Consider the following 143609-nt stretch of genomic DNA (forward strand, 5'->3'; position numbering starts at 1 on the left):
TTCCGGAGGTCCGTTCTTAACCTGAAACTGTTCTTAACCTGAAGCACCACTTTAGCTAATGGTGCCTCCCGCTGCTATCGCGCTACCACTGCGTGATTTCTGTTCTCATCCTGAAGCAAAGTTCTTAACCCGAGGTACTATTTCTGGGTTAGCGGAGTCTGTAACCTGAAGCGTATGTAACCTGAAGCGCATGTAACCCAAGGTGAGGGTTCAGAACTTAACTGGTTAAGTGTTCTGAGCTGTGCGTCACTTTCCGATGTCAGCTATAGAAGCTGGGAGGAGTCTGTACTGTTGTTGTTCTCTCTGTGTCTTGAGAGAGACGGACATGGCTGCAAGCAGTGATGGACAAATGTTTGAATAAAAGCTGTAAATAGACGAATCTGTCTGTGTATGCTTGCATGGAGCAAGGGAGAAAAAGACTGTTTTACACCGCTGTATGCTACTCTGCTAAGCCGTGGCCAAAGAGACAGCAGACTTACTTGCGCAGCTGAGAAAGAAGCGTGCCGGACGCTGCGAATGACTGATTGGGATCGTAAAGCTGTCTGAGTACACGGCTCAACGGTCAAGCTATCAAGATCGTTATCTCGCACAGGTTATGGAAGGTCAGTAAACGCTCGTAAAACAGTCGGTGTGAGCTCCAGGAATGCTTTGAAGTCGGCACGGAAGCTAGCCGGAGGTTGGAAGCTGCATTCCATGAGTCTAGCCTGGTGCCGGGAAGCAGAGGAAGTGTTTGCCTGCTTCTGAGAGGCAAAAGCTTCTGATACAGAAAGCTGGCTGGAGCTGGAAGCTGAGACGCAGCTGCTGTCGTTTCTCCACGGAAGGGTGAGGCAGAGAAGCTGTACCTGATCGTAAGTACGCTTGGGCCCCCTTTAGGAGAACGGGAAGACATGGCAGACAGCCATGAATCGTGGTCCGTCCCATTCGAAAAATTGAACGGCCAGAACTGGGAAGAATGGTCCAGGAGGCTTAAGGCATGGCTGGTGGCGAGGGGGCTGTGGGAGGCTGTGCAGGCACCCCCTTTACCCACACCGGGGCCTCAAGCCACAGCGGCTGATATCCAGAATGCCCACGCCTCACAGAGACGCAATCACAAAGCTCTAGGAGCTATTGTGTTGAGCTTGGATGGCTCACAGCTGCCTTTAGTAGAGGGGCTGGAAAATGCTTGTGACGCCTATCAAGCGTTGGAAAGGGTGCACCACAGAACCACTGCTGGGGCAAAGATACACACCACCAGACGCTTGTTTGAGATGAAGTTACGTCCTGGGGATAGTATCAGAAAGCACGTAACTGATATGATAGCTGTTTTTAATAAGCTGAGACTGTTACAAGTCAACTTTTCAGAGGAGCTGAAGGTGTACATTCTGCTCAGCTCTCTGGACAAGAGTTATGACAATCTGTGTCTAACTCTGGAGTCAATGGATCCCCAGAATTTGACTCTGAATTACGTGGCAGGACGTTTGCAGGATGAAGAATTACGACGCCAGAAGGAGGGCAAAGCTGGCACCGGGAGCTCTGGGAGTAAGGGCGGAGCCAGGCCAGCGGAATGCACGGTCCAGGCCTTGTTTGTTCGTCGTTGCTACATCTGTAATTCACCAGACCATTTGCGTCGCAGTTGCCCCCACCGGAGCACAGAGCCAAGACAGGATGTTTTCAAGGACACTTCTCATGGGAACCAGGCGAGTTTCCATGGCAACAAGACTGGCCAGGCAGGAAGACGTGCAGGCGGCCGTCGTGGTAAACAACAGGAAGAGTCTTTTCAAACAACTGCCTGCATGGCCTTGTTTGAGAACAGCTGTGTGGAAAATTCCAAGCTTAGCTTTGTCATTGACTCTACAGCTAACCGCAACATGGTTCCAGAGACCCCTGCAGTCGAGATGTGGAATTGCACGGCAGTTCCAAAAGGACAAAGGACTGATAAGTTTGCTAATGCCTATTTTTCTGTTTTGCAGGAACAGATGGGTTTTTGTATCGTCCCAGAGGCGGATCATTGTGTGTTATCTGTGCCTTATTTGTTGAAAAAAGGGTTTCAGGTTTGTTTTCAGGATGATGTCTGCACAATCTCCAAAGGGGAGAGGGTACTTGCCAAGGTTAAGAAGGGGCAGAATGATCTTTTCATTCTTAAAACGTCTCTTGGGGGTGAGGGGAAGGTTGAGAGAGCACAGGCGCAGCGTGCTACAGTTCCCACTCATGTTCAATGTGCTTGTGCATGGCATCAGAGGACCAATCATAGTTCTCTAGAAGAACTGCAAGTGCTTCCTGAGGTTACCAGAGGGTGTAAAATTAGGGATTGTGGACGTGCCATTAGTTGCACCACATGCAAGCAAGCAAAGGTGAGGGGGTGCAGTTACCCAAAGGTGGAACGGGTAACCACTAAACCTTTTGAGCTGGTTCACATAGATTTGGCCGGTCCTGTCAAGGAACCAAGTCTGGGAGGGGCCAGGTTTCTGCTAACTTTTTTGGATGATTTTTCGCAGAGCACCTGGACCCACGGCCTCAAATCCAGGGAGGATGCAGCACAGCTGATCAAGAGCTGGGTTGAGGGGGTGGAACAGAGATTCTCCACCAGGGTTCAAGCGATCGTCAGTGACAGAAATGCTAGGTACACTGGTTCTGCTTTGCAGCAGTTCTTTTACAGAAGAGGGATACGTCACACAGTTACTTCACCCAGTAAGAGGGGGGTGGCAGAGCTGAGAAGTGAAGCTCTGGTTAAGGCTGGACAGGTGATGCTGAAAGAAGCCAGGTTACCTCCAAAGTTTTGGCTGGAGGGAATCCGATGTGTGTCGTTCACCTGGAATCGTGTCTACAACTCACTGTTAGGTGACACACCGTACTCGTTGTTGAATGGCAGGAAACCCCAGGTTCACTTTCTGCGCAAGTTTGGATCTCCTGCGGTTGTCCCTGTGCCTAAGGCTTTGCAAGGGCCAGATGGAGCCAAAGTCCAGAAAATGATCTTCTGTGGGTATGAGCCAGACGCTCGTGCATGGAGATTTGCTTACCCGTCAGGTGATCAGAGTAAGGTGCTGATCAGTAAACACGCTGATTTCTTTGAGCAGGATGAAAGGCCAAAGATTTCTGCACAGCGTGATGTTCTTTCAGAATGTCTCTCTGATCCAGAGGACAGTTCTGTTGAGGAGGAAGAAGAGGCTGAGTCTGCTGATGACGACCAGGTCACTGACCAGGGTCAGGAGCAGGGTGGGGCGTCTCCACAAGTTGTTAGGAAAGGACAGCCCAAGAGTGAGCCTAGTTCTCCTGTAAGTGTAATGGAGAGGATTCGAAGACGCTTTAAGTCAGAGGGGGAATCCTGTGATGCAGAGGACACACCTGCTGGTGACAGTGAGCCAGAGGAAACACCAGAGTTTGTGCCTAGGCGATCCAGTCGCACAACCAAGGGTATTCCACCTGAGAGGTACCAGGCCACAGGTACGTGGGTAAGTTTCGCACAGTGCGATTCTGAGAGTTGTGAGGTGATTCCACAGATGCCCAACAGGTACGCCAAGGTAGGGCGCAAGGCATTGGGGAAGGGATTGATCTCACAGGGTGTTGCTGAAGATGTTACACAGGTCTTGTCAGAAAGCAACGCAAGGGGGTGTGTGAGGGTTCAGAACTTAACTGGTTAAGTGTTCTGAGCTGTGCGTCACTTTCCGATGTCAGCTATAGAAGCTGGGAGGAGTCTGTACTGTTGTTGTTCTCTCTGTGTCTTGAGAGAGACGGACATGGCTGCAAGCAGTGATGGACAAATGTTTGAATAAAAGCTGTAAATAGACGAATCTGTCTGTGTATGCTTGCATGGAGCAAGGGAGAAAAAGACTGTTTTACACCGCTGTATGCTACTCTGCTAAGCCGTGGCCAAAGAGACAGCAGACTTACTTGCGCAGCTGAGAAAGAAGCGTGCCGGACGCTGCGAATGACTGATTGGGATCGTAAAGCTGTCTGAGTACACGGCTCAACGGTCAAGCTATCAAGATCGTTATCTCGCACAACCCAAGGTACCACTGTACAATGTGAATAGGGCCTTATTAATAGTTTCTTACTGCTCATGAGAATATGTACTTGCGGGCACACAGGTGAGGTTGTCAAATGGAAAACCCAGTTTTCCCTTCTGAATTTATTCCAGAAAAGTACAAGGTGTCTGACAGATTGCTAAACTGCCTTTGTTGTAAATATACCTAGGGAGGAGGCCGGGAAAAGAGGAAATACATCTTTGGCAGTTCTATTGGTTTTAACTTGAATGGGAGAGGAAATTATTCTGATGCAAGGCTTTTATTTTATTTTTTAGTTTCCTGTTTTACCTGGGGCCTTGCTGAGAACTTGGATCTTGTCGGAAGGCAATACCATGACAGAAATATTCTTAATTGAAATGTATCGCAGCATCAGCTGTGACTGTGTGAGATGTGGCTGGCTTCTCAGACTCCAAATAAGAAGCACTATCTTTTGAAACTCTTGTTTCTCCTTTAGATTTGTTATCTGAGTTTGAATTAGCTGTGTAAACACTATACATTTAAAGCACAATTGAAGCACATCCCCCCCCCCAAATTTTTTTGCTAAGAGTTGCTGAGGACGGTAACTCTGTGAAGGGTGAAGTACAGGGCCCAGAATTCCTTGAGGGAAAGAATGTGCTTCAAATGTACCTTAAAGGTACACAGCCTCAGAGGTGCAGACTCCTCCTCGAGGTCATCTGCCAATCTAAAAATTGCAGGGCAGGCTTTGCCATGAAACAAGTTGAAGGAGTTGCTTCAGGCAGGAGATTCCAAAGAGGGGTGTGATTTTTTTCCTGTCTCTAATCTCAAAATCTGCGTATGCCAGTCAAAGGAGCAGGGGAGGTTTGCCACCAGACACTTTCCTTCAGATATGGAAATGCTGAAGACAGCCTTGCTGAGGAGAAGTGGTGTGAAAGAGCTACGTGACAGTTGACTGCTATCATCATCACCATATTTATTTAGAGACAATACAGATGTGACACGGGTCCCTGCCCAGGAGGATTTTGTCCCTTGCTAGATGGAAAAGTGCACAGGAGCATTTCGGGGTGATAAGGCTTCCTCTTATCTTGGGTCACAAGCCACACGGGTTGTTTGCTCATGGCAGCAATCCCTTTGCAATGTTGTTGACGTTTGAAATTTGTTTGGCAGATGACCCTCTTGTTTCCAGTTTTGGAGACCTGGAGGAATTGTACTTATTGTTTCAACTCAAGGTGGTCTGCAAACCACCAACTTTGCCCTGTCAAGATTCAGTTGTAAAAGTAGTAGTGGGTGCACAACACAAACTGTCCTTTTCATCTTGCTTCCAGAATACCTGTTCAGGGTGAGAGGCTGGGAGGAGAAAGCAAAGATCCCAGGTGAGAAATGAGAGGGATTACTACCTTCTGTGGGTGGTAAGGGCTAAGAACTACCTTTAAGAGAGGACTCTGTATTCTAGTTGAACTTTCTGAAGCTTAAAAAAAAATTATTTACATCAGTTTTATATACAGTGGTACCTCGGGTTACATACGCTTCAGGTTACAGACTCCGCTAACCCAGAAATAATATCTTGGGTTAAGAATTTTGCTTCAGGATGAGAACAGAAATCGTGTGGCGATGGCACTGCGGCAGTGGGAGGCCCCATTAGCTAAAGTGGTGCTTCAGGTTAAGAACAGTTTCAGGTTAAGAACGGACCTCCGGAACGAATTAAGTACGTAACCAGAGGTACCACTGTATCTTATTGTATCAAGAAAAGCTTTAATAAAAATCTTAACCTGGAATACAAGTTCTCTTTCAGGATCTAATCCAATCTTCTCTCTGCTGAGATTACAGGATTGGCTCAAAACTGGAATTGGGGGCGTGGACTTGCCTTCATTGGAGGTTTTTAAACAGAGGTTGGGTAGCAAGCTGCCAGGGATTCTTCAGTTGTGATCCTGCACAGCGGAGACTCGGACTAGATGACCCTTTGAGTCCCTTCCAACTCTTCAGTTCTCTGATTTGCCGCAATATCATGCCTAAGTAAGATTTTTAAAAATTGCTTGTGAGGTGTGTCAGGTATGAGCCGCTCATCGCAGCAAACTCTGGCCTGATTCTTTCCAAAAGCGTATAAGGAAGAGGCTTCCTTGTGAGTCCCGCTTTTTCAACACCTGCCTGGGCAAAGGGGGGCGTTTGGCATTTTCATATCTGCTCCTTCACAGCAGCTGGCAAGCTGGCACGCTGGCACAAGGAGAGTGTCGGTGAGGAAGCAGCTGCGAGGAGGATGTATTTCTGTGCATGTGTAATGCTGAACCAGAATCTTTCTGAAGCTCAAGAGATGGAATTGTGGGGAATTTTTGCCTGAAGCGAGGGATGTTTCCCTCCTCCTGAGACAAGCAGCAGCCTGCAGTCAGAGATGGGCAGGGACTAAGCTGAATCTTCTGAAGAGCAGAAGCACACAGGGCAGGAGCCGATCTTCAAGGTAAGACCCCGGTTCTACTTCTAGTAAAGGACCAGGGTCCGGGTGAACTTCCCCTTCATGTAACAAGAGTATTTATGTAGAAGTGTGGGGGGGTTTTTTGGTGGTGGTGGGGTGTGCCTGGGAAAAGTGGAAGCTGTCATGTTCCAGACCTGTCTGCGCTATTAGCTGCCGCTCCCTTCTCAGACTTAACAATTTAAATCAGCCAATGGGAGCCATCTTTTCAAACCTAAAACCACCAACAAGTGGAGGGAAGACTTTTAACCCTAGAAAGGCAGCCTTTAGCTATAGCCAAACCACAGCAGACAGGATCTGGTTGGCTTACATCCCTTATCCAAAGGGTCAGGGACTTTATTGAAGAATACTAAAAGCAGATAAGAATGGTTGAGCCTGAAATTCTGTAAGCTGAACACACCACCATAGGAGATCGAAGTGTTTGTGTGTGTTGGGGGAGGGAGCGGGGCTCTGCTTTTATTTATTTCTTTTTTTAAAAAGCTAATAATTTTAAGCTGCTAATGGGTCCCTTTTATGTACTTAAGATGTGGGCTTAAGATGGTCATCCTTGAGAACTGGATAGCTCCTGTTCTTTTGCAGTTTGATCCCATATAATAGGAACAAGAGATTAGGAACCTCCAACAGAGCCAAACCAGTAGCCTAAATAAGCAGCTCTCTCTAGATTATTCAAGGTTACTGACAGCCATTATTTTGAGTTCAAGGGGTATAAACAATGTTGGTTTTTAATAATGGATTTTTTGAATGCTCTGCATATACTTGTCTGAGCAGAGGGGAGGGGAGGTGTTTTTTCTTTCTAAAAAGAAATTAATCAGAACATTTTCAATTGATTTTTTTAAAAGAGTAAAATACTGGGAATGGTTTCCAGAGCAATAGCCATGGTAGATTGTTGCAGCGAAGATAACAACGAACCCTATGGCACCTTAAAGGCTAACAAACGTTATTATAGTGTAAGCTTTTGTGGACAAACTCTAGTCCATGAACGCTTTTGCTGTAATAACATTTGTTAATCTTTGAGATGCCACAAGACTCTTGCTGATTTTTAAAAAATAACTGGGAATATGTTCCAGATTAATTCTTATTTCTGTATCGTTCTTCCATTAAACTTCTGTTTCTGCTAATAGAGTATATTCACTGGCTGTTAGAACAGACATGCTCACTGGTCTGGGCAGAACAGATTATAGATATGTTTCATGCTGCTCCCCTCCCTCACTTTCATTTTCTTGATCCCTGCACATACTTTTGAGATGCTGGTGCTTAGAAATGTTTTCCATTTCTCTCTCTGACTAGTCTGTAAACTGTGTGTGCTCTCGTAAGCGAAATCTACTTAGATGTAGGGAAACTGGTCTGCTCAGTGCAGGTGCAGAGACACACAGTGGAAGTGTCCAGAATAATTTATATCCTGCCAGCGAGAGATCCTTCACCCATCAATTTAGGTTCTGTTCTCTGTGAATCTTTGGCTATGGTGACCGGCCACAGTACGTACTTGGTGGGCACAATACTTACCTCTCTGTTTTGGGATTGCCCTGCTTTGTAGGTTCATATGCAATATCTGAAAAGTCTGACAGTTTTAGTAGTGAGAAGCCTTCCTCAACCTGGGGCCTTTTTATTGTGCATTCATGATGATGTAGGGTCAGGTAATGCACCTTTTTCCCTGCAAAGGTTTCAGGACGGACTGTGTGGTGTAGTGGTTAAGAGCGGTGGACTCGTAATCTGGGGAACTGGGTTCGCTTCCCCGCTCCTCCACATGCAGCTGCTGGGTGACCTTGGGCCAGTCACACTTCTCTGAAGTCTCTCAGCCCCACTTACCTCACAGAGTGTTTGTTGTGGGGGAGGAAGGGAAAGGAGAATGTTAGCTGCTTTGAGACTCCTTCGGGTTGTGATAAAGCAGGATATCAAATCCACTGAACCTTCCCACTGAAAGCCTGTAACTTTTTATATTGCAATGTTCCAGGTTTCTTCTGTTTTGCTTTATAGCTCAAGAGTGCTGCTTCAGATGGCAATAATGCAGTCACATTGGCAGAGACTGACTTAGGGGAATGAGACCAGTTTGGGCGCACTGGGTGCAGAGCCTAAGGGGTGCTGGAGGGGGCGCCACAACTATGATGTGGAATGGAAGGCAAGAGGCGGAGAGGGGGGCACTGAATTTCAGCGTTGCACAGGGCACCACTGAAATTTGAGACCCCAGGGTCCTCCACTGGGGAAGCATCTGTTGACATCCCTCTGTCCTGGGAGACAATGGGGAGATTATTGGGTTGTCTTTGTTTTTATTTTATTTTATTTTATTGATTGAATTTATATACCGCCCAGTGCTGGATTTATGTATAAGCTAAAAAATTTAAAGGAAGAAAACAACCCTGGATGTACATTTTCAAACTATAAGATAAAAAAACAAATAAAATAAAACCTACATACAGCAACAGTGGCAAATGGCTTTAGATACCTATAAGGTCCTTACGTTACCATATATTCAACATAAAAAACAGCGACAATTTGTTGTTGACAAAGGACAGCTGAATATATAAAGGGCCCCATTTCCTTCAGTAGCTTACGGCCTCATCAAACCTAAATATGCCCCTGATCCGCCCTGTACCTGCAGGTCTCAGGGCAGTTCACAGAAAAGATCATAATATATAATATCAAAATAAGAACAATAACATCCCCTCCCCCAAAAGCCACATTTTAAAAAGGCATAGGATGTCAATCAGATCAACCAAAGGCCTGGTTAAAAAGAAGAGCATTCCACAGACGGGGAGCCACTGCAGAGAAGGCCAGTTCTCATGTTTCCACCCTCTGGACCTCTTGAGGAGGGGGCACACGAAGGAGGGCTTCAGAAGATGATCTCAGGGTCCGGGTAGGTTCATATGGAAAGAGGCGGTCCTTGAGGTATTGTGGTCCTGATCCATATGTATTTAGTATTGTGATTTTATGTTGTGAACTGCCCTGTGATCTATGGGTATAGGGCAGTATCCAAATTGGGGAAGGGGAAGGGGAAGGGGAGGGGGAAGGGAAAGGGAAAGGGAAAGGGAAAGGGAAAGAAGATGTGGAGCACCTCTGGGCCTTCAGATGCTGTTGGACTCAGTAACACCTGGAGTGTGAACAGCGCAAAGGAGAACAGGGCTGTGTAGAAGAGGGGATGTTGAAAGCTGGAGCTTTTCATGCATGGAAGAAAAATTAGCATCTGTTGAAATTTCTATTTTGGTTATAAACATTTGAGGTAGAGCAGCCCTCTGCGTCCTTCTCTGCAACTTGGCTGCCTCACTACAAAGGTCACAATTCTTTATTCTAGCCATTTCCATGCTTTCTCCTTTGGTTCACTTTGTGGACCTAGATTTTTGCTATCTAGGGAGAGAGGGATAATTAAGAGGAACAGTGTTAATGTTCCTTTGGGATGCAACAGCTTGACAGGCCAGGACCACGTGCTCTTAATTAATATTGATTGCTGCTCTCTGCTAAAGATACTGGTGAAATCCAGGGAATTCGAGTGCAGGTTATTAAAGGCCATTTGTATCTGTGAGTAATTGTTAGCAACACCTCTTGAACCAGCCACGAATAAGACCTCTCAAGGGGATGTGTGAGAGACGGTTGCATAGATGTCACAAACATCATGAGAGGTGGATAGGGTGTGTGTGTGGATTACGTGGTGGAAAAATCAGAGAGTGAACTCTCATGGCGCAAAGTTCAAATACAGTTCAAAGTGGAAGTGGCTGAATTTTGCGAAGACAATGGTCTCCTTTGCTGGTCTCCTTTCATTTCCTACTGGGGCTGTTACTGATGCTGCAGTGCTGTCATTATCAAACTGAAGAATCAGGATAATAACCGGGTGTCCAGGTAGATATTAAAGTAATTCCAAAGGTCTTTCTAGGACAATCTGCTGATTCCCAGTGTTGTGTTCTATCTCGGTTGGATTGGAAAGTCTGAGAATGGAGATGGGTTTATGGCATGCTCCCTAACTCTGACTCTCTTGCTAAAGTAAAGGGACCCCTGACCATTAGGTCCAGTCATGACCGACTCTGGGGTTGCGGCGCTCATCTTGCTTTATTGGCTGAGGGAGCCGGCGTACAGCTTCCGGGTCATGTGCCCAGAATGACTAAGCCACTTCTGGCAAACCAGAGCAGTGCATGGAAACGCCGTTTACCTTCCCGCCGGAGCAGTACCTATTTATCTACTTGTACTTTGACCTGCTTTCGAACTGCTAGGTTGGCAGGAGCAGGGACCGAGCAACGGGAGCTCACCCCGTCGCGGGGATTCGAACCGCCGAGCTTCTGATTGGCAAGTCCTAGGCTCTGTGGTTTAACCCACAGCGCCACCCGCGTCTTACTCTCTTGCTAGGATAGAACTAATTTTAATGCAGCAACAAAGAAATGGTGGTCCTTCTGATGTTGCTGAGCTACATCCTGCAACGTTCCTCCTGGCTCTTGGCTGTGCTGGCTGGGGCTGATGTGAATTGGAGAGGTCCAACAACATTTGGATGGTTCCCTGTCTCTATTTTAAACAATATTCAGTCATGCAGTAAGACCAAGTAGGATTTCCTGTTGAAGTTGCTCCCTGAGAATAGTGCCAATCTCCTCCCTCTGCCACTGTCATTTAAATGTAGCAGTCTTGATTTTGAAATTATTATTATTATTATTATTATTATTATTATTATTATTATTATTATTTTCATCCTCATCATCAATATACTGCCCTTCATCTGAAGACCACAGGGCAGTTTACAACATAAAAATACAAAATGAAAACACAAAATACATAACATAATTTTAAAAACCACCAATAAAACCCCACAATTATATGTTTGGTTCATTTTATAGCTTTTTATCCCTTGGTCTATTTCAGTAAAATCAAAAGCACCAAGAGAGGATGTTAATACTGTACTCCCTCCCCTGTTCCTCTGCCAGCCTCTTTGCTTACATTCCCCTTGTAGTAACGAGCAGGATTCTAGGCTGCTGTTGTTGTTTACACATGGCAGATGTGAGAGGAAAGTAGGTGGGGCAGAATAATCTCCGTAGTCTATCTGGAGGACATGCTCTGGGTTGTCTCACCTGTAGCCTTCCAGATGTCGTTGGACTCTTAACTTCCATCATTCCTCACTACTGGCTATGTTGGCTGGAGCTGATGGGCACTGGAGTCCAGAGTATTTAGAGATTCACAGGTCCGCCACCCCTGGTTTAAAATGCCAGGGATAAACTCTGTGGATGAAGATTTGGCAACCTTAAATCAAAGCAGGCATCTTCTAAGGATGTAGATCTAGAACAAAGCATCCTAAAAGAAAGTCTTGTTTTGCTGAGAACCAGTTCAGACATTAGGTAAATTAGGTAAAGTGGGTGTCTTGTAGTTCTGCGGCAATTTGTGGAGAGATCAGGATCTCTCCCTTGGTGAGATCTGTGAGCTCTGGAGCTCTGCTTTGTTGCTTTTCTTATATCTAAACTGGCTATTAAGAAGGTGGTTGTTTTTCAGCACAGAATGCCAATAGCATGGCACAACTGATGGCAGCAGGCTTGGTTTAGCTGCCTGCTTCCTTCCTTGTGCCACCCAAGTGCCCACCGACTGTTACTAAACTTGATGGCGTTTGCTAAGAGGCAGCCAACAACCGAGGATTCCATTGATTTCATGGGACTAAGAAGGTACAGAGCTTGAAACTGTCCCTTTAGCATAGTTTCGAAGATTACTTGCAGATTCCCAGTTCCACTTCTTATATCTGCTAGAAGCTAGTAGTTGTACCACCTGCCCACTCTCTGCACATCTCACATTTACATACCCTCCAACATTTCTCTGATGAAAATAGGGACATTAATAATAATAATAATAATAATAATAATAATAATAATAATAATAATTTTACTATTTATACCCTGCCCATCTGACTAGTTTGCCCCAGCCACCTTGATCAACATTTGATGAGCGCCGCAACCCCAGAGTCAGTCACAACTGGACCTAATGGTCAGGGGTCCCTTCACCTTTACCTTTTTATCTCCATTTAAGTATCAGTTTTTGAATTGACATGAAGGGATGATAAAATTGTCCGTAGTGAATTGTTCTTACAGATGTCAACCAGTGTTGGAAATGCATGTCCCAAGTCTTAAACTTTGTTCAGAACCCTGGGAGACTCTGTTCATTAAGACTGGCTTTTGAAGCCAGAGAGTCTGAACCAACATGTTGGGGAGAGAAGAGCTCACATTTTCTGAGATTTTAAATTTGCGGCTTAATTGCAATTTTAATGGGATAGTTTTATGTTTGTTTTTTAATTTCATTTTATTTTTACTCACCCCGAGCCTTTGGGAATTAGTGATCTATATTATCAACTAAATATTTTGAGCAATTTTATTCCTCGAGGCTGCTATGGTGATTTTATTAAGGTTGAATTAGAGGCAGAGGCCTCTGTGTTTTTATAAGTTAATAATGGCAGCTTGATTACTGTAGGCTCAGTAAGATTCCCCCAGAGATTCTGCCTCATTAAGTAGCATCTGTGTTGTCTTATTGACAGTCTTCTAGTATTCATTATGTCCCATGAATGCTTTAAAAGAGACAGGTTCTTGCTTTGATTGCTCTCTTTTCAATTCAGAAAGTACAAATTCCATGTAATTTAATCTGTGCCCCACACTATATTACAGCGTATAGTGTTATGAATTAAGGTTGCTGTTCAGTGATAGTCATACTTAGGGCAGGCTTAAGTGCATTGATTTCAGTAGGTCTACTCTAAATATGGCTTAGGTACATCGTACCTTAACAGATTCAATATTACTACAATCTCTGTTCACAGGCTTCCTTAACAATTCTAGATACATAGGGGGGAAAGCTCAAATGGGGAAATATGCCCCTTTGTAGCAGATGTAATATTCTAAGGCAAAACGAAGTAAGTTCTTCACCCATGATGCGAACACATTCTAAGTTTTCATTCCCAGAGAGTGGTAGGGGACGTTTTATCCCATGCTGATGGCCTTTCAGCTGATTCCCTGGTGGCCCGCTGGAATGTGGAGTTAACCAGGGCTATCGACTGTCTGGCTCCGAAGCGCCCTCTCCGATTGCATGGAGCCTGGACAGCCCCGTGGTTTTCCCCAGAGCTGAGGGCGATGAAACAATTGCTGAGACGGCTAGAGCGCCGGTGGAGGAAAACTCATTCTAAATCGAACCGGACACAGGTTAGAGCTCAGCGTCGAGCCTACCAAGTGGTGATAGCGATGGTGAAGAGGACCTTCTTCACCGCCTCTATTGCATCTGCAGAAAACAGCAGCAGGAGACTCTTTCAGACTGTTCGCAATTTAACGGAACCACCTACACCACTGGGGCCTGGTAAGGACCCCAAAATCTCCTGCACTGATTTTGCAAGATGGGCAGGGTATAAATAATAAATTATTGTTACTATATTATTATTATTATTATTATTATTATTATTATTATTATTAGCATTTTTGGTCCTATTTTCATTAAAATAAATCTTAGACAGGGGAACAACACCAAAGCGCAAATACATCATAATCATCATCCAGTCTTAAAACAAACAAAAACAATAAATATAAATCAAGTCACAATCCAGTTCAACGAAGGTGAAATCGCTTCCCAATAAATCATCCAAATGCCTGAGTAAATAGAAATGTCTTCAAAAGAAGCATAAAACCTATTACGGTCAGCAGTGGCTGCACCTGTTGAGGGTTGGCACTGCGTAACTGGGATACCCTATGGAGAATGTCCTCACACAAATAGCACACTCAGTAAACGTGGTGCAGTTAAAAGGGTGTTGCCACCTGATCTTAATGTATATAGGCTGCTATATCTGGAGCAGGCAAGCTAGTAAGTATCAAGGTATTAAGCTGTGTAGGACTTTATATGTCAATACAAGCACTTTGAACTTTATAACTTGTAATGAGACATCACCATGTGAAATACTAGATCAGGGAGCTGTTTTCCATGCCAAGGATGCATGTTTGCTCTCAAACCTGCTTCACCTGCCTGCATTTTAAAGTTCAACACACATCCGAATTCATGGGATTTTGTATGAAATTAAATGCTGAAACCCACTCCTAAACATGTTGCTCGGAAATTTAGAGCACTGAGATCAATAGGACTTGCTTCCACATCATGTGTTGTGAAGATTAGGGTAGTCTAAAATGCAATGGTAATAAAGATAACTCATTCCTGACAACTAACGTGTCATCCAAAAATGATCTGCTATGCTAAGTTGGCAACTACTGGCGTCTGGAAACACTTCCTTTATTTTTTAAATTTTTCTCCTTTTGGGACACCACAGAGCCCCACGTCATCATGGCTTCTTGGGGTGGGGGCTCAGTGAGCATCTCAATGCTACGATTGTCTAATGGTCAGCTTGACTGGCAACTTAGGGTACCAATATGGACTTGGGTATATGAGCCACCCGGACATAGGTACCAACTCCCTGGGGCCCTGGGTGCCCAAGCACCCACAAAGCTCCCCATGAAGGGGCCAGGGCCATGCACGCCGCATGGCACCCACGGTACCGGGCACCCGCAGTAGCAGGGCCAACCTGGCACTCCTGCACCCAGATATGTTCTTCAGGCACTCCTGACATTGTTGACTTTCACAGTGAAATCTCAAGCCAATAATAACTGGAAGGAAATTGTTGATACCGGATTCAGTGGGAAATGGGATTACACAAATTGGAATGCTTCTGTGATGGGAGTTGCTCTCTGCTTATTCAACAACCTGCATGGCTTATTTATTTTAGCAACATGTTGAAAGAGAGTATAGAATTGGCCTTTGACCAAACTTGGACAATATTATCTACAGAAAACATTGCTCAAATGTTTGGATAGTTACTACTGTAATAGCTTCTGTCTCAACGCCTTGCCAAGAACAGGACACTAAATGCTTTATGTGCAGTCATTTTCTTGCAAGGTTTTCTAGTGTGGTTGGGTCCTTAAGCAATTTTGTCTTAAGTATTTTGCTCTTCTGTTTATTGTCACATTCCTTCAGTGACAATCCTGAACGCTAACATCTCTCACTGGCACCCACGTAAATGAAAGTCAGGTTTCCCCATGTCAAAGAAGTGGAATGAGGATGCCTTTTGTTACCCCCCCAACCCCCCCCCCACAGTCAAGCTTTTAGAGTGATGACAGAACATGTAGCCATTATTTTGATAGTGATCTCTGTGACTATTGCAGTACAGACAATAGATAATAATATGGAAGGCTGCTCTGTAAAGACAATAATACCAAAGATGGCACAGCCATTCTCTCTACTGTAAATTGACTTCTTGCAGCAATTTTGTGCTTACGTGTGCTCCTGGAAGCCTAATTTTTGAGGGTTACTTTAACTTACAGTGGACTAACAAATCCAGGCCAGCTTGTTGAGTCCTTTCCATGGCCCAGTTTTATGTGCATAACTACTACAAAGCACCAATTAAAAATTATACTTAGAATCATAGAATCATAGAGTTGGAAGAGAACACAAGGGCCATGGAGTCTAACCCCCTGCCAAGCAGGAAACACCATCAGAGCACTCATGACATATGGTTGTCAAGCCTCTGCTTAAAGACCTCCAAAGAAGGAGACTCCACCACACTCCTTGGCAGCAAATTCCACTGTCGAACAGCTCTTACTGTCAGGAAGTTCTTCCTAATGTTTAGGTGGAATCTTTTTTCTTGTAGTTTGGAACCATTGCTCCGTGTCCGCTTCTCTGGAGCAGCAGAAAACAACCTTTCTCCCTCCTCTATGTGACATCCTTTTATATATTTGAACATGGCTATCATATCACCCCTTAACCTCCTCTTCTCCAGGCTAAACATGCCCAGCTCCCTTAGCCATTCCTCATAAGGCATTGTTTCCAGGCCTTTGACCATTTTGGTTGCCCTCCTCTGGACACGTTCCAGTTTGTCCGTGTCCCTCTTGAACTGTGGTGCCCAGAACTGGACACAGTACTCCAGGTGGGGTCTGACCAGAGCAGAATACAGCGGCACTATTACTTCCCTTGATCTAGATGCAATACTCCTATTGATGCAGCCCAGAATTGCATTGGCTTTTTTAGCTGCCGCGTCACACTGTTGGCTCATGTCAAGTTTGTGGTCAACCAAGACTCCTAGATCCTTTTCACATGTACTGCTCTCAAGCCAGGTGTCACCCATCTTGTATTTGTGCCTCTCATTTTTTTTGCCCAAGTGCAATACTTTACATTTCTCCCTATTAAAATTCATCTTGTTTGTTTTGGCCCAGTTCTCTAATCTGTCAAGGTCATTTTGAAGTGTGATCCTGTCCTCTGGGGTGTTAGCCACCCCTCCCAGTTTGGTGTCATCTGCAAATTTGATCAGGATGCCCTTGAGTCCATCATCCAAGTCGTTGATAAAGATGTTGAATAAGACCGGGCCCAAGACAGAACCCTGTGGCACCCCACTAGTCACTCTTCTCCAGGATGAAGAGGAACCATTGATGAGCACCCTTTGGGTTCGGTCAGTCAGCCAGTTACAAATCCACTAAGTGGTAGCATAGTTAAGTCCGCATTTTACCAGCTTCTTTACAAGAATATCATGGGGCACCTTGTCAAATGCCTTGCTGAAATCAAGGTAGGCTACATCCACTGCGTTCCCTTCATCTACCAGGCTTGTAGATACTTGCAGAACTGAATTAGTATTGGAAATCAGTATTTTTAATAAATGCATAAATAAAATGCAGTGTAACTTGAGCCTCATCCCTGGGTGCCTCTAGATAACCTGTTTATTTAAGCATTCATCCTGATTGGCTTGCAGAAAGCTTACATGGAGGTTAGATTAACACTGGTCTTTTTAAAGCATCAATATCACCAGTATCATCAGCATCTTCCCAGCTCCATATGGCTCATGCTTCATGTTAGTGTACTAAGAGCCTGAATATTTGTGCACTGAATAGTTTGTACAGAGGCAGATGGGCTCAAGTGACTTTCCCAAGGACACTTGGTAAAGAGCAGTGTCTGGAAAGAAGCCAAGCCCTGTACTTTCCTAAAAACAAGGCCGAAAAGCATGACTCTCTGTTTTCTTAAAAAGCTGGATAGAGTTAACTGAGCAGAGTGAATGTGCTGTTCTTGTGAGACCTTAGATCAATAGACAAGATACTATGTGTACCTTGAGGCGTTCTATCTGAGGTCTTTGGACCTAAGTGCTTTTGTGTGCAGTGTCCATTGTTTGCATTAGATCCTTGCAAATAAACCAAGCCTCTCTTATTTGCCGATGGCTTTGGATGACGTGAACTCTGAACTTTTATCTACTTCAGGCGCATTTCCAGTATCTTCCGTGTACTTGGTTTGCTGGGGCTGGGGGGCTGGGTGCATTTCTAGGAGCCTACACAGACTCTCAAGAGACTCTCAGAGCATTTAAACCAGATCGTGTGTTGTGTGGATTTGCAATGCATTAATTATTATTCCTCCTCCTAATATATATTTATATCAACAAGCAAGACTGCTTCTGCTTGGCAATAGCTAGGAAATTCAGGGCTGGTCTTGAAATTTGCAAGCCGGGTGACATGGTGAAGAAATGTCAAGATTCATTAGGGATAGCGAAGGCTCGAAGGCCCTGAGGCTCTGGGGATTGGGAGAGAGAAGAGCTAATGATCTCAGCAAAGTTTTAGTAGGTCAGTCAGCTAAGAAGGTCTGTGCACAGCAGTGCAGGGATTTTGGATCCTGAACTTACCTGCCATGCAGCAGGTGATGGGTGGGGAAAGAGTCTCTCTTTAGACGGCAATGTGAATGGCTTCAAAGTACAATAAGCCAGCCCTGTTGCCCTAGGGAGCCCTCCTGCTTATTCTGCTGTGTAGCGGGTTCCCAGACATCTGCCCCCCAGCTCTCCCCAATGGCACCACTGGGTGTGCAACCACATCAGAGTACCCACTCACAAATCTCAGACACTCCAAGTCTCCCTTTTTTCCAGGGACAGTCCTGGATTTACAGAAACCTTCCTGGTTTCTGATTTGATCCCGGAATGCCCTGCTTTTCTTTAGGACATCCCTATTTTCGTCGGAGAAATGTTGGAGGCGTTATCCAACCCCCGAGCCATCTGAAGACAGTCCTGTATAGGAAAGGTGTGGTTTTTTTATTATAAAATGCTTAATGTTTTATTATGTTTTTATATATGTTGGAAGCCGCCCAGGGTGGATGGGGCAACCTAGTCAGATGGGCAGGGTATAAATAGTAATTATTATTACAGTGGTAACTCAGGTTACAGACGCTTCAGGTTACAGACTCCGCTCACCCAGAAATAGTACCTCGGGTTAAGAACTTTGCTTCAGGATGAGAGCAGAAATCGCGCGGCGGCTGCAGGAAGCCCCATTAGCTAAAGTGGTGCTTCAGGTTAAGAACAGTTTCAGGTTAAGAACAGACCTCCAGAACGAATTAAGTTCTTAATCAGAGGTACCACTGTATTAGTATTATTATTATTATTATTATTATTATTATTATTATTATTATTATTATTATTGAATAGGCTGTCCCTATTTTCATCAGAGTAATGTTGGAGGGTATGAAATCTCAGCACCTTAGCCAGGGATTCTCAACCTGTCACTTTGGCTGTAAACCCTGATGTGGACACTGGAATGGAAAACTCAGGCCCTGCAAACCCCAATGTCAGCATTATCCGGTTCGTTAAAATTCAAATCCGTGCCTTTGCAACGCGCTCCTGTGTGCTTGCAGGGCCACGCCCCGAAGTCAAACTCCTTGCTAGGTGAACGGGAACCCTGCACAAACATGCCAGGCAGGCCTCCGCCCCCTTCTCCTCCACTCTTCTGCTCCCCTTCTGTCATTCTCTCCTAAGTTTTCTTTTGGAGCGTCAGCAAGGAACTCTGCGTGAACTTGAGTTCCTACTTTGCTCTCAGGTGGCAGTGGCAGCCCTGGAGTAAAGGAGCCTTCCTCCTGCTGGGGAGCAGCACGACCAGGTTTGCTTATTTATGAGACTGACTTCTGATTGCTGCTCTCACATCCTATTTGCTGGCTGCTTACGGAGGACTGGATTTGTCAGTTTCAACTAACATCTTCGCTTTCCAGTTGCTTTGCTGCTGAGGATTAACTCTTCGTACGCAGAGCTGCATTAAAAAGAAGAGAGATAAAAGAAAAAAACAACAGAGTGCCAAGGAGGAATATGCTGAGCATTGATGTGCTTGTACGGTGAGGGCGGGGAGCAGTTTGCAAGGCTTCTGCAGCTTCTCCCCCTTCAGGGATTATTCTTGGGTGGGTGGGGGGAAGAAAACTGAAAGCTGAACTCCTTTGGGAAGGCCTTTACTCCATCTTCACTCCTGTAACCCGGCAACAACCATCCACCAATCAGCTTTGCTCAATGGCAGAAGTAGAGTTTGCTAGCAGTCTTTTATTCCTTCTCCCTTGGAACAGTCCTCACCAGCATCATTCCTGATGCACCCTGATCTCCTTTCGCACCCTGTCATTTCCAGGACCTGTGGGAGGTGGACCTGCAAGTATATATGTTAACGCCGTTTACGGGGGTGGGGTGGGGATGTGGTGTCCGTCTGGTGGGTGGGGTAGGATTGGGGGTGGGGGCCGACTCTGTAAACTGTCAGAATACGTGGAAGGAAAATTGCATGGATGAAACTGACAAGGAGAGGGGAAGGGGTTAAAAGATGCCCCAACTGATGCTTCTGAAATCAGTCAGCATGCAAGAAACGTGTCTGCCTGCTGCCTCTATGTATGCAAGACATAATCATCTGTCTTCCGAGGACCTTCTGCCTGGGGGGGGGGGGAACCCAAACCCACCTATTTCAAATTTACTAAGAAAGCCCCTGCCTATATGCCTGGCATACACTTGTCGTATCTCCTGGAATCGTGCACAATCCAGATTTAATTTTAAACTATCAAGGAAAATTGACAAAACGTGGTTGAAACTCTTTTGTATGATTTTAGAGGAGATGCCAACACACATCTCCCGTGATCCAAAGGTAATTGCCACATGTTGTGGTGTCTGTGTGTATATAATTACTTGTCCCACATGAGAATTGTTTGGTAACATTTGCTGACTGCTGCGTATTCTTCTTTGCCAGGGTATTAAGGATTTAGTCTGATCTGAGGCCGAACAGGGAAGAGACAGCGGACTGTTCACCTGGTGAGTGAAAACTTCTAAGTGTCATGGAGCTGGGAAAGTTGAGCAGGATAAGGAGACAGGCGTTTAAAACGTAGGACCTATTTTGTGTGTGCTGTGTACCTCTCGCTGCCATACACATAAGAATAGGTCTGATGCAAAGGATCAGAGAGGTGTGTGTGTGTTTGGGAGGGAAAGGTTGTCCATAGGAGTTGGCCCAAGACATTTTGCTGAATACCAATTGCTGGAAATCGCATGTAGGCAGAGCACTGTTATGCTCATGCCCGGTTTGCAGGTCTCACACAGGCATCTGGTTGGCCACTGTGAGAACAGGATGCTGGCCTAGATGGGCCATTGGCCTGATCCAGCAGCTTCTCCTTATGTTCTTATGATAGCATCCTCCACTGTACATTGCAGGCTAGCATGAGTGGTGAGATCTTTCCTTCAGCACCTTGCTGCCGCTCTCCACCTCCTAATGGAAAGGCCAGCGCTGTGTAAAGCTAGCAAAACAAAAGCTCCACTGTTCTGCAAACACATCAATGGACCTCAGAGGGCAGTTGAACTACCAAGAGGGCTGATCTTAACACCTAAGAGGGTCTGTTGGGAAGGAAGCGGTCTTTCAGATATTTGGGGCCTAGGTCATTTAGGGCTTCATAAATCTATGTGAACACTTTGAATTGGGCCTGGAAATGAAGTGCTGACCAGCGCAGGTGTGTTAACACAGGGGTTATACACGTTCAAAATGGAACCCCCAACCAGTAATCTGGCTGCTGCATTTTGGAACAGCTGAAGCTGTCTTCCAGGGCAGCCCCATGTATAGCACATTGCAATAATCCAGTCTGGAAGCTATCCAAGCATGGAGTACAGTGGCCAAGTCATCTCTATTCAAAAAGGAGGCCATAGTTGGCAAACCAGGTATAGCTGGAGATAGGCACTCCAAGCCCACCAGAGTCTCCTGTGACAATGTTGGACCCAGGGGTAACCCCCCCCCCCAAGCATTTAGTGAGAGGCATGTACATAATGGCCTCTGTCAAAAGATATTGTGTTCAGGTGATTTGCAATGACATGAAAGCTCGCTCTGTGTGTACTATTTCATTGATGATAGCTGTTTCACCCATGGAAATTATCACTTGTAGTCATTAAGTGATGAAATTTTATGTGCAAATGCTGAATTGGTACATTGTATGTGTAGGAGATTGGCAATCATTAGCAATGGTTGGTTGTAAAATATAGTGTAAGACATATTGGCAAACAGTTTGCTGGGTCTGCACCAGTTCAAGGCTTCTCTGCATTCTGCTTCTGTGTGTTGCCCATTCTAACTACATGCAACATGTGAGATCTGTAATTTGTTCTGCCCATATTTAAGAGCATCCATGGGACTCTCCAAAACTGATCGGAGCAGTTATACTTGCCATCAGCCCTGTGGAATTGAGGGAAACTGTGGGGCTAAAGCTTTGGGGGAAAGAGCCACGGCTCAGGGGTACAGCACATGGTGTTGTATGCAAAAAGTCGCAGGCTCAAACCCAGGAACGTCCCCTGCTTAGGGGTCTTAGTTGACCATAGGCTTAGCATGATTAACAGTGTGATGCAGCAGAAAGAAAGCTAATGCTATTTTAGGCAGCGTAAACGTAAGTATTGTGTCCAGATCAATGGAAGTAGTAGTACCACTCTATTCTGCCTTGGTCAGACCACACCTGGAGTACCGAGTCCAGTTCTGGGCATCACAATTTAAGAAGGATGTTACAAAAGGGAGTTAGGGATGTCTAGCCTGGAGAACAGGAGACTGAGAGGTGATATGGTAGCCATCTTCAAAATCTGAAGGGCTGTCACATGGAAGATGGAGCAAGCTTGCTTTCTACTGTTCTAGAGGGTAGGACCTGAACCAATGGATTCAAAGAAAGCAGATTCTGACTGAACTTTAGCAAGAACTTTCTGATGGTAAAAGCTGCTGGACAGTTGGACTGCTAGACTCCTTCACTGGAAGATTTAGCAGTGATTTCTGCATTTCAAGGAGCAGAACTGGATGAACCATGGGTTCCATTCCAACTCTGCAATTCTATGGTTCTTCTACCACCACCTTTCCAAAGCAAACAGTTATTCCTTGAAGTTCCAACTCGGCTCTATTCCAAGGCAAACTGAGGTGAGCTTGGGAGAGGTTGCCCATCCCTAGATCACAGCAAGGCCACATTCAAAAAGGTCACTTTCAGAATATTCCAATCATTTCATTTGTCCACACCCTAAGATTTTATCTACAGAAACGCACAGGCTCACTAAATGGAATTTGCCATTCATATTATTAAGAGCCAATATACCCCCTAGCCATTCATTTAAAAATGAGAAAAGAACAAAACAACAACAATGCAGTTTAGGCTTTCATTTATATATTATTTTTTTACCCTTTCAGCCCTCTTGGTATAATTTTTCACAAGACACTGCACTCTTGCAGTTTCTTTCTCATCTGTCCCCAAATACACCCAGCAATATAGCAAATAGTTTTTCTTTCTCACTCACTCTCTGTCTCCCTCTTAAGCTTGTTTCTAATGGAATGGTAATCTGTGTCCACAAAAGGATTTAGAGCATTCCACCATCAGTTTGCAGTGCCATTGGCATCTTTAAAATGCCAGGAGCAGAGCGTCGTTATTGGGGAGAAAGCAATAAAATGCAACATACTAACAAAAAGTGACTGTACATTGTGACGGAGGTGGGTGAAGGATTTTTCCCCCAGTAAGGAGGCAAACAAAATGTACAACATCCTGGCTCTTCAATGGAGTAAGGCAGAGATGGAGTACCTGCAGTCCTGCGGATCATAATATCCAGCCATTGGTCGGGGCGATAGGAACTGTAGTTCAGGAACATCTCTGGAGGGCTACAAGGTCCCCCAGCTCTGGACTAAGGAATTCAGTCATCTGAGCTGCCTCCACATGTACTGTAGGAACCTCCCTTCGAATGCCAAACCATGGCTTCCATCTTCCCTGCCTCCCCACCTCCCAATCTTAGATTGCAAGGTAAAATCTGATTTACATTATTACACCCCTTTGGGAAAGGGCCCATCATTTTTGCTTGTCTGCCAGGTGCTACAAATATCTGTGTTTAGGTATAAATAATGATAATACCGAATGGTTTCTGTGAGTCTGCAAGGCTGTGTATAGTGTAATATACAGTGGTACCTCGGGTTAAGAACTTAATTCGTTCTGGAGGTCTGTTCTTAACCTGAAACTGTTCTTAACCTGAGGTACCACTTTAGCTAATGGGACCTCCTGTTGCTGCTGCCGCACGATTTCTGTTCTCATCCTGAAGCAAAGTTCTTAACCCAAGGTACTATTTCTGGGTTAGCGGAGTCTGTAACCTGAAGCATCTGTAACCCAAGGTACCAATGTATTGGGTATACAAATACAGCTGTACAGGAGAATTTCCTGCTTTCTGTTTAGCAGCTCTGGCCTGCATAGTAATACAATAACATTCATCAGCCTTCTAATGAGATGTTGGTCTTAATAGCTGGAAATCTGTAGCATCTCTATAGCTATGAGGATCAAGGGAAATATCTGAAATCATTTCTGCTGAATAATTAGCAACCAGAGGAAAGTAATCTCTCCAGTAATGAGTAGAAGGCTCCTTTTTTCATTTGGCACAAGTCTTAAGTTTTCTTCTGTTCCCCCTCAATATATACCCCACTAAGGAACAAAAGTACACAAGACTTAAATTTGACTTTGCATCTAACATGTGAGGTTCTGTTGTTGTTTTTTTTAAAAAGCAAACTGTATTCATTGGGGAGAGCTGGAAATTAATGAGATCAAGGCTGGCACGGAGAGGAAATGTAACCCTTTCTTCCTCTGCAGCAGTTGAGGAAAATCCCACTTATGATGCTTGTATTTGCTTTGAGGACAAACACTCCATTGGTGGCAGTGTGGGATTTCCTCCCAACACAAATACTAGTTTGAGATGATAGTTCATCCTCCAGGAATACAATAGGGGAAGAAGGGTTAAATTCCCTCTCCACAGCTGCTAGGATCTTATTAGTTATCAGCTCCCCTCTCTCAGCTGATGCAATTTGGATGCTGACCTGCCCCACCCCACACTGGCGGGGTGGGAGATGCATTTAACCTCACCTCATATCTAGCTTGTTCCTAATACTTCACACCTGCTGCCTTCAGATTGGTGATATTGCTATGCTTGTTCTTCGGCCTGTAACAAAGAAATTAGAACAAATAATTAAAAGTATTGTCAAAAGAAGAAATGATAAACAACAACAACAACAACAACAACAACAACAACAGTTACCTCCAGTTCCTTTTTGTTATAGTAGTAAAAAAAAGGAAGAAATGCCAGTACTCATATCTTGATCAAAAAATCTGACGAAATGGCTGCCATGGGCAGTTGTAGGGCAGGAGGTGAAAGCAGAGAGATCACAAAAAAGCCACTGGTTACTGCACCTATGGCTTTAGAGATCAACATAGGCAAAGAAAGGGGGAGATCCCACAAACAAAATTTCAGTAGCAGGAAAGACAGCAGAAGGAGGGAAGGAAGAAAAAGAGAGAGAGGAAAAGTTAATAAGCCTGGGGAGGGGAGAAACTAGGACTCTGATGCAAACTAGGAGTCTGTGCAAGCATTTCAGTTTGCCAGATGGAACAATCCGCCCCTCTCTTCTGGCATCCAGCTCTGGGGTTTTCCTGACACCCCGCCCCCCCAGCCAATTTTTTTGGGGGGGTGCGGCGGCGGGGGAGGCAGAGAAAGACCCCTTACGCAAGCAGAATCCCTAATGAAGCTGATGGGCTCCATTAGGTGAACCCCACTCAGGGGCATTTTCCGATGATCGCCCTGCTCAGAGTAGACCTATTGAAATGAACGAAGCTGTTAGTCACGCCCATTCTTTTCCACGGGTCTGCTTTCACACAGCTCACAAATGCACCATGCGGCCAGGGGGCTATCGCAAACGTGACGCTAGATCCCCGCTGTTAACATGCACAGCGAGCCCGTGCCAAGAGCGAATATTTGGGCATATTTTCTGGCAAGCTGGCCATTTCCCGGGCCACACACTCCCAGCCCCCGACCCTTTCCTTCTCCCTCTCCCCACTCCCCTCTCCCTGACGGTTCCTGACCCCCTTTTTTCCTCCCCTCTTGCCTCGCCCCTCCTTCCCAGCTGGTCCCTCCTCCCTCTTGCTCTGAATCTGCCGGCTGTGCTTTTCCTCGCAGTCACTGGGAGATGTGACAGCCTTTGGGATTGTATTATCTATGAAAAAGCTATATCCGGAGTTGAAAAAATCTTGACGTGGCTCCCGGGCAGCAGGGATGGATCGTGGAGAGAATCTCAGTCTCGGGCGCCTTTTCCTTTATGGCAGGGACTGATTATTTCCGCTGGTGGCTGTTCTCTCAGTACAGATGTGAGCACTAAACGGGGGGGGGGGATAGGTCGGGTGGGGGGCAGCAGAGACTAAAGACTAGCATGTTACTGAAATGTCAGTGTCTTGGAGGTACAGACTGTATGTCAAAAAGGGACCTTCTCTAATTGCTTAAGCCTCAGGTATGCATTTTACATTTACTTACCAGGTCCAAATCCAGTTGTGAATTAAAATTGCTCTTGTGTGTTCTTTCTCTACCAGCTCAAAAAGTGTTTGATTTAGGCTTTTTGTATATATATATATTATATTAAATGAGTGGGGGTGGGGGTGAGAAATGCAAATACGCTCCATTAGTGCTGGAAGCAGAACTGTAATGCACGAGAACAGTGTGGCTTCAGCAAAATGCAAAATGTAAGCAGGTTATTAAAACTGAAACAGGAGGATTTCTCTCTCTCTTTAAAATCAGTTTTTGTGCATGGTGGGTCTCTCCCCCTCCCAGCAATCTTGCTAGTCTGACCTTTTAAACCATGTCCACCTGTCTGGTATGAGGCTGTGGTCTAAGATAGCTGAGATAGCTGGTGGAAATAAAACACAAATGCTGCTAGGAAACCCGAGGTGTTATGAATGCAAAATTGGGTGCAGTTTTCAACATCCTCACTACTTGTGAGCAAATATGTGTCTGCTATTGAAGGTGCCCATGTGTCTCTCTGAGCCAGGTAACTGTTGCATCTGCAGGTGTAACTGCCTTCCTTGAGTGTTTTTTTGGGGGGAATTGTGGTTGGATTCTGGCAGTCTTTGTGGGTGTGGGCTTGAGAGCTGGCCAAGAGTTCCAGACCACAACTGCAGTGTAAAAGTGTTTAGTCCATAACTCAAGAAGACTTTGAGTCATAGAAGAACACAGTTGTTAATAGCTGCTCACCACAGCCATGGTTCCTTCGTTCTTTTCTTTTCAAGGCATCTGAAATTACTGAAGCATTGTTTTGGGGGTGTTGGGAAGGAAGGAAGAAATGGTCCGGGGTCCAAATAACCTTAAAATTAGTTGGAGCTGAAGGGAACCTGGAGGAATATTAGCATGTTGGTCACTGGTTGATCTTTTGTCTTGAGAATGAAGGAAGTTTCAAATGCATATTTTGAATGAGGCATGGCAGCAAGTTGGAGGAAAAGTTATTGAAATTCACTAGGTTGGTGCAGGTGGATGAGCCAAATGTAAGATAAGAACATCAGAATAGTCTTGCTGGATCAGACCAGTGGCCCATCTGGGCCAGCATTCTGCTCTCACAGTGGCCAAGCAGATGCCTATGGAGAGCTGCTGCCAACCCGTGTTGAAAATACTGAGCTAAATGGGTCAGTGGTCTAGGCTCAGTATAAGGCAACTTCCTGTGTTCTGGACATAGTGACCATTAGATTCTAGCAATGGTCGCTATTGCTGGAATCCAGAGCCATTGAGAATGCAATGTTATACCCACTTACCAGGGAGTAAGGCTCTTTTGACTCATTGGACTTCTGAGTAAATATGCATGGGGTAGTACTGTTAGTCTCATGTCTGTGGGCTGCCTTGAATGTGTCACGCAAGAGACATTTGCAAGCTGTTGGGAAATCATAATGTGGCAAAAAGGCTGACTGTGACTTGACTACATGTCACACAATTTCCCACGCTAAGGTGGCATTAGTGTGGCTCATTTCACCTTCTGTGCACAGGCCCTTGGTATGGGAGTGGCTCCATGGGAATAGCCAGTGAGGAGAAAAAGGAAGAGCAAAGTTTAAAGTAGCAAGATCACAAAATTACTGAGTCTGTTAATGATGTTGTTTGTTGTTCTTCTTTTGTGCTGAAGTGGGGCTTTCTGTTGGATGTTGAAGGGCACATTTGGTTGGCTTGCCACTCTGCTTTCAATGCCCAAGGTAATAGGAGGTGGTGGTTTTGTGTGTGTGTGGTTTTTACAATTATGGCTATATTGAAAATAGCTTGGGGGACCACAGCTGACTGGACTTTGGGGACAATGGTGTAGATGACAATGTTTTAGATGACATTACTTCCTACATCAGACTATTTATCAAGATAATGATAGGTATTACTCATACTCTCTTGACAGCTGAGACACTTGTTTAATATCAAGGGCACAACTTCCTGAACTCTTCTTATGACTCCTGGCTAACTCACTTTCATTTAGTAGCTCATTTATATTGATGGAAGCTTCATGATGCCTTGGCATCTTTCTGTTGCTACCAGCAACATTGCTAGGCATATATCATTCTTAGACATAGGAGTGGGCACTCATTTTTTTGTTTAAAGGGTTGACACTATAAGCTTAGCCTTCAATCTTTCCCGCCCACAATGAACCAATTGCCAGCTTTAGTCCAGTAGAAGCTGTTGACAGTAGTCAAAAGTAATCTTTTGGAACAATCTCTACCTCATGGATTGCCTCACTAACTGGGAGTATATCTGAGGGAACTACAGTGACACCCCTGCTGATGGGAGTAATAAGTAAGCAGTGAGCATATGCAAAATGCATATTGCTATTTATACCAAAATCGTCCTCTGTTTGTTGTCATGAAGCACCAAATTCAGGCAGTTATTTGAAAGGAGAAGTGTTAACAGAAGAATGAGTGACAGCAGGTGTGTTTGTGTGTGATGGAATGGCGAGTGGAGTCAGAGTGAGTGACAGATACTCTCCATCTCTCGAGAAGGGCAGTTAGGAGACAGTTGGGCAGAGAGAGAGAGAGAGAGAGAGGAGCTGTTGAGTGGGAACAGAAAAAGAGAGAGAGGACTGCTTCAAAGGCTGGTAGTCAGAATAGTTTTTCCAGGGGGGAGTCAGCGTTTTAGGCTAAACAGAACCATTGTTCCTTGTTTTGTACTTGTTCTTCTGGGTGTTGTTTTCTATAAATAAATATGTTTAATCGCTTTACATTTCTGAATGTCTTTTGGTTTGGGGGAATATAGGGTAGCATATCTCACCCCATGCAATGGCTTTGGCTTATATAGTGAATTGTATAAAAGAATAATCTCCCTGCGGTGTATCTGAAGAAGTGTGCATCCACACAAAAGCTCATACCAACTTAGTTGGTCTCTAAGGTGCTACTGGAAGGATTTGTTTTATTTTGTTGCGGTGTAACAGTTAGAGTACTGGACCCAGGAGGCCAGAGTTAAAATCCTGTCTCATGCATGAAGCCCATAGGATAACTTTGGGTCTGTCACTATCTCTCGGCCTAACCTGCCTCAGAGGGTGATTGTGCAGATAAAATAAAGAGAAAGAGAAGTATTTATGTCACTTTAAGTCACTTTCCTGGGAGAAAAAGTGAGGTATGAATGTAATCCTGAATAAAAGTAGAGCTTAACTCAATAGGTGGAGGCCGCTGTGTATTTGTGGGGGGCAGGACTTAAGGGGAAGTCTAGACTTGGTGGACAGGTAGGAGCCAGGGCCTTTTAGGGAACCCCTGGGACATCACACCATTTTTGTTTGTATTTTGCAGAGAGCTAAAGAATAGACAGGAATCTCTGGGGAACTTTGGAGAAGTGGAAGCATGAGTGACCAAAAGCATGAGTGACCAAAAAGGAAGAAGCCAAAAGTGTTATGAACTGCCCTCTGCTTGACCATCCCAACTGGTCATTAGAAGAATTAATAACTAAGAATTGGTACCTACCTTTTCTTATATCCTCCTCCCTCCATCTTCCTTTTATGTTGTATCTTTTAGATTGCAAACCTGAGGACAGGGACTGTCTTATTACTGATCTTTGTAAATTGCTGTTGTTGTTATTTTATTTTATTGACTTATATACCACCTTATACCCGGAGGTCTCAGGGCAGTTAACTACTCTGGGAGCCGTTTTTCAACAGAAGAACAGGGCATATGTTCTTGTGTGTATATCTATGTGTACAGTATGTGTGCAGTATGGTACCACAATGTACTGCTTTACAGGGGGACAGTGTAAAGTAGGATAACCCAGTAGTGCCAGCACTGTGTCTGGACACTCTGAAATCTAGATGAATGCAAACCTGTGCAGGTGTGTGTCATTGTGTAAGTTTGATATACATTGGAGAGCTAGAATTTATCAACCAGTTTGCTGATCAGAGTGGCCAGCTCATCTCACACACTGTTTGCTAGTTCAGCAGTTTTCCTTTTAAGGTAATCTGGGAAAGGCTCGGTTTGCATGTGACTGAGTGGTTATATGGTTTGGCTAAGTGTAAATGTGTGGATTTCTAGAGAGATTGTGGCTCCTGTGCTTCTCCCCCTGTAAAGCACCGTGGTACAGCTTGTGGACTACCTTGGTTACAGCTAGCAGAAGCAGATTTAGGGTAGCGTGGTTGGTTCGGTCGCACTGGGAGAATGGAGCACGGAAGGCAGGTGTGTGTATCTGAATGTTGGTGTCACACAGGGGGCTGCTGAAATTTTAGACCCCACGGTCTGCCACTGCAGCTGGAGCAAGAGAAAGCCAGAAACCCAGGTTTGGATGTCACACTAAGCCAAACCATGGATTACCTTGGGCAGCATGGCAGCTGCAGATCTGGGGGAGGAACTCAGCTGCTGAGATCTCCTCTGCAGGAACCTGTGTGTTCACACTAAACCATGGTTTAGTGCAAGATGGAGCTGTTCCGCCAGGTCTTTGGCCAGGGTTCAGTCTGACTCCCTCTCCCCTTTCATAAGAACTTGAATGAAAGTGGCCTCCCAGTTTTTCTCACAGGTGCATATAAGTTCAGCACAAACAGTTGGGCCTGGTGAGCATTTAAGGTTCCCAGCCCTAATCTGCAGGTTGCCATCTGATTGGGTTTTATTCTGATCCTGATCTGATTATAGGATGTATTTTAATTGATTGCCTGATTTTATGTTAATGTGTTATACATTTCATGTTAGCCGCTCTGAGCCTGGTTTTGGCCAGGGAGGGCGGGGTATAAATAATAATAAGAAGAAAAAGACGAAGAAGAAGAAGAAGAAGAAGTGTTATGTGAAAATCAGGTTACCTTTAATCATCAACCCCTTTGTCTTTACCATTTAGATGCTCGTGTTTTGGGTTCCCAACTGTCTTCAGAGAAGGAATGGCTGCTCTACATATTTCATGAGCAACATTTGAATCTTGTCCATTTTAAAACCTGTTCATTAATTAAATCTAGGCTCTTTTGTGGGCACCGTGATGTAGTTTGCAGACAAAATGAACTTCCCTCTGAAGTCAGCATTGTCACAGTAGTGCAGTATTATAATCATCCAGCTATTACGGACTGCGCTGACCCCAGAAAATAGGGCAGGATGGCAAAGAATACATTCAGAATATGTGGTACATATTTTTGCTTGGAGCTATGGTATTAGCTGTGACGACTGCGATGAACAATATGGAATGCGATCACGTTAGTAAGCGTGACACTGAAGTGTGATGCATAATGCAAATATTGCCAGAAAAGTCTGTGGCTGCTACAGTAGACATTATTCCTACTGAATTCATGCTCTGCCTCTGACCCAAATTCAGAGCAAAAATATCCCAACTGTGGTAGTGAGCAGGCTCAGGAGAGCTCCTTGTGAAGTTGAAGAGCTGTGCAGGCAACTGCAATCTGAAAAGAGAGAAAGCTCTGCATGGGGAATGTGGATCTCCAGCTGAGCCTTACAGTTGGAACGTGCAACCAGCTTCTTGTATTGTGGTCCAAAAATAAATAAATCAGCTTATTTTATCTTTCTCATCCAGGCACGATGTTCCGCAAGAAAAAGAAGAAACGCCCCGAGATCTCTGCTCCACAGAACTTTGAGCACCGTGTGCACACCTCGTTTGATCCAAAGGAGGGGAAATTTATTGGCCTGCCTCTGCAATGGCAGAATATCTTGGACACTCTGAGGCGGCCCAAACCCGTCGTAGACCCTTCAAGGATCACCCGGGTGCAGCTTCAGCCTATGAAGGTGAGGATGAAATATCTGAACTCTCCCCAATCATCTGGAATCTGAATTAAATAGTCCCTCCTTAACATTTCAGCTTGTCAGATATGGAGGGGTTGTAGCAACTCCCTTATAAAGAATGGTTGCAAGGTGTTGGGATTTTGTAGTTCAGAGACAAGGCAAATAAGAGGTGACATGATAGAAGTTTATAAAATTATGCATGGCATGGAGTAAGTGACTAGAAAAGTCCTTCCTTTTTCTCTTATACGAAACTTGTAGACCCCCAATGAAGCTGAGTGTTAGAAGATTCAGGACAAATTCTTTTATTTTTCATGCAATGCATAGTTGAACTATGGAACCGGCTCCCACAAGAGGAGGTGATGGCCACCAACTTGGATGGCTTTTTAAAAGAATGAGACAAATTCATGGAGGAGAGGGCTACCAGTGACTCCCACCCATGATGGCTTTGCTCTGCCTTCACAGTTGGAGGCAGCAGTGCTTCTGAATGCCAGTTGCTGGACACTACAGTAGTGGAGAGGGCTCTTGCTGGTAAGATCCTGCTTGCTGGTTTCCCACAGGCAACTGTTCAGCTACTGTGAGAACGGGAAGCTGGACTCAATGGCCTATTTAGCGACTGTCCCTTGTCTGTGGAACACGCTTCCTGTTGAGATAGAACAGGCACCCACTATCCACACTTTCCGGAAACAATTGAAGACGTCTTTGCTCCAACAGGCTTTCCCAGCTGGATGTTTGCCATGGGTGTCTATTTTATATGGTTTTAGATGTTGGCTTTTTAAAACAGGTTTTTTGTGATTAATACATTAGCAACAACTTTCAATGGTATAGGAGTTCTTTTCTCTTTCCCATCTGGGCACTCTTCATCTCACTTTGGAATTGATGTTGTCCTTTATTTTTCTTTAACTGCCTAGATATAATCTCATTCCATCTTGGGAAAGCTGTGTGAAGCAAACTGTCTCGAAGCCCGTTCTGTTGCCGTAACCCAGAAATTATGAATATGGGAGATTATTGTTTGAGAGAGACTGAAGAGGCCAAGCAATCCCTGTTAAGTGGGCTCCTTGACCTGAGCGTTTGTTTCAGCCATTTCCTTCCCACCCACCCCCGCAACTCTTTTTTTATTAAATTATCACCACATACAGAGCAAAAAGCCCAACCCATCTGCCAGGGCCCGTCTCCTGAGCCAGCTGGGTGGCTGACAGAGCAAGTCAGACTGTTGACAAAAAGCAAAAGAGCACATATGCGTGTCTGCACAAGTAGATGGATGCATTTCCATGGCAGAAGTGGAGAGAAGGAACATCCCAGTCCTAGTGCAGATCCCCATGTTCCTGATAGGGCAGCATATTTGTTCGAGCTTTTCTCTGCCTATTTTAGAATTGCTACCACCGGCCAGAATAGGTAGAGAGAGAGGAAAGAGGTAGTTATGGTTGGGTCATAGGATTGGCTTAAATCTGGGTGGATGGATCAGGCCTTCCTGACTGATTACGGAGTAGCACATACGCTTATGTGAATGCTCTCTAGTAGTCCTCTACCATATTTATATCTATTACAGTGAACTGCATCCTTGCATGAGTAAGGGAGTCAGTAGTGAGAAGAAGCTACTGTTTTGACTGCTGCAGTTAATTCAGCCTGTGTTTTATGAAGGCACTGCAGAGATGTTAGCAAAGGGAAGAAATTCTCTTCTCACTCCAGGGGAAGTTTCCCCCCCATACGGATTGGGAATGGTGCCTGGAGAAGGCATGGGTATTGTATCGGGCCTCCCTGTGGTGAAATAGATGGTGTTAGTTAATAGATTCTTAAGCTTCTTACTTCCTAAGTAAATGAGTTGGCTAAGCTGCAAGGTAGATAAGGTGTGGGAGGGGCAGGCGTCTGGGATGGAGAGACGTGTGTGCTATACAGTGGTACCTCAGGTTACATATGCTTCAGGTTACATACGCTTCAGGTTACAGATTCCGCTAACCCAGAAATATTACCTCGGGTTAAGAACTTTGCTTCAGGATAAGAACAGAAATCATGCTCCGGCGGCGTGGCAGCAGCAGGAGGCCCCATTAGCTAAAGTGGTGCTTCAAGTTAAGAACAGTTTCAGGTTAAGAATGGACTTCCGGAACGAATTAAGTACTTAAGCCGAGGTACCACTGTATTATGTTCCAGAATCAACATTATTTGCACATGGTCACAATATGATTTGTCTCAGAATGGAGCCAGTTTCTTACTGTGGGCGAGTTGGTCGGTGAGAACATAAAGCTATCATTATTATAGATTTAGTATTGCAGATGATTTTCCCCACAGCATTTTGATACATCACTCAGTAAGGGGTAGCAGGCAGTTAGAACAAGACTGTGGATTGTATCCAAATAGCTGGTTCATCATGTGTGCATTTACCGTGGCTTAACTCCAAACTCTTCCCTTCTCATATTGTCTGCACAGATTGAAACAAGCCCCGCTCCCTCAGCCCTATGAATCCTTGAACTGAGCCTCAGATATTACCCCTATTCCATTGTTGTTAAAAATGTGAGTTAGTGGCCAGAGTGGGGAAGGCTGCATTCACCTTGCGCCTATTCCAAAATCTCCTAAAGGCTCTCCATGGCTCAAAGGAGACCTGCAGGATGCACTGCTGGAGATATGTCTTTAATGCATGAGCAAGACTTTGGCTGGAGCTGCTGCAGGGTGGAATGGTAGGAGCATCTCCTCCCCCCTTCCATTAATGCAACTATTGTTGTGTGTTTGTCAATGACTGAACATGGCTCCAGTTTTTAAAACAACTAGCAATTGGTAAAAACAAGTAGCAGGAGGCACAAATGTACTGTCTTTCTGAGGCGGGGGGCGGGGGGGGCGGTGGCTTTGCATGAGGTATATTTCTCAGCACCTTGCCATGTTAAGTATTTTTATGGGTAGCGCTAAGCCTTTTTCCAATTCAAGTTCAGCATCACACAGTAGATGACCATCTCGGCTGTGAGTCCTGGAAGACCTGCTCCCAGTCTTGCAGGCGCTTTCTACCTACCTGGGAGGGCAGGGCCCTGATGGACTCCAGCTACAAAAACTAGGGTGCTGAACAGAGACTTGGGCTGGGGTGTTGTTTGGGTTTTTTGTTGTTGGGGGGGTTGTTGCTCTCGAATTTTTATATCTTTATTTTAGATCTTGTGATTTATGTGGCAGTTGTTCAGTTTGCTTGTGTATTTTAAATGTTTTATTTATTGTTTATGACTACGTTTGTCATGTTGTAGTTATGTATATTTCTATGTTGTAAGCTGCCTTGAGCATGGTTTGAAATGTGGAAAAGTGGCATGCAAATAAAATTTTGTATGTAATCTTTATTAAACTTGTATACCACCCTTCATCTGTAGATCTCAAGGCGCTTCACAGCATATGTACCATATGTATGCATGTAAAGCAGAATGTGCTTCACCCCATAAATCTCTAATTCCAGTGAGAGGTAGGTTCAAGTTACACACTCAAAATGCTTGAGAATCTTCTGAATGAATCTTCTGAGAATGCCTGAACAGGTGACCACAGAACGTTAACATAGCTTTTGTTTGTTTTGTGGTAGACGGTTGTGAGAGCCAGTACATTTGAAGTGGAAGGATATATCTCTGGGATACTCAATGACATCCAGAAGCTTTCCCTCATCAGTTCAAATACCCTGAGGGGGAAAAGTCCCACGAGCAGGAGAAGAGCGCAGTCGCTGGGGCTTCTGGGAGAAGATGGACCCACTGACATGTACCTACAGTGTGCGGAACCAGACTGGGCAGACAAATATGGAAACTACCTCAACTGCAATGGTGGGAGCAAGTCCTCGAGACGGCAGACTTTATGGCCAGATTATAAACCTGCATTGGACGGACAGGCTCACTCCAATGGCCTCGTGATGAAAGCGCAGTCTCTTGGCCCTTCAGAATTCCAGGGCGCAAACAGCCGCTTTATCCCACTCTCCTCAGGTTTTCAGTGCCAGCAATACATCCCGGTTCCTGAGGCAAACAGTGAAGATGCTGGAAGGGGATGGAGCTCCGAAGAGCACTACGCTCAGCCTAGCCAGGGGAGCCAAGCTAATTCGAGGCCGCCCGGGGAAGGCAGTCCTGGCTCCAAATCGAGAGACAACAGCTTGAAGAGGAGGCTCTTGAGAAGCGTGTTCCCCTCGTCCAGCGCCTCAAACAAGATCGGAAACAGCCAAACACAGATAAAGGTATGTTTATTTTGTGCCTGAGAGGTTGGTGCCTTTCAAGTACAGTTCTGAAGGTCAATATGGCTTCTAATAGTTTAAAGTTAATGTCAGGCCAGGGCTTATGCTTGCATTATGGAGCAGCTATTGGCCTAAATTTGCACTGATGTTACACCATCGACACAATCCACAGAGCATGCTGGTATATTCTTTGGCAAACTGTATTTCCCCTTGTTGCCCACAGTACAGCTGTCAAGGGAGCCAAGACAAACAAGCAAATCTATGTCTGCAATCATCATAATCTGCTTGTCAATGTCATTGTCCTTGGCAGTAGTGTAGTGGCGAATTCATGGTGGTCACACCCATTCGCCGTTCTAAGATCATACAGCTTTCTTGGATTATACAATAATCTTATAATTATATCATAGCTATAATTAGGGATGCATTGCCCCAATCAGTGTAGATCTCCATGTGTTGCCTTTTAGCCAGATCTACTATTTTCTGTGCACATACGTGGGCAAATGACTTGGAGCTCCAACATCCTCTTTGAGAGGGACTTAAGTTGTGTTTTCTGTGAAGTTCTATTGTATGGAGCAGAACTTGCACACCATTGTTTTGAAACTGGAGCACTGTATGTTTCCAGTGTTCCTAGATGCTTAGCTTTGGAGCATGAAGTGACTAAAAAGCTCCCCTTTCATGCTCATTGGGTGGCTGTAGGACTCTGGAGACCGGGACCCTGCTGCAGAATAGTATCAGGTCTTGGACTCTCCATTACTCTGGATCACTACGCAACTAGTCCTTGGACCCTCTACTTTTCTTCAAAACATATGTTTCTAGGCCTCATGACGATACGGAAATCCAATGCAATTTGATCTTTGTGTACTAAAGACCCAGATGTTCCTGAATCTGTGACTACCTATTATTCTTCTTATGGGGAGAAAATCATAACGGGGGCTGAATTTTGAGTGAGAAAATACCCACTGGAAATATGGTGAATGCAGCTGCTTTATCCCACCCCTGCCCTCAAATGGCCATTCATTCCCGTAAGCTCTCAAGGTTGCATTTGTTTAAGAAAATAAAATGGTAGATCAGTGGTTCTTAAGCAGTGGGCTGGGACCTACCAGCGGGTTTCAGTGTCCTTGTCTGCCTCCTTCCTGGCCTGCTCTGCCCCAAGCAACCCAGTCATATATTTTGTTATTATATTTATTTATTTATATAGCAACAAAGCTGGGAATACAAAGGAAGGGAACAAGAGAGGAAAGTTGTTACAGGAGGAAGAAATGAATGTAGAAGGACTGGAGGGAGGGATGAAAAAAACTGGCTGGCTGGGGTGCATGTGCTGAAAGTAAGGCACAAGTTGAGTGTGAAAGGAGAATGAGATAAGAAACTACAAGAGATGGGTAAAAATACTTAGAGAGGCAAGTAGGAGTGGGAAGGGGAAAATATAAAAGAAAACGCCTTCTCCATGTAGAGACACTGGATCAGCAAATTCTGTCTAAATTGAAGAGACTGAGTCACAATACCTCCAGAGCCAACATCTGTAGTAGCTTGAGGAAAGTTGAGCTATGGAACTCCTCGCAGCAAGGAAAATGCTGTGGTAAAGAATTTATCAAAGATTGATTTGATATTCATGGAAAATTATGCTAGTCATTGATAGGTGGATATGCCAAATGCTGTCTCCATCTGCCACGTTCTGATGGGCTTTGCTCCTGTGGCTGGTGGGCCTCAGTCATTTTCCACGGTCTCACCTGAAGGTAGAAAGCTTGAGAACCCCTGTGCTGGAGGCAGGATTCCTGTGACTGCATGAACATCTCCTTTGGCCCCACACAGATCCTTGGCCTTCCTGATGTCTCCCACCTCACACAAACACTGTGCCAATGCCTTTTTTTTACTTTTACCAAAACGGCTTTTATGAAATTAAATGCCTTAGTTACAATTCTAGTTCCATCTCTTCTCCGTATTAAATCAACCTGAGTATAGCTCATGATTTACAGGATTTCTTCAGTAATCACTTTCAGTTTACGCCAGATGCCAGAACAAAATCCAGAACAGAGTTCCCTGTGTTATTGCACATCAGCTGTTAGTCGGGGAGGCTGAGCAGCCTAAACAAAGCCCCTTCACCTCTAGCCTCTTTGGGGCTTCCTCTGCCCTCACTAATGTCTTTTTCGAACTCCATGAGGGTCTCCTCACTAGCCACAAGGACTCTTCAGTCTCGCATCACTTCCTGATCTGATTCTATTTATTTCATTATTTTCCGGCACTTCACATATACACAGTTGTGCGTGAATAGAACTTGTGTATATGGGGTGTGTGTGAAATGTCTGTAATTTTAAAAATGGCCCTCCTGGCTTTCCCTTCCTCAATCTGATTCTGAATGGTGCTTTCAGACATCCAGGATTAAAAACCAATTCAGCCTTTAATGCTGTGAGTTCTTTGGAAGCTGGTTGTGCACGACTCCTGGTTGCTGCTATTGACTAATCACGTTTGTTCTGGGCCAGCCAAGAGGAGGAAGCTCAGCTGAAAGTGTGTTGAGTTCTGGCTGACTCAGAACATCTTCATAAATGCAAGAGGATGACACACACTGTGGTTGCTCAGCGAGAGCAGATTGCAAGTAGTGAGCGAGTCAGGCTGCGGCCCATGTTAACTTGATGTAGATTGCAGCATCACCACTCTTTCCCCTAAAGGGTATTTGCAGAGCACCTTGAGGCCTCTGCTGGTTTCTCATTCTGTGTCTTTCCTTTTAGTAAAAGGGGAAAAAGCAAAACGGTATGGATCACACAAGTAGGAATTGGTGACTCTGTCAGTTTCAGTTTCTCTCAGTTTCTCATTTTTGCACTTTCAGCTTTCCAAAGCAGTTTGTGTGTTACATTAAAGTCCTTATGAAAATTAATCAGTTAATTTTTGCTGATAGTCAAACCTCGGCTGTTGAATGTAATCCATTCCAGAAGACCGTTCGACTTCCAAAACGTTCAACAGTCGAGGCGCGGCTTCCGATTGGTTGCAAGAGCTTCTTGCATTCAAGCGGAAGCTGTGTTGGACATTCAGATTCCGAAAAATGTTTTAAAAACTGGAGTGTTTACTTCCGGGTTTTCAGCGTTCAGGAGCTGAAACTTTAGAAAATGGAGCCGTTCGAGAACTGAGGTTTGACTGTACAGTGGTACCTCGGGTTACATACGCTTCAGGTTACAGACTCTGCTAACCCAGAAATAGTGCTTCAGGTTAAGAACTTTGCTTCAGGATAAGAACAGAAACTGTGCTCCAGTGGTGTGGTGGCAGCAGGAGGCCCCATTAGCTAAAGTGGTGCTTCAGGTTAAGAACAGTTTCAGGATAAGTACGGACCTCCGGAACGAATTAAGTACTTAACCTGAGGTACCACTGTATAGACATATTTGTATGTAATTTTGCCTGATATGCATGTTTCTGCAAAGCAGTTTTACCTAATATAACTCATTTTTATATAGGATTATATTATTTTCACTAATATGTAGATTTATATGCCCCCTGGTATGTATATTTTTGTTCACATGACATACCTGGCATTGCAAAATTTGGAGAAGCATAGATTTTGAAAGGTATTTCAGTTCGCATATTGTTTCAGAAAGTAAGAATTAGGTGGATTCATCTTTCAGTGTGAACTGAATCTATTTTCTCCTCCATCCCTAGACAGTAAGGACGTCAACTCACTGAGGGAGGGGGAACCACAGAGGTGTCTTGCCTGAGGACCCTCCAGATTGTGGAACCAACACTTGTTTGATAGCAGAAGGGACAGGTCATTTCAGTGGTGGGCTGTATTCTGTGGAACTCCCTTCCAAGCAATGCATGGTTGGCCCCTTCAAATGTGGCATTCAGAAATGCTTAAAAAAAACCTTTCTCTTTCGAGCACCTTTTAACTGATGTACTTTTATTGGACCCACCCAGCTATACAATTCTGTGATTCTATGATGCTAGCAAAGTGTTTCTACTGCCTGGATTATATTTCAAAGTATGTCTGCTTACTTTTTGTATTTTATTTTTTAAATTAGAAAGTTTATACAGTGGTACCTTGGGTTAAGAACTTAATTCGTTCCGGAGGTCCGTACTTAACCTGAAACTGTTCTTAACCTGAAGCACCACTTTAGCTAATGGGGCCTCCTGCTGCTGCCGCGCCGCTGGAGCACGATTTCTGTTCTCATCCTGAAGCAAAGTTCTTAACCCGAGGTACTATTTCTGGGTTAGCGGAGTCTGTAACCTGAAGCGTATGTAACCTGAAGCGTATGTAACCCGAGGTACCACTGTAATATGATAATGAGTATTTATGTTTATACTGCTGCTCACTGCCTTCAGAGAACTTTGTGCATCCTATAAACATTTAAAATAAACAAAAAGAACAAATTTCTGTTTTTCTAGGCACATGGCTACTTGTGCGTGTGTGTTTTTAGAAAGCTTGACATGGAGAATGGATATTTGGTCTAATCATTAGGAAGGAAGGCCTCTGTGAGCAATGGCACCTCTTTTTTTGGGTGCTCTGGGTTACATAAAACACGTCTGTAAAACAAAGCTGGAGGTTTGAAAACACCTTTCCTCCAGGAACGTGTCTCAGCTGGAATGGAAGGGTGGTGCAGGTAGAAGACGGGGAAGTAATTTTCAACAGGCAGTTACTTGTAAGTGTGTGTGTGTGTGTGTGTGTGTGTGTGTGTCCCCAACCCACAATGTGTTACTAAGCAAAATAAATTTGCATTTCCCTGTGTGTGTGTACCCACAGAGGTCAATAGGTTAAAAAATAAAAGCTTATCTTAGATAGTTCACTATGTACAGTCAAGGTGGAGTATAGGTGCTGGGAAAACAGGAAAACTTCCTCTCCTCTCTATTATATTATGTATTAGTTTGTCAAAGCCACACCTCCTTAAGGTTAAGGCCACTGACTTTCAGCTACTTAATAAGGACAGCATTTGAACCTAGAAAAAGAAGCTTGCGACTCAGTCTGGGCCCACAGTGGATGTACTTCTTTAATTCCCCACAGACACTGCTTTCTCCAGCCCAGCTAACCAAAGGGCTGCTTTCCGATGCATCTGTGTCTTGGCTGCCACTTTACCTGTCCATATCCTGAGAGGTTTCAACTGATTCGAATCTCTTCCCTCACCAAGCCATGAAACACATATTTTCTCAGTTGGGCCTACCTCACAGGGTGGTTGTGATTATAAAACGAAGTAATCCCCCAACTACACCACCCTGAACTACTTGGAGAAGAAGTGGGATGGGATAGAAATGTAAATGATAGCAACAACGTTCATCTCATGCGGCTCTCTATTAATTTAGGTGTTTCAAGCCAAGCTGTAGCAAACTGCTGATCTTCTAGAACTCTTTTCCTCTTAGGTCGGGCTTATGTTGTGTTCTGTCATAAAGTAAGGCTACTTCTCTTCAGTAGTGGCCTGGGGGATTCTTGTATTCTTCAGGAAAGAAATCTAACTTCTTTTGAAATAACCCAAAACCAATGCAATAAAAGCATTAATGCTGTACTACTGCAAGTCGCTGTGCCAGTGACGCGAGGATCACTTACATTTATTGAAACTCTCTGGGCATTTTCCCCAAGAGAACGCTGGTATTATGGCCAATGTTCCAATTTGGGTAATTACATTTTCTTTTATTTGACTCTCTCACTGCATCTTCACTTGGGTTCTTAACAGAGCACTTTTCATCCATCAATCTTAGATCCGTTTACAAAGTGGCCAAAAGTATTTATTCACTTTTTATGGATGGGGGGTGGGGATAGATACTCTGGCTAGCATTGGCTCTTGCAGATCTCAGGCAAAGAGAGCTCTATCACTTAATTTTTAAGAGAATGCTTAGAGTTGTGTTGTTGTTTTTTTGGTTGGTTGCTGCCTTGAAGAACAGATAATGTTGGTTGTTTTTTTTAAGGAAGAGCTAATGACTGATTGATTTGTTGTCATACAGATACTAGAAGTGTGAAATGTTTTGTTGCATGGAATCAAATTGTTTAAGTTTCCAGTGTGCATGTTTTGAAAAGTCAACTAGCTTTATCAAATAAAACTGAGCAACTATGTATTTTTAATGCATTGTGAGTGTTCTTGCATATAACACAGAAAACTTGTTTTCAAGGGGGTGGGGGCATGTTCTTAGCCTTCTCTGGATGTCTACAACAAGCATTTCCCCTTGTTGTAGTTCTGTCATCACCAAACCAGTTTTTCAAGAGGTTTGCAGCATGTTAGAAGGTGCCTCGGAAAACACAAATCTCCCCTTTCCAAGCATAACCAGCACTTTGCTAATAGAGATGTGTACATTTGGTGTGGTGTGTCACTGTAAATCAGTGACCTCATTCACATGCCATGGTAAACCATACTTAACCATTTCCTGTGAATTCACCTGTCTGAGCCTTTTCACTCATCCCTGCTAGCGTGGAAAGGAAACAAACTGCTGACTTAGTGTTACATCTAAACAAGAGATTGCAATTTGTATCACACCAAAGAAATCACAACCAGTAAGCTAAGAACCATTTGGGCTTGTTTGTTGCTATTACAAACTTCATGTAGTTCATCCTGAAACAGCCTTGGGTATAGTTTTTCATTTTTCAAATTGCAGAGGAGCAGGAGAATCTGGCTCCCCTGTGGACATCACACAAGGTCACAGATCTCCCCTGGTCTTGCTGTGCATGCCAGCCACAGCGGGATGGGAGAGATAAGCAAAGTGCTGTGACTGGGCCTGATGCATTGGGCGTGGGGGCTTGCCTGGGATCAGCCCCACCTCGCCCTCAGAACACACCACTTGTGGCTTTTTGCTGGCTACCAACCATGGGGCTCATGCCAGTGATACTCCTGCTTGCCTGCCCATTCAGCAGGTGGGATGAAGAGCTTTGCATCACTCCACAGGTAGGAGCCAGTGGAACCCAGCAGGGCTGGACCAGGGGACCCTTCCACCCAATCCGTGCCCTCCATCCCAGGGCAAAGCAGGTTCAGATTTCACCCTTAAGCAATTAACGATTCAACAGAAATTCATTTGAGAAATGGACTGAGATTTTGTAAAACTGACTTGATAGCCCTCCTAATAATGCCATTTTCTCCTGCTCTCCTCCAGCCCAGTCCTTTCTACCGACCGCCGCAGCACTGGGGTTCACCGCACAGCCCTGCTGCCAAGTCCCAGTCCCTTCCCTCGGACCAGCCAGCGCCAGAGTACGCTCGGATTTCAGAAGCTGGGACCCCTCAGAAATCCCCGACCACAGAGACTGCAGCGGCCCTGCCTCCAGGCCGGCCGTCGCCCGCGGGCTCCCCCCGGAACAGACACACCCAAACCAGCTCCAGCAACCTCCACCTTCCCTTGGACTCGAAAGCCCAGCCATCCAGTGAGGATCCGGTTGTTGTCACTCACGAGCAGTTCAAAGCTGCTTTGAGGATGGTGGTGGACCAAGGCGACCCCAGGACGATGCTGGAAAACTATGTTAAGATTGGGGAGGGGTCTACAGGTATCGTCTGCATTGCACGTGAGAAGCATTCTGGACGGCAGGTGGCAGTGAAGATGATGGACTTGCGGAAGCAGCAGCGACGAGAGCTCCTTTTCAATGAGGTGACTAGATGAGGGAAGAGATGAATGAGATGGCAAGGAATACTGAATGGGGTGGATCCAGATTTAAGTTAGCTGAGCTTTAGTCCACTGAAATCAAAGGGATTTGAGTTAGACATGACTAAATTGCCCTAGTGATTTCAATGGGACTAAAACATGCCTAACTGGTCCTGTATTTCTAAAGGCAGTCGACAAAGCGAATATGGGCCAGATTACAAAAGAGGGTGATAGTAGCTAGTATAGAGTAGGGAGATGAATGAAGACAGTGAATATTCCAGGCAGGCCATTGATCTGCGGCGTTTGGGATGTAAATGTTTGGGGTTTATTTTTGAGGTTGTGTGGTTGCATTGTTTGGTGATCCAGTTTGCTTTGTGCAAACTGTATCTGATGGAAAGTCCCATTGCGCACACAGAAATCCTTGCACTGATAGTTACTTTGCACTGCACTGGATGCAAGCCTCAGTTCCATGTCTATCCGCATCTTTCTCAGGTGGTGATAATGAGAGACTACCAACATGACAATGTGGTGGAGATGTACAAAAGCTATCTGGTTGGTGATGAGCTCTGGGTGCTGATGGAATTTCTCCAGGGAGGAGCCCTCACGGATATTCTGTCCCAAATCAGGTAGGTTAAAAAAACCCCTCATTTCTTCCCACCTTTCCTGCCTAAAATATCATAGAACTATAGAATTGGAAGAGTCCCCGAGGGTCATCTAGTCTAACCCCCTGCAATGCAGGAATCTCAACAAAAGCATCCATGACAGATGGCCATCCAACCTCTGCTTAACAACCTCCTGAGGGAGACTGTTCCACTGTCGAACAGCTCTTACCAACAGAAAGTTCTTCCTGATGTTTAGTTGGAAACTCCCTTCTTGTTACCTGAAGTCATTAGTTTGGGTTCACCACCCTGCCCTCTGGAGCAGGATAAAACACGCTTGTTCCCTCTGCCATGTGACAGCCCTTTAGATATTTGAAGATGGCTATCCTATCTCCTCTCAGTCTCCTCTTAAAGATAAAGGTAAAGGGACCCCTGACCATTAGGTCCAGTCGTGACCGACTTTGGGGTTGTGGCGCCCATCTCGCTTTATTGGCTGAGGGAGCCGGCGTACAGCTTCCGGGTCATGTGGCCAGCATGACTAAGCCGCTTCTGGCGAACCAGAGCAGCGCATGGAAACGCTGTTTACCTTCCTGCCAGAGCGGTACCTATTTATCTACTTGCACTTTGACGTGCTTTCAAACTGCCAGGTTGGCAGGAGCAGGGACCGAACAATGGGAGCTCACCCCGTCATGGGGATTTGAACCGCCAGCCTTCTGATTGGCAAGTCCTAGGCTCTGTGGTTTAACCCACAGTGCCACCCGCGTCCCAGTCTCCTCTTAGTCAGGCTAAACATACCCAGCCTTGGGCCAGTAACCGTCTCTCAGCCTGATCAATCTCAATGGGTTGTTGTAAGAATAGAATGACGAGGAACCATGTAAATTGGCTCGAGATACTTGAGGAAAGGCAGGATACAGATGTAATAAATAAATGATAGCTTCCGTCAGAGCATAAGACAAATTCATGGAGCATGGGGCTATCAAGAAGTACTGGCCCTGGTATCTGTGTCTTATCTCCACTGTTAGAGGCAGCATATCCCTCTGAATGCCACTTTCAGGAGAGCACAAATAAGGTGTGTGCTGTTGCTTCTCATAGGCATCCGATTGGCCACTGTGAGAATAAATAAGAACGCAGTCCAATAAACACAAGGTCCCATCAGCCACACGCAGCTAGCAGCCACTGGGAATGAATAGGCCTAGCAAGATCAGTAATGTAAATAAAAACACAAAGAGGGACAATTACTTTCTGTCGCAAGCTGCCCACTCCCAGGATTTGTTGAGCTCAAGTTCTACAGTGTTAGATTTGCTAATAAATTCTACATTGGCAGTTTCCCACTGGTGCAATGTATAAAGGTGATATTGTGTGACTCCAGCATGCTGCCCCAACCTGGTTTGCTTGCACAAAACTTACATGGGGGTTAGACTATGTCTTGCCTTCATTGAGCATTTGTTCCCGTTTGTTCGAGGAGAGGTTATACGACAATGAGCATTCATTCTGATTTCCTTGTGGGGTGTTTACAGTATACAGTATGTCTGTCATTAATCATCTGTTTATCCCACACTTTTCAGTGCATTTCTCTACTTTCCTACTCCTCCTCCCAAAAAAATCTATTTCTTTTTTACAGTGCATTTGTTGTGCTAGGGCCACAGAGCACTTTAATTCGCTTTAATTATGGATAGCTCTGTTGGTTAGAGCGTGGTGCTGATAATGCCAAGGTTGCAGGTTTGATTCCTCTATGGAACAGCTGCATATTCCTGCATATTAGGGGGTTGCACTAGATCAGAGGTAGGCAACCTAAGGCCCGGGGGGGGGGCGGATTTGGCCCAATCGCCTTCTCAATCCGGCCCACGGATGGTCCGGGAATTAGTGTGTTTTTACATGAACAGAACGTATGCTTTTATTTAAAATGCACCTCTGGGTTATTTGTGGGGCATAGGAATTCGTTCATTTTTTTCCTTCAAAATATAGTCCAGCCCACCACATGGTCTGAGGGACAATGGACCGGCCCACGGCTGAAAAAGGTTGCTGACCCCTGGACTAGATGATCCTCAGGGTCCCTTCCAACTCTTCAATTCTATGATTCTATGAATCCTTCCCACAAAATTCTGGAATTCTGCAAGCGTCTTTTGTATATGAAACTTCCACACACCTATTCCAGTCACTGCAGGCCCCGTACTTCATGGATTTGTCTAATCCTTTTCTAAATCAATGGTTGTGGCTACCACCATTCCACTACAAGCTCCGATACTCTGGACGGAGCAGGAAGTTCACTTAAACCTCATGCCATCAGACATAATTGGATATTCAATTGCTTCTGCTCCATGAAAGAAAATGACTTCTGATTTTTTTTATTTTTGCTTCTTGTTTCAGGCTGAATGAAGAGCAAATTGCTACAGTGTGTGAGTCAGTTCTGCAGGCACTGGCTTACCTGCATTCCGAAGGTGTGATTCACAGAGACATTAAGAGTGACTCCATTCTCCTGACCCTTGATGGAAGGGTAAGAATTCCTTCGCAGTTTGGGCTCTTCTCTCTCTTCCCTGACAACGCTTTGCAAAGCCCTCTCTCCAGCTCCCCTGTGCCATAGCAGGTTTTGTGCACTGAAAGTCACACATTCATTCTGTAGTTTAAGATAGATTTCAGGCCCACAGTGGACATCCATTCCACATGAATTAGCAATTGCAAATGGCTTTAAAAAGTAAATTGCAAGCATCTTTGGGGGGCATCCAGATCAAGAACCCAATGTATGTGGTGGGATTAGGAGGCTTTAACTCTTTGCCTCCCTGTGTTCCCAGTCCAGATTGGGCCTTCTGTACCTGCATGTCGTGGGGTGCACACCTCCCATTGGAGCAAGTGGGGGCTCCCCCCATGCCAAGAAAATAGCAGGCAGCAGAGGGCCCAGTCCAGATTTGAACCCCAGCAGGAGGGGTCAGGCCAAAGGTTGAAGCCCCATTCCCTCTGCGGCAGGGTCCCAGTCGGATCAGGTCTCTCATGCCCACACTTGACCTTTAGCAATTGCCTGGGCGTCTTGTTAATCTCATAGTCTACTATGGTCCTCAGGCAGCAGTTTGAGCAAGAGTTTTGCCCAGGGGCAGCCAACGTGATGAAGCTCCAGACATCTTGGGCTACAACTCTCATGATTCCTGGCAGCCCGGTTTAGGGAAGTTTTTAATGTTTGAAGTTTTATTCTGTTTTTAATGTTCTGTTGAAAGCTGCCCAGGGTGGCTGGGGAAACCCAGCCAGATTGGTGGAGTAGAAATAAATAAATAAATAAATAAATAATAATAATAATTAATTACCATGCTGCTTGGAGATGATGGGGTTTTTAGTCCACAACATCTGGAGGGCACCAAGTTGGCTACCCCTGCTTTTGTCCAAGGACTTGGATATTCTCCTGCTGCTCAGCATAGACAGCACTAGGCTAGCCAAGGGTTTGTCAAACCTTGGTTCCCAAATGGCTCCGTTTTAGTTCCCGAACGCTGAAAACCCAGAAGTAAATGCTCCGGTTTTCAAATGTTTTTGGAAGTTGAACGTCTGACACGGCTTCCACTTGAGTACAATAAGCTCTTGCAACCAATCAGAAGCCGTGCCTCGGTTGTCAAACATTTCGGAAGCTGAACAGGCTTCCGGAATGGATTACGTTTGACAACCGAGGTTTGACTGTAGTTTCATATGTTCACTTTTTGCCCGCTTTACACCTCCTACTCCTGCAACCCAGGCATAGGAACCAACTCCTAGGGCAGGCATCCCCAACCTGTGGCCCTCCAGATGTTTTGGACTACAATTCCCATCATCCCTGACCATTGGTCCTGCTAGCTAGGGATCATGGGAGTTGTAGGCCAAAACATCTGGAGGGCCACAGGTTGGGGATGCCTGTCCTAGGGACTGAGGTCCTTTTGGCCCTCCCAATAAAATATTTTAGGGGGTTGCCCCCCCCCAAGTTGATGGGCATTGCTATTCAAATGGTGTGCATGTGCTGTGCCTTGTGATTATGTGGGGTGTGGCTTACCTGTCCCCACCCCACCCCAACATTCAAGTTGGCATCCCTGGACCCAGGCTGCCTCCAGGTTTTCCTACAACCTGCTTTATTTGCCCCTTTGCCCCATTTTATTTTCCTGGTAACTTTAGGGTAACGTTTTGCTTCTTTGGGATAGGTGAAACTCTCTGACTTTGGCTTCTGTGCTCAAATCAGTAAGGACGTCCCCAAAAGGAAGTCCTTAGTGGGGACACCGTACTGGATGGCTCCGGAAGTTATTTCAAGGTCTCCATACACCACAGAGGTAACTATCATTCCTGGACTGCAAGAGAGGCAGCAAATGAGCAGGACATATCCATTTAAACCTGGTTTACGATGCTTTCTGAAACCAATTCCTGGACATACATAGGTGTATCTGACCTAGCATGCCTCAGTGTTTCCTGCTCTCTGCCACGTTACTTGTGAAGTGTGTGGCCCACCACGATGGGAGCCGTGCTTGATGGTAGGATGCAAGAATCTGGATTGTGTTGCTTTTGCGTTAATTCCAGCAGCACTTACATCTCCACCCCAGTGAAAGGTTAGCATGAATATAAAACTGCTCTCACAGCTTTGGAAGTCTAAAAGTAGCAAACTCAAGCCCACAAAACCAGAATAAAACATGGAAGTAGGCAACTTTCCTATTTAACAAAATATGATTACTTATTATTATTATTCTTTAGCAGAACTTGGAAGTTTTGGATGAGTGTGTATTTGTGTGTAAAAGCAAAGAGGAAAGGTAATGACAGTCCTAAGAGGAACATTGTGAAGCGATGCTTTTGTGCTATAATTTGGAGGTTGGATGAGTCCTTTAAGATATTACAGGGGGGAACCAGTTGTTTTTGGACTCCAACTCCCATCAGCTCCAGCCAGTCTACCCAGTAGTCAAGTATGATGGGTGTTGGAGTCCAACAACATCTGGGCAGCCACAGTTTTCCCACTCCTGATTCAGCCTTTCAGGTTCTTTGCTGATATAAGGCCCCCAGTACCTCTTTGCTAGTCTGCTTCACAGGTAAGAAGTTCTGTAAACGCCAGAGGACCATAGGGTATCTTTCTACAGGCCATCTGTACTGATGCAATATTTTGCTTCTGCAGGTAGACATCTGGTCTTTGGGAATCATGGTGATCGAGATGGTGGATGGAGAACCCCCTTATTTCAGCGATTCTCCAGTCCAAGCAATGAAGAGGCTCCGTGACAGCCCTCCTCCCAAAATAAAGAATTCTCATAAGGTCAGTCAGTTTGTAAGAAATGTCACAGCCAGGTACTTCATAGAATCTGGTTGTACGCGGAAAGGCATGAAAAAACCAGTACAGGTGGTTGCTTATGATAATCTCACATACGTCTTATGTAGCAGATCTGCACAGTGAAACAAAGGCACATGTTATTGGCATGCAAGGTAATATATGTGGATTTGCCCTATTTTCCCCCTGTGTGGAAGTTCTTTCCATGTTGAAGGATCCTGTGATATTTGAAACTGCCACGGAGAACATTTAAGTGCAGCTCCTGCTCCCTGAAAATTGGGCCATAGAACCCAAGTACAATTGAGCTGTTGCTTTATGATAGTTGCATCCTTTGTGTCTATGTATCCCACCTTTTATACTGACTACAGTGGTACCTCGGGTTATATACGCTTCAGGTTACATACGCTTCAGGTTACAGACTCCGCTAACCCAGAAATAGTACCTCGGATTAAGAACTTTGCTTCAGGATGAGAACAGAAATCGTGCAGCGGCGGTGCAGCGGCAGCGGGAGGCCCCATTAGCTAAAGTGGTCCTTCATTTTAAGAACAGTTTCAGGTTAAGAACAGACCTCCGGAGCGAATTAAGTATGTAACCAGAGGTACCACTGTACTTGAGATTTGTTCAGACTCAGAATCAAGAAGTTAGTATTGATTTCAGCTTTTGGTTCTATAGGCTGGTGCTGGCATCTAGTGGCTGGTACAAGAAATGCCTCTCACAATAAAAGGTTTGTGAACACCGCTGCATCTTAAATCAAACGCTGGACCTGACCAAGGCTGCTAGTTAGTAAAATGCTTCCTGAGCCCATTGGTTCCACTTTTTGCTTAGATCATGTTATCAATCGCATTTTAGTCAAGTAGCACGATCACCTGAAACAACATAGGGGAGGACATTTTCCACACAAGCATCATTTGCAGAGTCTGTATATTTAAATATGTCCTTAAGTACTACTACTGGTTGTTATTTATTAACTGTGTATACTGTCCTTCATCCACCCTCCTGCCCTGAAATGGCTTATCTGAATTATTCTGTTTTCACAGACGTCTCCAGTTTTAAGAGACTTCTTGGAACGGATGTTAACACGAGACCCGTTAGAGCGAGCAACAGCCCAAGAACTCCTTGATCACCCCTTTTTGCTTCAGACGGGACTTCCAGAGTGCCTGGTGCCCCTTATTCAGCGGTATAGGAAACGGACCTCCACCTGCTGACCCCAAACTTAAGAAGCACCTAGTATATCATAGCATTCGAATGCAGTCTTTCTCTCGGAGTTACCAGATCAAGGGCAGCCTGGCCCCGCAAACATGGCTTGGAATTTGTCAGCGTCCTTTCCGAGAAGGCGAGAGGGAATTTTCACCATCTTGAGCTGCTTTTTAATGTTTACCTTTTTCTCTTTTTCATTGCTGAAGACAATCAAAAGCTGGACTCCTACAAGTCTTAATATATATATTGTGAAGCTTCTGGGATAGTTCCTATTTCAGGAGTATGTTTGGTGTTTGTAAGAAGATTCTCGCCACTTGATTTGTACATACCTGCAGACCTCCAGAGACTTCATCTACTGACTGCGCTGGAACAACATTCCTCTCGCAGGATGGTATTTGTTCTTTAAAACACATTTGAAGGTAGACGTCCTTACTTTAACCTGAAAACAGGCTTCTCCAACTTGGTGCCCTTTAGATGATTTGGATTGTGATAACTGGGGTTGATGAGAGATGGAGTCCAAATCATCTGGATGGCATAAGCTTGGCAATGGGCTTCCCTAAAACAATCATCTCATCTCATGTATGGGCTACTTGATCCTGTTACAAAAGACTCGTCTACCTTGTTTCCTTTCAAATCATTTTTCCAGGACTTACTTTCTTTCTACAGTTGGGACTAATATGGGGCCTGTGGCTTTTCAAACCTTAAGAATGGTCTGTCATTTCACAATCTTACACCAGCTGGCAAGCAGCGCTTCATGGCAGACATTTCTCCAGAGATGCTGGAACCTGATGCTTGAAACTCCACGGCATGTAAACGTAGTGCCTTCTCCAGCGAAGACTGGAAGTAGAAGGCAGCACAAGGGTTGTCCCGATAAGAACTTCAGTTTGCTCATATCAAGGCCCCTCTAAGTACACTGGACTTGACCAAGGATACGGCCTTGAGGCAGCTGCTGGGTGTTTTTCACCAGCTCTGAATTCTGCTGCAAGGTCAATAAAATGCTGAAGCTCTCCCATTCCACTGAACAATGTTTGTTTTGCCAGTGAGAATGTTAAGACTCTACCTACCTCCTATGTTGTTGAGAATAGGGGAAATGCATGGAACAGAGTTTAAATGTGTGCTCATGGTTCTATAATCTCCTGGATGTAGGTGGACCACTTCTAATATTCTTATCTAAGGTTGATGCAGAAATTTTATATGGTTAAGTCTTATCTGTGTAATGTCCAGATCAGTTGGCACCAATTAGTTTAGGTTGTATTATGTGTGTTACTGTGTGGAGCATAGTTGTAACATAACTGGAATTCAGTTTTGTGATACATTTGGGCAGGAGTTATGGAAAGTGGGGAGGGGTAGGTTGGAGGGGGGTCAGGTGTCACTTCTACTGCCTCAGAATCTGCCCTTACACAATCCACCAAGTGGTAAACATATGAAAACGTGTAAAAACAGCAACAACAAAAAACTTGAAATATTGTGGGGAGAGCTTGTTGTAAAATATGTCTGTATGTTCCAGGAATCCTGTGCAAAAAACTCCCAGGTTTCTTTCTTCCTTCTTTTTAACTTAATTATCTGAAACAAATATTTCTCCTTTCCGTGAGTTGTTTGCATTTGTTGTTTTAAATTAAAACACAATTTTGATTATTCATAAACCCATTGCAATATTGAAATGTTTTTGAAAAATGTGTTTATCCTTATTCCAAAGTGCTCCACAGAGTTCTAAACTCAAGAGTTTAAAAACTTGCCACAGAAAGTTTCAGGCCTATAAACTTGACAGACAAATCAGTGGCCCAAATGAGTTCCATGTAGTTTCAGTCAAGAATGGCCAACAAGGCAGTGAGGGGTGTGTGAAGTCCATTTGGCCAATAGTGCTTTATTATGGAAGTGGATGGCAGTAATGAGGCACAGGTGCAGCCCTGCCATTTGAAAGGACAGGGATCTTCAAAAAAGGGCCCCCTGGACCGAGGTATGATCCTATTGTTTTACTCTGGAGGCAAGGGAATATAGGTTCTGCAGATGCCTCACTCCATTATAGATCCTGAAGATCTATTTGTTTGTTTTTAATTGGAACAATTCATAGAAGCAGCACTACTTTAAAAAGAGCATGCAGCTTTTTTTACGGAAAATCCCCACCCCACCCGCCAGCAGTTAACAACCACAAAATACAAGTTTCTGTAACTCAATGTTCTCTTATTCTTCTGAAGATGTGTCAGATGCCAAGAAGCTTCTCTGGCTGCACAAACACAGAAAAAACACAGAGCACAACCTAGCAAAAGCTTTTCATGGCAAACACCATGTAAATCAGTCGAACTCCTTTGTTTTCAGTGGCCTTTGTCACACAACTACCTTACTAGAATGTGCCTATAAATCATTTGTACAGAAACATAAAAGTTTGAATTTAAACTACAAAATCCAACCCAAGTAGCAGACAATGGGCGCCATCTTCTGAAAATAAAAAAAGCTTGTGACTAGGGGTGGGGGAGACATTCAATTCACCTAGCTTTTAGAGCCAAATTTGCACTTTCTGAAACGGTATGAAGACCAGAACACAGCCATCCTTTGAAATTTGCATCTATCCAAATTTTGCAATACAGTTATCCAATTAAACAATCTGTACAAAAGTGCATAAAAATGAGTGTGCTGAAAAATAACATAAATGCGTCTTACAAGAAATCACTTGCAGAAATGTGCACCTTAGTCAAAAGTGCAGACCAAAATTTGTTTATTAGGAGAAATTTGCACTAAAATGCTGAAGGGAAAAAAAATCACAAATTGCTGCAGAAATGTGGATAACCTGAATTTAAGATTGGAAAAGTATGGAACAGAGAGAAGTGAAATGGACAGATCTTTCCATTCGTACTTGTGACTGATGAAAACAAAAAGTAATCCCAAAATGAATATGGAGGATACTCTGCCACTGAATTCCTAAAAGGGAGGGGGTGTCATTTCTGAGGACACATAATCTGATTGTATTATTTATTTTATTTATTAAATTTATATATTTCCCTTTATCTGAAGATCTCGGGGCAGTTCACAAGATAAATATACAGGATAAAAGCACAAAATAAATAGTTATAACCAAAACAAAACAATAACCTCCTCTTCCTACAACACATTTAAAGGCTGTGGAATATTAATCCGCCAAATTAGACAGGGGGAAATGTTTACTCAGCAATGGATTCCTTAGAAAGAAAGAGCCATACAATTAGCAAGAAACTAGTTTTATTGCATTCTGTAGAAGGTCAGCTTGATAAGCTGCATAACCCTTTACCAGAACAAACCAACATTTGAAAGAAGAAAATTCTGAGTCCATCCTGCTGTAAACACAATGTGCTTTTAAAAAAGAGAAACAAAAGGAACAAGTCACAGTCTTCGTAGATAACAGAAGTTCAACACTGAATGCATACAAGTGAGAGCATCTGTCAGTAAATAAAGCCAGTATGTTGGAACAGTGGGTATGGAACTGACATTGTGTTATTGCTACACGCTGCATTTTGCAGTTACAGATAGGTAGCCATGTTGGTCTGCCATAGTCAAAACAAAATAAAAGAAAAAGAATTCCTTCCAGTAGCACCTTAAAGACCTACAACTAACTTAGTTGGTCTTTAAGGTGCTACTGGAAGGAATTTTTTTTCTTTTATGCTGCATTTTGCAGTCAGTGTCCCCTTTAATGGCCTGGATCAAAGCTTTACAATGTGTTTCTGAATTGTGCAGTCAATGCTACTAAAATGCAACTCCTAGAATCCTGGCTCTAAGAAATTCATAGATGGGGATCAGCTGCAGACTCATCAGATGGACACCAATGCAGCTTCAACTCTCTTTCTGAAGTGGAAAACCGTACTACTGCAATTTACAAAGATGTTATGAAAGGAAAATGAAAGAAAACGATTATCTAAACTGCTAATAATTTTCCAAGTTAGTGCTTTTCAAGTGCACTGCCCTCCTTCTTCAAAAACTTAACCACCATGTGTGTTTTTTTTAAGTTTTGACAATAAAAAATCCCAGTTTAAATCTGACATCTCAAAACAAACAAACAAAAAAACAGGTAGCAAGTGATGTAGCAGACAGACCCCCCTGCCTGAGAGTCCAGGAGAGCTGCTGCCAGACAGTAAGGCTGCAATGCTAAACCATGTCTAACCAGAAATGAGTACTGTTGAATCCAGTGGGCCTGAGAAATCCAGGATTGGATTCCCCAATGTAATTTTCTTTTGTTAAAAGCTGTTTGAAGAAACAGAATTTGGATTGGGGTCGTTATACCAGGGAAGGTGGGTTAACCTTCCACAACAACAACAATAAATAAATAAATAAATAAATAAATATCTGAATACATTAACAACCACCTAATAAATAATATACTATTAACTAACAAAAAAATAAATATGTAAATAAAGCAATAACACCAACAACGTGTTCCAATAACTCACCCAGTTGAAACTGGGATGCGGGTGGCGATGTGGTCTAAATCACTGAGCCTCTTTGGGCTTGCCGATTAGAAGGTTGGTGGTTCAAATCCCCGCAATGGGGTGAGCTCCTGTTGCTCTGTCTCTGCTTCTGCCAACTTCGCAGTTCAAAAGCACGCCAGTGCAAGTAGATAAATAGGTACCACTGCAGCAGGAAGGTAAACGGCATTTCCATGCACTCTGACTTCCGTCACGGTGTCCTGTTGCGCCAGAAGCGGTTTAGTCATGCTGGTCGCATGACCAGAAAGCTGTCTGGTCAAGGCTGTGGACAAATGCCGGCTCCCTCGGCCTGAAAGTGAGATAAGCGCCGCAATCCCATAGTCGCCGTTAACTGGACTTAACTGTCCAGGGGTCCTTTACCTTCCCTTAACTTTACCTTCCCTTTACCTTAGTCACAGAAGGGGGCTGGGGAGACAGGGACAATATGAGCCCTTATCATTTTCCCCCTCTGTAGCTAAATAACAGCTGCTCTGATCACACAACTCCCACTTCACACCTTGTTTGTCCTTCCATTACTTTCAGAGTTCATGCAGTATCACTAAATAAATAAAACTTGAACAAAAAATGCCACAAAAAGTGAAAGGCCACAAACATCCCAACGCACTCCACTGAAATCATTTCAGGCAAATGCGGCATCTAGTTACAAATAAATTTCTATCTTATTAAGGCTTGCTGGATTCAAAGACAATGTACACGAGTGCAATTCCATTTAGATAAAGAAATCCACACAGATATAAGTGGACACGAAAGCATCTCATAAGAATCAGACATGGTGCAAAATCTTCTTCAGAAGCCCTTACAGAAACTGCCATGAAAATGTAGCAATCTGGACATCATATTGACACTTTTGTTCTTTACCAAAATGACCACTGATCCATTTCACCCATTACAGAAAGAAGCATACTCAGAAAATGCAAAAATTTTATTTTGCTGTCATGCCCTGAACTGACCTTTCAGCACTTTTAGCCAGGTTCACCACTAGTTTTACTTGACTGTTCTCTGTATACTATACAGCGATAGGATACCAATATTTTTTTTCAGAGCTGGAAGATATTAGGGTTTGACAAAATGGTACTTTGCCATGCATGGATTAGGCTCCTGAGATTTGCCACCCGCACATTTTGCAAGATTTGCCCCAAAACTGTACATAAATTCTTGAGATGGGCAAAGATAGCTCTGGCAACAACACTCCAGTCGGGCAACGGAAACTGATGAATGTTGTAGGTGACAATGACATTTTGTGCTTTTAGGTTGATTTTAAAGGAAGTACACTTCGACCCTCTTGCTGAAATCGACGAGACCCTTAGGCCCAATCATTCTAGAACATTCTTGACAAGAGAAAGCAGTAAATAACCATTCATCGCACCTTATTACATTGCTGCTTGTTTCAACTAAATAAATGCTAACACCTGCGCTTCCCGGGTGCTGTTCATCGAAATCGGGAGAGCCTCGGGATGGGCGGAGGCGCTCCGAATCCGCCCGCGGGCAACCATGCAATGGTCCAAATGGTCGCTGACGAAGCGGCCGGCACGTCGGAATCCGCGGGCAGAAGCAAGGCCTGCGAGGCGAAGCGGGAGCTGGCCGCGCCGAGGGGACGCGCAGCCGGAGCCGAGGGCAGCGCGCGCTTCCCGCCCTCGCCGCCTAGTAGCCGAGCAGGCTCTGGCAGTCGGGCGCCGTGGCCCTGCGGATCAGCGGGCGGCCTCGCAGCGAGGCGCCCCCTCTCCCCGCCTCGGAGCCGGGCTGCGCTGCGGCGGCGTCTGGGCCCCGCTGCTCCTCCTCCTCCTCCTCGTCGTCGTCCTCCTGCTCCCGCCTGTGGGCGCCGCCGTCCCCGCGAGGCGACCGAGGGGCCGCTGGGCCGTCGCCGGGGGGCGCCGCCGGCTCGGGCAGCTCGAGGATCAAGGCTCCGGAGGCCCGCAGCGCCCGCACGCAGCGCCCGTGGCCCTCGCTGGCGGCCAGCTGCAGCGCGGTGCGGCCGGCGCGGTCGGCGCGCTCGAGGCAGAGGCCGAGGCGGCGGAAGGAGCGCAGCAGCCACTCGACGACGGGCGCGCGGCCCTGCCAGGCGGCGTACATGAGCGGGTTCCAGCCTCGCGCGTCGGCCGCGTCCGGGTCGGCGCCGTACTGGACCAGCAGCTTGGTGACGTCCAGGTAGCCCCGCTCGCAGGCCAGGCTCAGCGCGCTGCGCCCGGCGTCGTCGCGCAGGTCGACGGCGGCGCGGCGCTCCAGCAGCAGCCGGGCGAAGGCCACTCGCCACGCGGGGTCCTTGAGCGCCACGGCGTGCATGAGCGGCGTGCGCCCGCGGTCGGCTCGGCAGTCCACGATGGTGCCGTCCACGGCGTCCAGCACGAAGCGCGCCAGGTGCAGGCGGCCCGCGCTCATGGCCTCCAGGAAGGTGCGCGTCGACGCCCCCGGGCCCAGGTCCCGCGGCCGCAGCATGGCTTGCTGCTCGTACCCCGCGCGGCTCATGGCCCGACGGCGACTCGAGGCGCCGGCTCCCCGGAGCCGCTTTATAACCTCGCCTCAAGTCGCCAGGGCGAGCGCCGCCTTGGAGTGGCAGGAGAGAGAGATCCCCCGAAGCCCCTCCGCGCTCTGGTTTGCGCGCTGGGGCGGCGGGCGGCGGGGCTGGGTCGTCGACGGTTCCCGGAGCCCTTCCAGCGCCTCCCCGCCCACCTCCAATAAGGCAGGGCAAGGTCGTGCGCTAGATGCGCTGCCCTTGTTATTCGTGTGCTTTCAATGGTGTGACGTGGGACTTGTTCAAGGTGGCACCTCCACATCTCCATTGGCTGAGTGTGACAACAGTCTAAAAACCGAAGAACACTGGAACGGTATTTGTCCTATAGGTCTGCGGGGAATTGCGGTATTTTTTTGAAACAAGACACGCACGGTGTTCTCCGAGTTGTGAAATCCTCCAGGGAGGGAGGAAGACGTGAAAATAAAATAAAATAATTTTAGTTGGAAGGTACCCAAAGGGTAATCAAGTCCAGCCCCCTGGAAGATGACTTGGGGGATCCTTATGCCTGAACTTTTTCAGGGCTCAAGGTGATATCATTGATAGTGTGTGGTTCCATGGACAGAATCTATCTGCACAACACTTGATAGTTCTTATCACGGGGTGAAGAAGGTCTGAACTGTGACTTCTGACCACTATTTTGTTAAGGTGATGTGAAGACGCTCTGGGTGGCTGTAAAGTTACAGCCATCAACTGTGCATGTGTGAATTCACCCTTTGTTCCTGCATGAGCTTGTCAGAGGATCAGATGTGTGTATATGCAGTACATTCAGTCCCTGTAGCCCACGCACCTCCTGCGGGTCTTTTGCTCTCGACTTTCCTGCAGGGCAGATGGTTAGTAACAGTACTGGGATCAGTGCAAGAAGGGGTGTATCCACAATCCAAAGTGGTCCACGATTGCCCTGACTGCCTTGTACTCACCTCCTCCTGCAGGTGCTCCTGGATGCCTGCAGCAAATGCACCATCCTAGGTGAAATTTTCATATCCTTTCATATGACCTCAAAGTCAGTGGTTTACAGGGGAGGCTGTACACACCTTCTGCTGTGTGTTGTGAAATGCAGCAAACATAGAGGAACCAGCCCAGAGTTGCATTCATTTCATCTCTATGCTGCCCTCTCAAAAATTCTGCTTTTGCAGCCTGATTATTTATTTATTTATTTATTTATTTATTTCCATTCATTTATGAATGGCTTCATATGAAAGTAATTGAAGCAATTTAACAATTAAAACAATTTCATACATAAAAAGAATTAAGGCATAAATCTCTCTATAAGAGACTGGGTGAACCACTCTCCTGGCCCACCCATTCTGGCAGGTGAAGAGGAGCCCATTTCTGATGATGGCTCCCAAGCTTTGTAACCAGCTTCCCACTGTTGTGAGGCAGATCCATGAGCTTCTGGAGTTTCTGGACTACAACTCCCATCAGCCCCAGCCAGCATGGCCATGTTAGAATTCCTGCTCCGTGACTGCAGTCATGGGATTGTTGTCTTTCATATGACAATGTATGTTTTGACTCCACAGAGTGGGAAGTGATGGAGACAGGATGTTTGTGTTACTGTCTTCCATGAAGTGGGACTATTTCCTTTGTTCATTCCCTTTGCTGACTGATGCTAGAGAGAGAGGGAGCCATGTTGCAGTTCTCCATGTATGTTTATATGTAAATAAAGTAGATTAGCCAAAATGCTGAGTTGCTGAGGTCGGTTACACAAACTGTGAACACTGCGGATCCCTAAGTGTGCCGGTGTCTGTTGGCATTGGTCACTGTGATGTTCGGGCTGAAGAAATCTTTTGAAGCTCCCGAACGAAAGACCAGGAGGGAGAGAACATGCGAGTCGGGCATGTGTCTCTGCCAGGGTCCTACTCAAGTGTAGGATGAGCTCCTGACAGGCCAATGGTCAGGGATGACAGGAGTCGTAGTCCACCAACACTGCCTTAGGTTAAGGCAGAAATTCAGGCTGTTTTGCAAGTAGTAGTGTAGTTTTATTTTAGTGATGAATCCAGCATAAATTGAATCTATCTGTCAATTATCTGGCTTACAGAAAGTACACAAAACTCATGACATGTCAGGAAGCGAGATGTCATGGGTGTTGAGGAGCATGGCTAGGCAACACCAGCTGCTGGCATGAGTTTGCAGCTTGAGTCAGGCAGTGCATAGAGGACCCACCTCTGAACATCAGAGCCCTGTGCTCTTACTGCCAGCCAAGTTGCCAATGGCAAACTTACCCATGAGGTCTAGAAACTGTTTTTTAATTTTAAAGGAGAACTGAGGTTTTCCCTTGTTCTCTGTCCCCTGCTAGATTCAGCAGGAACCTCCACATGCATGGTAATCTACCAACTCAGTGGGAGCCCCTGTATGTCAGGTGCTGCATTTTCCTCTTTAATCATTGTTTCTAAGGGCCAAGCAACATCATCCCACCAGCAAGCAGCTGTTGTGCTGCTGCTGCCAGACAGCTTTTCCCTGTGTCAAGAACCAGCTCCAGCAGCCGGATACTCATGACAGGTGTGCAGTGCCTGTTGGTGAATTCTTAGCTCTGCGCCCACCAGCTTTCAGCACATGACTGCAGTCAGATGCAAAGGGATGCTTGTGGTAGGATGCTAAAGGCCAGAGGTCACCACTAGCATCAGATGCAGGACCTTTTAGGGTGAATTGGTGGAGCCCACATGCTGAGCAGCACCTGGCAGGGTCCTGTGACTTGGACCAACATACCAGGGATGAAAACATTTTAAAAATAGTGTTCTAGCCATTCTTATTAAGGCTATGCTTTGGAGACTTTCAGGCTTCAGTTCTATACACTGGTAGTAAACTACACTGAACTCAGCAGGCATGTAAAGGATTGTACTGTGAGTGCCTGGAGCATGAGAACAGTGTCAGCATCACATCAATTCTGGTGGGTCAGCATTCAAATTTGGCCAGGTGCCTATAAGCCACAAGGGATCAAGTGAGGCTGCCTGGGCACCAAGGATGGCGCCTGACGTCTCCACCATCTGGAGGTGCATGCCTGGGGATCCTTGGATCTTGTTTTCACACACTAGTAACACATCCTGTAGAATTCTATCCATTATATTTTATCCGCACAATCGGAACAAATTTCAGGAACCTAAAGGTTGTATTGAAAAATATGACTTTTGAGCTGACTGGCCCCCAAATGACAACTAGACATTCTGTTTTGGCAAATGTAACCCTCGTTTAAGGAGCCATTTGGTGCCTAGCTTATATATATGAGTTTCTAACGCTGCAGTGGGTATTTTCTTGGGCATTTGCTTTTGGTGTTTTGGTTGCCTGACTCTCCGCACTGCTTGAAAAGTCTCCTCGCAGCAATAGCTTCTGCTTAAGGCATCTGCTTCTGGCTCCTTACTGGTGTTTGTAAAGCTCTTGGAGAAAGTGTCATGGAAATAATTACAAGGAAGTTAATAAGCCAGCAATCAGGTGAGGTGCCTTCTGCTCCTTTCCAGCCTGCTACAAAACAATCTGAATCTATAGCAATATGAATCTATAGCAACCTTTCTGTCTATGAAGGTGTGGGGGGGGGGGGGAGAAAAGAGGATAAATTGCTGTTTGCATATTTCTCCTGCCTATAGAGTTGGCCTATTAGGGAACAATCTAGTGCTCACTGGGAGGATGGAAGAGGAGGATATAGGGTGCTGTGGATCCCTCACTTAGCCAGCCACCACTGGGACCCTTCCTGCTGCTGCAGCAGAAAGCTGTGCTTGTGGTGGAGTCCAGAACAAAACATGTTTGGGGAGGTGGTTGATCTGAAGAACAGCCACTTCCCCCCTCCCCCGCAAAAAAACCCATTGACCAGCCTTGAAGCTGGTATAATTAAGAATGAACTAGTTGCCATCCACCCTATGGGACAGCAGGGTGATGGATCCAGTGGTTGCTGCACCATGTATCCTCTCCAATCCAGGCAGGTGAGATTGCTCTGTGCATTTGCAAATTAGGATACAATATGAATACACCGAGCATATGCACTTGCACACACAAAATATTGGGTGTCGTAGAATCATAGGATTGTATGTAGCGTTGGAAGGATCCACGAGGGTAATCTAGTCCAACCCCTGCAATACATTCAAGTAAGATTTACTCAAGGGTAGACCCCCTGAAATGAATGAATGAGTGAGTGTAGTAGTTAGAAAGTCAGACCCTAGGACCTGAGAGACCAGGGTTCTTAGCTATGAAGGCCACTGAGTGACCTGGGGCCAGGCGCTGCCTCTCAGCCTAACCTACCTCACAGGGCTGTTGTGGAGATTAATTTGGAGGGGGGGGGGAATCATGTACGTCCCCTTGAGCTTCTTGAAGAATATAAACTGGTCAATCAGTAAGTCAGGTCTATTATTTCCAATGGATCTACTCTAAATAAATGCCACCTATAGTGTCTTGTGATTAGTCCTTGCATCTAAATTAATCTGGGCTAAATACTATTCCAGTAGCAGCACTCATTCAGCTGTATACAATGCAGAGAATGTTGACAAGTGCTTTGATATTGATCAGAACTTGGTCATAAAGAATGCAATGCCAGCGATGAGCCCAGCAGCGAAGCAGAACCCAAAGCCACTCCCTGAAGTTGTGATTATTATTCTTCCAGTTGCAATTGTTATTGTAGGTCCCTTTGGGTGAAACTGGTCTCCCTCTGGTGACTTTGCATGCGGTCTAAGCATCCCTAGATTAATTAACATGGTATTTAATTTCATAGCCCTGTAATGCCCTATGGAGGTACGGAGTATTTGTCAAGTGAAAACAGTGCACTGTTTTCTGGAAGCTGTTAACAGCCCTTTGAACAACAGATTTTAGGAATTTCACAGGAGGTGGTACCAACAAAGGAAAGGGATTGGCTAGCGAGCTAATATGAATGTATCTCATTTGTCGAACAAAAAATAAACTGCTAGAAATTGCTGACCGACTGCTTGGTGCAGTGTGAAGGAAAGACAAGGCAGTAATGCAAAGCTCGTAAGATGTTCAGTAGTGGTGATGTTCTTCAAATAGCATAGCTATCTTCAAATATCTGAAGGGCAGAAACTTTCTAAAATGTGTGAACCAAAATGCAGTCATCTGTCAAAATTTACACTTATCTGAATTTTGCAGTGCAGTGTTTTTTTGTTGTTTAGCCGTTTAGTCGTGTCCGACTCTTCGTGACCCCATGGACCAGAGCACGCCAGGCACTCCTGTCTTCCACTGCCTCCCGCAGTTTGGTCAAAAGTGCAGTGTTTACTAACTAAGTAATGTGCATAAAAATACATATCCTGGGGTAAAGTGTGCATAAAAAGTGATTTAGTGATTGTAGCAATTGATCTGTGAGTGCTCTGGTAGCTAGGATTATTTCAGGCCTCCTTTTTGACCATACTATTACCCGCAAAGAAGACACTTTTTTCGTTAAACCAGTCATAAACCCTTGGACTTTGATGCAGGTAGGGTGGGCAACTGTGCCCTGAAAGAGGAAAAAACCTCACCTCTACGAGAGAGCCATTGCCTTCATGCCCTGCCAGGAAAAACTGTTGAACTGCTGTGGCATATGGGATGCTAAATTAACTGGACATTTATTCTGATCCTTCAAAGCTCTTTTTGTATTCCGACTACAGGTTTGGGGTTGTTTTTTTTTTTTAAAAAGTTTATATTAAGTAGTGGGTGGACATAGCAGACGACACAGAGATTTCTCCAAGTAGTTCTTTATAAGTAAGCTGGAACTGAACTGAACAGCAAACGGCTCAGCCGGCCTGCTTTTATTGGCTGTCAACATTGTAACAACAACAGCCCAGGGTTTCCCACCTAAATTAACTTAGTGGACCTGAGTGCAAACTATATACACAATACACCCTGGTGGCCAGGGTGAGAACTTCAATATATAACAGTTTATTTCTATCCTATATTGTCACTACAGATCCTGAAAGATAGAAACTCCGGTGTAGATGCAAACTAATCTGGGTTACCAGATCACAATAATCAAAGATTCAATGAGCTGATGGAAGTGCGACAAGAGACAGCCCATTAAGTTCTATGGAACTGTAACGTCTGGAACAAAATGAGTCATTAAAAAAATCTGTGCCTTAAGAACAGGGTCAGGTGAGAGACTCACAGCCTGCTCACCAGTATATCGCTAGATTCCTCATCCTCTGCCGTATTCTCAGCCGTCTGAGTTTCACATCTTTCAGCAACAGGTATCAGGTTGTTTTCTTGCAGCTGTTGTTTCAGCTCCTGGCCTCCCTCACTGGCAGCATATAGGTTCTCTTTCTTTGCTGCATCAGCTTTCACACAGTTCTTCACTAAAACTTGCACTTCTGTGCCAAGAGCTTTCACTTTGCCTTCATACTCTGCGTATGCCTCCTGCTGCAGCTGTACCGAGAGAGAGGTCAGTACATGAGACACACATGTTGCTCAGATGCTCAGAAGAAGCCCAGTAGTTGCTTGTTTGTGGAATTTTAAATGGTGCTGCTGGGGGGGGAAGCCTTTGTTTTACAAAGCCTCAGTTGTTAAGGGCCAAATTAGGCATGCTCACTTTTGTGATGGGGAGCTATTAGGATCATTTTTTTATGAAAAGTAGCTGACCATATTTGGATTGGGAGGGATTACTTTGTACACCCCCCCCCACCTTATGCCAGTTCTCTCATGCAAGGCACCTCGGCAGCCAATAGCTTTGGGGAAGGGGGTAGGAACCGGGATTTTGGAATCACGTGGGCTCACTTTACCCTACACAAGAGGTCAGCAGCCGTTTTGAACCAGTGAGCACATAAGGAATACTGGGAAAGTATTGTGGGTGACCGTTACAAAATGGCTGCTGTCATTGTGGTGTGGAAAAGCACAAAATGGCTGCCATGGGGTTGTGGTATAACATCCGCCACTAGTGAACTCACAAAGAGAAGCTCTGCACAGGAGGGTGGGCATCGAATCCTGGCATCCACTGAAATGCAGGGATGTTGGATGGGGTAGGTTCAGAGTAGGAGAGGCTTAACCATTGCAAACAGGAGCTAGGCAGGGACAACAAACAGTCCTTTGTGCATTTTGCTGAGCTATTTGCTGAGACCTCCAGCACATACCACAGCAAGTACAATCAAGCACACTGGTGTATGTGAGTGCTGTGCTGTTGACCCCTGCCCAACACCACATTCCCAGTCCAAATGGTCCCCTTGGTACTCCCAACTCTGGGTAATTTGCTGTTTCCTTTCTGCATGCTTATGTGCACTAGTCAGTGCCCAGCTGGCTTCAGAGTGAGGTTTGCACCACTTGCCCTCTAGTCTTTGTCAGACTTGCTTCATTGCCTGAAGCTCCCCAGAATGCCAAGCAGCCACTTGGGTGCCACAAAGCTGGAGAGGATGCTCAGGAGCGATAGTGTCAACCACCCATTTCACCTCAACTATTCCATAGCAAAACTAGGGCTTCAAAAGGATTGTTGGCTTTCTCTGCTGGACACTTCTTAGAGCAGGGGGTTGGAGTAAATTATCTCTGGGGTCTATTCTAGATCTTTGATTCTCCCATCCTCTTACCTGGTTTTCCTTTTCCTTGATTGCTTCTAGGCAGGCTGCCTGCTTTTTCTCCAGTACTTCTTGATCCCTAGCCTGTTTTTCATTCATCTTGAAGCAGGGAAAGAAAGTATTTTAAAAGCCACCATCTTCAAAGCAACAGTATAAAAACGAAATAAAAAAAAAAGTCCAGTAGCACCTTAGAGTCCAACTAAGTTTGTTCTAGGTATAAGCTTTCGTGTGCATGTACACTTCTTCAGATAGAATAAAAGCGGCAAATGTTATTGCTAGGTACTTGGGGCATAGGCTCATGGCACAAGTTTGCATAATGGTATAGACTGCCTCTGGGCAAACTGAGTTAGTGAGTGGGTGGGATTTCACACTAGCACTGCATTTTGGAGTGTGCTCAGTAAAAAGTGATTCAGCGGCAGGAATTCTGGGACCCAGCAAAGAAGACGACGACGAGCTCAGGCCCCTGGGCCGCCCCCTAGAAACACCCCTGATGAATCCCTGTGGTCCATCAGCAATGTGTTAAGCTGACAAAGCAGGAGTGCACACTCAGGATTTCTTAGCAGCTAAGGCATAGCTATTTATTTTTTTAAAATGTTTAAATATTAAAGGCCACTTTTCTGGGCAAATGGCTATCCAAAGCAGCTTGCAACCAAGGACTATAAAAGAAAAAAGAACTAGTTAATACTGTCATCGTGAGAAGGACCTCTCTCCTTTGTGGCCACCCACCTTCCTGACCTAGGGGGCAGGCACAGCAGGAGATTTCAAGTTCCAGTGGGGTGGTAAAGGTGCAGGTCCTCCAATAAACGGTTCGGGCCTAAGCTAAGCTGAGTGAAATGATCCCGAGAGTGTACTTTTGCGTTGTACAATTGGACTAAGATTTGCCAGAGGCCTTATCCAACTAGTTTTCGTGACAGCCTTACCTGTTTGACCATCTGTACCACTTCCTGAATATGTGCATTGTTGATTTCTCTCTTCAGTCTGTAGAGAAAAAACCACCCTATCAACACACTTTGATAATGATAACCTTCAGCAGGGAAACATTTCAGTTAGTCATGACTGAGAGGTTTATCACAGATGCCCAGTTAAGAATTAAAATGACAGGGTGTTAAAGGTACATGATTTGCCAGCAAAAGGCATTGTGTTGTAAAGAATTTCACTAAAGTGATAGATTTACAGGATTTCCCTGTAGTGGTGATGATAGCAATGTGTATCAGTTAAGGAAACCTGCACAAATGAATTGGGTTGTGGTAACCTGAGAATGTGCTGTGCAGTACTTACACGTGTCTGACAAGGACCAGGGAGGGTTAGGTTCAAATTTTCACTCAGCCATGAAACTCACTTGGGACCTTAGGCCAATCACTGTCTTTCAGGATTGCTGAGAGGGTATGTGAAGCGTGTGTGATAAGCACAGATCAGCTGAGGATGTGTGGGAGAGTGTGTGGGTCACACTCATGGCTGATATGTGGCCCCTAGAGGGTTGCTCAAGGATGAATGTGGCCCTTGGGTCAAAAAAGGTTAGCCATCATTGGTTTAGCAGGATACCAGAATTCTCACACTGTTTTTAAGTTTTAGGCTCTTTGCAAGTAAAAAATTGTTTCTAGCTAGGCATGGAGGAGAAATTCTGTTTTGTTTCCATTTTAACTACCTCATTCACACTTCTTGAACCAATATGCAAACTGAAATATGGCCATCCTTCAAAATGTGCACTTTTCGAAATTTTGCAATAGCAGTTCTCTGTCCAAACCATATACAAAAATATTAGGGGGGAAAGGTGCATTAAAATGCACATATTAGTGAAAATAATATTAAAATGCATTACATTACTGGGATTTGCTTGCAAAAATGCATGCATGAGCCAAAATGTGTTTATTAGGATAAATTTGCACTAAAATACTGGTGAATTTTCAAGAGGATTAAAAAAATAAATTGCAATTTGCTGCAGAAATGTGGAGATCTAAAATTAAGACTGGAAAAAGGAAAACTAGGGGTAGGCAACTTAAGGCCCGGGGGCTGGATGCAGCCCAATCACCTTCTCAATCCGGCCCGCGGACAGCCCGGGAATCAGCATGTTTTTACATGAATGGAATGTGTCCTTTTATTTAAAATGCATGTCTGGGTTATTTGTGGGGCATAGGAATTTGTTCCCCCACCCCCCCAAAAAAATATAGTCTGGCCCACCACATGGTCTGAGGGATGGTGGACGGGCCCACGGCTGAAAAAGGTTGCTGACCCATGACTTAGAGGGTCAAAATTGACAGATTTGTCCATCTCTATTTCTAGCTAATGCCCAGCCCTGTGAAAGCGTTCAGCAGATACAAACTCCAAAGAGGACAATCAGTCTGCCACAGTACCTTTCCTGGGCACTCTTGTCGGTTGTGTTCTTAGCCATGGTCTGAATTTTTTCCAATCTTTTCACCTCTAGTTTCTTTTTCATTTCTTTAGTGTCACTGTAGAGGAAGATATCACCTAGAGTTGATCAATTTCAGCAATAACACATTTTTATCTCTGTAAATTGCTGTCTTCTTGTCTACCTAATGTCTTCAATCATTTCAGTCATAGAGCACAGGTTAGTAAAGGAAGCACCACAGAATGCTCTTTGTTTACAGGCCTGAAAATGTTCCTTGCCGGAGGTAAATGATCCCAGTGGAATGAGAGAAAATGCATAGGTATTGTGTGCAGGTTACATCATGCAAATCCCTTCTGACCACCCCTTCTATTTCTTGCCCAGCCAAACGACAGATGAACTAGACTAGCACCAACCAGGACTGCATGCACTGAGCCGTTTCAAAATAACTGCACCCTTCCTATCAGCTGCAATCCAGTCTGAGCAGGGAAAACACAAGCGAAAATTAAGCCATGCAAAATTAGTAGATGAAAACGCTGGAAAAAACTTACATTATTTTGTTACCTACCTTTCCCAGGATTCCTTTAGTGCCTTTAGCTCAGATGCTTGCTTTTCTCTTGCAAGCTCAATTATTTTAGAAATTTGCTGTCCAAAGATTAAAACACAGGGTAGAATGTCAGAATTTAATTTTACTCTTTCTCTTTTCTTTCTAAAACTGCAAGTTGCTCCTCCATTTGTGGGAGGGCCTTTTATCCAGTGGAAGCTCTTGCTGGAGGAAGGGAGGAAGAGGCAATTTTTGCAAGTTCCTACTTCTGTTTGCAGCCCATGGTGCCACCTTTTTCATTGTCCTGGAAGAGCCCTGGACAAGCTGGAACAGACCTTAAGGGTGCTGCAGGGAGAAGGAGGAATCGGCAAAATTGTAGCCTTCCCTTCCTGCAGCAGGAACAGCCCATGAGCAGAGTTCCTACAATAAATCTGGCTCCAACCTGTATTCAGCCATAAAATAGGGACCCCCCATGAGGTCCATAACAGCTAGTTTGGGGTACATTTGACACTGTCTGTGACACATAGACTTGAACATCAGACAATAATAATAATAATAATAATTTATTATTTATACCCTGCCCATCTGGCTGGGCCTCCCCAGCCACTCTGGGCGGCTTCCATAGAAACCAAAAATACAGTAAAACATCACACGTTAAAAACTTCCCTGAACAGGGCTGCCTTAAGATGTCTTCTGAATGTCAGGTAGTTGTTTATCGCTTTGACATCTGCTGGAAGGGCGTTCCACAGGGCGGGCGCCACTACCGAGAAGGCCCTCTGCCTGGTTCCCTGTAGCTTTGCTTCTTGCAATGAGGGAACCGCCAGAAGGCCCTCGGCACTGGACCTCAGCGTCCGGGCAAAAAGATGGGGGTGGAGACGCTCCTTCAGGTATACTGGACCGAGGCCGTTTAGGGCTTTAAAGGTCAACATCAACACTTTGAATTGTGCTCGGAAACGTACTGGGAGCCAATGTAGGTCTTTCAAGACCGGTGTTATATGGTCTCGGCGGCCGCCCCCAGTCACCAGTCTAGCTGCCGCATTCTGGATTAGTTGTAGTTTCCGAGTCACCTTCAAAGGTAGCCCCACGTAGAGTGCATTGCAGTAGTCCAAGCGGGAGATAACCAGAGCATGCACCACTCTGGCGAGACAGTCTGCAGGCAGATAGGGTCTCAGCCTACGTACCAGATGGAGCTGGTAAACAGCTGCCCTGGACACAGATTTGACCTGTGCCTCCATGGACAGCTGTGAGTCCAAAATGACTCCCAGGCTGCGCACCTGGTCCTTCAGAGGCACAGTTACCCCATTCAGGACCAGGGAATCCTCCACACCTGCCCGCCTCCTGTCCCCCCAAAACAGTACTTCTGTCTTGTCAGGATTCAACCTCAATCTGTTAGCCGCCATCCATCCTCCAACCGCCTCCAGACACTCACACAGGACCTTCACTGCCTTCACTGGTTCCGATTTAAAAGAGAGGTAGAGCTGGGTATCATCCGCATACTGATGAACACCCAGCCCAAACCTCCTGATGATCTCTCCCAGTGGCTGCATGTAAATGTTGAAAAGCATGGGGGAGAGGACAGAACCCTGGGGCACCCCACAAGTGAGAGCCCAGGGGTCTGAACACTCATCCCCCACCACCACTTTCTGAACACGGCCCAGGAGGAAGGAGTGAAACCACTGTATGACACTGTATGACAACCATAGCAGTGAGGATGAGATGCTGCTGCTCTCTTATATTAAAATCTACAGAAGAAGCAAGTGGAAAACATGGTTTTCCCTCACCCTTACCTGCCATTCCTGCACTGAACGTTTTCTTGTCAACAGATTTATTTGTCTGACACTACTCAGTTGCAACCAAATGATCTGAGTTGTGTTCAGGCAGTAGCACTTGGGATCACTGACTTCATGCCTTGAGATCCTCAAAGATCTTCCTCTGAGTGCCCCTAACCAAATGATGTGCACTAGGTCCTTTTCAGTGGTGGCATTGCCACTATGGGATGCCCTCCTCAAAAAAAGGCACACATGGGGCATATTTTGGTGCCATTTCAGTGTGAGGTAAAGATCTTTTTATTTTCCCAGGCATTTTAATCTCTGCTTACTCCATGTGACTTATGTTTTTATGCTGTATTATATTTATATTGCTGCTTTTATTTTAAATGGTTTCATCTTCTGTTGTGGGCTGCACTGAGAACTCTGTTGTAGGATGACCTGTAACTACTGCAAGCAAATGTTAAGTAAGGAAAGGGTAATAAACCTTCTGTCTGTACCTCTGTGGCATGGAGCTCTTTCTTCTTCCGAATTGCATCATACTGCTCTTCTCCTAGTTGCATTAGCTCTTTCTCCAGCTTCTCCTTCAGCTCCAAGACTCTGTTGTCAGGAGGACTCTCTGCCATCTCACCGGAGTTCCTTCCTGAGCTGCTGTCATCCACAGTCCACTTCCTGCAACTTCAGACGAAGAGGAACAATTCTCACAATTTGGCTAATATTGTGACCAATTCACTGCTGTACCACCAAGGAGCCATTTTTCATGAGATCTCTGCATGGCATCATATTGCCATTATGTTCTATAACAGCTATAGATTATGGGCCTTATTCTGCCATGTGAGAAAGAAGAGAGGCAGGCAGGGAAACCATTAGGCCTTTGCCAGTCAGACTGTCCACTTTCAGGACCAATGAACATCACCTGCCCCATGAAAAGGAAGATTAAAGGCTGGGAGAGGAGAGGGAATTGTTTGTGTTTTATTTTTATGAGCATGAGACTCTTAATCTCAGGATCATGGGTTTGAGCCCCCACAAAGGGGTAGAAGATTCCTGCATCACAGGGGATTGGACTAGATCAGGCATAGGCAAACTCCGGCCCTCCAGAAGTTTGGGACTGTAATTCCCATCATCCCTGACCACCGGTCCTGCTAGCTAGGGATGATGGGAATTGTAGTCCCAAACATCTGGAGGGCCAGAGTTTGTTTATGCGTGGACTAGATTCTCCTTGTGGCCACTTCCAACTCTGCAGTGATTATGGAATTGTAGAACTGATTATAGAAATCTATAATTATAGGATTGTAGAGTTGGAATGGTCCCTGAGGATCTTCTAATCCAACCCCCTCCAGTGCAGGAATATGCTATGCTTCTCTGTGATGGTGAGTGGGTGGGACAGTAGCAGAACTGTAAACTGCCATGGCTGCTGAAATAACAGGTGCCTTCACAAAAAAGGCAGTATATAAATCCTATAAATAAATAATATAAATAACTTGCTCTTTAAGCAGGAAGGTGAACGGTGGAGCCATCATTAATCCTTGATTTTGCTTCCTTTATACCCTGCAGCTGTCCTATTTAGAAAGTGGCTACATAGCAAAACTGTGGTATTGTAATTCTCTGTTTATGTAACAGCTATTTATTGCAGCTGTTGTGTAAGAAATGCCCTTTTATTTTGTTTCCCTTTGTGAAGAGGCATTTCCTTAAAATACTTTGGGATCTCTGAGCTTTGTGATTAAATAATTACATGAGACACATCTGTGATTGGATTTTCCTCGGTGCTTTGATTTGCGCCTTTGCTTCCTCCCTTGTCATTGTGGCATTCCCCTTCTGTTTCGTTGTGTAGTTGTGTGGCAGGTATCTATACCACTGAGAATGGTAGTACACTGTTCCTGCCACCTGCCAGGGGCTTCTCACACTCTTTTCTAGTACTCAGATTAACACAGTATCAACACACAAATCAGTAACACACACCTAAATCTCTCTAATGCACATACCTAAATCTCTCTCCTCTGGAAAAGCCCTATAATGTCTCAGTAGTGGAACAAATTCCTTTTATGCCATGATACATACATTATGAAAGAAATGTATTAAGTAAAGTTACAGTTAAAAGCAAGTCTTCTGATGGCCAATAAGGATCCCACAGCCTTTTCTGCTCATGATCCAATTTCTACCTTTTCTTTTTCTGGGCTTTAGGTGGGCATGGCATCTTCTTTTTGCCAGCTTGCGTGCCCAGCTCCATGAGAAGGACAGCATATTTCTGCAACAGCTCTTCCTTGCGCTTGACTGTCTTCCGTTCCACCTCCTTCAGGTCTTTCTCTTGCTTCTTCAACAGTTTCCCAAAAATCTTCATCTGCTGCAGCTCCTCAAAGCTCGCCGTTTGCAGCTCTGAAACATAGCATGAAAAAGAGATGCATCTGCTTAAGCAAGATGCTAAATTGCCACTTATTTTCACCATCCACTTGAAGGACCTTTCTTTGCTATACCCCAGGCACGTCCAACTCCGAAGAGACTACGATCTACTCCCAGTATAAAAAAAAACTGTGATCTACCCATTGTAGAGTAGAGGATTAATGCTCCCCCCCCCCCCTTGCAAAGATTGCAACCCACAACATTTTTTGAACTTTTAAAATGTGTGTCTCTGTGTGAAGTTCAATTTATTTATTTTTTGGAAAGTGTAAATATTGATGTACTGTAGAATCTTATGGATACTGTAAGCTCTCCTATTTTTTGTCTTCAGTGCAGGAGCACTCATTTAGCCGCACCTTTTAAAAAAGTGGCTAGCCATAACAAAGTCAACACCTACCTTTGCAGCATTGTTCCATAATTTTATGAACCTTCTGCTTAGCCTTAGAAAACCTTCTGTTTATTCTTATATTTTAGAGGCCCTCCAGCACACATCTAACTACTTAAAATGTGTGTGCGTGTGTGTTCTTCCACCCCTTAAAAATATGCAGATGAAAAAGTGATGGACAATTCTATTGTTTTATTTTTGTAAACCACGTTGAGGTATTTTACAATTAAATGGTGTATACATTTTATGAAATAATATTATTTTCATTTAAAAAAACTGTATAAGATTACATGATTCCTGTGAAGAAAACTGGCTGGATTGTTAAAGTGTGTCAGTTAAATCATTCCAACACCATATTTTTAAGGTCCAGGTAATCCCAGAAAATGAAAATATGCTGTTGGGATGTGCTTTTCAGGATTCTGTGGCTATGTCCAGAAGCTGCTATCAATTCTGTGCAGGATATAAAAAGAATATGGGGAAAGGTGAATCGGGGCCTGTGATTGACTTACCTCACATTTTGTAATGAGTTCACTTCCAGCACAGTTACAGTAGCACAAGGCTAGCCAACATGTTGCCTTCTAGGTGCTGCAGGACTACAACTCCCATCATACCTTGCTATCGGCTATGCTGGCTAGGGCTGATGGAAGTTGGAGTCCAACAACATATGGAGGGTGCCATATTGGCTGAAATATACTTGGAGTCGAGTGTGGATTTCATGCTCTTTATTCAGCTCATAGTAGCGAGGAATGAAAGTTCCACCAAAATATCTGCTTTATATACATTATTTACACAATGGGCGCACATGATTGGCTAATTCTGGGATTCTCCTGTAGGCCAATCAGGTTGCGGATTCACTTCCACCTGGAGCTGGATTGGGTGGCTCCTGCGGACCAATCATACTGCTGCATTGTTCTAGGACCAATCAGACTGCTGCATTCTGAATCCTATTGTTCTAGGACAAACCAGACTGCTGCATTTTGGATCCTATTGTTCTAGGACCAATCAGACTGCTGCATTTTGGATCCTATTCAACTCAGTACATAATATTGGCTGTCCCTGCAAAATCAGGACAGAAATTAATTTGAGCTTGAATGTTGTCAGGTCTCTAAGATGAACAGGATTAGAAATACCTATAGTTCCTTTTGCAGGTTCTTTTGTGGTTTCTTCTTTTCCTGTTGAGGTTCCTTTTCCATTCAATGTTCCTGAGGGGCGAAAACACACAACAGATGAGTGAGCTTATTCTGTCTCGTGAAAGATAACAGCCATTGAAATTGATCACAACCAGCATGTTAAGTGAGTCCCAATGAAATGAGAAATGTCAACCCTGCTGCTTGTCTCCTGGAAGAATATCATTTCCTTTCTGAATCTGAACAGTGTATATTTAAACTGCCGTGCTCAGCCCCAACCATATCCATAGCATTACCTCCAGGCCCATTTGAAGGAGGAGTACTAAAGGTCCCTGTGGCATTATGTATCCCGTTGGTATTGAGTTGAACAGATGAAAGACTTTTTTGCAAGTCAGGCCCCTAAAACAAAAATTAATTGTGCGTCAGTTATAGCAAAACGGATCACTAGAAACAACTGGACACTTTCCCCTCAGTTTTGTTTCATGGCATTGTGTATTTTGCCACACTGAAACTATAGGAGGCATAAGAGAGAGCTATAAGGTGCATCTCTAATCTTCTTGCAAACTTGCATCACTGTGGACTTTGGGTTTTAGTCTGGTTGGTGGTGGCACCCTCTTGTCCCTGCTGGAAGCTGAGGAGACACTGGCTTGTGTCTATGTGGCTGAACAGGCAAGCAGAACAGGAGATTCAGGAACAAGCAATAAATACACTAGAATTGGGGGGGGGGGGTTTGTCTTGCAGCTTGTGGCAGGGAAAGGTGATGCTTGTGGTTACTAGTACAGTAGTGCACTAATGTGCCAGGCACAGGAGCCTTCTATGGAAGTGTGTGTTACTGCAGTATTTAATCCATTAACTTGGTCAATCAGTCAAAGCCATCCATTGATTTAAAACCTTAACTACCTGCAGTGGCATAAATAATTTCAAACACAATGCTAAGAATGCATTCCCATCTCTAACTCTTTCAAAGAATCCTGTAGATACAATTAATGTGGTATGCAATGCTTGAAGCAACTGCTTTTGATATGAAAAATAGTCCCCAGATACATCCTATTTGAATTTTTTAAAAAGATCTAGTGGGTGTAGGTTTTCCTATCCCAATGAATGAATGTTCATTTTTTAAATTGCCAATAGCTAGCTTCTCCTTAGAGAAAACTAGCATTAGGGGCTGCCTCTCCTTTTATGGAAAATGGATATTCTAATATGGAAATGCACACATTTAAAGATGCACAGTATAGGATGCTGTGATGTCATTGTACACATGCAGGAAACTAATAAAAATGTAAGTCCAAGTGTGTTCACTCATTCCTTTCAGTTAGTGTCCCCCTTGTAAAATTAATTGCCAACTCCGCAATACCCAAAATGGGTAAAATTCTGGACCATCATTTTAAGATTATTCTTGGGAACTGAACTTTATTCAGGATCCAAATTCTGCTGCCAGCTTCTGCCTGTAGGCCCCTCCTACGGCGAAAAAGTCTCCTTTTAAGAAGTGGTTCCCCTCCCACATTCCTGCTCTTGATTCCCCTAAGCAAATAAAACCCAGATGGAACCTCCATGTCTTCTCTACTTACCATTTCAGGCATTTTTTATACACGCCATTTGCAGTAACTTCAGCTTTTATTGCATGAATTCTGCTGTTAGTCACCTTGAACCATACAAGTGAAAGTGGAATGCAATTATTCTGAGTAGGTAAATAAAGAAAAGTATCTGTGGAACTCACCTCAGGAGTATCCTCTTGGCTCTTCTCTGATTTTTTGTCATGTGCGTTAAAAAACTTTATTGGGTTGGAGAGCGCCATGGTGAGATCTAGGAAAATAATCCAGGATTTTCAGCAATATCATATCATCCCTCTCCTACTTATTCCTTACTGCTATGTTTCTAGGAATATGTTAGAGATCATATATCCTGAGCTTTGAGTCTCTCAATTCTCCAGATTCATGCATAATAGTACAGGTTCATTAAGGAAGCAACCCTATTGCAAGTTCTGCCAGGATTCAGCATATATCTGGATAAGCCAGGGGTTTTCAGCACAGTTGGGATACACCAGCTTAACTCTCTCATCCTCATCTCAGCATCCCCTACATCCCAGCTGGCTATGCTGAGCCCAGTGGAACTTAAGATGGTGTAAACCCTGAAAAAGGGGTGTATCTCTTTAAGCAATGGTGTTCTTGGGACACATGCCTCATGGATAGGAGATGGTTACCTACATGAGCCAAACTTCAGGACACATTTCCACTTCACCCCTCCCAGAAATTTATGAAAATCACTGGATTTATGAATACCTCAGCCAGCCCTTAAGAAACAACTATTACAAATAATGACCACCTGACCATCATGCCTCAAGTTGTCAAAGGGCCTACAGAGTTGGCAAGCCACATTCTGGATCTGGTGCTTGTAATGGGTTGGTGAAAGCAGGCCAATAGTGGAGGGTTTGTTGTGATCCAGTTGTCATGGTCAGACCATTTTCTAGTAAGGTCTACACTGCTAACTTGTTTTTCTTCATGGTGGTGGTTTAACCTTTGAAATTCTTCATGGCACAGAATCCAGATACTGTAAGGATCACCTTCCATATTAACCTGCCCAAATATTAAGAACTTTTACTGAGCCCCCTCCCAGAGTGTCACCTCCATTGCAGATCAAGAAGGCAGATCTGTGGCACCCCCAATATGGAACTCCTTCCCAGGTACCTGCTGGATTATCTTTTCGGTGAAATGTCATAGGAAGACATTGTTATTTCTTCAGGCATTTGAATGATGCACATTTTTAATATTATAAGGGTGATGCAATTTAAACTCTGCTAATATCTGCAGGTTTCATTCTGCTGTTTTAATTAATACGTCATTTGCTATTTTATATCAATTTTAACTGAGCCATTGTACATTTTATCATTGTAGTTTTTCTTTTCACTGTAAACTGCTCTGGGGCAGATATTATGAAGTTGCTACTAAACAAAAGGTAACTACATCCCTCTTTCAGGTTTTTGGAATACGGTACCTGCCCACGAATCCGGAACATAGTCTTTCATCTCCACATACACAAAGAGAGAAGGCATTGTAAGTGGCATGTTGCTCTCACTACGAAGGCAAACATGGTGATAGCCTAAAACAGAAAGCACATATCCCAATAGAAACAGGTGGCAAACAGAATGCTACTGAGGGACTGTTTTGGAAAATGCTGGAGGCGATCAGAAATCAGCTTCGGATGATGCAAGGTGCAGCAAGTCACCTGCAATGGCAGGTTCTGCATACCAGTAAGCAGGGCTGGCCCAAGGCATTTTGGCACCTGAGGTGAACCACAAAATGGTGCCCCCACCGGGGGAGAAGGGGTGAGTGAAGATCCACATCAGGAACAAGGGGCAAGAGTGATCTACATCAGGAACTAAGTGTGTAGGGAGACCAGTAGCACCTCCATTTGCCAAGAGGCTGCTGTGGAGGTGGCATGGTGGGGGGTAGGCACTGAGGAGATGACGGATCCAACCTACAAGGTGCACACTGCAACCATTGCTGCCACAGTGCCTTCCTTGGAGTCTGGCTCTTCTGCCCCTCTGGATCCTGCTGCCTGAGGTGGTTGCCTCACCTTATCTCATGGATGGGCCGGCCCTGCCAGTAAGGATAGTGGGCATGGGAGCTGACTCATGGAGCACAGGCCCTCAGGAAGTTATCCTGTATAAGTCCTATTGAAATGGCCAGGAGTTATGAATCACAGATAATAGAATTGTAGAGTTGGAAGCAACCAAAAGGATCATCTGGTTCAATCTCCTGCAATACAGGAATCTTTTGCCCAGCATGGGGCTCAAACCCATGACCCTGATATTAAGAGTCTCATGCTCTACCAACTGAACTATAGTTGTGGAAGCTCCGTTCATTTCAATTAATTGTGGCAATGTCTCAGTCTGGTGAGGAAAACAATACTTTCCTTATACAAATCATGACACATCCTCACTATGAATATTTATGGCTCTGGAAATGATAGTGTAGAAGTTAGTGAAAGGACTCTAGAAAAGCACAGGCAAAATGACCAAGCAGCTTTTATATACATTTGTACTAAATTGCTAAATTGCTAGATTTTTCAGTTAACAGAGGATGCAGCTATGATTGAGTTACACAGAAAGGGAAGAAGTAGAGGGCAAATTAATAAGCATCAAGTTTAATACCAACAGAGAGTACACACACACACACACACACACACACACACACACACACAGATATGAAACAAATATAAAGGTCACTGCCACTAGCAGTTTCTACATATATCCTATAACACATGAAGAGCATATGGATTCATGCAGATAAATTACTAGTCAACCAAATGATCTAGTGAAGAAAGTAAGTCCATTTTCAGAAATCTCAAAAATAGTCCATTCTCACCTGAACGCACAGCAGTGATGGGAATGACACGTTGCCCTATGAACTTTCCTCCTTCTTCCCAAACCACAATTCTGAGAGAAGCTAGCTCTGGCATCAAAATCTGTCAAGAAAGAATCAAATGATGCTTATCTTCAATTGACTTAAAATATTTTAGAAAATGGAGTTCTCAAGAATCATGAATTCCTGGATTGTCCAAGTATTGGACTTCTGGCTCACTCAGTTTGAGGGCAATTTTTCTTTTATACTTCCAGTTCATTTGTTTTTGCTAGCTCTCTGTTCCCTATAATAACAGGCTATATGTTTTCTCCACTAGTGTCCTGTAGATTATAGCTGGCTGAGAAAACATAGCGCTTGTGCAGTTGCACAACACTGATTTGTATCTAGCATTGTATCAACCTAATTGATTCTAAGTAAATTCCAGAGCATACAAACCAGCTTAGTGTTCCCTATTTTGTTTTGGTTTTTTTAGCACACAATTCCGCCCCCCCCCCCATGATAACCAGAGGTAGTGTGTGTGATAAGGCATGTGTGTTTTGGGAAAGAAGGAAGGACTGTATGAGATACGGTTCATAATGTTGAAACATGAGTATGGCTGATTTAAACTTGATAACCCTAAATGAACAGCTCAAAATGGGCTAAGTTTATGTCCTGAACAACAGACAACTAAATTTCCTCACCATTCACTATAAAAACTTCACTCCTTTGCACAGAAAGATGTTATCTTAGGAGGTGATCTAAACTGAAACATTAGGGAATCTCACTACAAAATGTACATGTCAGGCAGCATCTCTTCTCCAATGATCGCAGGGAACTTAAAACTATTGCACCTCCTTGAGAGGTGGGGACTGCGAGATACACAGAGTGAATTTGACTTGACAGACGTGAGCTTTTCATTTCATACCAATTTAAAACAAATACCTGAATCAATTTTGTTACGGCTTCCAGCTCACTACTTGCTATGGTAACATCCACAAACATTGGCTCTATAAAAATTACAGATCACACATCTGGCTCAACTTCTTTTACATTGTGCTCATGTCAAAACAAAACAAATTCCTTCCAGTAGCACCTTAAAGACCAACTAAGTCAGTTCTTGGTATGAGCTTTCGTGTGCATGCACACTTCTTCAGATACACATGGTTAGAAATTAGTCATTGTGCTCATGGTTAGAAATTAGTCATTCCTGGTCTCTTAAACCAGCTTTGCTTGCTAATCAGGACATTAGAGAATGAATTGAGACAGCTCTTAAGAATTACTTTGATGAGAATAAGCAGGAAGGGACTTCTATTATGGGAGGTTCAGGGGACTTTGTATAAAAGGGTTGTTTTTTTTAATAGAAAAAAGAACCTTCTCTGAGATAAAGAACTAAGAACTAGAAATGTCCTTACTATTACAGGAATACAAGAAGACTGGGTCAACTAAAACATCCAAAATAATAAATGTTGTCCAATCTATACATGAGGGTTAAATAAAATTAAGATGCCTTCTAGTTCAACAAAGCAAGTGTATACTTCCATAGTCCATTTGATTTGCAAGTTCCACTTTAAAAGCACAGAACAAAATATTTTGTGGGTTCATAAAATAAGAACAGTGGACTTGGATCTGGAATATTTTAATTTTAAAAAGCTTGTTCAGACAAGAGCTCAGTGGGTAATTTTTGGATAAGCCTCAGTCTCTCAGCTTCAGTTCTCCATCTGTGAAATGGAAATGTCAGTTATTTGCCTCACAAGGTTGCTAGGAAGAAGGAAATCAGTATTGTAAAAAACCCTGTGCATGAAAGTTGTCAAAGAAAATGAAAAATATAAGCAAGTGGCTCCTAGATCACTCAACCCCACACACCCTATTTACACTGTAGTTTGAAAGTTGACCTCAGTCCATGGAAGTCTAGAACTGTCAAAGAAGCTTGTTCTTAGAAGAGACACCTGTTGCATGAGGCACGGTTACCTTTTCAAAGACAAAAGCATCCTCTTTCCATACAGGGTTGATTGAGTTGGCATTTGGTGACATCTTGGTTCTGTATCTGCGTTTTGGATCACCCGGCAGTCCATATAACTCCACTTCTACATATGACCTCACACTACGTTCTGAGAGGAACTGACCAGAAAGTATCTACGAATACATGGAAACAAAATGAATGGAGCATTTACTTAAACCCAGTGCACACCATCCATCGTTATATCATTAGAGACTGTCACTATATTGCAGATGGAATTCAATTACATACTGGCAAAATTCATGTTGCACAATTAAAGTGAAATTGCCACTCTGGTACAACAATCCCCCCTCATTTCACAACTTGAACTTTTTGCAGGAAGGAAAGTGATGGGACTGAAAAGCTGCCAAATGTGAGCTAACGACTGTTCAGTACAATGTTGTATAACCTCCATGCAAACTTTGTGAAAACAAATCAGGATGATTACACAATAATTAGTTCATTGGGAAAAGTCCTTAGTTTGTGGTTCTTCTCTACTTTAATCCTTCAGATGCATTTTCTTGCTTTAGTGCTACTTGTGTCATCTTTCTATTGCTCATTCTCCATTTTCATTTGACTCACTACATTTAAACACTGAAGGAAACTAGCCTTTTTCAAAATACCACTTTGCAGGTTACTGCAGGTGCATTTTTCCACAAAGAGCCTTGAAGGGTGATAAATGTATCGGGGCCTTGGGACTATACCCCTGTTTAAAGGGCTCTAAATCCAGAAGCAACCTAGCGCTTGTTACTTACTGTTATTGAGAGTGTGCTCGCCACCACCACATCAATGCGATCCACAGAGAAAGGGTCAAATTGCTTATCTGGGCGGCGCATGAAGTCATGCTTGAGAATATAGCCGCTCTGCCCATTGAATTCAAAGAGAGCCAGGTTCTGCTGCATGGGAATATCTGTTAAGGGAGCAGGCCAACAGGAATAAACAAAGGCAGGAGTGTCTGTTAGCATGTATGTACAGTGTGAATGAAAAGCAGATGAAATTGTGCTTCAGCAGCATAAAGTCCTCAGTGTGCTTTACATAAAGGGGATTAGCCACCTATGGGCTTACTCAAGTTTCAACCATAGGGCCACGTTCCAGCACAGATTTTGAAAGTGCCCATTTGTTTTTAACTGCTCTGGCACCTTTATATGAGTGCACTCCTACACACATCTACTCAGGAGTAAACCCCATGGCATTCTAATTGGTTTATTGCAGAGTTAACTCCACGCAGCAGCCTACTTCATGAGATGTATAGATGTAGGGATAACTCACTAACAATTATGTTCCAACACTGATGTCACCTATGTGTAGAAAAAAATATATATAGGCACCATCATGTATGAAAGCTGTATGTCTGTATGTATGTTTGTACACATGCTGGGAAACTGCAAATTGACCATACACATGTGGTGAAAGAAGCACATCTGTACTTGTCACATGTGATGATATAAAACTTTCTCCTAAATGGAAATGATACTTATGTAGGAAAACATTCATGAGTAAAGTGCTGGTGAATGATTGCACACAGGCACTGAGATACATAGGACAATAAATCAAACTAATAAGGAAGAACGGAAGATAATGAGGAAACTGCATCTTCTTGCCACTTCTATTGGGTATCCAATATCTTCTGTTGGGTATCCAGTTTTAAAATGAATGAACACCTCAGTCCACTTTCTCATTACATTCCTTGTCCCATTCCTCTTACAATTCCATCAACACCTTCATTCTCTTGTGTACTTTTCTTGATTCATCCTGCCTCCCTTTCTCCCAAATTTATTACACTGCCTCCCCACAAGTTCCCATCTGTTCACTTTATCCTTTCCTTTTCCTCCCACTCTTCTCCTCATCACACAACTCTGCTCTTCTATGCATGAGTGTAAGGAAGAAAGGAAAATTACTGAAGAGATGGAACAGAAGTCATACTGGCCATTGTGTTCCAAGGGAGACTAAACCCCTTCCCTTCCTCACAGTGAAATGAGAGTAGATCAAACTATGCAAGGCTGCAGCTATGAGGGAGGTTACAGGTGTTGCACTGCATTACACATCCACTGCAGGTCAGGCATCCCTTATGTGCTCTGACTTGCTATATTAGCACTGCAACAAGCATCTGGTAATGTCATCTGCACCAGCAACATACGGTAACTGCTGTAGGCAAGATGAAGTGCTGCACTCGTACTGTCAATATACACAATATATACTCCATTTCCCCCATTACAACAACAACAAAAACCCCCACATCTGAATAGAATCTGAATTCTACTTCAGTTGTACCTGGCCATTCAATATCCAAAGAGGTTAGTGCCCTCCTGCCTGAATTACATTATGAGCTCCACTTACTGTTCTATGTATGCTGATTTAGCTTCCTGCCTTTAAGCTGCTCACCCTGAAGTCATGCCTTTCCGCCTTTCCATGAAGAAGTATTGATATTGCCACTATTTTCCAATGTCCCTCCCTGCCTGCATCCTATATATTCCCAGTCTTAAGAAGTTCTGAGCCCCAGGGTGAGTCTATATAGTCATTTCTATCAGGGACAAAAATCACCCTGTGGCAATTTGTCCATATCAATCTCAGATTTTAGGTAATAGGAATACTTATGGCCTCTTTCTTGTTTAACTTTTAGTAGGGTGGGCTGTGTTCTGTGTTAGACCTGCCTTTTTATATATATTGTGGGGTTGTTTTTTAGCTTTTAGTTTTGTTCTGTTTTTTTATACTTGGCTTTAATGCTTGTATCATTTTGTAAGTCACTGTGGGTCACTTTTATATCTATATCTCTGTATGTAAAAAATGCCTGTTGAAACTTCATTTCTGGGTTGCCATATTCTATCAGATAGCTCTGGACTGGCCCTTGAGGCAAAAGGAAACAGATTCATTTGTGTTACAGGCAGTCCTTTGACCCCCACCTGCTTCCTTTGAAAGGACACCTGGATTATATCCAAAGGTAGCTTTAATTTAGCAAAAAGCCATTCCATGAGCAAGTTGGGGGCACCTAATTTTCAACACTTTCCCCCCAATACTGCAGCCCCACCCTATTCTATTCCAGAGGGTCTCCCAACTCTCAGGAGCAGCGTTTTGGGAAGGAAGCAGGGCTTCGGAAGGTTGGAGGGGATGGCAAAAATCAGGTGTGCCAAACTGCCCTTTCTTTTGAAAACATCTGTCTTCAGCACATGTGGAGACTTGGCATTGGAAAGATCTCCAATTAAATGCAGCAAGCTTTGATGTTGACCCCTTGCATTTTTGGGTGATATGGGGAGATATCCAATATAGGGGACGGCGACACCCAGTAATAACAATAAACATAAATGAAGGAACACAAATGAAGAAAAGCAAAGAGAAAAGGCAAATAAAGAAATAGACATAGCAGGGTAGTGAAGCAGCTCTGGGAAATTTATGGGTAGTGGTGAAATTAAAAGAGAAAATTATTGATCGCCTATGAACAGGAAGGGGATGTAGGAGGTGCACCACTTACCAGTTGTCTGGAAGTTTAATGCCACCATTTGACAGCCAACATTCCAGAACATCTGAGGCATGTAGTTAGAAGAATCCATCCGGGTACCCTTGGGATAAATTCGGCTCATCTGCCTCTTGTTGTAGCTGAATTTTCCTAATAGGAAAGTTTATTGCAGTATATATACCCTTAGCAGTTTTGCTCTTACAGTTTTGCTCCCAGTATAAGCTTTTCATGGAGCTGTCCAGGGTGCTGCCTATATTCTGACTCTTCCCGTGCTTCACCAGTCTGGAGTTTTTATTTACCTTGACTTGCCTGGCTCTCATTTGGTGGAACATGAAACTTTGCTGTGAACCCTGCACTCCCCCCCCCCCACATTGGAAGAGAACACTACACAGCTAAAGTGTTTTTAAAGGTTTACTAAAGTTTAATATGACAGTGCTGCAAGGCTAACAACAACTTCTGTGGGAATCCTATAGAAATCAATAGGTACACCTTATATATAATAGTTCTAAGGAATATCCATTTTGGGAAGTGGCCTTGAGTCGTGGAAGGTTGCAGTAGTTCACATCATTGGATTTTATCCACTGAAGTTTTCCTGTTCATGCAAGGACTTCCACTTGTGTGAACAGAGCGTCCCCTTTTCCTCCCCAGTGCATTCTCAGATCTGTTCTGGAATTTCCCTAAATCCTGCAGAGTAAATCGTGTGTGTGTGTGTGTGTGTGTGTAGGGAGAGGAGATAGATATGTTCAGTTTCATAGTAAGCCCTTGTGCAAACAGGACAACTTCATTGGATACAACCTCTTGTTTCCAGACAGTAACATTATGATTGGCTGCATGTGACATGACCTAGAATGAACTTTTAAATATGTGAATAGGTGCACTTGCAGGTGTGCCAAAGAAAAAAGAAAAAGGATACTCTACAAACTGGATGGGCGATTTGGTCAGCAGGTCATAAGCTTTCATCTCAGTGAAGGAGGAAACGACATAACTCCGGTTCTTCTCTGGAAAAACAAGCAAGGTAAACATAAATCATGCCCAATGCTCCAGATCCTCCTATTCTACCATATTTTCTTCACTATCAGCCCCTTGCTATTCACAAATAAAGACACTGTTTATGCATGATCCTCTGACGCAGAGTAGTAAGAAATATCAAGTTTGATTTGGGTTTTGATGGAGGTTGATTTGAGGACCTTTCTCTGCATGGTAGTTTTCCAAGGGAGTTGCTTAAGCAGCACTGAAGCCCTCAGACAGTATCACCTGAGCAAGTGTTTTGGTTGTGGAAGTAATCAGTAATCAACTGCTAATCAAATCTGTGGGTAAATAGCATTTCTTGCAAGGACTATCGACACATTTTTGAAACGTAGAGGGATGGTGCCCATAACTTCACTGCAAAGTGTTCCACGGTGTCCCTTCTGCACCTGTCCATGACATTTATTTATTTTTACTTTCTCTTTTTCTTCTTCATGCATTTAACCTGTCCACCTATCTGCCCTAGTTCAGGAGGCCTTGCCACATGTGTGGCTTCTGCAATAGCGTGACAGTAGTTCTCTGCTTATGTTAAGGTGAGACCACCTGCATTGCTTTGCTATGTTTGAAGATGGGAATGGCTACTCTAGATTCAGGAAAGGGGCAGAAGGCTTAGAAGTAATTGGTATAAAGGATCTGGAGCTGCTGGTCCTTTTTTGGAGTAGAATCAGCTATTGTTGCCTAATATTTTTAGAAGAAGCAGCTTATTTTATAGTAAGTGCATAATCTTAATTAGTCCTTTGTTCCATTTCCAGACTTCTTTTCCAGGAGTTTTATGTAGCATAGAGCAGTCCGCAATTTTATTTAGTAAAAATATGAGGATTCAGAAGCCCCCAGCTTTTTGTCTGACACTAAATCAGTTGGGAATCAAAACTTGGAGGGGGGGAAGCTCTGCATTTCATCAGGCTTCCCATCAGTTCCATAAATCCTTTCAAGGACATTCAATACTTCGCCCAAGCTCATGAATCTTTTGATATGCTTTGGCAGATGTAATGAAAACATGGCTCATGATATATGATTTCAAGTATGCAATCTTCTCCCTTTCAGTTCTCAATTAGACTGGGGGAGATACCAGAGTAACTCCAGGTGCAGGGAAAATTTTCTGGGTTTACACAGCCATACTGAAGAAAAGCATCTGATTCAGGGGCTGCAAGCCAGGAACACTTATCTACAGGTCAGCGTAGCTTTGGGATGTAAGGTCACCTCCTTCTGCAACTCTAGCCTCCTAATAACCTCTATAAAAGGGAAGTAGGAATAATCTGTTAGGAGGCTGGTTAGTAGCTTTGGTTAGTGCTGCATGACTGTGCTCCAAACCTGATGCATTTTCTACTGCACCTTGCCTTGCTCTGCCCTTAATCTATGCCTGTTCTGGATTTCACCTGGCCTATTTACCCTTCCCCCCTCCAGATACACCACCTTTGTCCAGTCTTAAGAAAACAGCATTTTCTTAAAATAAAACCCTTAACAACTAGTTTGTTTTGTTTCAAGGAAATACAGTTTTGTGAAGTAGGTGATTTGGAGCACAGAATCAGCAAGAGGGAGGTATTTAACACCTTTCTTGGGCTGCCACCTTCTCTGCTCCACACCATCTTAGGAAGACTTCTTTTCCCTACACAGGATTCCAAAAGCATGTAATTTGTTGTTCAACCTTTACAGTGGAGCCAACAGATGACAACTAAATGCATGCAGATAGAGTATATAGCTCTAAATACCTGAAAACATGACATTCAATAGGACAGAGACAATAAATCTTTGCTTACGTGCTGAGTTTTCAAAGCATTCGAATTTGATGGGCTGGATGTAATTAACCAGGCTGGACATTTCTTCATATGCTGTCACTTCTAGACCTGCTGTACCCTAAGCAAAATGAGGACAGTTAGAGAAAAAGGCATATCATACAGACTGACAAAATGTTTTTTATTGATAAAGCCCAGTGGCAGACACAGCCCTAAACAGAATCAGAAAGTAGTGGGTAGAACTCAGAAGAACAGTCAATGAGAACCATGTATCTTTTTCCTTGAGTATAGTTTGCTCTGTTCCAGCTGGAGAAGCACAGATATGCAGAAGCAAGCTATCTCCTTTGTGTGTGTCTCTAGTCGGATGAAGACCAGAGTGCACAAATGAGTGGGGGGGTGTGCAGCTGCTCCCCTGCCTCAGCAATATTGCTAGGACAGGGACTTCCTAATTGGTCCATAGAGAACAGGGGGTGGGGAATGTGTAGACTTCCAGGCAGCACGATGTCTTGGACCAGTCCTGGACAGGTGGAAAGCACAATTCCACCAAACAGCTGGAAAGTAGGAAGTTTTTTTAAAAACAAAACAAAAACATGTTACTTTTAAAGTGTTCTTTAAACTAAGAGCAGTAATTGTACCTCATCAGACTGCATCTTTTTAATCTCCTCTTCATCCAGGTTTCCCATGTCTTCCTCTACTTCAGATACTTCTTCAGTCACCTCATCTGACTTCACTAATAAATCAAAACAGAAATTAGTTCATTTGTGATGATTGCAACCAGGAGTACCAACCTGGCCCCGTGATGGTGGGTGCCCGGGGCCATGTGTGTGATGCAGCGTGCTTTGCTCTGGCACTGAAATATGTAGGTGTCTGGTCCCTTTATGGGGAATTTTATGGGTGCTCAGGCACCCAGTGCCCCATGGAGTTGCCACCTATGACTGCAACCAAGATCTGCCAGCTATTTGTCTAAAATCTTCTTTAGGATCTGAAATTCCTTCAGACTGCAATTTCTATCCTTCCTAATCCATCTTCCAAATCTGGAGGTCTACAGGCTCACCTTTAAGTGAGAACTGAATCAGACTTCCTCTTCCTCATACCTACTTTGGAGACGCTTTTGAAGTCACTGATAAAGCCACTCATTCTTATAAGTGAAATTCTGCCCTAAAATGGCAGTGTTGCCCTCTGTTTCCACATCAAATCATTGTGCTTATGTCAGAGCCTTAAAAACTGATTCCAGGCTTATCTGAATTCCCACCCCCCTCCCCAAGTAAGGCCCATCCCTTGTCATAATGTACCCTGTATATGATGAAGTGGACTCTAGTCCATGAAAGCTTATGCAGTAATAACATTTGTTAGCCTGTAAGGTGTCACAAGACTGTTGCTCTTGCTGCGAAAGATTAACAGGGCTATCCCTATGGAAAATACTACCTATGCTATCCTTGTCTACTGGTGTGGGCTGATCAGTCATGACATCCTCCAGACTTCTTGCTTTCTTCAGAGTCTCTTGGTTTTCCCCAGGTATGAACTGATTCTTCTTGTTCTTAATCAAGATTTTCCCCATGAGATCCTGTGGGCTTGGCAGTGGGACTCCTGGTTTTAACTGCCCAGAAGAAAAGAAAAAGGTTAGCATTCATGCAAAGTTTAGGTTTTTGCATCACTCCTCTAGTGAAGATGTAGCACAAACTGCCAGGGCAACTTCAGACCAAGCTAACACCTGCTTGCACGATAACTTCATCCCATGTAGCAATTTGGCATCCCTATTCACTTACTGGAAATTTTTCAAGTGGCTCTGTCAGCAGCATGTCCCCAAATATTGTTCTACAGTACTCAGCCATCTTAGCCTGCTGCTTCGGCCTGTAAGAAAATAAAGGTATAAAACACACACATGTCAAGCCTGAAGACTGGCATGATCCCTGCTCCATACCCCAAAATCCCCATCTGTCTCTTAGCATATGCATGGTTTGCCCAAGCTTACTGTCCCATGCAAATTAAAATGTTGCCACTCTCTGCCATGCTTGTGCCATTGTATCCTAATAACTTCTGAGAAGTAAGTTTGATTGAGTTGAAAGGAGCTGACTCCCAAGTTAGTGGGTTCTAATAGTGCAGCAATTTTTTTTTACCTTGTTCTGACTAGACACATTTCTTACCCACCCCTCTACCCTTTGTCCAGAGTGCAATCTCAGCTTTTTCTCTAATCAGCAGACACTTAATACTCACGAGTCCACATGGTTCTCAAAGGACAGGATCACTGGATAAGGGGAGGTTTTGAAAGCGCTTTCTGCAATAGCCTCAATTGCATCCTGCATAAGGCATGAGGCAAATGAGAAAGAGAAAGAGAGATATTGGTACTTTGCAAACCAAGGAACTCCTTGTTCTTGGTAGTTATCCAGCTTTCAGAATGGCATCAGTCATTCCTGAATGAACCTTATGATATATCCAAAGCTTTTTAAAGGGCCTCCCATTTCTATAACCATATACAGTGAACAGAGGTGCTGGAACTCACCATGAACACCTCCCTCCATGGTCCATATGGAGATATCATAGCGAATTCATAGAGGAGACAGAGGGATTATGCATTCATTGGATAGCTGCATAGGGCCTCTGCATATACAACAGCATTCCCATAGAGCTCCCTGTATACCACTGGAACCCTTGAAAACATGTGGCTTGTGATCTCAGAAAGAGAGCCTTTTGTGTGTATTGCTGCTTGCATGTGCAATTGTATGCATCCTGCTGAACACATGATGGTCAGGAGCAGAGCCAGCATCCCACTGAGAGTTTGCCACACGTGTTCATTGTGATATCATATGTGGCTTCTGTCTTACAGTGTCAATGTAACTCTGGATCATTTTCCAGGTTTGTTAACTGATATTAACCCAGAGTTCCTCAGTTCAGAAGTAACAGGGAATTCTGGTTTAATACATGCCAGAATTGTCACACTGAACTAAGTGTGCAACAGGAGAAGGAGGAGCGAGTGAGTGAGTGAGTGAGGAGCACTCAGACCCAGCACTTGTTCCTGGCTTCTGCTTTATGAAGCCTCAAACTATCATCTGTTGAGGCCTATAGGAAAAGATTGCATTTATTCATTTTATCATCTTAGGCTGTAGATTGTACAGTGGTACCTTTGGTTACGAACTTAATTCTTAACCTGAAACTGTTCTTAACCTGAGGTACCACTTTAGCTAATGGGGCCTCCCGCTGCTACTGTGCGATTTCTGTCCTCATCCTGAGGTAAAGTTCTTAACCCGAGGTACTACTTCCGAGTTAGCGGAGTCTGTAACCCGCAGTGTTTGTAACTTGAGGTACCACTGTAATTTGTAAGTCCCTTGGGAACAGAGGCCATATCTGTGTTCTGTACAGTGTAAAACCCACTGTTGGTACTAAAAATTGTTGACAAGTAATTGAAATACTTTTGCTGCCATCTGTCGAGTTTAAATTCAACCCGATTTGAATGGCTGCCTTAGAGAGCAGTAATTTGTTTTTATAGAGCATAGTAAAGTTTTAAATTACACTATACGGCAGTTCATTACTTACATTTCCCTTATATTTGGATGATGAGACTATTTCAATTTTTACTCATTCTTTTAAGTCCAGGTGCAGCAGCATTCTTGTCACATTTTGGTTTGATGGTTCTATCCCTCATGATCTCCTGGTATTAAGGGGCTAACTACATGTTACACTGCAGCTGCGTGCAGTAAAGCCATAACGGCCTGCAGCCCTCAGAAGTGGGAGCTGGCTCTGGAGAAGTGATGGACGGAAACTTTCCATCACCTTCCTCATTTAAAGAAAATACAACAACTGAGGGCACATGCAAAGGAGACAGGGCCTTTCAGGTCTTCATTATATGGAGCTGCAGAGTAACATGTAGTTTGTATGTAGTTTGTGTCTAACATCTCTCCCCCCCCCTCTCTCTCTCTCTCTCATCTATCTATCAATCAATAACTTTGTTAGCCAAGTCCTAATCTTCTTTCCTCACATAATTTCTTGTTTATGACAGAGAGAGAGATGGGGGAAGTGCAACCCTGCTCGTTCTCCTTGGTCTTCTGTTATTTTAAATCATGAACAGCCCCCCCAAAAACCCCACCACCCCTCATACCTATCTGCCTTCTTGTTCTCCTGTTGCATTACTTCTGTGACATCATGCAACTGTTATTTTACCATGTATTTAATTCTGGGGTGAATTGGAGAAAATCAGTAGGCCAAGGTTAAGCACCTCCTCCTCTTGCCCATCAGTTCTACCCTTCAAATTCCTTCCTAGCCCTTGCATTTGCATTAGAAAAGTCAGGAAGGAACACCATGTTCTCCTGTAGCCAATCACAGCTGCATGATGAGCCATGCACACCTGTAAGCACGTATTTGTTGAGCTTGCACTTTAAACTTTTTAAATACATGGACTTCAAATCCCTTGGATATGAAACACTTCCCAGAGAGCAACAATTTGGGAAATGCACAAATGGAAGGCACGATAAGATTTCCAAACAAATCCCACAGACACTTTCTCAGCTTTTTGTTTTTATTTTGTAATCATACTCTGTGCATTTGTCATTAACTTTTCTTTATTCCCCTCCCGACGCTAGTAATTGGTAGCTTACGGTAACACTGCTTTTATCTCTAATTATCTGCCTTCTTTCTTCTGCTCCGTTCTGCGACATCGTGCAATTGTATACTGTGCTATTTTATGACTTCTTTGTGGAAGCTGAGCCTTGATATGCAGCATTAGTACTAAGGTTCAACATGGCCTAGAACTTGATATTACCTCTTGCTAAGCAACTGTTCCTGATTGAACAAGCAGCAGAGAACTAGGAGGAGGCTGTTACGGTGCCTCTGTACTTAATCTGCATTTCAAAGGAATGTGCTGCAGGTTGAAAGCAGGAGAGTGTCACCTCCCCCACCTACAGCTATTTTGGAGAGGAAGGCAGCCATAGGAAGAGGGGAGGAAACATACATTACTTAAGCTATAATGAAAGGTGCATGCTGCGTTAATGGCCTGTAATTCCTTTGCAAGGTTCATTGTTGTGGTGCAGAGCAATCCTTCCATGTAATTATAGCTCCAGTGAAGCACAATAGCACTCTATTTGTTTTGCAGGTTGGGTGGTGCAGTGTAAAGGGGATCGTGATGTCATAAGATCTGGAATGTGAAATTATGAACACCAAAACCACAAGCATAATAGAGAAGCTAATCATTAAAGTAGGAGAAGGGAAAATGGCCTTTCATCTTTGCTCATTCCCTGCTGATGCAATTACTGTTGGAGGTACTAGTCCACTATAATCTAGCTGGATATGCCTGCCAGAACTTTGCACATTTTTGCATCCAGAAAAAAGGCTTTGCAAGGTCTTCAAATAGCTTGGGAGAGAAAAAAATGCAGGTAGACATCAGGACTCTGGGTCACAGACATTGAGCAGATAGTTGGGTCGCTAATGATGTATATGTTCTAAGTACTTAACTTGCATATGTAAGACCAGGCATAGGCAAACTCGGCCCTCCAGATGTCTTGGGACTACAACTCCTATCATCCCTGATCACTGGTCCTGTTAGCTAGGGATGATGGGAGTTGTAGTCCCAAAACATCTGGAGGGCCGAGTTTGCATAAGACCCAGGTTTTCAGTTTGCTATATTGGTTATCTTAGGTGTTAAATTAAAACTATTCCGCTTTGTAAGACATGGAAGTAGATTTATAACTGTAAGCCACAAAGAAAATACATTTTACTGTATTTTATTTGATGTCAGATGGCATAGATGAGTACAAGCTGACTAAGCCAGAAAGAATAGCTCTTACACTGATAAATGAAAATGGGGGCTGGGGGTGTGTGAACAAACCAATAAAGCAATATGAAAATATGGACACTTTACATTGTGAAGAGCCCTAATGTCTGGCTAAGGTTGTTTTCTGTGTCTCAGCACATTCTTTGTACTCAGTCTAGGCCTCAGTCTAGAGCAGGGGTAGGCAACCTAAGGCCCGTGAGCCAGATGCGGCCCAATCGCCTTCTCAATCTGGCCCGCGGATGGTCCGGGAATCAGCTTGTTTTTACATGAGTAGAATGTGTCCTTTTATTTTAAATGCATCTCTGTGTTATTTGTGGGGCCTGCCTGGTGTTTTTACATGAGTAGAATGTGCACTTTTATTTAAAATGCATCTCTGGGTTATTGATGGAGCATAGGAATTCGTTTGTTTTTCCCCCCAAAATATAGTCCAGCCCACCACATGGTCTGAGGGATGGTGGACCAGCCCACAGCTGAAAAAGGTTGCTGACCCCTGATCTAGAGTGAATGTCATGCAATGGCTAGTATTGGGCTGGGGAGGGGAGAAATAGTTGCTTCAGTTTTCCATATCTACCTCAAGGGGACATTACTTTGAGTTCTTTGGAGGAAAGATAGTATCCCAGGCTTTTTAAAATGCCAGCTGAGTTTGATTTTATTCTGTGAGGATGCTGATATTCCCCCCCCCCCCCATTGCTTCAGTGCCTCTTAAATCTTTTGTTTCAATCATTTCAACTGTGTTAGTGTGTTAACGGCCCTGTTAATGGCCATGCTAAAAATACATATGTAAAACAATGTAGTGAACAACTTATATTTTTGACATTTAAAGCCCTTCGAGTCAAGAACACCTGAAAGATTCCCTGTCTCCTAGTGTCTCTGCCTCAACTAAAATAGTCATCAGAGTCCCTGTTCTGGGTTCTCCCGCTGCCTGAGGTAGATACACTGAGTGGCTATCAGAAAAAGGCTTCTCAGTGGTGGTGGACTGATTTTTTAAATGTCCTTGCCAGGTACACTCACCCAGGGGCGTATGAAGGGGGGAGGCGGAGAGGGCGGGCCGACCCGGGCACCACTTTGGGGGGTACCAAGATGGCCTGCTGCCCCTCAGCTGTAGAACGGCCAAGGGCACGCGTGCAGTTAGTATGGGCACCACTCGCATGGCGTCCGTATGGGCTGCCTCTCACACGGCAACTGTATGGGCTGCCGCACATGCGCAGATCATACGGACGTCGTGCGTGTGCCGCTGGGTCCCACCCCGGGTGTTGGAGAGGGTTTCTCTGCCACTACACTCACCTGAAATCAAATCTGATGTCATTTTGGCACCAGGCAAAGATTATTTATTTTCACAAATTTTATCTGCTTTATCTGACTAGGTTTGTTATGTTTTTCTGTTTCTTCTATGAATGTTGATGTTTTCAGTATTTTTTTAAATCTGCGTTTTAAAATTGTGAAATCTCTAAAAACAAAAGGTAAAAAAAAAACCCATCTAAAGATATCTGTACCTTGAACAATATTTCAGTTGTCATGGTGAATCCATGGGTGATAATAGGCTCCTCATCTGGAGGACGCCCCTTCCAGCAATCAAGTTCCACACAGCGGCAGCCAGCCAATAGGGTCTGCCGATACATTTCAGGAGAGGAGATTCCAGAAAATTGTCCAGCTGCAAAAAAAATAAAAATAAAAATAAAAAAGAGTAGGGGGAGAAGGAAATATGAGCCTGTCATCATTGTCTCTTCATATCTTTTGAATGAAGAGAAGAGAAACTCATTTCTGTTACACAAATATTTAAAACTTTTATTTCTTTTTTAAAAAATGACTTGTGACTTTTACGTTTCCAAAAATTCAGAAAACTTTAATTCACCCATGACACAATTGAAATTATAAATATTGCTTACACACACACACACACACACACACACACTGCTATATAATTGTGGGTCGTATTGAAAATTGTTATATATTTAAAACCCTTTCTTAAAAAGGAATTGTTATATAACTTATTTCAGAATAGGTAGACAGAAGTAGACATGTGGACTGTAGCAAAACAAAAATAACAATAAGTAGAGCATATACATAAAAGGAACATGAAACAATATCTACAGCACAATCAGGCCAGTGTTATACATATAAAGATAGTTATGGACAATTCTACTATAAATTTTGGGTAATAGTTTGTCCATCTGTTCTCTATTTGTTTGGACACCTTTCAAAATATCAGCACCAATCTTGGCACAAGGGTTGCCGAGGTGAAGGCAATGGTCTTCATCTACATCTGGATGCCGGATGCCATTTTGAATCAAGATGGCAGACCAAAATGTGATTTTGACATGACTTTACCTGGTTTTTGGCACAGGTTCTGCCACTTCATTAACAAACTTGACATGAGGGATCCTAAGGTAGGGGCAGCCATCTTCCTCAATGTTTGGATGCTGAGTGCCATTTTTATTCAAGATAGCAGACCAAAACATGACTTTGCCTGATTTCTGGTGTGACAGGTCCATTCACAAATTTTAAAAGTGTTTAAAATTTTTAATATTTTTTGGTTTCTACAAATTCCCAGGCATTGCCAGGCATTCCCTGCTAGGGATAAATAAGTCATGGCCTGATGAACAGTTTTCATAATGAAAGTAAGCTACAAAGCTAAGTCAAGGGTCAGTAGCTACCCTCTTGCAATACAACAGCTAGTAGAAATTGACATTTCCCTCATGGTTGCATACCTGTTAGGTAGGTGTTGTGGGACGAGTTGATGAAGTAGTGAGAGAGTGGCTGGCTCATATCTTGGTGCAGCAAGAGTTTGTCTTGTGATACTATACTGTTTTCAGGACCACATAGGAACCAAACCATTCCTTCTGGAGACAGCTGCCCTGCAAGATAATTTTTAAAATGTTACTATTGCTGGTAACAAAATACAAAGGCCTTGAGGAACTGAGAGCCAGTGTGGTGTAGTGGTTGAGAGCGGTAGTCTTGTAATCTGGGGAACCGGGTTCCCGTCTCTGCTCCTCCACATGCAGCTGCTGGGTGACCTTGGGCCAGTCACACTTCCTTGAAGTCTCTCTGCCCCACTCACCTCACAGAGTGTTTGTTGTGGGGGAGGAAGGGAAAGGAGAATGTTAGCCGCTTTGAGACTCCTTAAAGGGAGTGAAAGGCAGGATATCAAATCCAAACTCTTCTTCTTCTGAGTTTGCATATTCCTGCCCATCTAAGCAGTGATTGATTTCAGTGGGTCCACTCTGAGTATTATTTAGTCAGATACACCCAATGATTTTAAGCTGCCCTAGGCCCAGGCTACTGAAAGATTTCCATGTAATAAACAGATTCCTCCTCTTCCCCCGATGGATTTGCACCACCCACGACTCCTCATCCTCTGCTACCACCTCCTGTCACCATCGCCAATAAAAAGGAGGTCAAAATGGAGGCCAGTAGTGAGTGGGATAAGGTGAGGTGGAGGTGGCGCCAGAGGCAGGGAAGGAGCTCCTCAGGGACCCAGATCTTCTGTCCCTCCCAGCTGTCCTGAGACTGCTGCCCTGAAGCAACTGCCTCACTGAGCCTTGAGGGCAGGCCATCCCTGGCTGCCTTAAAAATGGACCTCTATGACCATCTCTATCTGGTTTTCATTTGTAAGGTTTTCATTTGATCTTTTGTAATGTTACATTTGATGTTTTAAGAATAGTTGTAATCCATTTAGGGTTTCCCCCCTGGAATTGCAGTGATATAGAAATAATAATAATAACAACAATATAACGATACATACTTCTGCTGATGGAAAAAATAAACTCACCTCTTTGAATATTCATCCCACTGGGCTCATACTTGTCTATGAGACCCTGTACCTGTTGTGGCTTGGCAGGGGGGAAAAGCATGTCATTGAGGTGAGAATCTCGCTGTTTCTTGTTAATGAATTTTGTCAAGTGGTCTTTGGTCATGTACGGCTTGGCTTTCGAATGGCTAAGCAGAGATAATGGAAAAAGGACAAAGAGAGAGTGGTGTCTTTAGATGTTCTGGAAAATCCCTCTTAGCAGCAAGACAACTTTTCCTACACTCATTTGTGGTTTTGGCATGACTAGTTCCTTCTTACCCTTGCCCTGTCCGATACTTTACATTTGGTATCAGCAGTACTACAAGATGTGGGGGGACTGGGGATTTATCATGCTAAAACAGTAATCCAGTAGCATGAAGTGGGTGCTGGAAAAACATGCACTGCAATGTTGGTGTAAGTAGAAGTTATGGGGATAACTAGGCATTATAGATAGAGATGGCAACAGCATGCTCACATTTAGTCTGACCGTAAGCACACTTAATTCTGTACTGGATAGCGACCGATGTTAACAAAATGGTGGGAGGAATAGGGATAATCTTGCTACCCTTCACCACTTTTTCATTTAAAAAGTAACAGTGCTGTCAATCTAGCAGTCTGCAAAATTCCAGCTGGTTCTCGCAGCCTCCCTTTGCCTGTGCAGTATCCCTTCTCTCCCACACATGCTGGCTGCTACATAATGGAGGCTTACTGTGAGGTAAATATCTCGTCGATCTCTGGGCGAGGACATAGATTCATCAGGAACGTTTTGTACACAGCTTCAGGGAAGTCCTCTGGATTGATCCCATCATTCTGGAAGCAGAACAGCAATACTTGATGACTGTTATCAACCCTTTTGTGGACTTCATTTCCAAAATGAAGGGGCCCAAAGCCTACCCTGGAAGTTGGGCCCTCTGTCTTGGATGCCCTTCCCTGCCCAGGCCCAGATATGCATACTTCAAATGTATTTCTACTTCCACCATCACTTGGTTTCAGTATATCTATGTGGGGTTTTGTTGTTGTTCATTTGGTTGTTTGTGAGTTGTTTCGGTTTGTCTTGGCAAGATAAAGCAACTAACAAATTTAATAAATAGTAATAAAAGTGTGCCAGGTGCACATCACTCAGTAGTGAAGAATAAATACACTGTACTCAGCTCTACACACATTCATACACATTCTTGTTTTCATTTGTGTGTGTGTGTGTGTGTGTGTGTCTGTGTGTACTCTAGGACTGAGACCTCTCACTGAACACAAATACTTTCTGAGGCTGAGCTAAGAGATTCCAAGGCTGAGACAAACCAAGAGGGATCTATTGTGTTGGTCAATAGTACATTCTCTCTTCACAGTTGCTGTGATCTAAATAATCATCAGACACACACACCCTCCCACACACACAGCTAGTTAAATACAAAGATACATTTAAAACTATGTGCATTTCAGCTCTAAATAGGCAGTGTTGTACTGTGGTACACTGCATACTGTACAGTAATGCAGGAGGTTCTCTGGAAAACTGACTTTTTTTTACAGCTGTTTTACTGTTGTGTTAGCAACGGGCATCTATACTTCATAGAATTAAACTGGTTTAACTGCCATTCAGTTTCCTCAAGGAACCTGGGAAGTTAGGCACCTGTAACAGAACTTTCCAACCTACAATTCCCCAAAGTCTTTGAAAGAAGACATAAACTGGTATAAAATTAATATAAATTTGTTGGGCAGACATGTTTGTTGACTATGAGCCCTAGGCTATGGAGAATATACTTCTTACCTTGCCCTTCGGAAGATGGCAAGCACTTAATGCTGCTTCTACCCTTTTTCTGTCTGCAGGAAATGCTTGAAAAATACTGAAAGAGATAGAAAAGGGTGAGTGAGAGCGAAAGTTATTGGGGAAGAGCTATTTGGCAAAACTTCCAGTGGGAAAGTATAGAGAAAATGGCAATTGCCCAACATGTAGGCTATTAGTTGTCTCCATGAAGTAGTTCAGCATAGGCTCCAACTATACAACCAGAACTATAAGCAATAGTTATCTGATACTTCCTTCCCCTTTTCTTTTAGGAGTAACTGTGACTGAGAAAAGACAAGCAGTTCATGTTATCCTTTTTTTAATTTTCTGGCAGAGTAGAGTAGATGACTTGCCTCACTAAGAGACAAAGTGTCACACCCCTCAGCAGTTCTTTGTTTCTGGCAATCTGGCATCTGGCAATGAAAGTGTTTTTGAGGACTCCATAAATTCAGGAGGCTACTCTTCTTTTCTGTGTTTGCTTTTTCTTGCCAAACTGATGTTGAATGGTGCCAAGTTATGTTCCTCTGCAGATAAATGAAATGGCAACCTGTCTTCTGCTATCCTTATTGTTGTTGTTGGATGATGATGATTTAATATTTTAAAATTGTTATTATTATAAATTTTCCACAAGTGAGGAAGCCAGAGAGAGTGAGTCTTCCTAGGATTGGAAGGCAGGGGGATGAAGTTGTTCAAGGTTGGACTGTTTCAAATTTTCATTCAGCTATGAAATTCAGTGGGTGACCTTAAGCTAGTCACATTCTCTCAGCCTAATGTGCACCACACCATGCATTTAAAACACACAGCTTCCCTCAAAGAATCCTGGGAACTATAGTTTTTTTAAAGGGTGCTGTAGCTCTGCTAGGGGTAAACTACAGTTCCTGGGATTCTTTGGGGCTTTAAATGAGCTTTAAATGTGCTTTAAAAGTATGGTATGGATGTGACCTCACAGGCTCACTGTGAGAATATACGTGGGGTAGGGGAAACTGTTATGCTCCCTTAAGGTCATTGGAGGAAAGGCAGAGTAAAAATGTAATAAACAGATAAATAAGCAATTAAGTTGAGGCAAACCTGGTTTCATAACATATAGTGAGTGCTGTAGAACAGCTTGATTTGTCCTGGATTTGAAACCTGGTAAATTTTACCTCAGCCCTCTGAACTGTATATCAGACTGGACATCTCTAAGCATTCCCTCCCAAAAGAACCCCTGGGCAGCCATTTGTCCAAGAAGATCCCTCGATGGTGCAGTCATTCAAGTTTGTCACACACCATCAGTAGTCAAAAGAAGCACAATGCACATGCTGTACTCACTTCCTAACAGGAATTTTCCCCTCACTATTCAGTTGCAGTTTCAGCTTCACCAGTCTGTGGAAACATTCAAAATAGACAATCCTTGGCTAAGAGAAAAAAAATGGAACAAGGGAAGTATGGTAGCCATAACAATAGGGAAAAGTAAGATAACCGTAAGAAAAGCCTGAGGTGAATTATTGTTAGATTTAAAGCTGAAATTCGATTCCACGTTGATTGGAAAAGTTATTAAATTCTATAGACTCATCGCATTTGCAGTCACAGGGAATCGTGAAGTGAATTGAAACTGAGATCTGGGCATCTTGTTTACTGACATCCCAAGCTAAACTCAAAGGCAACATTTCATATTGAGATGATTAATACAAGTCAGTGGAACTTGCCAGAGAATTAGCATCATGATGCTAAAAAGAATCTTCTGTTGATATCATACTTAAGCTTTCTGGATTGAATTGTTTATAGTACATTCCTCTCATCTCAGCACATGACTAGTTTCATGTCATCAAAATACAAAAGAAGTATAACAGTTGGAATGATACATGCCTGCAGTGTATCATCACCTGATCAGGTCCTAGCTAGCCACGTCCTGTTTTGGGACACTATATGACATAAGGGACCGAAACAGGACATTCAACTCTCTCTCCCAGTTTTCCTTTTTCCAGCTGACATCCAGTATTCCATAGCTCTGTCCTCACTAGGCTGGCTTTTGGGGGGAGGCACCGACACCTTACTTTTAAATCGTTGTTTTGTAATTTGCAAACTTTAGGGTTTCCATAAGCACCCCAAGTCTTATCCCTTCTTTCTCAGTGGCCGCCCTTTCTGTTGGCACTCAACACTTTAGCATGCTATTTGAAGGAATAACAGAAAACACTTGGTACAGTGGTGCCTCGCAAGACGAAATCAATCCGTTCCGCGAGTCTCTTTGTCTTGCGGTTTTTTCGTCTTGCGAAGCACGGCTATTAGCGGCTTAGCGGCTTAGCGGCTATTAGCGGCTTAGCGGCTATTAACGGCTTAGTGGCTTTGCGGCTATAAGAAAAAGGAAACAAACTCGCAAGAACTCACAAGACATTTCGTCTTGCAAAGCAAGCCCATAGGGAAATTCGTCTTGCGGAATGACTCAAAAAACGGAAAACTATTTCGTCTTGCGCGTTTTTCGTCTTGCGAGGCATTCGTCTTGCAAGGTACCACTGTAGTATGAAGTTATTTGATAACTACTTACATTCTCTCCAGGAAGGAATAGCGGGAAGCATTATATACAAAGGGGTTCCTAGAAATGACCATGATATCATCTGCCCAAGCCTGAAAAACAAGGAAAGACTGGAAAATGAACTGTGTAACACCCTCACTCCCAGTGCCGCTGAGCAAGTGTGTTATGGCCAAGTTCCACATGGAACTTGTTCATTCTCTGCCCTTGTTATCCATTCTAAAGTGATGCCCTCCAACTAGACAGCCATTGAAATAAATGATATTTAGTTTCTGGTATATAAGCTTTAAATCAGGATTTTAGTGGAACAAATTATTCTTTTCCCTGTTTAAAGAGGGCACTTCAGTACATCTTACAGGTACCTGTCTATAATAAATAAAGAGCATCAAGGTAAAAAACCCACAAAAGTTTATTTATTAATTAACTTATATTCTGTCTTTCCTCCAAAGAGCTGAAGGTAAATAAGCAGACATCATTTTCTCAATTCCTGTTTTCTCAAGTTGAAAACAGGTGTGTCTTGCAAAGTATCCAGCAAACTTCATGGCCAGGCAGGGATTAAAACATTAATCTCTCATAGCCAAACCCAGCACTTCAAATATTTTACTGGCTTTCTCAGTGACTCAGCATGGAAGCTCCATTTATCTTTTTGCTTGAGCAAGCTTCCGGGATAATTGAGGAGCAGGGCAGCATAAACTGCTCTTTTTGTGAATAACATGTGCTCACTCTTTGAAAAATCAGTCACTAGTGGACAGTTTGCCCATCTTCCCATCACTCCTTTCAGAACTCTTCATGATGCTCCTTTTATAGTTTTTCAATACCTTTCCAACATTTTCTTTATAGGAAACAAAATTGTGAAAAGTGAGATCCACCAAATCAGGACCAGAAACCACAGTCAACGTCTTCAGAAAGAAATTGTTGTCTGGGAAATCCAGGTTGAAAACGTCTCGGAGCTTCTGGCTCTGCAAAGGATAAACAAACATGAACATTCCAAGTAGGAATGCAGAAGGGAGGACAAGTTGCCTGCCTGAAACAACAAGAACCGGGTCAACCTTTTGCTTGAAATTCAAAGTGGAATGATTCAGCTTGAAGATCAGAAAACATTAACCAATATAGCATTTTTTAAAAATTATAATTCCCTTTACTCATTGAATAGTGTAGTACTTTATAGTAGCACTGTTTATAGAAGGGATGGGGAACCGGTGGCCTTCCAGATGTTGTTGGATTACTCTTATCTTCCCAGTGCTGGCTGACACAGATGTGATTTAGGAGCATCTGGAGTCACTAGTTCCCCATCCCTAGTTTACAAAAAAGTTTAACATGCTCCCACCCCAGCATACACTATTGAACTTCTTACAGAAATACTATAACAGGGTCAGATGCTACAATAAACTCAGAGCTGTCAGAAAATAATGGCAGCTTTGTGTTGAGATTGTCTTCTCCATTGTTTCTGGCCATGCCCACGATCAGTGGCGGTTGTTCTCCGCAGCCCTCCAGGGGCTGCAGGGAAATTCAGGCAGGGGGAAAAAGAGGAAATGAGGCATAAATTCTCTTGATCCTCTTCAGTGGGGAGTTCACTGCATCCCGCAGTGTGGTGCAATCCCGTGTCTGCCAACTTGAAAGGCAGAACAGGAGCGATCTGGAGTGTGTCGCTGCCATGGACAAGCCTTCATTACCGGCATGATTTGTGGAAGGTTCCTCTTCAATTTGGATAATTGGCATTCATCAAGAGGCGCTCTCTAAGCATCATATGCTAAGAGGCTGCAATCAATCAGCTGCCGAAATATCCGGGACCGGTTTTCTGAAGGTATTTGAATGTTTTCTGAAGCTTGAGAATGCTTACAACAGCCTCAAAGGAAAGAGGGAGGACAAGGAGCATTGTGCTTTCTTATGGCTTTCCAATGGTCTTTCTATTTCTTGTCCTCCCCTACGATGAAGAAACATGTGTAGTTGCTACTTTATTTGACACTTCAAAAACGGGGAGGGGCAGTGGCGGAGGAAGCCTCTCCATCACCTGGGGCGCGGCGCTGAGGGGCGTGGTGAGCCGCCCGGTAGCGCACATGCGGCAGCCTGTATGGACTACTGATCGAGTGCCATCTGTACGGGCTGCCGCGTGTATGGACCTGTACCCTCGGCCACTCTACAGCTTGGGGGGAGGCAGTGGACCATCTTGTCACCCCCCCCCAGGGTGGCACCCAGGGTGGACTGCTCCCTGCCCCCCTTCATATGCCCCCGGGGAGGGGGGCTTTTCAATTATGCTTTACAAGGAATTTAATAAAGTTTTGCTATGCCCCCCCTTGACTGAGGCCGAATGGATTTTATTCATCACCACTGCCAGACCAGGGTGTTGTTGGAGAAATCCAGCAGGGAAAAAGAAAAATGGCCTGCAACTGGATAGCTGCTGAAGAGAGGTTGATTCTTAGGAAAGTGTGTGCTGTGTATTGTGTGCCGAGAAAGAACTCCAGAGGGGAATTTAATGGCAGATGTCTGGAAAGTTCACTCTGTGAGATATTTATGGCTGTGGCTCGCATGTCAGCCTGATAACAGTGGAACTGAATGGAATGTGACCTTGTACCACTCAGATAAACACTGCAAAGAATTGAACAACGAGAGAAAGAACTGAACTTTTTTAACATTCCAAGTCTGGAACAAAAATGTACATGAAGGGCTACAAGTGAAATGGATTATATATTTACAAGAGGGAAATGAGGTGCTGATTGTAAGGTGACAAAGGGGACAGCTGGAAGAATGGTTTAATGGCAAGTGAAGGATGTCAACTGGAGACTAAATAAGAACTGAGCAGCTATGGGGGGAATATAATGGACATATGATTGCAACAAGAGCAGGAAACCTGGTTTTAAGAAATTGTATTAAATTAAGTAATTTGGTTTGATTTTTAATAATTTGGAAAATCAATAAAAATAATATTTTTAAAAAAGAGAGATTGTCTCCTCCATAAGTTATACTGAAACTTACAGTACCATACTTGTCAGGAAATGTGCATGTTTCACACCTTTGGTTCTTGATGCCAGATCACAGATAAGTTTCACCACACATTATGGAAAGGAAGGGAACAAACTTCTCATGGGGCTAATATTTTTGCAGCAATCCTGTGTTTTTCACCATGTATAATTCTGTCCTAAAAACAAGGACTATGAGATGTTGTCTTGTTAATGTGGGACTTTGCTGATTTTGACAAAAACACCCCATGCACACTGGATATTGCTTGCACCAACTTTAGTTTCTTGGGAATGTTTTCTCTCTCTTTTAAATGTGGGCCTATGCATGCCCATTTATTCACCAGACTTAAACTTTCCCCCCATTTGATTTTACCTATTGTGTAACCTCTTACATAAGCACTGTTTAGCAGTTTCTCCTGAACATTTTCAGATTTTGCACCCACCGTCCACTCCCAAATTTAGCAGTGCAAAAAAGGATACTGTACATGTTTCACAGGTCACACATTTCATACAGTCCAGTGTTACAAAACACACAATTTGCTACCACAAATGAAAAGAACAGCTCAGTCAATATGAGAGGAAGAAGTCAATTCACAAGTTACAATGGCATCTCCCATTGAATATTGCATGGATAACAATAACTAATCCTATACACTATGCCACAAACTCACCTTGGGAATCTTTGCAAATTTCCCTATTCTAGTATCTCGAATGCTTGTAATTTCCAAAAATTCCATTTCCTGCAAAAAAATAACATTCAGGTCCTGAGCAATTGTAAAGGAAAGGAAAGCACTTGCATTCACAAACCCATTACTCAGCAGCCTAATCACATCTTCTAATGTACAAAACAGCATGCATTAAACATTACCCATTTTTCAACAGATTCCATTAGGGGCAGGCCCAGAGAATGTTACCACTACTAAGCAGTAATTGGTAATGTCCAAAACATAACAGCTAGCCCAGTATCACTTTGATGTTTGGAATCTGTGTTATATAAAATGCAAGGTATCTTCTCAGAAAATTAGAATTCTTCTTAGCTTTAACTACTACAGCGACTCTCACGTGAGTATTATGTGGAAATATTGGGGAAATAAATGAAAGGTTCTGAAACATTTGTGTATTATACTCAAATGGCAACTGGATCTTTCACTAGCTGTCTTCTTTTGAGTATCACATACTAATGTTTGGGAATTGGGACTAGAAACAAACTGACAACCAATACAGGTGCTTTAAAACATGAGAGATCTAAACGGAACCCAAGCCAGTAATCTGACCACTGCATTTTTCAACCTTCATTGCATTTTCCATGCAGTGTTATGAGCCACTGTGGTAGGTTATCTGAAAGAGGAGCTTGCTGGGAGAATTTGCCTCTGCAGAGGTCTTTAGCCTGCCGAGGACGCATTCTGATGACATCATTGGTTTACGCTACGCTGCATATACGGTGGTTAGGGCAACCCACACAATACGGTAGCTTTGCACATCTTCTCCTTCTTGTACTTGCACTTTCTAACCTTCAAAGTCTGCTGGCTCTCAGCGGCATTAGCACCCATCAGCATGGGCAAGACCCCCTTCCCTGGTTACTGCTTAGCAACAGCAGTCAAATGATAGAAGCTTTAATATAACACACCACTGATCTGCATCAATGCAGATCTTTTTTGTTTGGTTTTTACTTTCATAATGGGGTATAACAGCAGGGAGCTCAAGAAGCCTAAATCTCCCTTGTTTGTATTTTCAAATGCTGACAAGCAAATTTCCAAGAACATCACAATTCTCGTTTGCTGATTCAGGCCAAATGGCATATCACATGCCTCAGCTCTGATTATTATTATTTAACTTAAAAGCCGCTTCAATTTGTGAGCAGAGAAGGGGTGGGTGGGTGTAATCCTTTCCCTGCTGGCCATTTCCACACTCCAGATTGCTCACTTCATTCATTGGGATAAGAATTCTATTCCTATCCATTTTAAGGTGTTGCCAGAAAGGGTACACAAAAATGTAACATTTACACGTGTTTGCCATCAGATTCCATGGGATCTTGCATCGTGTGAGATGCCAGTTTTTGAGTTACTGGGAAGTGGGGTGATTAACTTTCCCCTCCCCATTATTTTCTCTCTCCAAATTACACACCTCCTGCTGCTTCCCCCTTCTAAGTTTTTTCCCCCCAGAATGAAGAGAACTACATGGATAAACCCTTCTGATTGAACTTTTTGTACACTGCTATACATTTGTACAAAAAGTCACCCCCTTGTACAAAAACTGGCTTCGGAACTGGACTGCTTGTTAGCTTGCCCAACAGCATTTGAGCTCACCTTTGTTTACAAGCTCTTTTCGCAAGTGGGAAACCAGCCTGCCACTGGCCTCTCCCAGTGTGGAATTAAACAAACCACCATCCTACTCCCATATTTGTTTATTTTGCTTAGTATTCTAATCATAAGACTACTGAATTTTCCAGGCAAATGAGACACCTGAGTTATCACTACCCTCAGACAAGCCCATCTCTTCCGTTGACAAATTAGTGAGCTATCTGCCAGGAACTACAAGCAGCAGAGTGACAGAGGCCCCACTTCACTCTTTAGAAAACTCATCCCTAACTCAAAGGGTCCCTATACTGCAGCAAACTAGTACCTGGCAGAACCGTGAGTAAGCAGCAACCAGGTGTCAGGAGGTCAGAGCTTTGTGTGTAACGTGGTCTGCCTGCACCCCTAAGCTAGCCAGCTCCCCTTGGGTGTGGTGGAGAACACTGGGCAGATTCACATCACACATTCAAAGCACTATGATACCACTCATGGCTCCCCCCAAAGAATTCTGGGTGCTGTAGTTTGTTAAGCGTATGACCGTAGTTTGTTAAGCATTTTAAGGGTGTGACTTGACATGATTACAAGGTAAATGTCTCAATTTAGTGTGACATGTTATTCTAGACAAATGTTTGAAGGCACAACTATCAGTGATTATTGGCCATGATAAGTGAATGGAGTTTCCAGGTCCAAATGCAATTATATCTCTGAATATCACTTGCTTGGGAGCAACAGCTGTTGCATTCATGCCTTGCTTGTGGGCTCCCTAGAAACATCTGGTTGGCCACTGTGGAAACGAGGGTGCTGGGCTAGATGTGTGTGTCATTTGATCCACCTGGGATCTTCTTATTGTCAGCGAAGTCACTTAAATACAGTGGTACCTCAGGTTACATACGCATCAGGTTACATACTCCGCTAACCCAGAAATAGTGCTTCAGGTTAAGAACTTTGCTTCAGGTTGAGAACAGAAATCGTGCTCCGGCAGTGCGGCGGCAGCAGGAGGCCCCATTAGCTAAAGTGGTGCTTCAGGTTAAGAACAGTTTCAGGTTAAGAACAGACCTCCAGAACGAATTAAGTACTTAACCCGAGGTACCACTGTAATGCAGACAGATTTCAGAGAGAAATGTCCTGATAACACATTGCAGAGCAAAATTGAATGAAAGCAGTGTATACCGGTAATTTGAGGAGAAAGAAACAGAGAAGCTTTGCCTTTCTTAGTTAAGGTCTTGTACATAGCTCCCTCAGGGCTACATAGCCAATCAGGGCGTGAGGTGACTCAGCAAACATCATGCCACTCTGCCTTGTTGCCAAACGAAACATCCGCCACCCTATCTGGTTAGCAGACTTATTGATAGCAGAGTTAGCCCTTACGTTACAAACTGAATGATCCCTGCTGTTGGACTTCTACCACTTCTAGTCTTCCAAGAGGAAGTGAAACCTGACAAATTGTCAACCTCCTGACATAGTTCTACTGTGCATAGTTACTGCTATTGTCTTATTCTCAAGCTTCAGTTACTCCTGTGATTAAGAGAAGGAAGCAGCCCCAAACCACAGTATCATACTTAACTAGAAAGCAGAACTAAATGATCAGAGGCTCTCAGTGCCCACTGGCCTGCTCTATCTCACTGCGTTTTCAGTTTTCATGGAGGAGAAGGAGACAGATGGCCTTCCTTTTCATGTGGATTATTGCTCCGCTTACCAAACATCCTTACACTGGGCTGGTTCATGCATATCACTTGGAGCCACAGTTAACCTTAACTGGTTTGGGAATAAATGTGGAGTGTGCTGGTGTATGGAGCTAGAATTACAGCTGATTGTTCCTCTTCATGCTGCTTCTGTGCTCACAGGATCTAAGCCATAGTTTTGGCTAGTATTGTGTCCAAAGAGAAGTAGTACCACACTATTCTACCTCAGTCAGACTACAACTAGAGTACTGTGTCCAGTTCTGGGTGCCACAATTTAAGGATATTGTCAAGCTGGGATTGGTGCACAGAAGGGTGACCAAGATGATCAAGGGTCTGGAAACCAAGCTTTATGAGGAGCAGTTGAGGGAGTTTGGAATGGATGAGACTGAGAGGAGATATGAAAGCCATCTTCAAATATCTAAAGGGGTGTCACATGGAAGATGGAGCAAGTTTGTTTTCTCCTGCTCTAGAGGGTAGGTCTTAAAGCTACAGGACCAGTGGCTTCAAGTTAAAAGAAAGGAGATTCTGCCTAAACATTCAGAAGAACTTTCTGACAGTAAGAGCTATTTGACAGTAGAATGGTCTCTCTTAGAAGGTGGATGTTTTGAAGCAGAGGTTGAATGGTCACCGGTCATGTGTGATCTCGTTGAGATTTCTGCATTGCAGGGGATTGGACTAGGCACTCAAGATCCTTTCCAACTCAACAATTCTATGATCCATTTGGTATCCACATACCAAAAATCCAGAAACCCATGGCAAGTTTTCAAGCTCCCCATAGGCATTTGGTTGGCAACTGTGAGAACAGCACACTAGATGCCATGAGACATTGGCCTAACCCAGCAGGCCCTTGTTATGTTCTGATGTTCCTTCTTTTCTCTGTTTTGACAAATCTGCAGGACAAATCTACCCCAGTCTCAAATCTTCAAGGCATCTCTCCATGTCAGGCAACCTAGTGCTTCCATAAGTCCCAACTTTTACACAAGCAATGAACAACAAGTACATGCTTTGGCCAGGTGACAGTGGGAAGTGGCTCTTTGGAAGAGCTAAATTGGATGTGTCAAAGAGAAACTGAGACTAAGAGGATGCATAAAGAACACGTAGCACCTCCAGCCGTTACAGAGATACTGGAGAACAGGATGCACAAGTACTTTGTGTTTTCTATGCAAATCAGGAGCAAAAGATTAAGAGCATCAGAAAGGTTACATGCAGAATTAATGTCTGGGATGTCCCTTCCAAGTGAGGAAGTATGGCTCAATGAAAGAGCACATGGTTTGTGCTCAGAAAGTCCCAAGTTCTATCCTTGGCACCTCCAGTTAGAAAAGATCAGATAGCAGCTGATAGGAAAGTTTTCTGCCAGTCAGGGTAGACAAAGCTTCCTATGAGGCTTAGAGGCACATCATAGATGATGTATAAGGTTGAGAGAAAAAGTGAGTTTGGAGGTTGCCTGCTGTAGAAGGTAGTGGTCAACAGGCATGGGGTATTCAATGCTCCCTTATTATTACATTTCTATTATGCCCTTCCACCCAAGAGAGTCCAGGACAGCTAACACCAACGTGGTGAAACAACACACCATTACAAATAAACATATTTAAAAACTTCGTGCATTTAATATAGGCTTTTAAAAAATGACCTGTGTCTAATATTTTAGAACATTACTGCATGAGAAAAGAATGTTCTCACACAATTAAGAATAAAATCATCATCATCACTTCCCATGAAGCATCTCCATACATAAAATAGTTAGCTTTCTAGTTTCCGCTCTCCATTGACTCACTGCTTTGCTCTAGAATTCCCCAGATGCACATGCTGGTCAGTCAGCAAATATAATTAATGCCCTTCTAGATTGGAAGGGGCCAGAGCTCAGCAGCAGAACACCCTCCTTACATGCAGAAGTTGGGTGCCTGGTATCTCCAGATAAAAGGATGTCAAGGAGCAGAGCTGGGTCAGGGACCTCCATCATAAGTTCAAAACTTTGCATGATACAAAGATAGGTGTAATGCTATGGCTGCTTTTTCTGAAGCCTCCAAGAAGAGCCCATCTGGAGTTAGAATAAAGGGGATCATTCCCATTTTTCTTCTGCCACCAAGCTGTCCCCCCCCCCACAACCATATGTGCAAACATTTGCTTAGAACCCCACATGAATGGACCTGGAGTTGAAAACCACAGCTGCGTAGGAAGCAGCTGCCTCACAAAGAGTCAGATTGTTGGTCCAGCTACCCCAGGGTCACCTACACTGACTCGCAGTGACTCTCTAGGGTTCCAGACAGGGGTCTCTCCCTGTCCTATCTCAAGATGTCGGGGATTGAGCTTGAGACCTTGTCCATGCAAAGCAGATGCTTTACTACCAAGATACAGCCAGCAGAGAAAAAAGTAAGCGCACCTTCACCCTCTCCCCACTTCTTGCTTCATCACTCACAATGGGTTCCTCTCAAAGCTGCTCTCCTTCAGAAAAAGGTGAGGCACGAGGGCTGTGTGCTTCACCCATTTGCATTTAAGACATAGTTTGCTCCCTAAATCAGAGAAGATGTCTGGGACTGGGTTAGATAGCTTGACAGAATGGTCTTATTTAGGAGATGGGAGCTTCATAGATGGGACCTATGTGCTTTGCCCTTCAAAGACTCAAACCCAACGATAACTACTGGTAATGGTTCCTCATCATCCTGGGGGGGGGGAGTGACAAGTGGGGTTCCACAGGGTTCAGCCCTCGGCCTGTTGTTGTTCAACAGCTTTATAAACTACATGGATAAAGGATTTGAGGGGACGCTCATCAAATTTTCAGATGACATCAAACTAAGAGGGTAGCTAATGCTGCAGAAGACAGAGTCGGGATCCAAGATTACCTTTACAGATTGGAGAACCAGGCCAAAACTAACAAAATGAATTTCAATAGTGACAAATGAAAGGTTCTACACTTAGGCAGGAATAACCACCTGCACAAATGCAAGATGGGGGACACCTGGTTTGCCAGTAGCACATGTGAAAAGGATCTAGGTAGACCACAAGCTTAACATGAGTTAACAGTGTGATGTAGTGGGGGTGGGGGAGCTAATGGTATTCTAGGCTGCATCAACAGAAGTATAGTGTAGAGGTCAAGGGAAGTAATAGTACCACTCTATTCTGCCTTGGTCAGACCACACCTGGAGTACTATGTCCAATTCTGGGCACCACAATTTAAGAAGGATGCTGACTAGTTGGAACGTATGCAGAGGAGGGCAAGCAAGATGATCAAGGGTCTGGAAACTAAGTCTTATGAGGAATGGTTGAGGGAGCTGGGTATATTTAGCCTGGATAAGAGGAGACTGACAGGAGATATGGGAGGTCATCAAATATCTAAAGGGCTATAGGAACAAGCTTGTTTTCTCTGGCTCCAGAGGACCGAAATCAATGGATTCAAGTTACAAGAAAGGAGATTCCAACTAAACTTAAGGAAGAACTTTCTGACAGTAAGAGTTGTTTGACTGTGGAACAGTCTCCCTCGGAAGATAGTGGACTCTTCTGCCTTAGAGATTTCTAAGCTGAGGTTGGATGGTCATGTGTCATGAATGCTTTAGTTGAGATTCCTGCATTGAAGGGGGTTGGACTAGATGACACTCTATAATTCTATGATTCTATGACTCTGGTATCTTTTGACATCAACATCTCCAATTAAAGACTGAGGATCAGGACTTACCTTACTCTGCAAAGTCCAATAGAGATAAAAGCCCTTTGGGTCTACCCGCAGAATCACAGGAGAGGCAGTTGCTGTATCCTGACAAAACCAGAAAAACAGGTTTGTTTGTTTGTTTGTTTGTTATTTGTATTTATTAGTCACCTTTTTGCACTTGAGTGCATCAAAGCAAGTTATACAATAAAAGAAAACAACGAAGGCCGTACATTTATGTGTTCTAATATATCTGTGAGGGAGAGGAAATGTCACTTCAGCTGTGTGAGGTGGGCTGGATGACATATATTTATGGTAGGGGATGCCAACATTTTACCTGTTGGCAGGGCCTTGCAGAGCCAGGCAGAGGCCTGGCCCAGGTAGATAATGTGCCCCCCCCATGCCTCCGTCTTCGCCCCAGTGCATCCCCTGCGATTGTGAATATGCTGACAGAGGCCCCCTTTGGAATCGAAGGCCCGGGCCAAGTGGCCCATATGGCTCCCCCTCTGTCTGGGCCTGCCTGTTGGACTCCAACTCCCATCAGCCCCAGACAGCATGGTCAATGGCAATGGATGATGGGAGTTGGAGTCCGTCAACATCTGGATGCCTCCATGTTAGCTGCTATTATTATGGTTATGATTAAGATTATGATTGATTTAAGGTTTTCCCCTATGTTATCATTTAAGTTGACTTCTATCCACATATACCGTATTTAGGAATTGCTGTATGGTAAATAGAGGAATGTATCCCACGTTAAATCACTACAAACTTTTCTACAGCTGAGTGGAATTCTTTTGCTGCCCTTATTCCTGCCTATTCTGCCACCCCACTTTCTTCATTAGCGGGATTTTCAGAAAGGAGAGAAAGAGAGAGAGAGAGAGAGAGAGAGAGAGAGAGAGAGAGAGAGAGAGGGATTGGGGGAGAGGGTTTTAAAGCATGGGGTAGAACTTCATAAAAAGTTTGTTCTGGATTCCAAAATTGAAGTGGCTATTTTTTTTTATAGGAGTTTATTAGTTGCTAATTTCACTATGTAATAATGACTTCCACTTTCTTCTCCAGATCTGATGTGAATGAGCTGCTACCTTGGCTACAATTCCCTTTTATTCATCTCAGAGCACCTGGAGGAGAAAGTGGAAGTCAAACTGTCACACTTGTCTAAAAGAAGAGATCCTGAAGTCTTGATCCAATTCATGGGACTTTTAGTGGGGTAGATTTGCTGCAGCTTCTGTTTTCTGTGGTTTTACTGCTTTGTTTTTGCAGTTTTATTGTATTTGTTTAAACTAACTACTCAGTCAGCATTTGGATGTCTTTGACAGCAAACACCTTGATTTGGAAATGGGGAAGGAGTGGAAATTAATATGATAGAGGTGACAGCTGTGCCCGCCTTGTTTTGTGTGATCAGCCTTGTTCTGCATCATACAAGACTCTGAGCTGGTTTTAGTTCTTAAAATATCTATGACACTCAGATGTACTGAGCTGCACCGCACCACACAGAATGAAGACCATGATGAAGCCTGCCCTTAAGAGCTTTCTGTTTCACCATTAAAGCCATAGCTACATGGTCTATCTCCAAGTGACATACAGTATCTCCACTTACAGAAAACTTGTGCCTGCTGAGTCAGTTGACACAGCTGTTACCTGAGGGGGCAGCCAGGTGATAGATTCCTTCATGACTGATTCAGCACTTTAGCATCCGAGCTGGAAAGGCTGCTGAAGGAAAAGCTATCAAATAGTGCAAGCATTGTGTACTATACTCTGCCTCTGGATTTTGCCACCCACAGTGGCTTGGGATATTACACTGTTAATAAGAAACTTCTGCTTGACAATTCAAGAGCAATGATAATATAAAATGTAAAGGGACCCCTGACAGTTAAGTCCAGTCGTGAACAACTCTGGGGTTGCAGCACTCATCTTGCCTTACAGGCCGAGGGAGCCGGCGTTTGTCCACTTCCGCAGACAATTTTTCCGGGTCATGTGGCCAGCATGCCTAAGCCACTTCTGGAGAAGCCAGAGCAGGACACAGAAACAGTGTTTACCTTCCCATCGGAGCGGTACCTATTTATCTACTTGTACTGCATGCTTTGGAACTGCTAGGTTGGCAGGACCTGGGACCGAACAACGGGAGCTCACCCTGTCGCGGGGCCTCGAACCGCGACCTTCCGATCAGCAAGTCCAAGCAGCACAGTGGTTTAAACCACAGCGCCACCCACATCCCAAATGATAATATAAAGGTCCTCAATAACATTTTTAAAAAACCCTCTATAATTAGTTAACGTCATCCAAAGGTATCTCCTTAATTAACATACGTGAACCCATATAATCTACACCAGTTTTTTTAAAAAAACAAACAAACACCAAAACAAAACAGGAAAGAGTGCATTTGGGCATCAAAGCACAATGGGGAAACATTTTTCTGGTTTGACCTGAATTCCAACACAGGAAATGAATATTGTCACCAATGCGGGACAATATTCTATACAGCTGAAGCCCTAAAAGCAGGGGCAGGGAAGCATTTTCAGCCCAAGGGCCACATTTCCTTCTTTGCTTCCCCCAGAGGGCCACGTGATAATGGTACGTGGGACCAGAGGCAAAAGGGAGTGGAGCGATGGATGTAAACTTTGCCGCTGTATATTTCTACACGTTCTCACACACCTCTCTGTATCTTCTATCCAGATAAGCAAGAGGCATTGTTAGAGTTTAAGGACACATTCCAGCCAGGCCAAAAACACTTAAGAGTGTGCAGTAGGTCCAGTGAAGTTTGTGGGGCTAGCTGGTGAGAGACCTAAGGGCCAAAAACAGATGGCTGCAGGGCTATATTTGGCCCCTGGACTGGAGGTTCACCAACCCTGCTCTAAAGAAAACACAGGTTAATGATGGAATCACCCCGGTGCCAAACTGGAGGCCTCCAAAAGGACAGAAGATGAGCCTGCTGGAAGAAGCCAGTGGTCCGTCTAGTCCAACATCCTGTTCTTACAGTGGCTGACCGGATGCCTGTTGGAAGCATGTAAGCGCAATGTGAGCACAAGATAACTCTCCCCACCAGTGATTCCAGCAACTGGTATTCAATGGTACCTCAGGTTAAGTACTTAATTCGTTCCGGAGGTCCGTTCTTAACCTGAAACTGTTCTTAACCTGAAGCACCATTTTAGCTAATGGGGCCTCCTGCTGCCGCTGCGCCACCGCTGCACGATTTTTGTTCTCATACTAAAGCAAAGTTCTTAAGCCGAGGTAATATTTCTGGGTAGCGGAGTCTGTAACCTGAAGCGTATGTAACCTGAGGTACCACTGTAGTTTATCAGCCAACCGTTTATCAACCAACCAATCAACCAACCCCTCTTTCCAGGGAACTCTGAGAATTGTAGCTCTGAAAGCGGAATAGGGACTCTTTCTCTCAGCACCCTTAACAAACTGCAGTTCCCAAGATTCCTTAGGGGAAACCATGAGTGTTTAAGTGGTATCCTAGGGTGCCTCTGTACCCTACAAAACTCTCTTGTTATCTTGTATGGTCAGTGGGCAGGTGGGAGCATTCTCTCTTCCTTACCCCCACTTAGCAGAGTCTGTAACCTGAAGCATATGTAACCCGAGGTACCACTGTACTGCCTTTGATAGTGGAAACCCGTTGATGGCCTTCTCCTCCATGAATTTATCTAAGCCTCTGTTAAAGACCTTTCATAGTTTGGGGACATCACCAAAGCATGCTAGGCTTACTACACGTAAAGTGGCACAATGGCATCCCCACATCATGTCGCTTTCTGCACAAAGGTTATGAGATGCTGCAGAGCCTTAGAGTACATGGACCTGCGGAAGAACCACACTGGCCTCTGTATTTGCCAATATTCTTCATTTGAAACATGCAGTTGTTTCCTATTCACTCAAAGACCGATATTAATCATAGATCAACATGGTGAATTTGTCATTTGTGCCAGATAATGCAGCGTATACGAAGACTGTGGTTGACTTACTTTTGAAAGATCTCACAGATAATTGGATGAACTTGCAGAACCGCGGCCTCTTTAATGTGATTCTTCCCAGGGCAGATTCACATTTATCACTTGTTATTTACAGAACTGTCAAAACTTACATTTGTTTTGACTGGCTGGTGATCAGCTCTTTCGTATGAACATGGCCTGTTGCTCTTTGTTCAGTGCTGTTATATTTATAGTTATTTATTTGATATATGTTTTACTTTGGGTATTCAACAGGTTAAGCTTGAAGAATGAAGAAGATGATAGATATTAAATGAAGAAGATGATAGATAGATAGATAGATAGATAGATAGATGATAGATACCGTATTTTTCGCTCTATAAGACACACCAGACCACAAGACGCACCTAGTTTTTGGAGGAAAAAAACAAGAAAAAAAATATTCTGCATCTCAGAAGCCAGAACAGCAAGAGGGATCGCTGCGCAGTGAAAGCAGCAATCCCTCTTGTTGTTCTGGCTTCTGGGATAGCTGCGCAGCCTGCATTCGCTCCATAAGACGCACACACATTTCCCCTTACTTTTTAGGAGGGAAAAAGTGAGTCTTATAGAGCAAAAAATACAGTAGATAGATAGATAGATAGATAGATAGATAGATAGATAGATAGATAGCCTTCCATAGGATGGCTGGAATATAATAATAATAATATCTCACATGCACAATAAAAATGCAGGAGTGGGCCCATCACAACTTTATAATTACTTTGCATTGTTTTCCTCTTTTTTACTCATCACTTATTGCTTCCCCCTAAATCTTACCACATGCAAACATTCATTTATTGTCCTCAACCACAGAAGGAGAGATTTACTCACTCACACAGTTGGGTAGTTATGTCTAGAACCCTTCCACTTCCTGCTTCTCAAGAGCCCCAAACCAGGGCGAATTAAAAACCACGGTACTCACATCATCCCACTTGATAAAGCGTTCACCTCTGGACATGTACTCCTTCACCTCAGGGGGGGTCAAAATAGGGGTAAGCACTGACATCTTGGCATTCAGGTCCTGACTTGTAGGACTCTTGTTCTCAGCTGCCGCCTCCTTCCTGTCTCTCTACTAGATCTCCTCACATAACGCTCTCTGTTGCTTCAGGAGCCAGAGATGCTTTATAGGCCAGAGAAAACACCAGGATGGCTCCACAAACTGAAAGCAGAGACGCTGATCTGCATGGCAAATTATCAGCTTTCCAGAAGAAACAGGTGAGCTCTGGGAAGCCAACAGCCCAGAGAATGTGGGGTAGGCAGGCGGAGTTGATTAGCAGGCTGTTCCTTGCAGAAACCCACAAGCAAGGGCTTCCTGTTATGAACTTCCTCATAAGTGCTTCTGCTTCCCTCCTCTCAACTTTACAGTTGATTCATAAAGTATTTCAAAAGGGCTTGAAGGATTTCAGAGTTCCTTTTCAAAGCTGTTGTTTTGGTAACGTTTCCTCCCTAAAAAGCTAAGGGAGTGGTATTATCTGCACAACACAAACACGCGCACAGCTATGCCTGGAAACTTAGGGGTGGGTGTGGGGTGGGGACTTCTTGGTACCAAAATATCTCACTAGCAGTGAGAACTATTTGGGGTAAAACAAAGTCTTTTCACAAATGACACTAAAGAATGGTAGCTAAAACTATGTTTCAGAGTATGGGAGGCCCACATGGACAAGAATGTACAAGAATGAATTTTTTTTAAAATGGCTCTCTATTCTGCTTTCAATATTATATGGACAGGGTCACCGCTAGACATTTCACTGCCTGTGGCACAGTAGGAAATGGTGCCCCCTCCCCAACCCAAAGTCAAGGTGCGTAGTATCTAAGGTCAACCAAGTTATGTTAGCATCTGAGGTAGAACATCCCACAAACACCCCTCCTCCATGGTAGCAAAATACAGTGATAATAAATTAGGCAGCAAACCATTTGCTGTCTTTCCATGGCACCCAAAATCTGCTGCCCGAGGCAGCTGTCTTGCTCTGCCTAATGGTTGGGTTGGCCCTGTTTATGAACAATATCTAACAGACAGAATAAGCATAACCCTGGTGACCTGGAAGTAACTCCCATTGAACTTAATGAGATTTTCTTCTGAGCAGATAGGTATATCTTTGCATTATGAATCCCTGTATTGCTCATTGTTGCAAGGGTCCAGACATCATATTATTATTATTATTATTATTATTATTATTATTATTATTATTTCTCAAAGGTACTGCTTCTTTTATAGTGCAGGGGCAATGCTAATCTTCTCTGTATTCAAAACAGAATAAAAAAAATTCCTTCCAGTAGCACCTTAGAGACCAACTGAAACAGTGTATCTGAAAAAGTGTGCATGCACATGAAAGGTCATACCAATAACAAACTTAGTTGGTTTCTAAGGTGCTACTGGAAGGAATTTTTTTATTTTGTTTCGACTGTGGCAGACCAACACGGCTACCTATCTGTAACTTCTCTGTGTTGTTCCAGTTTTAGCATATGTGCTTTTATTGTGATATTGCATTTTCCCAGCTATCAAATGGCCGCATATTGCAGTGTGAACTGAGTGTGCTTTAAGGCAACCTATTTCTATTACTCATTCATCCTGATTTAGTTGCAGAGATTAGACTAAAGCCAGCTATTTAACAAGAGTCAACCTGATTTGTTTGTAGGGAGGTTAGATGATGTTGCATCAGAGCAAGAGTTATCCCACACTTTCCAGTAAATTTTCCCATCACTTCCTGATCACAGAAAAGTTGCACAAGACCTTCAGATCCATATTAATTGTGTGACCTGGTACTTTCATGGTAATTACGAAATGTAATTTGAAAACGAATTCATGACAGTTTCTTACCCTTTAAAATCATCTACCATCTGAGGCACGCTGCCTCATCTGGCCTAATGTCTAAGCCATCCTAAGTGTAGCCTGGAATATTTCCAGTGCAATGTTTTATGCACTGGCAGAACACATTGCAGTGACTAAACAGCAGGAGAGAGGAGCAAACTGCATCAAAAGGAAGCATGTAAAAACATTTTGCCTTTTTGACTACAGCAAACAGGAGGTTTGCTCAAACCGTCAACTTGCTATCTAAATGATTTCCATATACAAACTGAGATTTCATAAAAATCCTCCCTTATGCAAAAGTGTTATTTTACCCATTGTGAGTGTGAGAAAATGAGGATGAAACTGCCACACATCATTCAATCACTTTTTATGAAACCTGGTATCATAATCACACACACAAATATATCAGAACAGTTTAAAACAATTATACACATAACTAAACAATATAAATATCTTAAAATCAGAGTTCAGCTTGTTATGCTTTAGCTGAATAGTATAGTGAAAACCAGGCTGTATCTGGAGGAAAGACAGTTTTAAGAGTCTATGGCACAGCTCTGAATATTGCTGATTCATTTATTTGTGGGAAATCATTGCAACATTAACAATATAGGGAGGTTTCTCTGTCCATTCTCTGGCTATAATCAGAAGCAAAAGACCAATCACCGTCTGGAACATTTTATAACACTTGGCTCCTAAAGGCCAGTTCACACAGAAATGTTCCTCTGGAGTCACTGTAAACCTTTCTCCCATCTGCAGTTCCTCTCTCTTTTTCAGGGCTGGTCCAAGACCTTTCGCTGCCTGAGGTGAAAGACAAGATGGCGTTTCCTCTCAATTCTTCATACAGAAGCTGGCAGAAAGGTACTTGAATGTTACTTCAACATGGGTGAGGGGGGGAAAGCAAGCCAGATTAGGAGAGGTGCAGCAGCACAAATAAGCTCTTGTGGCTGCTTGTATTATGCACTACTGACCTTGAAACTCAGAAGGAAAGTTGGGCTTGCAACATACCCTGACCTACACACATTGCTTAGTTCCCCACCTGTGTTCAGGTGATGGGAATCCAGACCTACTTCCTCTTGTATAACTGAACTCTTAGGTTTCCCTTCTGCTGTGAGACAATTACAGTCTTAACCAATAGGAAGGGAAAGAAGAATTTGTGGAACCACGTAGAAAGGTTTGGATATGTTGAAATCCATGAGCATTGCACATTCCAAAATGCAGGAGTTGTGACCTGCCACATCTTGCCTATAATTAGTTTCCCTCCAGGAAGATTTCCGTTCAAAAGGCTTGCATTAGATGTGGTCCCTCTGAGGAGGGCTGCCAGGTTGCAGCGATCCTTAACCTTAAATTCAACTGGAAAAGATTGTGGCATCCTAACGTCGAAAGGATTTATTGTGGAATAAAATGTAGCACCCTGCTTGTGGTTAACGCTTAGCTGGAATGAAATATTCAACGCAGCAATAGAGAAATTAAAATAGTAATTTATTTGTCAGACAAATAAATAAGAGGCTCAGTGGTACGTGGTTACCAAGCTCTGGCCTGGCCTCCTGCCATTCTGGCCAGCACTTATATTCCCTTAATCCAGCCCCCTTTGCTCCTCCTGTGGCTGCCTCTGTCCAATCAGCCTGGTTGAAATTCCTATTGGCTGTTTGCTAGAACCAATCACAAAAGATACACCCACAAAAGATACACCCATTTCCTTGCCCTTATAAGGGAGACAAAGAGCTATATATAAATGACAAATAAGTAATAATATATCTTACATGGAATCTTAATTACCAGCTCACCTCTTGCCCTTCTTGCCCTATTGCCTTCTAAAACAAATGGTTTAATCTTACATTTTATGTTCAACAGATGTCAAGGATCTTGAGTTTCACATCAACATTGAAAGATTTCCTTCATTTAATGTTTCTAAACAAAATGCCTGACAACTATATATCAAGACTGCCCGGATGGCGTCTTCTGTCTGGCAAGGGGGGGGGCTGGTGGCTGACTTAATTTCAGGATAAATACAACTCTTACAACCATATGAAATAAGAATCTAGCATTCCTTAAATCCTTTGCATAATTACATTTAAGCCAATATATTTAAGCTAATATATTTCATACATTTATCATAGGTAGCCTCTTAAAAGAATAAAGCTTTTCAAAGTAAAAAGGAAGGAACTCAATAAAACACAGCTTTTAAAAGAAGCCTCTTCAGTTTGCACCTCCCCCTTTCCCCCTCCTCTCCAGCCTCAAAATAAAATAGGAAGAAGCTGCTTCTTCTGCCAAGCCAGTTGCCTTTCCAACATTTAACACATTTTAACCTTTTTTAACTCTCTTAGTTTAAGAAACAGCTTTAGAAGAGACTTCCCCAAAAATGCTCTCTTTCTTTCTAGCTAAATGTTTTTCCTTCCATTTGCTCCTGGCCTTTCAACCTTAGAAAGAAGATCTGGCTCATTTTACTGGGAGGCACATTAGTATTATCTTTCCCCATTCCTAATGGTGTTTTCTCAGCCTTGGGGCAGCATATTTAATTCTCCCTTTTTATGACTTTGAGAATTGTTTTTCTACTATAAATCAATGAGGCCCTTCTTGTCTTAGGAGGAAAAACATCTTGCCAAGGTTCTTTTAGGCAGCTGGTCTTTTGCCTGGCATGAAACATTTGAAAATCCTTTTTTTAAGCTCATTTTTAAATACAAGCCTTGATTGAAATATATAGAAGCTTTGATAAACATGCAGGCTTATGATTAGATGCCTCAAACTGACATGGACTCATGACTCCTCCAGACAACCTGTTTATTGAGCATTCATCCTGATTTGCTTCCACAAAGCTTAAGCAGAGGTTAAACTATATTTTTAACTATATTAAGCAGAGGTTAAACTATATTTTGCTTTCGTTCAGCATTTATTCTGATTTGTTTATGACAGCGAGCATTCATCCTGCATTCATTTTTGTGGGGTGTTTATTTGCCTTCCCGTTAATTGTTCATTCATTCCATAGTTTCCCCATCAGTATTAACCATAAAAAGCCTGCTTCTTTTTAAAAGTGGATTTGTTGCACTAGGGCAACAGAACACTTTAATTGCTCAAACCTAAATTTATGGTATGTTCTTGAATCCCTCCCGCAAAAAAGTGACAGTCTGGAGACATCCAGATGCAGGAAGTGCTAAATTAATATAAGAACATAAGAAAATAAGAAAATAAGAAGAACCCTGCTGGGTCAGGTCAAAGGCCCATTTAGTCCAGCATTCTGTTCTCACAGTGGCCAGCCAGATGCCTGTGGGAAATCCACAATCAGGATGTTAGTGTAACAGCATGCTCCATACTCTTGGTTCCCAACAACAGGTATTCATAAGCCTACATCCTCTGAAAGTGAAGGTAGTCCCAGGGCCGGCCCACCCATGAGGCAGAGTGAGGTGACCACCTCAGGTGGCTGGATTTACAGGGCCGATAGAGATAGAGAGATATTTATTTCCGTCTTGTTCCTGATATAGATATTCACTCACTCCTTCTTCCTTGGCAGGGAGGGGGCACTATTTTTACCTCAGGTGCCAAAATGTCTTACGGCTAACAGCCATTGATAGCCTTCTCTCTACACATTTGTCTAATCCCTTTTTAAAACCATCCAAATTGGTGGCCGTAGCTACTTCTAGAGGGAGCGAATTCTGTGGTTTAGTTATACACTGTGCAAAGAAGGACACACATGAGCGCACACACAAACATATATAATTTTTATTAAATGTTCTGTTTTACAGTTTAGAATATTCATTTAAACAACCTTGAAATATCAATGACTTTCCTTCTTCTCTTTCCATGGTTCATTTTGCAAAACATAAACCCCTGCATATTTTACATAAAATAAAACATTCAGTATTCCATTATTACGTCCATCAAAACTTATTTGCACTGTTGAATTTATTTTAATGCTGCCAATGTTTTCAGGTGTACATAATCCCCCCCCAATATATTCAATTAACATTTTCCAATCTTCATTAAACCTATGTTCTTCTTGTTCTCTTATTCTATATGTTAAGTCCGCAAGCTGCACATATTCCATCAGTTTAAGTTGCCATTCTTCTTTAGTTGGGACTTTGCTCATTTTCCATTTGGGGGGGCTAACAAAACACGGGCCGCAGTAGTGGCATACATAAATAACCTTTGCTGACACCTAGGAATTTCTATCTGGGTGATTCCCAACAAAAATGACTTTCTTTTGTCTGTCCCAACTCATTTCAACATTCAGCTTCATTGGATGGCCCCAAGTTCTAGTATTATGAAATAATTGTCAACAGTGAGTTCTAAAGGTGACTCTTTCATTTTCTATAAGGGTCTAATATAGCTGCCCTGCTGGAATTATCACCCGTAAAGAAGGAGATGTGGTTCTACCTTCTCTCCTGCTTGGGCTCCAGGTGTGGGAAGATAGCAAAAGGAAGGGGCAGAGAGGAACAATGGCTGCTAAGGCATTCCCTGCCTTAGAGGTGCATTTAATGATAACACTTGTTCTGTATGTCACAAACTCATATAGATTTTGGCCTCTCCCCTAAGTTCTACCATTATACCAGCAACGCTCCCTTTTAATTCTCTCTTTCAAAGTACAGTGGTACCTCGGGTTACATACGCTTCAGGTTACAGACTCCGCTAACCCAGAAATAGTACCTCGGGTTAAGAACTTTGCTTCAGGGTGAGAAAAGAAATTGTGCTCCGGCGGCGCAGCGGCAGCAGGAGGCCCCATTAGCTAAAGTGGTGCTTCAGGTTAAGAACAGTTTCAGGTTAAGAACAGACCTCCAGAACGAATTAAGTTTTTAACTCGAGGTACCACTGTATTCTGAGGATACCTGGCTAAATACCAAATAAAACCTTCCCTTTTACGTTTTTTGATTTTCAACAGTTGCATGAAATAGTGGCATCTAGTGGCTGACCTGTGAAATTACATACACTGCCATGACAGCATATAACAGACTCTCCTAAGGTGCCAGGGTACAGGAAGTCCACATCTCTTTTCTGCAAGGGAGCCAACTCCTAGGGGCTGAGGTCACTTTGCCTCCCCATTAAATATTTGAGGAGGTTCCCCACCCCTAAAAATAATTGATGTGCATTGCCATTCAAATGGTGTGTGTGCACCGCATCTTGTGATCAATTATGTGCCCCCTCCCCAATATTTTATTCAAGTTGGCACCCCTCCTGCACTGTACATACGTAGCCCAGAATTAATGCTGGGTTGGCATGACCTGACCTTTGCTTCTCATTGCTGACCTGAGAATTTCTACGCAAGTGTATGGCCTTATGCCAGACGATCTCAGGATAAGCCAATGAGATGCTAATATAAGCTCAAGCTCCCTTTTGCAATAGGCATTAAAATGCAAGACATTCATAGATGTTACTGGAAACAAGAGGCCTCAGTTGTGCAAAAATGCATTGCTTTGTGTTCTACTCAACTTCTCCATCTTCTGTTGTAAAAACTATATTATTATTATTATTATTATTATTATTATTATTATTATTATTTCAATTTATATACCACACTTTATCAATAGATCTCAGGGTGGTATACAACATTAAAAACACATTACAGAACACCAATAATAAAAACATAATAAAAAGGATATTGACAGCCCAATAATAAAATAGTAATCATAACAGCAGTCCCCCACACTTTCACAGTTTTTAATATTATTACTATTACTTTCCCCCCCGACTGGACTCAAGGCAGTTTACAGATAAAAATAAAAACGGCTAAAACACAGAGAAAACAATAACTGAAAAACTATTAAACATTGACAGAATTAAAACTATATACATATATAAAGTCTATTTAAATGACACCAATAATTACAATTTATTTATTTATTTTAAAAGCATGGCACCAACTCGTTCATTAAAAGCCAGTTGGAACAAGAAAGTCTACACCTGCTGGAGAAAGGACAAAAAGCTAAATCATGTGCCATAGTCTCAGATTATTTAGGTGATTCTTGACTCTGCAATCTCTAGTTTTATGAGGGGGGCTCTCTTTAGATGGTAGAGTGGATTGCTTCGCTCACTTCAAAATTTGATAACCCTTGCCACATTTGGGAACTATCCTGCTTAGTTCTGCTGCGTGAAACGCTGGACATCTGCTCCAAAGCCCTGCCCTGATGTTGCCTCTACCTCAGATGCTTGCAAAAGTTGTTCCTCGTCTCTCCTAGACATAAAATGGCTCTCTGATATAACCTCTGATTCTCTAGATGTCTTTACCTCACTCAATTTTTCTGATGGGCTGCTCGTGTTTCTTCCCATCTGGTAGTACTTGGCGGTATAACTGTAAGAAGGTGGTGTACTCCCTTAAAAGCTCTTATCACACTGTTTTTCAAATGGGTGTGAATCTTTCTGGTGCAAAGAACATCCATTTGCAGCTCCCTGCCTGCCCTGCTGGCGCTGCAGCTTCTTGCCACTATAAGAAAAGAACACTTGCTATAACAATCATTGAAAACAAAATTAAATTCTCCTATTTAAGAGAATGGATGACATTGGAGAATTCACATATTTTAGATTTAGAAGGTTATGATAATATTTTCGGTTGGCACACTTATTTATAGTATGAAAAGGTGAAAGTACATAAAGGATTTACAAATCATATAACTAGGAAAAATCTGTAGAGTGTGGGATAAATACAAAAATCAGTTTTTATAAAAGAATGGAAATGGTTTATTGAATATTTACAAACAAACTGTAAACAGATAAGAACACTGGCAGGATTATTGTAATAACCTGCAGTTTTATAAGAGTATACATTTAAAATAGATGAATAAATGATTAAGTTGTTAAGCTAATTTGGAATATGCAGAAAATATAAAAAATAAATTTAAGGTACTGCAGAAAGAGGGGGGGGGGAAGTCAAATTTTGAAATGTTAAAACGATTGTAAAATTATTGAAATGTATAAAATTGAAAATCATAAAAAATAAAAAAAACATATATATCAGGTTCTAAGAGAACTAGATAAACCATTAGGCTAAGCATGCTGTGCCATAGGAGCCTGGCCAAACCTGATACAGTGCAGAAGTTTAACTTTCTGGAATTTTTATATCTTTCTTCCCAAGCTGGGCTTTGTTAAAATCTCTTCATTTCATAACATGGTGGCAATTTCCATATCACAATGGATAAAGGTGTGACCATGCTCACAGGTACAGGAACGTTTAATATTAGTAGCTTGGCTGTCTTGAAGAGTGAGGTGCAGAAAAGACTTTTTTATGTATACAACAGCCGTCCAGATGCTATTAGCCCAGAGATGGAAAGAAGATAAAGTCCCTACCAGGGAACAGCAAATCAAATTGTTGAACTATGCTGAAATGGCAAAGCTGACCAGAAAGCTCAGGAATCAAGAAGACCAGAACTTTAACAAAGAATGGGGGAAATTTATAATTTATCTTGGAGACCACTGTAAGCAGACAACAACAACAACAACAACAACAACAACAACAACAACAACAACAACAACAACAACTTATTGTTTATACCCTACCCATCTGTCTGGATTTGCCGAGCCACTCTAGGTGGCTTCCAACAAAATATTAAAAATACAATAAAATGAAAACCCTAGCAGGATTACAGTAACACTTGTAATGTAGCAAGTACTATGGAGACAATGGAATGATATAAAATATAGATTATTGGAGAAGATGCAGTAGAAAAGGTTTAATAATAGGACCCATGGAGGTGGGAAATGCAGAGATCTGGAGGAATCTGCAAATGTAGAAATGTATGATGGTATTGTTATAATTTTATACTTGTAAAACCAAATAAAAACTATTTAAAAAAAAGAAAAAGAAGAAAGAAGAAGAGCAAGGTGCTCTGTTCCTTTCTGATTCCACCATTCCTCCCTTATTTCTTTGGTCCATCTTCCTCTCTTGCAGTTGTGCAAATCCAGCATCCTGCCCTCTGTTGTAGATGGGACAGCAGAGCAGACGAAAAGACTAGGGCTGCAATCTTGTGCACATTTACCTGGGAGTAGGGATGGGAAATCAGCCCTGAGTGCTCACTGGAAGGACAGATCGTGAAGCTGAGGCTCCAATACTTTGGCCACCTCATGAGAAGAGAAGACTCCCTGGAAAAGACCCTGATGTTGGGAAAGATGGAGGGCACAAGAAGAAGGGGACGGCAGAGGACAAGATGCTTGGACAGTGTTCTCGAAGCTACAAACATGAGTCTGACCAAACTGCAAGAGGCAGTGGAAGACAGGAGTGCCTGGCGTGCTCTGGTCCATGGGGTCACGAAGAGTCGGACATGACTAAACGACTAAACAACAACAGGGATGGGAGAGAAATTTGGCTGGGGTTTGGATTTTAATGCAAATTTCCTAATTCACACTCTCTGAAACAATAGGCGAACCGAAACATTTATATTTGCACTTCTCCAAATTTTGCAATGCAGTTCTGCAACCAAATCATGTGTACAAAAGCGGTGCATGTTGGGGGGAAGGGTGCATAAAAACACATACATTGGTGAAAATAGCACAAAAATGCATCATACGAGGCAAACGTGCTTGCAAAAAACGTTCATTGAACTAGAACGCTGGTGAAATTTGATTAGGACTTTGAAAGAAAATTCACAAACTGGTGCTGAAATGTGGAAAAATGAACTGAAAACTCAGAAACTGGAATTGGCAGATCTGTCCATTCCTGCCTGGCGAAAACCCCACTGAACGTAGTGGGATGGACTTCTGAGTAAATTTGCACAGGATTGCACTGCAATAGAGACTCAGGCTTCAGCAGCTACAGCTCCCTCATTTCTGGCATTATTGGTGTACTACTGGTAAACATGCCACCTCAGAATTGTAATCAACAAGACTATTCAGTAGTGTAAACACTTTACAAAGTTTTCCCATGTTTGGCTCTGCATGGACATAATTGCCACAGCATGTTTTTCATCTTGCTATTTTTCTCAGGGAAAATTTAGCCTTGAAAAGAGGTTAGTTTCATATTAGGTAACAATGCTGAGCGGAACAAACAGTGTAAAAAAAAAAAAAAAACAGTTATGCAGCAATTCTTGCTGAAAAGAATAACACCTCAGCAAAATAACATCTTGGTTGCATAAACCATAATCACTTCCGTTGGGTTCCCTTGGGGACTGCTTTACAAAGTACCGTTTTAAGACACCGAATGATGAGTCACTTCCGTGTATGATAATATATGCAAATAGAGAGTCAGATTGACAAGTACGCCCAATCACCTCCCTGCTCTATCTGTGAGGAGCTGGTGAGCAGGTTTAGGAGCACCATGACACACAGTCCCATGTGGAAGGGCACCTCATTCAGACAATGCCTTTGCCAAACACATTGAGCTTGTGAGTGGCGGCTGGATGTCTTGTTTCTTTGTAGCATGGATCACTACATCCAGCTTATGCACAGTGGAACAGATGGAACAATTCCCTTTTCTTGCTTAATGTTTTGTGCTAACCCCAGTTCAGATATTATCAAATTTTTTTTGGGGGGGGAATGTAAAGGTAAAGGACCCCTGAGCCTCCAGTTGTAAACGACTCTGGGGTTGCGGGGCTCATCTTGCTTTACTGGCCAAGGGAACTGACATTTGTCCACAGACAGTTTTTCTGAGCCATGCAGAACCACTGAGCCTCTTGGGTTTGCCAATCGGAAGGTCGGCGGTTCGAATCCCCACGACAGGGTGAGCTCCCATTGCTCGGCCCCTGCTCCTGCCAACCTAGCAGTTCAAAAGCACACCAGTGCAAGTAGATAAATAGGTACCACTCCGGCGGGAAGGTAAACAGCATTTCCGTGCGCTGCTCTGGTTTTGCCAGAAGCGGCTTAGTCATGCTGGCCACATGACCTGGTATAACTGTCTGCGGACCTTTTTCAAGTCAAGGGGTGCATTCCCTTCTAGGCAACCTTTTGTCAGTAGTGGGTGTGGCCATAAGCAAAAGTGGGTGGAGCGACAAACGCTGATTTTACTTTTGTACGATAGGCAACTTTCTACACACACTCTCACACATCCCTCTCTGTTCTCCATCCATGCAAGTAAGAAGCATTGTGGAAGCTCAAGGGCATATTCTAGTCAGGCAAAATCACTCAAGGAGTGTGCAAAGCAGAGCCAGTGTGGTGTGTGGCCTGAGGAGAAGGTGTGTAGGGGATTAGGCCAGGGAAGGTCCTGTGGGACAGATGGAGAGACCTGGAAGGTCACATTTGATCTCTGGGCCTGAGGTTCCCCACCCCTGCACTTCAGGAAAGAGTAAGTCCTTTGGAATGAACTTTCTGTGTGGTTCTAATTATGTGTGCTCTGGGGTATGTCCCATGGCTTTGAATGGGACCTGTTTTTGAATAAGTATATTTAGCACAGTTTTTCAGCTGGAACTCACAGGAACTCAGTTCCAGAACCTCTCAGATGTTTGCTCTTGAATTTATCTTAATGCTGCCAGCGTTTTCAGCTGTATAGTTATTTTCCATATATTCAATAAATGTTTTCCACTCTTCTTTAAATGTATGTTCTGCTAGCTCTCTTATTTTATATGTTAAATCTGCAAGTTCTGCATATTCTGTCAACTTAACTTGCCATTTGTTTTTGTTTGGGACCTCACTCACTTTCCATTTTTGGGCTAACAAAACACAGGCTGCAGTTGTTGCATACATAAATAACCTTTTCTGACACCTAGGAATTTCTGTCTGGGTTATTGCCAAGAAAAAGGACTCTGGGTTTTTTTTTAAAGTAGTTTTAACATTTTTTTCAATTCATTATAAATCATTTCCCAATACACTTTTACCTTTTTATGAAAAAACATTCCCTCCACTTCTTTACACTTCCAACACATATCTGATTCCGTTTTACAAATCTTAGCTAAACTACTCAGAGTTAAATACCATCTATGAATCATTTTCAAATAGTTCTCTTTCAATGAATAACATGCAGTAAATTTCAGGTCGCTTTTCCAGAGTTTCTCCCAGAGGTTGAGATCTATGTTGTGTCCTATATCTATTGCCCAGTGTGTCATTGCACGCAGTCCTTTTGTACTACTATCCCTAACTAGGAGCAGCCATGTGTACACAAGTCAGTTCTTGTTTTGAAGGGCGTCTGGTCCAAATCTGGTTCAAGTCTGCTTTAAAGATAAAGATCCATTAGAAAGGAGATAAGCAGGAGCCTTGAAGTTGTCTATCAGCAAGTAGCACCCAGACAAAAGTCTGAGCAAGCACACACACAGGGATCACAGTTACCTCCACTCCAGTGAGATGCATTGTATTTTTGCTTAAATCATAGCCACTGTTTCTAAACTTTCACCCAGATAATATAAATCAGCATTTGGAAGTTTTATGCAAATATAGTGTCCTCATTTGCTCTCTTTTTTCATAGCAATGTGGAAGTAGCCAACCTATCCACAACAGACCAACAAAGGCTGAAAAGTTTAAAAACGTTTGTAGGTTTGCAAGAAGTTTTGTGAGGTAAATTATTTGAATTATTTCAAAAATGGTTAAAGAGGTGGATTGTGAGTTAAGATAATTAAAGGCAATAGGAATTTAAGAAATGCAGAAGAAATGATAAAAATGGTGGCTCATCAGAGGTGCTGATGGAAATCCAAAAAGACTGTATAAGATGTGAAGTTCTGTGGAATGTATAATAATTGGTATGTTTAAATTAATAAACATTATATATATATATATAAAAGAAAAGTTTAAAAATGGAAGCATCTGAGAAGAACACGGCTGAAGTAAAATAAAATATTTTAATGATATTTTTAGTACTTCTAGACAGCTTCCAGTTTCTCAAGTTCTTCCCCAAAACTCAAGCCTCAGCTTCTCATGTAGTGTAAACCCCGCCCTCAACATTTACTCAAAAGTCTGTCATCATAGACTGCATAGGATGGAAGCCTGAAAAGTGTAAAACTATTCTGAGTGCAGTCACCTGCTTTTCCAGTACAAGCACTTTCCAGAGACAGGGAGATGTCACTTTTTGCACATTTTGACATTTGTGAAGTGCACAACCGCTAAAAGTTTTGAAAGCCCAAGGGATTCCAAAAAGCTCTTTCGTTGTCAGACTGGGCAGTGCCCCTGCTTTTCCTACCAAGAGGCTACTTCATGCCTTTACTTTGGAGGAAATCTCCTCTGGAAAAATCTCTTTTGGCTTAGGACCAGGACCCCGTAAAGGACTGCCGTGTCCCTTCCCACACCCCACAACAAGCTAGATCTACTGGAGAGGCTCTTCTTTCAAGCTACACCACATTGCCATATCCTGTTGTTTTCCTGTGTATTGGGTGGGGGGGGGGTAAGGAAGAGAGAATGCTCCCACCTGCCCACTGACCATACAAGATAACAAGAGAGTTTACATTTAAAGCACTAGGATACCACTTAAACACTCATGGTTTCCCCTAAAGAATCTTGCAGTTTGTTAAGGGTGCTGAGAGAAAGAGTCCCTATTCCGCTTGCAGAGCTACAATTCTCAGAGTTCCCTGGAAAGAGGTGTTGATTAGTTGGTTCATAAAAGGTTGGCTGATAAACTACAGTGATACCTCAGGTTACATACGCTTCAGGTTACAGACTCCGCTACCCAGAAATATTACCTCGGGTTAAGAACTTTGCTTTAGGATGAGAACAAAAATCGTGCAGCGGTGGCGCAGCGGCAGCAGGAGGCCCCATTAGCTAAAGTGGTGCCTCAGGTTAAGAACAGTTTCAGGTTAAGAACGGACCTCCAGAATGAATTAAATACTTAACCCGAGGTACCACTGTACTCTGAAAACTGTAGCCTTGTGAGAAGAATAGGGGTCTCCTAGCAACTCCCAGTACCTTTAACAAACTACAGTGGTCCGGATTCTTGCATGCAGCAGGAGCCATGATCATAATAGCCATGGCTATTATAAAATGGTATAATAGTGTTTTAAATATACAGGGAAGGTGTAGCCAGAGACTGTACTTTTTCCTGTGAGACACTGGGGGGACTGCACTGTGTGAGAAAATATTTCCTTCAAGAAGCAATTATAAGCTAAAGTATAATGGGGTGTGGGAATCAGAGGGCAAAATGTGGTTTTATTTTATTTTTGCAGGAATACATAAAACCAGAGAAGGAAGAGGATGAACATATTAAAAGAAAAATCCGTAGTGTTAGGGCAACCCCCGCCCCTCGCCTCAAAATTAAGCAATGAAGGGTTGGTCCCAGTTCTGCAGTTGGAAAGAGGCTGAAGTTGAAGGAACATGATGGGGTGAAAATTAGAAGGCACACAGCGTGACTTTAAGTCCGTGCGTAGTACAAGAATGAAGTGATTCTCTGTAAAGGCAGCGTATTTATAGCCAGTAAAAATGAGTGATCGCTGCTCAAGAGACTGTAATTACCCTTTGGAAGGCACACGACTGCCAGGGGCCAGCAATATGAATCCTGCGGCTGAGCTTCTATGAGCACAGAATAATTTCTACAGCAGTCTAGTCTGCATCCCTTTGCTGCATTTCAAGCTAGGTTAATGAGGCTAAAGGAACCCCTCAGGGGGTTCAAACTGCCTGCTTCTTTCGGTGCCAAAGACCCACAATTGTTGAGCATTGCATGACTCCAGAGCTCCATTCTAATAATGTGAAGACAGTTGGGTTCACAGTTCAGGAAATCTTATTTATTTTTTAAAGGCGAGAGAAGTGTGTTGCTATCTTCTAGGTGATCTTTGTGTTAAGAATTGTCCAGGAATATCAGCACCAGGGATTTACCTCAGCTTTGCCTTCACAAACTTCTAATCGTTAGGCTCTAACGGATGTGGAGGGTTCTTATTTAAAACCAAAGCACACCCCTCTTATTTCTTCCATTTATGTCCTCTTTTTCCTCCCGAGAACTCACCATGTCACTCGTGCTATTGTGTGTGTGACGTCATGATGTCATGGCGCATGCACTGTGCGCAAACTTCCTGCCGCCTTGCCTCTGCTGACTCTCTGATGCTGCAGTGGAAGCGACTGGGCCAGGGCCTCTGCTTCTGCTGGGGCCCACTATGGCCGTAGATATGCTTGGGCACCCACAGTGGAAATTTTCTGGGAGCGGAGACACCCAGCCTCCCCCCCCCCCCAAATTTGGCACCAGTGACTTATGCAAAAATCCCTTTCAAGAAATTCTATGTATTTTCTTCTTTCTATGAATCTCAGCAACAAAATTCTTGGATTTGTTTGAAGTTGTACTGTCAGTTCTTCGCACACGGTGTTTTGTAGTCTTTAACACAAATATGATTTTTGGGCTTTTGCTAGATTGACAACGATCCACACTGCCTGGGCAGAGACAGGAAGTTTCTGTCGGGGAAATGCTGTGTCTTGTTTGAGCAGGGATCTGTAAACTCTTGTACCATAGTAACCCAAGCTCAGTGCCATTTCTGTTTGTACCTGTGATCAATACCAAACCAAAGTCCAGGTTAGCGGCCTTTTCTATATCTTCAGTTCCATTTTCTCAATCGCAAAATACAGATTTTTTTTTTTATGTTTTGCTTGCATATGCATGTCTTTGAATACTTAAGCGCTGGTTTACTCTATTAGGTGGTTGAATTTCAGTTGTCGTCTGCACTATGCACTATCCCCATCCTTACAGTGTAAACTCAGTACCATAAGTACAGCTTACAACAGGACACGGGGGTCAAATGCAGCTACCCAGGCCTCTATGCCTGACTCTCAGAACTCTCCCCAGGCTGCCTGGAATGTGTCATGGAACTCTGGTAGTATCTTTTGCTTGTGTGGCTGTAAGGAAAGAGAGGGATATTTGAGTGTGTAGAAGCTAGCCTGCTCTACAATGGGGGCATTTAATTTGTGGCCTCACTCACCACTGGCATGTGGTTCTTGTAAAGTTGCCCAGAAGGGAATGTGGCCTTTGGGCTAAACAAATATTTTCCAGCCCCTGGCTTACAACAACAGATTAAAAATGGATCAAATCTTCCACCCTGCATAGGAAACTTAGTACATAAGTGTCAGGGGCTCAAGAGCAGAGACACAGGGGAGAGAGGAAACGGAGAGCGAGGGGGAGGAATCTGAGGGCAGCGTGGGGGAGTATGACAGTGGCCCGAGAGATTCCATGAGCTTCTCCAGTGATTCAGAGGATTCCCAAAGGGGGGCGCCGATGGCCAGGGCGAGGGGGGTCCCAGGGGGGACACACCAGAAACAAGGGGCCAGCGGGGACTCCCAAAGCAGCAGTTGGAGGTCAGGGCCAGCTTCCCCACCAGAGCGGAGTGAGGGGGAAGAGTCTCATGTATCAGGGCCAGCGTCTCCCCCAGCAGGGAGAGCAGATGAGGCAGGGCTGATCACGCCTCCATCGGAGAGTGAGGGAACGGAGGGGAAGTCAGGTCCAGCTAGCCTCCCCGAAAAGGGAAGCAGTGACAGGAGCAGTGTAACAGTCAGGAGGAAGGTCACTGGCTGGGCGCGAGCACCAAGTTCAAATGTACAGGCGTGCGGGACAGCAGAGAACCCGGATTGGGAACCAGGTCCTAAAGCCCGCCGGAGGCAGGGGGAAGAGTCAGGGGACTCAGCGTCAGAAGAGTCCAGAAAGGGCAAGACCCCAGGGGACAGGAGAACCCAGAGGAGGAAAGAGCAGAGGAAGAGGTGGAGCAAGGCTAGAGTCTTAAACTGGTGTCTGGGGGGAGGAGACTCAGACGGAGCTTCGGCGGTCTAGAGTTTAAGACGTAGAGCTGCGCGCCATGGCTTTGAAATAGAAACTGAACTCCAATAAAGACTTTTGTATATAACAAGAACTGGCGTTGGTCCTTTGTGAGCTGGGACCTCGGGCAGCCCTGACAGTAAGCAAAACAATAATCCCAAGACACCAGATAAAAACAGCTTAAAAATAAGGAACCACACCGCTATAACTCATCTAGCCAGCAGATCAAAAGCCTGCCAGAATAAAATCAATAAGACAGTGGAAGGTTAGAAGGGAAGGGCCAGACTGACCTTCCAAGGTGGGAAGAGCCATAATTTATACACAGAAACGGCCCTTTTCCAAATCCCAGCAAGTCACAACTCCCATCACTGCTGGGATGCAGAGAAGAGACTCCTCTGCAGATCACAAAAAACAGGCAGACATATATGAGAGAAGACATCACTCATGTGTCCTTGGTCCAAAGTACGGCCAACCCCCTAAACTGTACCTGGAAACAGAATGGATGCTGGCATAGCTGGGTCAAGGGAAGGACTTAGGAGCTAGGAACTCAGAGCCAGAAGCAGAGAACAAGACCAGGAGCAGAAGCATACAACACGCCAGGACTCAGGTAGAACTTGATGCTCAAGAAAATCACCTCTGAGACAAGAAGCTCCCTGTGTGGAAGACAATAGACAACCTGGAAGGATCTTTACACAGTTACTGAAGTTATGTACAGGGCTGTGGTGAACAGTTCCCAACAGATGACAGAGCAGTTGTTTTCAATTAGATCTCATTTGCTGCCACTGGGAGAGCACACTGCAGTAATCCAAAGTGAATGTAACTAAGCCATGCCCCATTTTGAGCTTTTGGTAGGCCTCTTTCCCTTGTACTGCTTCTTGTACAAAATCCATTGATCTTGATGGCGCCCTAGGGCTGGTGCGCTCTCTCCCTCTCTCGTTTTTGCTGCAACAGACTGACCTGGCCAGGACAGGAGCTTGAGATATGCTGGGTTAGTGATGCCAGGCCTTGAAGAATTAAGCGCAAGCCCTGCTCCTTGCAACTTTTCATGGAGGGTACTGGCAGTCTGAAGCACAATCAGGGCCACCCTCTGGGCCCAGCCCTCAATGTCAAGCCACCAGAGGGCTAATCATGCCCCTGACGTCTGTGTACTGAGTGCAGATGTCTTGAGAGATTGCCTTACCCCATATATGCCCACTTGACTGCTTTGATCTGCAGAACTGGCGCTGTTACAGGTGCCACATGATACTTGCAGCACCCACATTTTGGAACTCTCTGCCTTTTGACATCAGACAGATTCAATTTACCTATTCCCAGCCTCTTGTCTGCAACCCATGTCCCCTGGACCTGCGTAGAAGAAAGGTTAATTGTGCTCATCATCACCCACATGGTACCTTAGAGCTGCTGTTGGATAAACAAAGTTATTTTCAAAGCACATCTCCTTATCCAACTGAGTATATCACAAAGAGGCATCAATATAAGCACACATCCATTGATTTGCTGACAGCAAAGAGAAAAGCCAAAGCCCAACTGTCAGGGCAGCCAGACATCTTCTTAAGTCATTGATCCAGCTCTCCACCCTACAAGTTCTAAGGAAAACACCCTAGAGCTAAATCTCTGATTTCTGAAGTCTCTCTTTTTCTTTAACTTTCCTTTTTTTACGTATATAAAAAAGGAACTAGAGGCTGATTCTCAGATGCTTTTTCTGTGTCACAGTTCCAGGGGTTCCAACAAACTCAGAGGGTGCTGCAGAAGCAGTTGAAACAAGAAAGTTACTGGCAGCTCTCAACAAAGGAAGAGGGGTCTGTCACTTTCAACCCTTTCAGCAGGGAAATTTTGGGTCCCAAATTGCCTGGAGAAACAAATGGAGAACATCCAGAACACAGGAGATCGGAGAGGAGTTGGGTGAATAAGTAAATAAATTAAATTAAATTAAAAACCGCTGACAGTGACAAAATAGAGGGGGACCTCTGGGGGCCATGAAAAACCTTAGGGGGCATGTAAGGCCCACAGGCCACATTAGGCACCCCTAATGTATTGTATCACGAAAATACTATCACCATACCAAATCTCCCACTGCTGAAAGCCATGCTCAAAGCCCAGCATCCTCATATATCCCTGATCCACTTTATTTCTTTAGGTTTCCCATCAGCTGCTGAGCAACAGCAGAGCCTTTTAATGAGCGGTGCAATTTGGAAACCAGTAATTTCATATCCTGCTGGAGCTCCGATCAGCTGTTACTATATTGCAGAACAGCTGCATCTGTGACTGTGCTGCTCGTTCTCTTCCATTCAATAGCATTGCCCACTTAAGACAGATTTGCTGGGCTCCTGGGAACCGGAAGACCAATTCCCATTTAATAAGGATTTCCTTCACCAATAGCCAGCCAGAACACAAAGATGGGGAGTGTGTGTGTGTGTGTGTGTGAGAGAGAGAGAGAGAGAGAGAGAGAGATGATTTATAAGACAAGAAGGAAAACGTTGGAGGCTGAACATATGTAGGATAGTTATTCAAATAACAAGAATCTTAATAGTGGGGAAATCCCCCTGCCCATTATTATTACACTAATTTTTCATCCTACTTTCCTTAACATAAGGTTACCAGATGTCCCCGTTTCCCAGGGACAGTCCCCAGATTTACAAATCAGTCCCCATACAAAATCCATTGACGTTGAAAAGTGTCTCCAGATTCATTGAAAAAAAATCTGGTAACCTTACCTTAACATGAATGTGTGTTTAGGCATGCATTCACTTCCCCTTATGCATTTGTTTCTGTGTGGATTTTAATGTGGAGGGGAAATAGCATTCTGACAGCAAAAACTGTTCTGTTTTAGTCAGCCAACAATCCAAGCCTATAATGGCAAATTAGCCTCCCACAACTATGAAGTTGTGTGAAGCTGCAAAGCTACATCTTCAGGACAGAGTGGCAATAACTAATTAAGGTGGCATACAGATTAGTCATTATGGATGGTATTCAATTAATGGACCTAACTTAGTCATGTTCACTCATTTCAGTGGAACTATTCTGTGTAAAAATTAGTTTAATACCACCATATGGCTGCCACCCTGTGCGCAGTTACCTGGGAGTTAACCTCAGTGAGCTTACTGCAGTTTACATCTGAGCAGACATGCATTGGCTTGGGTGACATAAAGATCTCCCATCATGATATGGAACCGAGGTGACTGAAAATATAAGGCTGTTCTTTAGAATGAGAGGTGTTAAGCAGCTATAACGGAAGGTGCTCAAAAGGCCCTTTTACAAAACATGTTTTGCTAGAGCAGGGGTTGCTAAAGTTGTGCCCAGGGGCACACATGGTGCCCACAGGGTCTTCTTCTCCTACTGAAATTAGACTTGAAATGTGCATTCTGTTGTCGCCTATAGAACAGGTTGGTGTGTAGTTGGTTGCTCTGGGTGTGTGATGCCCACAAGATTTGCAAATGGGCCCAGAAAGGTTGGTCATTCCTGTATAAACAGAGGGTCATTTTGAGAAATGGCTTTGGAGAAGAGGAGGTTAAGGGGTGATATGATAGCCATGTTCAAATATATAAAAGGATGTCACATAGAGGAGGGAGAAAGGTTGTTTTCTGCTGCTCCAGAGAAGCGGACACGGAGCAATGGTTCCAAACTACAAGAAAAAAGATTCCACCTAAACATTAGGAAGAACTTCCTGACAGTAAGAGCTGTTCAAGAGTGGAATTTGCTGCCAAGGAGTGTGATGGAGTCTCCTTCTTTGGAGGTCTTTAAGCAGAGGCTTGACAACCATATGTCAGGAGTGCTCTGATGGTGTTTCCTGCTTGGCAGGGGGTTGGACTCGATGGCCCTTGTGGTCTCTTCCAACTCTATGATTCTATGATTCTATGAACTGGAAGCCCAGGGTCCCACCTCACCTGTAAAAGGGAACTGGTAGCCATTCACATGACAACAAGGGCCTCTCCCTAAATATGCTGTCCCCTTGCATCTGAGCTGACAACTGGGAAGTCAGAGGGCTTGATTAGAATTTAGGGCCACTAGTTGCTGACATGTGATACAGGGACCGTTTGTATAAATAAAGGTCCCTGAACTTTACTTCAGCCATTTGCTTATACATGTTCAAAAGCCAAATCAATGGTTTGAAGTGATAAGAATATGAAATTTCCCATTACACGATCAGCTCTTGACTTGTCCTTCTTTCAGTTAAAGGTGTGTGCTGTTGTACTCAACAGCAAGCTCCCCTGTTACCTTTGATGGGTAGAGTTCACTGCTCCAGAGAAAGCCAAACATGCAGCAGCCTATCACAGACTCAAGCAGGCCAGCAAGCAAGAGGACGTAGATGAAACCCACCTGAATTAATGTATAGCTATTTGCCTGTCATATTAAAAAAACAGGAACTACAGAACCATTTATTTCCTAAGAGGTTATACCTTCAGATAGAACAAATTAGATTCATGTCACAGAACTGTTTGGTTTTTTTTAAAAAAAGATTTAAAACCGTTTGAAATGTTATATTGTAATTGAACTTCTGGAAATCCATTTAGGACTTCTGGGTGATTGAGGTGTATCTTTCATGGACACTGCATTTCAAAGATGTTTCAGCTGTCCTTTTTCTATCTAGACATTTCGCCAATTTATTGGATGTTAGCATTTGTGCAACATTTCAAACTTTTGTCACGTAGTTATACTTTAAGACTTTGAATTTAGCAGCAGCCAGCAGATCAGAGATCAAATGGTCCTAATAAGACAAGTGGTATATACAGTATTGTCATTCATTTACCCACCTCATTTAGTATTTTGATCCACTATACCTATATTAAAGGGCACTTCTATCACATATGTATAAAATCAGTAGAGAGATTATTACATCCCAATCCTTTGTTCTCAACATGTCATATTGGCACATCACTGCATTAAGAGTCAAATGGCAGTAACAGAGCATCTTAAGGTGACTTCATTCTAACAGTCCTGTTTTTTAAATCTTTGTTTTGAAAGTTTGGAACCAGTGAGCACTTTTCTAGCTTCTTCCCCCTCAATTCCTTGCTCCCATGAAACAAAAATACAAAATGTTGGATTTCTAACCAAGATCACACACCCAGATGCCAGTCAAGGCGCTAATCAGACTTTCCACCAAAGTCATTAGTGGGTACTAGACTCTCTATTAGACACAGCAGCATCTTGGGCAGGGCAGATCAGATTTCTAGAGGAAGGAAAGCGTTTTTCAAACGGTCAAACGCACCTAATGTTTGCAATGTCCAGACTCCAGGTGCTCACCTATTGGTATAAAAATCCCCCCTCCCCATTGGCTAGATAGATTGAAAAAGCGGCTTTCTTGGCTTCTTTGGCAATGTGTGAAATGGGAGCTATGAGACTCACAAATTTTGTCCACAGTGAGATGAAGGGGCCCCCAAACTAGTTTAGGAGTTCTTCTCGGACAAAATCCGGGAGTCCGCATGTTGACATTACAACACAGGCTGGTGGGGAGGAGAGTGTAGCTCGCTGACCGTTTGTTCTTCCATACCTGTCACTTCGGGATCACGGACAGGAGCCTCGATATTTGACCATTCCCACACGCCCGTACCCTAATATCAGCTAGAGGAGGGAAAACTAGTGTCTGAAGCGGACCTCTCTCTCGAATGGCTTAGGACTTTTGAGCAACGCGGAGCAATGCAGGGACGTTCGGAAGGAAGTCCCATTTCATTCAGTGCGACTCCCCCCACCCCACCAGCCTCAATAGCCAAGGATTGCAAATTTGTTTAGGATCGCAGCTGTGCGTGTACCTTTCGCTTCCTGTCTCCCCCGCCCGCCCCCCAGCGCGACCCAACCGCATGTACTCGGAAGCAGTGACTCCATTAAATGAGACTGCCTCCCAGGGGAATGGGAGTGGGGATCGCAGCCCCCCGACTCGCTCCCCCTCCCAATATGTGATGCGCCGGAGCTGTTCCCCCTCCCCGGACAGAAGGCGGATCGGCGGTCCCTGGCCTGCTGCTAGCGCAGAGCCGCGGCTGGCCGGTGGTCCTCCCGCTCTTGCATTGCCTTTTTAAGGCGCCACAGCATCCGCTCCCACCTCCGTCGGCGCTCGTGCCCCTTTAATACCCGCTGCCTGCACAGCCCGGCCGCTGAGCGCCGCCGAGACGCCGCGGATTCAGCTGCTGCGAAAGAGAAAGGGAGGCGCGCGCCCCGACAGCAGCATCCTTGCCGCGCGCCGAGGCCGAGCGACGCTGCCGTTCCGCCGACGGGCTTCCCACCCACGGCCGCCTCCCTGCAGCCGGGCGCGTCGCAAGCTCGCCGCCGAGGCCGTCGATCGCTGTCCGCCGCCTGCCTGCGAGGCCCACCCGCTGCAGTAGCAGCAGCAGCAGCAGCAGCAGCGCCTGGTTCTCCCGGCGCCCCGGGGCATGTCGTGATGTGATCGGCGGCGGCGGCGGCGCGTCCCTCGGGGCCCATCCCGCTCGGGAGCCTCAGCAAGACGGAGAGGGCGGTGGAGCAGCGGGCCAAAGGCCGCGCCCCCATGAAGGAGAAGGAGGCGGGGGCGGGCGGGGAGCGGGGCAAGCCGGCCACTTACACCGGGGACAAGAAGGCGCGCATGGCGGCCAAGACCAACAAGAAGTGGGTGCGCCTGGCCACCGTGCTGGCCTACGTCCTCTCCGTCTCGCTGGCCGCCATCGTGCTGGCCGTCTACTACAGCCTCATCTGGCAGCCCGTGCGCGGCGGGCCGCACACCCCGCCCCAGCCGCCCGGGACGGCCCCCGGCCCCGGCCCCGACCCCGGCCCGCTCGCGCCCGGCACCGGAGAGACCACGAGGCCGCTGACCACCGCCGTGCCGCCCACGACGGCGCCCGGCACCTCGGCGCGCTAGGGACTCGATCCGGCCCAGGAGGCCGGAGGCACAACCTTTCTCCCCGCCGCCCCATCCCTCGACCGACCCCACCGTGCTGCACCGACTCCGGCGGAGACAGCGACTGCGGAGTACAAGGGAAGCCATCCGACCGGGAGCCCCGACGCCGCTGGAGCAAGCAGGGAGCCTGGACCGCCCCGTCGCCCCGGACTCGAGCGCGCGCTCTCGGCTGTGGACTCGGAAAGGCCGAGAGATGAAGGACTCTTCTCCTCCTGTCTTGGCCCTTGGCTTCCCCGCCTCGCTCTCTGGGACTCGAGCAGGGAAAACTGTACCGGTTTTTAGTTTTTACAAATACGCTTTATTAATCCCTAAATAAGTGGGGGGGAACCACATGGAATGGAGCTCAGGTATGTCAGCCTATCTGAAATGTACCCCGAGGCATTTCCTTTGTATCCCTGTGCATATACCTCTTTGTATACAGATCCCCTTAGTTGATGCATAGAGAGGACCTATATAATCTATATTCTGTACACACGCGGAGAGAGAGAAGGATCAGGTGCTGAATGATGTTTAAAGGGCTATTGGGGAAAGCTTCCTTTGCAAGTCACAGCTAATCTGGGGTGGAAAAGGATGCCCATTTCCTTAAAGCCCTGGCTATAGCACTGTTTGACCCTGTGCTTTAGTACTGCTTGCTCAGCACCTCTTTTGTTAAACCATTCTTTTCCAAATTGTAAGCAAGGAAGAGGCGTTCCGGTTAATATTTTGCTGTAAACATGCCCGAAAGGAATTCATTCCTGAGGTTACTGTTGTCATATTTCTCCGGCCTCATGGCGATGCTGCTTTTGAGAGTTAACCTTTGGTGTATTTGTTCCTGACCTTTTCCCAGGCCAGTTACATCAGATTTGAGTTTCATTTAACTTTCCTTCTGTTTCAGCTATCATTGCTGCCAGTCCTAAATTCTTTGACATAAACCCCCACTGATATCGCTGCTGGCCTGCATGCTGACCTTCCCAATTTGGGTTGACCCTGCCCTGCCCACTGCAAATGGTGAACACCCCCTCCCCTTCCCAGCAGTGAATGAGAGCAAGTGGAAACAGCTCCCCTTTGGTCACTGTTTTTGTCTGGAAATCCCCAAACCATCCTTCTGCCACTTCTGTTCTCCTTGGTTGGTTGCAACTGCTGCTGGGGCTTCCAGAAATAAAACAGTTGCATTTTAATTGCATTTTAATGCCATAGGACCATTCCTATGTGCAGATTTTACAATGGTATGAGCGATTCCAGTAGTCTGAGCGTTGGAACAGTGAAGCAGCTAACACAACCACCCTCCTATAGAAATATATACCTGGAAATGGCCATGGTTAGTTTCCCCAGAACCTGACTTGAATCTAGTCTCTTCTCTTGAACCTGTGTCAGAGGCCTAATCTTTTATATTTTTAAACTTGTCTGTTAGGGATTTGAAATACATTAGTGTATGAGCTGACAACATTCACGATTTTGCTGAAGAATCTAATGAGAGCAGAACATAGTTTAAAACCCACTGTAATGCTTAGACATAGCTTATATTCAGGTTTTTTAAAACATGCATTTTCCCTCTGTAGCTCATAGCGTTTAGTTCTATAGTTGATCGTTTCCATCACTTCGTACAGTACTCTTTTCCCACAGGCGCATAAATCTTTTTGTCTGGAAGAAGCATCTGCACAAAGAATCTTGTAGTCTCTTAAAACTTTATTGCATCGGGTATAATAAACACTTGAGTTTACGCCAGAATATATTAGTCAGAGGTTCCACAAGCCTCTTGTTGATTTTTTTCCCCTGGAAAAGATAAAGATGGCTTCCTCTCTGGAACATGTGCATTACAATGTGTCACACATGTGTATTGTCTGCTGTGGGATGGCAGTTTCTGTGTATATCAGCTACCTGATCTGTGTTCCTGCAGTGACAAGGGATTGATTTCTCCATCGGAAATTGTAGCCCTAAGTCCACTGTGCAGCAGGAGAGGGGAGCTTGGAAGCATGCAATGCAAATCCTATTCATTCCTGCTCATAAGCCCCACTGCTTTCACAGTGGGAATTAGTCCCCAGGTAACACTGTATGTGTGAGCAGCCTGAACTGGTCTTGAGCACTGGTAGCAGCATGCCGGCCCAGGAAACCACTGGACCAGGGTGTTGTGTAGCTGCTCCCTGACTTGCTCACTGCTTGACTTTCTCGCTTTGAACCAAGCAAGCTTGCAAGCTGCCCCCTTCTGATCAGCTGGATCCAGTGGCTGAAGTAGCAAACTAAAAACAAAAAAGAGCAGCGTTTTTTTTTAAAAGCTGAAGCTGTAATAGTGAACTGACCTCTGATGGATGTGTTGTTTTGGGGAGGCCACAGGCCTTTGAAGGAAAATAAATACAAGGTTCCCACCACCCCCCTTTATTGATTCAAATAAATAGCAAAAATTTGTGCCCTTAGAGGGATTTCCAGTATATTTTTTGATATGTTGTACAGTTAATACTGCTAGTCAGACATTTTGAACACGCAAGGACAAATGTGTGATATTTCTGAGAGATTTACTCTGGGGGAAGAAATGAAATGAAATGTTGGCAAAATTACTTGATATTGGGCTGCCAAGCCACTAACCTTCTGTACGGTTGTCACTGAACGTCAGGCTTGAATAGGTTTAAATTCGAAGTTGTGAACATGCTCTATGTCTATATCTAATTCAGCCATGTAAGCTATGTCTGTATTCAGAAGTTCTGTATATTTTTAAAAAAATATTTTTAAGGTGAAAAAAAATACACTGAGAGATTTCTGCCTAAACTCAAATGTTTTTGACTTGTTTTTTTATTTAAAAAATCACATTCCTTAAGAGAGTATTACCCTTCCCTATTTACAGATGCAGGAAATGGCGAGTAACCTGTCAGCCTTACCCATCAAGAAAAAAATTGCTTCAGCTCTAGATTCTAGATCCTCTTTTAACCAGCTGTTTGGTTTGTATTTACTCCAGATAGAGGCTGGGGAAATCTGAGTATTTATGTGATTTGGAGATGGCTGTATTCAGCAGTGGTCAGGAGGAGAAGCGCTTTGGTCAAATGGCAGAAAAAAGAACTTTGTGGGCACAGGAACTCCAATTAGCTTTAATTCGGATTAAAGCAAGCCTGGCTTTCTGTGGATTGAGGGTACCGGTACCCTGTTTGGGACTAGATTTGCATGTCTTTGATTGTTGAGGGTGCAACTGTAGAAAGTTGAACTGTTTTGTGTGTTATAAAAAATTCCTACATGGATGGCATTCAAAGAAAACGTACAGTTAGCTTGTCGATTGTTTTGTTTGTTTGTTTTTTTTTTAAAAATATTTATTAAGGTTTTTTTAAAATATAAATGCACACATCAAACAATCTTACTTTTATAACAACAAATTCTTCACTTCTTTGGACTCCCTCACGTCCCCCTCTCCCATTTACATCATTAAAAAAAGAATTTTTCCAAACAAATTATCAACTTGTTTACAATCTCATGTCCACACATTCCAATATAATTTAACACTTTTTCCAATAAAGTTTTTATATTTTCTTTAGTCTCACTTATCATCAAATTTAAGTCTAGTTTAGTGGTGGCCAATTTTTTATAATCTAGCATCCTTCTTAACATTCAAACAAATTACAATGTTTTTGTAGATACATCTTGAATTTCTCCCAGTCTTCCTCCATCTTTTCTTCTCCCAGGTCTCGGATTCTGCCAGTCATCTCGGCCAGTTGCATATAGTCCATCAGCTGCATCTGCCACTCTTCCAGTGTGGGTAAATCTTGAGTTTTCCAATTTTTTGCGATGAGAATCCTTGCTGCCGTTGTTGCATACATGAAAAATGTTCGATCCTTCTTTAACACCTTCTGGCCGACAATACCCAGAAGGAAGGCCTCTGGTTTCTTAGTGAAGGTATACTTAAATACCTTTTTCAGCTCATTATATATCATTTCCCAGAAGGCCTTCACCTTAGGGCATGTCCACCAGAGGTGAAAGAATGTTCCTTCATTTTCTTTACATTTCCAACATTTATTGTCAGACGAATGGTATATTTTGGCAAGTTTAACTGGGGTCATGTACCATCTGTATATCATTTTCATAACATTTTCCTTCAGAGCATTACATGCAGTGAAGTTCAACCCAGTGGTCCACAACCTTTCCCAG

General features: G+C 43.9%; 4 protein-coding genes and 1 long non-coding RNA gene across 24 annotated transcripts; 2 read left to right on the forward strand and 3 right to left on the reverse strand.

Moving 5' to 3' along the window:
- Positions 1-3996: 3996 nt before the first annotated feature.
- On the reverse strand, positions 3997-28426 carry LOC309344956. Of its 8 annotated transcripts, XR_014157950.1 has the most exons (4): positions 25341-25435; positions 24541-24616; positions 11463-11609; positions 3997-5306 (listed from the first exon to the last, which is right to left on the reverse strand). It is a non-coding gene; the product is annotated as an uncharacterized lncRNA (long non-coding RNA). The 8 variants fall into 8 exon arrangements; XR_014157951.1 differs by lacking the exons at positions 3997-5306; positions 25341-25435 and adding an exon at positions 28295-28426 and having other exon boundaries at positions 11139-11609; XR_014157952.1 differs by lacking the exons at positions 3997-5306; positions 25341-25435 and adding an exon at positions 27557-27663 and having other exon boundaries at positions 11139-11609.
- On the forward strand, positions 5661-52029 carry LOC309341544 (serine/threonine-protein kinase PAK 6-like). Of its 10 annotated transcripts, none has more exons than XM_081861146.1 (11): positions 5663-6411; positions 20397-20458; positions 29239-29401; positions 31439-31647; positions 35186-35818; positions 42863-43348; positions 43835-43968; positions 46309-46435; positions 48090-48215; positions 49043-49177; positions 50227-52029. In XM_081861146.1, the coding sequence occupies exons 4-11, from the start codon at positions 31444-31446 to the stop codon at positions 50392-50394; spliced, it is 2013 nt and encodes a 670-aa protein (XP_081717272.1). In that variant the 5' UTR covers positions 5663-6411; positions 20397-20458; positions 29239-29401; positions 31439-31443; the 3' UTR covers positions 50395-52029. The 10 variants fall into 10 exon arrangements, with proteins under 10 accessions (XP_081717271.1, XP_081717273.1, XP_081717272.1 ...); XM_081861149.1 differs by lacking the exon at positions 5663-6411 and adding an exon at positions 19349-19512; XM_081861148.1 differs by lacking the exon at positions 5663-6411 and adding an exon at positions 19612-19817.
- A 3715-nt stretch (positions 52030-55744) lies between these two features.
- Positions 55745-59266, reverse strand: ANKRD63 (ankyrin repeat domain 63). The gene has a single exon (XM_081869467.1). The coding sequence runs from the start codon at positions 57298-57300 to the stop codon at positions 56479-56481; it is 822 nt and encodes a 273-aa protein (XP_081725593.1). The 5' UTR covers positions 57301-59266; the 3' UTR covers positions 55745-56478.
- A 3724-nt stretch (positions 59267-62990) lies between these two features.
- PLCB2 (phospholipase C beta 2) lies at positions 62991-115582 on the reverse strand. Of its 4 annotated transcripts, XM_081858842.1 has the most exons (32): positions 115204-115582; positions 110347-110424; positions 103372-103440; positions 100562-100702; positions 99759-99838; positions 98546-98599; positions 97223-97298; positions 96170-96270; positions 95443-95609; positions 94382-94528; positions 93167-93324; positions 88127-88209; positions 87679-87763; positions 87338-87509; positions 86548-86642; positions 85937-86033; positions 84067-84151; positions 83169-83293; positions 80458-80612; positions 79675-79839; positions 77731-77830; positions 76358-76462; positions 75084-75169; positions 73663-73765; positions 73370-73441; positions 71620-71833; positions 69961-70138; positions 67719-67795; positions 67158-67253; positions 65727-65784; positions 64819-64905; positions 62991-63670 (listed from the first exon to the last, which is right to left on the reverse strand). In XM_081858842.1, exons 1-32 carry the CDS (start codon positions 115285-115287, stop codon positions 63410-63412), a joined length of 3654 nt encoding a protein of 1217 aa, XP_081714968.1. In that variant the 5' UTR covers positions 115288-115582; the 3' UTR covers positions 62991-63409. The 4 variants fall into 4 exon arrangements, with proteins under 4 accessions (XP_081714968.1, XP_081714970.1, XP_081714969.1 ...); XM_081858844.1 differs by lacking the exons at positions 110347-110424; positions 115204-115582 and adding an exon at positions 103975-104076; XM_081858843.1 differs by lacking the exons at positions 110347-110424; positions 115204-115582 and adding an exon at positions 103991-104063.
- A 22872-nt stretch (positions 115583-138454) lies between these two features.
- INAFM2 (InaF motif containing 2) lies at positions 138455-142244 on the forward strand. Its single transcript, XM_081881133.1, has one exon. It carries the CDS (start codon positions 139119-139121, stop codon positions 139464-139466), a length of 348 nt encoding a protein of 115 aa, XP_081737259.1. The 5' UTR covers positions 138455-139118; the 3' UTR covers positions 139467-142244.
- Positions 142245-143609: the final 1365 nt, after the last annotated feature.

This window comes from Podarcis erhardii (genome assembly GCF_964252035.2).
Source record: "Podarcis erhardii genome assembly, chromosome: 1".
Taxonomy (NCBI): Eukaryota; Metazoa; Chordata; class Lepidosauria; order Squamata; family Lacertidae; genus Podarcis; species Podarcis erhardii.

Coding starts and splice junctions, on each gene's coding strand:
- LOC309341544 (XM_081861144.1), top strand. CDS start 25,764: ATGGCAGGGACTGATTATTTCCGCTGGTGGCTGTTCTCTCAGTACAGA. Junction 31,648..35,185: donor TGCAGCTTCAGCCTATGAAG/GTGAGGATGAAA, acceptor GTTTTGTGGTAG/ACGGTTGTGAGAGCCAGTAC. Junction 35,819..42,862: donor ACAGCCAAACACAGATAAAG/GTATGTTTATTT, acceptor GCTCTCCTCCAG/CCCAGTCCTTTCTACCGACC.
- ANKRD63 (XM_081869467.1), bottom strand. CDS start 57,300: ATGAGCCGCGCGGGGTACGAGCAGCAAGCCATGCTGCGGCCGCGGGAC.
- PLCB2 (XM_081858842.1), bottom strand. CDS start 115,287: ATGTCAGTGCTTACCCCTATTTTGACCCCCCCTGAGGTGAAGGAGTAC. Junction 95,610..96,169: donor GACGAGATATTTACCTCACA/GTAAGCCTCCAT, acceptor ATCTCTGCTTAG/CCATTCGAAAGCCAAGCCGT. Junction 80,613..83,168: donor ATTAAACTTCCAGACAACTG/GTAAGTGGTGCA, acceptor CTCCCTTAACAG/ATATTCCCATGCAGCAGAAC.
- INAFM2 (XM_081881133.1), top strand. CDS start 139,119: ATGAAGGAGAAGGAGGCGGGGGCGGGCGGGGAGCGGGGCAAGCCGGCC.